The 122,905-nt window shown below is 42.2% G+C and overlaps 2 protein-coding genes and 1 long non-coding RNA gene across 4 annotated transcripts in view; 2 read left to right on the forward strand and 1 right to left on the reverse strand.

The window, feature by feature from the left end:
- Positions 1–3,449, reverse strand: part of LOC135185256 (uncharacterized) — a 6,906-nt gene extending 3,457 nt beyond the window's left edge. Inside the window, exon 1 of the long non-coding RNA XR_010306428.1 lies at positions 3,363–3,449. This is a non-coding gene — a long non-coding RNA (uncharacterized LOC135185256). The remainder of the gene's footprint in view (positions 1–3,362) is intronic.
- Positions 3,450–50,952: 47,503 nt separating this feature from the next.
- Positions 50,953–52,806, forward strand: LOC135185482 (WAS/WASL-interacting protein family member 1-like). The gene is made up of 3 exons (XM_064162250.1): positions 50,953–51,157; positions 51,214–51,649; positions 51,854–52,806. Exons 1-3 carry the CDS (start codon positions 50,953–50,955, stop codon positions 52,173–52,175), a joined length of 963 nt encoding a protein of 320 aa, XP_064018320.1. The 3' UTR covers positions 52,176–52,806.
- A 102-nt stretch (positions 52,807–52,908) lies between these two features.
- Positions 52,909–96,351, forward strand: CPEB4 (cytoplasmic polyadenylation element binding protein 4). 2 transcript variants are annotated; one of them, XM_064161842.1, is made up of 9 exons: positions 52,909–54,205; positions 64,127–64,208; positions 81,936–81,959; positions 83,911–84,084; positions 85,847–85,936; positions 86,553–86,671; positions 87,996–88,110; positions 88,322–88,503; positions 91,814–96,351. In XM_064161842.1, the coding sequence occupies exons 1-9, from the start codon at positions 53,084–53,086 to the stop codon at positions 92,039–92,041; spliced, it is 2,136 nt and encodes a 711-aa protein (XP_064017912.1). In that variant the 5' UTR covers positions 52,909–53,083; the 3' UTR covers positions 92,042–96,351. The 2 variants fall into 2 exon arrangements, with proteins under 2 accessions (XP_064017912.1, XP_064017913.1); XM_064161843.1 differs by lacking the exon at positions 81,936–81,959.
- The last annotated feature ends 26,554 nt before the right edge of the window (positions 96,352–122,905 follow it).

Here is a 122,905-nt window from a genome sequence, read left to right on the forward strand (position 1 = left end):
GCTCCAGATGCTGGATGGCAATAGCATGGAAACTTGTTATTTTTATGTTATTTATATTTTTTGTTTCACAAAAACAGGGTTTGCAGCTTTGTCTGGAAGAAAGGCTGACACAGCCTAAAGCTTGACACCTAGTAGGCATGCACTGCACACCGGTGGGGTGGGTATCAGTATCTCAGCATCCTATATCCCTTCTACCTCGCAGCACACATCAGGTATTTCCCAAGAAGAATCTGACTGATTTATCTGTCTGACAGTGAGGAAGGCAAGTGAAGATGGTTGATGATGTTTTTCCATCTTCTTGACCCCATCACTGCTGTCCTCCTCATACCATGTGAATCATGGTGTTTGCTCGGAGAAGGTTATGCACTCTCCAAACACAAAGTCCATTTGGACTCAAGTCTGCAACTGTGCTTCACATGTGGTGTGAACATCAGTATTGCCAACTCACTACTCCTGTCCTCAAAATAACCCCAGTTTCTTCCCAAATGAACTAACTCTCCTAATTGAAGCTGTTAAGTGTCAAACCAGCACAGTTTTCCTCTGCTATTTCTCCTCCCACCCTCAAAATGTTTTGTATACAACATTTTTCCTCAGCCCTGCCTTCATTGTGTCTTGATACAGCCACACCAACTGTGTTTACAAGCCTGATTCTTCACGGGTTCTAAGTCCAGAGATACTCTCTTAGAGTCAAAAGGAACACGTGCTTTCTTTGCAAACTCCTTAAAAGTTAACTAGGGCTCACTCAGGTTTTGATAGTTTAACTGTAGTGAAATGGATTTTATCAGATTTTCCTGAATGATTCACCTCTGGGCTAAAAATAAAACAAGAGTCACTTTGGGTGATATATGAAAGAAGTGTGCATGAAAGCAGGGGTTTGGAATCAATACATCTTCGCTTGCACAGTCAGAGCACTGCACGAAGGCCCTAATAATTCTGTGTAAACAGGCTGATGTGGGAGATGAGAAAAAAACACCAAGAGGCAAAATCTGGCAAATTGATATAATGATTGAATGGATTAGGTTGGAAGAGACCTCAAAGATCATCTAGTTCCAACCCTCCACCCCAGCCAGGGACACCTCCCACTAGAACAGGTCAGTGTTACTTGATATTTTTACTATAGGAGATGATAAGAATTCAACCACCTGAGTTTTAAAAAAATCAATGATGATCTTAAGAAGCCCTCACCAATATAAGGAAGGACAAGGGGAAAACAAAATAGAGCAACCAAAGACCTAAAGACAAGATAAGTCATTAGAGAGGCAAGGAAATGCTGCTGTTGTCTTCAGGCTAAATCTATCGGAACAGAGCACCATAAATTGAAGATTCATTGCTCCCTTTGCTCATTAGCTGTGTGGAACTGTGGCTAAGCTTGAAAGTTAGCTGGTGTAGTGCTGTATTATTGTTCTTATTTCCTTGCTCTGAATCAGGCGTGGCGGCAGGCAGCCATGATTCACACACATGCTGCCTGCCTTGCTAGGTGCCAGATTTCCACTCTTTTTTTCCATGAGAGGGAAGATTCAGCAGCCTTGCATGTCTTCTGCCTTCATTAATTTATGCCTGGACAAAGGCAAAATTATTCAAGTGGACCTCTTATTTATTAAAGGAATTGAATTTGTTCACTAGACTAGACTCAGAATGTAACAGGCAGCAATGTAAAGCATGAAGGATGCAAGCCCAGTGGACACTTTTATTTTAACAATGAAAATATGCAATCTGTCTCAGCAAAATACAGCTGCTGAGCAAATTAACTTGTGCTGAATGCTTATTGGGGGCCCACAGCTCGTTCTTTTGTTCTTCCTGTTCAGCAAATGTGTTTTTCTGAGTAAGAAATAATAGATTGTGGCTCTATAGAGCCTTTCATCAGACGATCTCCAAGTACTTGGCAAACATTAGTGGTTTGCTTGGGAAGGACTAAACCTTATAGTATATCCAGTGGAAGGTGTCTGGAGAGCAGGGTGAAAAGTACAAGACAGTGCTGCAAAATATTAGGCTAATATGACTAACAAATACCAGGTGATGTTTTCAGAGTGAGTGTCTGGTGTTAAAGATGAGATGTCTCTTCTTCTCCCCTCCCATTTATGATAACATTAAGAGAATATAATAATGAGGGTTTGGGGTTTTTTGTTTGTTTCAGACTAAGGTTCATGTGCCCACCAGCATATCCAGATAACTTTACTGTAGAGTCTATGATTCCTGGACCCCATCCAAGTCTTTGTTCCCATTTCCCTATACTTCTCCTATGGAAAGTAGCCCTTCCCACCTGCCAGCTGGGAATTTCCCTGACACATGGGCATTCTATGGGTAATATGAGATTGGCAAATGGTGGTGTGCTGAAACCCCCCTCCCCATTACCCAAGTAATGAAATATGTTAGGAGTGCCTGAATACTCAGTATCAAAAGACTTTGGGCTGTAGCCTCTCCATGCGGTCTCATCTGGGCTGCAGTCTGCAGGAGCTATAGGAAGTTAATTAGGGAAGCCCTAGAGTTGTAACTTGGGGTAGGGACTGGAACAGTCTCCAGTCAAGTCTAGAATGAGAGCAAAGATAATTTTCTCATATTTGCTTTGTTGCTCCTACCTCTCTGCTTTGCCTTGAAGACTGTAGGAGGCAGAGCTGAGATTGCTATTGCTTGTGAGTTTTAGACTCTCATTGCTGGTGTGCTAATCTTTTCATCCACCATTCAAAGTCAAGTCTGCAGAGTCTGCTCCAAGGTACAGGTTTTACACGGGCCTGGACAGACTTCTGGGTTTGGAACTAGATGGGAGCCAGAGCTGCAAACCTGATACTCTACTTCTACCTGCCTGAGATTTGCAGAGGGGAAAAATGCAAAGTTAGAGAGTAAAAAATTTCCCCACAACTCCCTAAGTGATGAAAGTACTCTTCTGATACAGTCCCAGGCAGTAGAACCCTGAGACAGACAGTAGTGAAAATACCACTGAGAAGCAGTTTTGGAAATGCAGCCTTATCAGAACACCTCTGATTAGACCTAAACATATTTCTCTTGCAGACCCAAGCATGAAATCATTTGTAGTGTGATTTTGTAATGAAGATCTGAGGAGACTGCATACCATACTCTCTGGGGTTCTATAAGTAGTTTCACGTGGTGCTAAAACCCAGTGGAGCAGAGAGAGGAGAACAAGGTAGGACTGAGAGCAAGCCCATGAGTGCAGCTCCTGAGGGAAAATAACAACTTCAGCTCAACTGACAGATTTACATCACAGAATGTTAGGGCTGCAGACACCTCCAAAGGTCTAGGCCAACTCCCCTACCAGAGCAGGACCTTCCCCCACCCTCCCCCAGTCCAGTTTTCAATTTTATCAAATTTCCCTCCCCGCCTTTTTCCTCCCTTTCCCCTCCATCTACCTCCTTTTCTTTCCATCTTCTTTCTTCATCACCATCTTCCTCTTTTCATCTTCATTGAAGCAGCAGCCACCCTTTACCACTGTAGCTACTCCTCTCCCACCCTGCCCCTCATTTCCCCTTTTATTCCCAAACCCAGAGCACCTGGGTGCTGCTGGAGTCTCCTCCCACCCCAGGTGTGACCACTTTGCCCTCCCTGCCTGCTCCCCTATTTAATCAGCCCCAGGAGAGGCAGAAGCTCCAAGTTTGCCCAACTGGGCAGAGGGATCTTCCTCCCATCATCGCTGGTGAGTCCCTGTGGCATGCACCGGGTGAATGGTGGAGGTGATCTAAAGGCCGGGGGGCCTGGTGGCCCCCCGGTCAGGTAGGAGTAGGCTCCATGGTTGCTCTGACATCATGTTGCTCTAATGTCACCCACGGGTGCTGGTTGGGCTTCTTTGCTTAGGCTGAGCTCCTCTCTGTTTAGCTGCTGCTTTCTGCTCACAGAGGATGAGCTTAAGTACTTGGCTGAAGCAGAAGCTTATGAGGTGAGTAGAATTGTGTTGTTCTAGAACTGTTCTAGTTGGAAAAGCCCTCTGAGATCATCAAGCCCAACCTTCAACCCACCACCACTGTGGCCATTAAACTATGTCCTGAAGTGCCATGGCTGCCCATTGCTTGAGCACCTCCAGGGATGGTGACCCCACCACCTCCCTGGGGAGGTTGTTCCAATGCCTGACTGCTCTTGCAGCAAAGAAATTGTTCCTCATGTCCAACCTAAACATCTCCTGGCACAATTTCAGGCCATTTTTTTCTCATTCTATCACCTAATACTAGGGAGAATAGACCAACTCTCGCCTCACTGCAACCTCCTTTCAGGAGCAGCAAGGTCTCCCCTCAGCCTCCTCTATTCCACACTAAATAGCTTCATGTCCCTCAGCCACTCCTCACCAGCCCAGTTCTCCAGACCCTTCATCAGCTTCCTTGCCCGGACACACTCCAGCCCCTCAATGTCTTTCTTGGCATGAGGGCCCCAAAACTGGCCCCAGGATGTGAGATGTGTTCTGCCCAGTACAGAGGCACCATCCCTCTGCAGATAGCCTGGGAAGATTGGTAGAAATTCTGCAGTGGCTCTGGCAGCCAGGTGTAGCATAAAGAAAATGAGAGCTAAACAAACATTTCCATCCTCCTGTGAGCTTATTTGATCCCAACCCAGGTTTGTTCCTTTGGCAGGTGCTTTTCCCCCTGCTTCACCTTAAAAACAACCAAACAAAACCACAAAGGAAGGCTGGCTGCCCCCTCTTGTCTGAACACACTCCTTTTGCACTGCAGCAAAACATGCACCCACCTGCAGACACTGAATGACCTCTCCAGGTGCCATGTAATGCATTGGTTTATTGAATTGTCATCACCTTCTGTAAGCTAAGGCAGGCACCAGGATTTTTAAACAACCCTCTTCTGCCTTTCTTCTTGTACCATTTGCTACACATGAACTCAGAGACCTGGAGAAATTACCAAACACCTTTTTAACTCTTCCTTCTCTAAAGGCTCCACAAGCTCCATTAAAATTGCAGCAGAAGTTCAGGATTTGCTCTCCTGAGATGGCCTTTCAGAAAGCAAATCTGAGCTGTGGCTGCTGGTGAAATGCACTTCATGGTCGATGTGTGCAATGAGACCAGGAGGGTGCAGCCAGAGAGGGAATGGTGAAAGCCTGAATGACTGTGATGGTTTGGGTGTTACCTGCCCCCCCACTCTTATGAAATCATCCAGACTCCACTCAGCTGAGCTGGAAATGAAAATGAAGCTTCATATTTACAGCTTAGCACTATTTACAAGCAGGTATTTACAATATCTACAGCTATATATAGGAATATACAAGTTAAAAAGGTAATACAGAAACACAACAGCCCTCCCAGAAACCAGAGTCCCCAGGAGGGGCTCCCAACCACCCTTTCCACCTCTCTACCTTATCCCAGACTTTGCCTTATGTTCAAGGTGAGTTTGGAGAATTGGGGGGGGGGGGGGGGTTAGGAAGCAGACAGATTAGTCACAGAGACATCAGGTTAGGGATAGAAGGGAGGCAGCCAGAGCCAAAGAGAGCAACTGTGTTATCTGTATTTATGTTTTTGTTTTTATACATCTCAGCAAGCCTAAGAGTGCAGTAGGCATCACCATTATTTCATTTTAAAAGTCTATAATCTAATTCTTCTCACCAAAATATTCCAGCTAGCTTCAAATTATCACAATGACATCTCAGGCCATTGCATGAACTCTGAAGGTAAGGGTTGCTTTTCATTTTTCCTGTAATGATTACCAAACTGTCTGGTGAGAGACTGAGTAAGCAGAGCAAGCATTATTTTCCCAATCAGGGTTATGGACACATGTTGTGGATGAGGTATCTTTGTATCTTCTGTGTTGTGCTTTGAAGGAAGCTAATATACTCAGATGAAAAGAGGGAAGATCTGAAATGACACAGCTGATCTCATACCTACAGTTTCCTAGTGGTCACAGATTCATTCTGTTAAGACTTTAGGAAGGTAATTTTAAACTCTGAATGGTAGAGCTTGGCTGCACTGAGATCCAAAGATCTTTTTGCCATTGATTTGTGTCAGCTGAAGTCTTGGTGCCTTGACTCCCTTCACTATACACTGAAAATATGAATGCTCTCTAGAAGTCTGTGGCTGTCTATTTGCTGCTGGTACAACTGTAATCTGTGAATCAATTCCTAAAAGAAATAGAGGAAAGAAAGAAGTGGAATTTGTATTAATTAGTTACCAATCACTGTCAAAACACTGCTAGGTGTTCTGTTCCCTTCACACTGCAGTTGCTCTAAACGATGCTCGCAGTGGACTGTTAGTAGACAGCTGGCATGAATCTCTCCACAGTAAACAATCATCTGCTAGACCACTCTTCATGACACTGCAAATGTTTTTGTTCCTTTAGAGACCACAGACTCATTTAGATTGGAAAAGACCTTCCAATTCATCAACTCAGATCATTAACTAGTCTACTGCTAAGCCATATCCCCAAGCACCACATCTAGATGGCTTTTAAACACATCCAGAGATGGTGACTCATCCTCCTCCCTAGGCAGCCTTTTCCAATGCCTGACAGCTTTTTCCTAATGTCCAGACTAAACCTCCCCTGGTGCAGCTTGAAGCCATTTGCTCTTACTCTATTATTAGTCAGATGGCAGAAGAGGCTGACACCCACCTCATGACAACCTCTCTTCAGGTAGTTGTGGAGACCAATAAGTTTTCTCCTCAGCTTCCTCTTCTTCAGACTAAGAAGCCCCAGTTCCCTTGGGCATTCCTCATAAGAGCTGTGCTTTAGGCTCTTCACAGCTTAGCTGCTCTTCTCTAGGCCATTCATTAGAAATTTGCTGGGTCTTGACATCCAACAGCTTTTCCTTCAGAATTAAATGATAAGCAATTTCTAAATGAAAAGAACAAAATGGAGAAAGGATCCACTTTATTTTATTTGCCTCCCTATACCTGGACAAGTTTAAAGTACCATATCAGTCAGACAAAGAGAAAATACATATCTTCAGAGCTAAAATCATGGAGCATCTGTTCCAACTTCTGTCAGTAGAAACACAGTATTTCACAGGAGGGCTATCTGATTTATCCAGAATAGCCTTTATCAAGGGCACAAGCAGCCTAAATTTGTAGTGTGTAATATTTTGGGACTTAGGAAGGACTCCACAGTCAGTCTGTCTACCTCACTGGCCTTGTGTCACCAGTGCAAGGGCTGGAGGTGATGGAGTGGGTGTGAGCATATTGGGAACATCTGCCCATGCTGGTAAGGATTCACACTGATGGGTGGCAGACTTTGCCTCATGCAATTTCACAAACATTTACGTATCAGAGCCTTGCATCCCAGCTTTTTGGATAGACTGTATTTAGATATGAAGGCAGGCTTGGGCTTGTGCTGAAAAGATTTGTTTCCTCTCCTAGACCTACCTAGTGAGCCTGACCCACTGTGGTGGTAGCCCCTTGGTGTGCCTCAAGAATTGAAGTTTAACTTTTGAAAATGCCTCTGTGCTAGGAATGTTTTAACTTGGCCAAGGAACAAGTTAGTGCCCTGGCTGTGCTGTCTCTGCTTAGAGTCCCTGAAGAGGCAGCCAGGCAGCTTTCTGAAGGCTGGTATTGGTCATTACTGGATCTGAAAGACTTCCAGGTACTGTGCTGTTTCCTTCACGTCACAGGCCTGGTTAGTGAGGGGGTATTGGGTTTCTCTTCAGACTTTCCATGAAATAAATTCCCCCTTGTGAATGTTTTCTTTCTCCAGACTCTAATTTTTGTTTATTGACCTTTCAGTCAAATGGTTCCAGTTGGAGTTGCTTTGCTGAGGAAAGCATGTGAAGATGTCTTAAGATAAGGAGCCAAACCTCCACCTTGCTGGTGACTGCATTTACCCTTTTCTGCAGCCTTAATGGTCTTTGGAGCCATCCATCCCTTTCCTCTTCTGGTTCATAGATCTCAGCTAGATCTTTTCCCAGTGAGTCCTACTGCACTCATGGGACTGGAAAAAATATCCATGAGATACACAACATAATATGTGAGCACTAATCTAATCTAGCAGTTATCTTCACTTGTGAGGGCAGATGAGATTACTCACCATGAGAAAGGTCATAATAACAGATCAGGCATCACGTGGTGTTTACACACACTGATTGTTGGTCTACTGCGAGATACTAAGACACAGGAGGAAGAGTTATCACAAAGCTGATGTGATTATAGGTATTGTAATTGGATTTCTCCTGGTAACAGAAGAATGTTTGCAAAGGAATCCACACTTAATGCTGCACTTTTGCATGCCCCATGTAGTCATACACTTGCCTTGATCTCCAACGAAACTCTGATATTAAGAGTAGCAGTTTGACCTTTGTTAGCTCTCAAATTTAGATTGAGTCAACGATTTCATATAAAATCTTGAGGCAAGAGGATCATAATTCTTGCAGAAAGAAGCTCCTAATTTTTCTAATTACTTAAGCATTGTCATAGTTTTTCTCTCTGGGATTTGAGTGTTCAATATGATTTTAGAGTACTTTGTGTTGTTTTATTTCTCTGTGTGCGGCTTGATCTGCTCCCTCAATGAGGGAGAAGAAGGGAGGGAGACTTACTTTTCTTGGCAGTAATCTTCATAAATTTCATGTGTTTAAATCTACACAAATAACCAAGCAAAGTCTAAGCTACATATTGCATTTAAAAAAGAAAAGGACAGATGTAAAAGATTAGTTTGGGAGCAAATCACTCAATAGATAAATTACCATCCTAGGAGAAAGGTCTTCCTGCCATGCTGAGTGAGCTTCTATAGGTAGTTTGCTACTGGCTGAGAATGAGTAAAAATATAGTATCTTCACAAAGCAACAGTCACTTACTTGTCATAAAGGATGTTCTGCTACCCCTAACCCAGATCTGGCTGTCAAATATGCTCTAAAGCGTTGCTTGGTTTCATTTTCTTCTCTCTAATTCATTGTTGCTTCCTTCAGACAGATTAATCAATACTCTGAAGTCTATTTTTAGATTCAGTGACAAGTTGACTAGACCCTCAAGGCAAAGGGAAAATTCCCAGGTCTCTCTCCGCCCTGGGTTAGTTTTCAGAACGGCTTTGTAGGAGAGGGAGAGTGAGGCTTTTGATAGCACAGTATCTTTAACCTTGGTTTGCTACTAAAAGGCTCAGGTTTTCCAGAAATCTTACTAATGGTGGGTAAATATGACTGAAACTGCCATTACACAGGAGGAAGTGATTAACTTGTTCTCCTGATTTCCAGTGGCTCTTCTGCTGTAGGTGCTTTCCTACTGCTGTACTCTGTGCGGAACATCTCTGAGAGCCTCCAAGTTTGCTCACCCTAACCGTACCCCTACCTTGCGTCCCATCTGAGCCTCAAATACCCACTGAGGTCCAGACCCAATTCAGCCTCCATGCCCAGTCACAGTCTCCAGGCTGTGCAGTGCTCCAGTCTGGCCAACCTTTGGCTCCCCACCTAACCGTGTCCCACACAGCTCCAGCTGGCTGCTCATCCTGACTGCAGCCTCCTCTGGGCTCTCTGACATAACCAGGATGCCTGCTGTGAAGCCAGCTATGATGTGGGCACCACAGGATACCAGTGTGGTTCTCTAAAACTAACCTATCTGCTCTTTTCCCTCTATGGTATCAGATAATAGGATGCAGGTTCAAAGTGTTGTGCCTTAGAAGATGAGGGGTCAGCATGTGGCTGCACTGCCTGTGCTATGTCTCTTCAGCATCTGCAGCCAACTCTGCAAGCTACTTTTGTCCTTAACCTCTACCTGTGTGCTTAGCTGGGATTTGAACAGATCACTGCATCCTTGTGCTAATTACAGTTTAATAATTAGTGCCTATCAAAACACTGCCTTTCAGCTGCCATTCACTTTGCTCTTTGCTTGCCAAATAACTTCACCTTTCCCTCGCTGCAGTCACTGTGTTCAAGGGTGACAGAGTTAGAAGCTCTTAATTTCACATCCAGTTCCTTTCCCATCCCATATTTTACCCCCTCACTGTTTTCAGATTTACCCCCCAAGCTAAAAGACACAAATCACTTTTAGTGGGCTTGTAAAGATCAGAAAACATGCTGTGAATAAACTGAGCCCACATTTTTTCCATACAGCTACACAGCTTCTCCTTCAGAAGAACAAAAGCAGAAAAAGTGGCAGTCAGACTGGTCAGTGCCATGTTAGGCAGCAGAGATTCATTCAGGTTTAATGTGTTTTTGTAGGCATTACAGCGAGTGAAATGCACAAGAGGCTAAAGGGAGCCAGTTCTCTATTCCCAGGATTTCAGATTCACTGAGATGGAAGAAATTGGCTAAGGAATTGTAAAGTCAGAGGAAAATTATTTCCTGACCTTTAGCCCAGTGATCAAACTGGTTGGCAAAACCAAAAGGTATTTGGCACCTAAGATAGTGGCTTGCTGACTCTGGAGCCTGGGTAACTGTCTGTTCCTATCTATTTGAATGTCAACAGCAAGGTTCAGACGTTGCTGTCTCTGCAGCAAAATGCAGTTGCTGCTGAATGACAGTGTGAGTGTATTGAGGAGTCACTGTGCACCACCAGGAGCTGAGAGGAAACTGATTTTGCTTGCAGTGTAAATCATGTCTCAGAAAGAAGCTGAAACTTGATTTCAACACTTTTCAGGGGTTTCTGTGCTAGATCTCATTAGCATTAATTACAAGGTTATGCCAGTGATTGAAGAAGCATTAAAAACGCTGCAGACCAGGATCTACATTATGTGAGCTTTGAACACCTTCTTGCTAGGGGATATATGATTGGTTCCTGTTCATTTTGTCTTTTAATCACACAATCAGCCTGTCACTGACAGTAATTCTGTAAAGTCCCTTTATACTTCCAGCAGAGCATCAATAAATGTTCATCTCTCCCTGCTTTCTACCCATTCACACATTTGTCCTCCAGAACTGGAGATTTGTCTCTGCCATGTCAATGATAAACATTCAGAAGAGCTACAAACAGTTACTGCATTGTCACTTTCTATGCAGTTCTAAGATAACAAACAAATACAGTTTGAAAGGATGCAGTAGTCATTAACATTAAAAAAGTCTTTCAGGGTGTTGCAGCAGTAATGTGCATCTGTTAGACATAAAGTCAAGAACTGAGTGGGTGCCTGATGCAGCATTGACCTCCCCTTCAGATTTCAGAGGGAGTGGGGCTGGACAAACTGGGCATGCTGTGCTGTGCCCTCACTGCTGCCCCATAGGGAAATGGGACTTGATCCTTCAGATCTGTCTCTCACTAGTGTTTGAAGCTACAAAGGTCACCCACCTCAGGACAGCTCACAGCAGATCTTGCCAATGGGGCACACTGGGAATCAAGACTGCCAGGCTTTCTTGCAGCTGTGAAGCAGCCCATGATGCAGATGTGGAAGGGGTCAGTGATTGACTCAAGCTGTGAGACCTTTCCTTCCTATCTGAGGCAAGGAGCTATATAAATTGCTGATAGATCTAGCTCCAGGGGCTTGCTCCAACTTTTCTGCTTTTGTAGTCAAGATTTCCTTCTGAAATAGCAATAGTTCAGGATACAAATGTAATGCCTCCTCAAAAGATTCATACCTCTGAAACACATGTGCTAACCCGATCCCTCCGCTCTTTTCCACCACCATTATGAACATGGTAAACTTAAAAAAAAGACCCCAAACAACAGAAAATGAAGCTGTGTTCAGATGTCAGTTTGAGACAGCACATTAACCAATCCATCACTTGCTCTTAGCAACAGGGGATTGCTCAGCTCCTGCCTGGCCAGAACTGCTGTCCCAACCATGGAGCTGGATGGAGAAAGGGCAAGCCTAACAAAGCACAAATGATACAAATCTAAATATTCACACCACTAAATACTAAAGTGACAGCTTAAGAAGCTCCCTGCTTTCTGGAGCTCCAATACTGCATTAACAGAGTAGGACAGATAGAGCTGTTCAGAGAAGCATGAAGGTTTCCCCAGAGCTGATACCCTTAATCAGCTCACTGTGACCCAGTGCCTCCATGCACCATGCTGGCACCTGACTTGGCTCACTCTCCTTGCCTCCAGCTCTAGTGGTGCTCCCTTCTATTTTAGATGCTAGAGAGCATGGAGGGACAGAGAGGAGAGAGTCCCTGGCAAACCCAGGTTGCTCCCCAGAAGGGAACAGTCTTGGGGGCAACACACATGTACTTTTATAATCCTAATTTTGTCTGCAATGTTTGTTCTCACATTAGCATCAGCAAACAGGCTCTGACCTTGCCTGTTGATGCTTTAAATGCCCTGTTACACAGCAAGCATGGGAATGAGTTAGTCACATGGAAAGTACTTAGTCTCACATGGGCTGTTCATGTGCAGAGAGGAGAAAAAAAACAGTCTCACAAATACAATAATCTCTGCAGGAATCTTTCTCTTCCCCCACTTCTATAATGATGAAATACAGGCTTGAGTTTTGCTTTCAGGCAGAATCATATCACAGTTTCAAGTCATTGTAAAAATGTAGACAAATCAATACTTTATTCTTTTTAACAACCACAGCATTAACTTTGTCACACAGGCCTGTCTTTTAAGAGGCACCTTTTCTAATACACAATGCTCAGGGTACCTCAGCTCAGGGTAGGGCGAGAGCCTAAGAACTGAAAACCCCAAAGCCTCTGAAAGGAGACATGGGCAGAAAACAGCCCAATCCGTTTTCCTTCCCAAATGGCTGTTGCCAGACCAGAGGTGAGCTGCCAATGCATCTGGAATCTGTGGAAATCTGAGGAAGAGGAGGGTTTTCTGGATGAGATGCCTCATGCCTTATTGTTGTCTACAACTACCTGAAGGGTGGTTGTGGCCAGGAGGAGGTTGCTCTCTTCTCTCAGGTGGCCAGCACCAGAACGAGAGGACACAGCCTCAAGCTACGCCAGGGGAAATTTAGGCTCGAGGTGAGGAGAAAGTTCTTCCCTGAGAGAGTCATTGGACACTGGAATGGGCTGCCCAGGGAGGTGGTGGAGTCACCGTCCCTGGGGCTGTTCAAGGCAGGATTGGACGTGGCACTTGAGCTCTGTGGTAAAGGGTTGGACTTGATGATCTATGAGGTCTCTTCCAACCTTGGTGATACTGTGATTCCCAGAAACACATTCTCAGCTCAAACCCAAGCCAAAGCCACTGCAATATGCTCTGCTTTGTTGCATCCTTAGACCCTTTCCTTGCTCATCTTTACCAGTAGACCCATATCTTTCCACTCCTACTTTAACCATATATCTACTTCAACCATAAAAGTCTGCAGGAAGCAGTGAGTTTAGGTGTAGGTTGTACGGACACAGTTGCTGCATTATCTCAGTCTGTAAAGCTCAGCTTGTTTTCAAGGGTTTCATTCATGTGCAACGGCTCTGCCAGGTAGTCAATTCTCTGGTAACACTCTAAAGATTCTTTCCATATTTTGGGGAAACCACAGCAGGTGCACGGACAACATAACCTTTCCCCAGCTGGAAAACCTTCATGAACAACTGCAGAGGTATTTCTCTGGGTTGTGAGAGGACACACTCCTTTGTTCCAGCTCCCAGAATAGCCTCTTGCAGTGGGACTTGGCAGCTGAGGTACATGTGTGGTGTTAGCCCTGCGTGATGCTGTGCTTCATGGTCTGAGCTAAGCCAGCTGTCTGTGAGCCTGGCTTCAGGGCCTCCCTGCTGGTTTGCTCCTTCACCTCCGTGCCTGTGCCTGGCTGAGCAAAGCCAGGAGGCTGAATTAGCCTTGGTCTGATAATGACCCCTGTGCACAGGGTACATCCCTGCGCACCAGTGTGGATGCTTCCAAGTGACAGGAGTCCCGTGTTGCTTATTCATCCTGCTGCATGGCTGCCTCTGCTAGTTGGCTGATCTTCCCTGGCCAGGTCAGAGCCCATAACTCCAGCAGCTTCAGGCACTGGTGATGTTATCTCTCTCGCAGCCAAGCGCCAACATCAATTGTCCCTGTGGGATTTCATGGTAACTTTTCACTTGGCTGCTGTCTCCATGCCTCACTGCTGCTGCTCCCACTTACGAGTTCAGCACACTCACACGTGTGCCTCTTCCCTCTGCCTTTCCCATTGCTGCACCTCTGTGAAAGCAGCATCACTTTCTGCTGCCTGAACACGTATTCACTGCTACCAGAGAGGTGTGGGGAGGGGGAAAGAGGGAAGCAGTAAACCCACAGCTTCTGTCTCCATTTAACTAGAGCTTCTGTTCTAGTTTCCCCATGTATGCCCTTGCAATGTCATTGCGTTTAGACTCTCTGAGTGTCTTGCAAACATGCTGTTTGAAAGCATCTTTGCCTGCAAAGCTTGATGTTGCTTCTTTCTGGAGTAGAAGAGCCACAAAACCACATTAGCAGCACAGTGGCTGACACAATTCACTGCTGCAGTGATCAGAGAACTGGCAGTTGCTCTTGTGTTCCCATCCTGCCTAATGCCAGCTGGCCTGTAGTGCTGATTCGTCCTTCCAGTGTTAGGATATGATTTAATGTGGGTGAAGGGCTTGTTCCTGCTCCTTGGTCCAGATTCTTATCACAGGATTGATGGGATTGGGAGTGTGCATACGCAGGCATGCATGCAGGGTTTGGTTCTGCAGGGGCTAGACTCACATGGAAGGCATTAAAACTGTGATACCATTATCTGCTAGAGAAGTCTGGATGGAGGCATATATATTTTTTATTAATTTTTAAGTGCTGGGTCAAAATTTCAGCCTTGCCATCTCAAGCATTTAGTCAGAGATTGCTTTTTTCCGTGCCAGTCCTTGGACTGATTACACCATGTAACAGAATCGAGGTCTGATCGGTTTTGACAGTCCTCTAAAAGTGATTCTGACTGTAATTTCCCTTAGCAAAGGGTTTTCCCCTCCACAGGCTCCTTCAAAGAAGCGGATGGGTTTGAAAAATGCAAAGGGGAATCTATTCCACTATTAGCAATGATACTCAAAGGTGATGTGCAGCTCCCCTTCTTCAACATGTATTTATATAACATAATAGAACAAATGCTGAAAATACACCTGGCAGCCCACAAAGAAAGCATGACAATGGTTGCTCATGGTGTTACTCTCTTCTCACTGCATTTGCCATTCAAGCAGAGAGAATCCAAAGGGTACATCCTACCATTAAAACAAAATAAAAAAATCAATCTGTCCTTTTGGTACAATGGCTGTAAAATCAGACAATGTGTTTTGTATACTGAACTTGCAGGGTACCACGAAATGAGTTGCTGAACGAGCTCGTATAAATGCGGTGCCTTTCAGACATGCTGTCCATGGACTCAGAGAGGGCAATGTAAATGTTAATAGAAAAAAGTTTTTCTACTGAATGGGAAGAAGCAGAAAGCTCTTTTTATTCTGAGGACATGCAGTGCTAACATGCACTGCAGTGAAAGAAAATCTTGACTTTTTTCCTTGGCTACATGAGAGGAGGCACCAGTTTTTCTGATTGCATGTTGGATCTGAACCCAATCTCTGACCCTCTGCCAGCTATATGTAATCTGCAGACAGCACTGTGTCATTCCTGGTTATTTATTGTTCGCTGTGTTGCTTTCTGTGTAATTACTGATGAACATAATGTGAAGCTGTACGTGGCTTTCCCTGCTCACAGGCTGCAGAGGTAGCACAGCTCTGTTCACATGTGCAGTGCTGCAATGGCTCGTTTGCTCTTAGCCAGTCTTGACATTTTGCGTCGCCTTGGTGATTTTCTGGGTTCTGCAAAGTTAGCCTGAGCCTATAAAACATTGTCTTGGAGGTGGAAAAATTAATTTAGTGGGGAAAAAAAAAGGCTACTTGCTAAATCAACCTTTATTCTTTCTTGTTGCTGTCTGTTGATCCAAGTCCACTTTCCAGATTGAGCTCATGGGCAGGAGAGTTCACTGAACAGCAGCAAATACATTTCAGCATATGAATTGTTTGCAAATTGGGTTCTTTGATGATCTGCGGTGGGTGATGGGCTGTGCCAGAATCTCAGTGCTGCTGCCAGGCTTTAAATTGGGGAATGCTAGTGACAGGTGACTCGGTGCAGAGGATAGGTCTGCCCCAAATACATGAAGGGTATGGGGTTTTGATACTTTTGGAGTTACATTTTGTGCTATACTAGGTCCCAGCAAATCCAGAGGCTGGACTTTGTATAGGCACTATATGAAGAAGTAGCCAAAGGTAGTATCTGTGTTTGAGAAGTGGTGTGGAGTGGAGGATATGGTAAAAGTAAGGAGAACTAAGAGGTCTAGGTAGTAGCCAAAATTTCAGCAATAAATTGGCAGTTAAATGTTCAGCAGTAAATGATAAAAGCTGATGTTTTAGGGGAGCAAAGCTCTCTGCTGTCTGACCAAGCTCTGTGGAAGCTGGACAAACTCCTCTGCAACCAGCAGGTCCTTGACCAGCAGCTGCCTCTTACAGGGACCACCAGAAGGTAAAAGAGCTTCTTTTGGACCTTCTCTCTTTCTCTTCAGCTCCTCCAACCTGTAATGTCTCATTCTCAAGACACCTTATTATGTAAAACCACCCACCACCACACCCCACACTTCCCCAGTTCGGGCTGTTCTGAGCCGCATTAGCAGCCCCAAAAGGGCCACAGCTAGCCCCTCTGCAATGAGTTACTGTGCCAGGTCTTAGGGAAGCCACCGTGGTCACACCTTAGCTCTGTGGAGCAAATTCTGGCGTCACATGAAAAAATATGCACTGCATCTTTGTCTTTTAAATACTAGATGTTAATTAAAAAGCTTTTGGTAATGAAATCACCATTCCCATTTTCTTCCTTTAGTCTAGTTCTCTGTGCCTTGCTCCCCCACTAGGCAGAACTCCCTAACCTGGAGTGTGCTTAATTTCCCAGGAAACCTTTTGTGTGTGTCCTAGTCACATGCGTTAGTGGAAGAATAAAAACTGCTGTTAGTCTGTTTCAGGGACTGTTGGCATCCAGAGCAAACACCTCAGCATGCTGCCGAATAAACAGCAGGGCTCTCAGTAACACTGATGTGATCCTCTGGCTGATCAGTGGGATTTCACCTCAACAGGACCATTCACATGGTATCTCTTGACCATGTTTACATTAAGTGACTGTCCCTCTAGGCCCTTCATCCCTCCTCAGAGAATCTTATTCACTCGTTAGGCTTTTCACTTGGAACTATTCAACCTTGCTGCTTTGATTTTGTAACAGGACAAACTCCAAGTCCTAGCAGGATAAACAAGATTGCATGGCTAATGATTTGTCAGCTTAGCCTGAATGCAATTTACTGCAGAAATTCCAGCCTATGAGACTTTGTGACCTGCTAATAAAGCATTTTTGTCAGAGGCTGTACAAATACAAAGGATGTCATAGACTTTGATTCTGGCTTCATATCACTATTCCAACTTGCAGAAATGCTGATTTAATGTACAGCTTCAAAATCTAGTGACAACTGTTGGAATGAGGCAGGTTTCATCCCAGTTTGATTTCCCTTATGGTGTGTAAGGGATGCTTATGTCTTTATTTTACAGATTTTCTGCTTGTAGCCAGAGTCCAAAGATGCTTTGTGAGTGAAACAAGATCCTGTCCTTATCAAGCACTAAGTAATAATAAGTATCATTACATGGAAATTCTGCTCTAAGCAGTGTTAGGAATCATAACTCAGCTTCATCTCTCCTTGGTTCCCTGGGCAGGGGAACACAGAGCAATGGTGCAATGTGGCATGTGAAGGTAATCTGCTGGGGAAATCCACTGGATGAGGGTCTGGGTTTGTAACTGTGGCTCTCTCCCTTCAGAATTGACCTTGGGCATGTCAGTGTGCTTGGAAAGAGAAGGTAATAATTCTTTGGAAAGAGAAGAGCCTTGAGAGTCTGACAGTCATTATTGTAAGCTGTTTCTAAGATCTGAACCATGGTCAGGGTCTAGGCATTCTGATGCTGAGGTACCTCAGTGGACATCCCTATCCTGACCTCCTCGTCTGGTGAAGTTCCCACAGATGCCAGGAGAAGAAAGAGGACCTGCAACCAAACTGAAATCCAGCATCCTGTCTGCTCTGCTTCTGTATACCACCAAAAATCTGAGGGCTGACCTGGGATCGTGGCTGTGTTTATTCGCTGAGTTTCAGAGGCCAGCTTCAGTTTATTGATTGCGGAGAGTCTCTCCTCTCATTCATGGATGCCATCCACGCCCAGATTTTCAGATGGGACGATGAGGAAATGTCTGGTTATCCATTTCTTTGTCAGAGTCAGAAACCTCTTCCAAACACAGCATTAGCTGACACAGGCAGACTGCTAGTTAGACAAACACTGGCCTGCGTGTCGCGTTCGAGTAAATACCTGCATTTGATTCCAAAGGGCTCCATTGATTAAAAGCGTCTCCCCCCGCAGACCCGCCGAACAATCACCACAATGGGACACTGAGCCATTAAACATTACTGCACAAAAATACTGCTGGGCCCTTTCATGTTTGTTGCTGTTCTTATTATTGTTGAGATCTGCAAAATGACCCATCAATCACTCCTTAAGCTGCTCGTGGAAGTTTTGCTGAATGCGGGGTCTGGGTTTGCTGCTGAATTAGTTAATACTCGCTCCTGAAAAAAGAAATAAAGCCACAGGAAGCCTAATGCAGTTCCAATAGACTGTCTCAATAGCTGTTATTTCCAGCCTGTTTCAAATGCACTGATAGTGGCATGTGAGATAAGACAGACAATTTCAGATTCTATATTATAACATTTCTTACAGGTCTCACTTTGGGTAGATTTGCATGATGTCCATATTGGTTCATTATAAAAAGCCTTTTCTTACTGGGCCATACAGCAAATACCTTTATAAAAGCCTAAGAACAGAGTGCATTTGGTGATCAGACCAGGTGTTCACCTAGCCCAGTACCTTCTCTTCAGCAGTGGTTAAGAGAAGTTGTAAGGTATGGAGGGATGTATATGAACAAGCTGAAGAGCCGGTGATGCCTCCCTGCCATGTTCTTTTAGCCTCAAGCAATCTGTGGCCTAAGAATAAATCTGCTGCAGTTGAGATGGTTTTGGTCTATAAAATTCAAAACCAGAATAAAGTAGAAAGACATCTATCCTTGGAGTAATAGGGTTATTAAAGCTTTTATTTAGCCTGTAGCATGCACAGCATGCAACACCTCTGGACCTTAGCAGGCAAGTAGTCAGGGATTCTATATTGGCAAACAAAAATCCCTTGGGATCATGTGGCTAGCTTAGGAGTCAGATCTAAGGCGCCGAAGTGCTGATCCTTTTAGGATTCAGTCTTGCAGGGGCTGGCATGTAGGATAATTATGTGGAATGACAGGTAATACTAACAGAGACTCCACCTGCTAATTGCAGAGTAATAAACTGGGAGTGCAGTGCCTGCCAGTGTACAAACCTCGGGGAAGCTATCTCAGAGAGCCAGGAAAAGAAGGGTTGGCTACATGAGGACAGTCACGCTTGGGAGATGATACGGGCAAGCGTTCACAAAGATGCATAAAACTGCCTTGAAGAAACTAAAAACAATTGAAAGGAATAGGGAGACAGTGGCAGGAGAGCTGGCACTCATTTTCCCAGGCAGTTTTGCATACATGACTCTTCCACCTCCAGCATTCCCAGTAAGCTGAATAGTGCTGAAGTGGCTGAAATGTTAAATCCTGGGATGGAAAAAGCCTCGCAGTTGTTGAAGTTTGGATCAAAGGGAGACATTTGCTTTAGTGTTTCGAGACTTGATTTTCTCAGCTCCGAGTTGAATCATGAAGCAAAAGATGCTTATGGCTTTGTTTAGATGTGGCCCAAACCCCATAACAACAGCCACTCCTGCAAGAGGTTGACCTACAGCATTGTGGGACTTACAAGAGCAGTGACTCTTGTGAGTCTTCCATCATTTTGTGGAAGGATCTCTTAGATCACCTTATTTTGACAACGACAGTGTTGAATCTGAATTTAGGCTACATTAGGCTCCAGGTCTTTCAAGTCATTCTAAAGTGAACTTCCCATCTCAGCCCATACGTACATACAGGCAGGAAAGTGAAGGCATCAAAAAAGCTGTCATAAACTGTGTGTTGACGAAGGGAATGAAGCACCTGTGATCTCACACGTATTATTTCCATCTCCAAAGATGAACACAAAGTCCACTGGGTGGAATTTCAACCCCCGTCGCTGAGCTAACTGCAGGAACACAGCGTTACTATGGAAAATTCCTGATGAAACTCTGCAAAGACCTTCCTATGCAGAGGCTGTTTATTAATAGGTACCTCAGCCTCACATCCGACACTGACAACTCTGCCCTTTAAACGCATCATTTTGCAAGCAGTGTGATAAAATGCTGCGTTACCTAATTTCTTTTGTAGGGAGAGAGCCTGTCCTAGCCCTCCCCTTCAGGCTTCCACCAGCTGTAACCGCTACAGTTTGCTTTGCTAAGCACAGGCACAAAAACTGCAACCATGAAATTGTTTTAACAAGACCATAAAAAAAGAAAAAAAGACAACAACAACAATTTGCCCAAGTGATGCTTGGAATAAAAAGAATTCCTCTCTCTAAACTAATTAAACTGTACTATGTGTCCTTGTGCAGTTCCTGGTGTTTTTCTGGTTCACTCAGTTTCAATAGATGCACAAGGACTGGAGCCAGAACTCCTGAGTGACTAGTTCAGAACAAAAGCAGGTCTCCTGAGTATTCTTGAGCAGCCAGTAAATTGAGGGAAAGTTATTTTGGGTTAATCAATGTACTTCAGTTGCAATCACATTTAGCTTCTAACAGAGGAGCCTGCAAACAAGGAATTACTGTTCTGAGCTCAGCTATGGATGGGATTGGAAAGTGTTACTGGCTAGACTGTGCTCTTCTCAATGGCCTCTCTCTCCCCCCCCTTCTTTTTTTCTTTGGCGTCCTGAATTTGGTTTGGCAGTTTTACATGTCCTCTCCATTTGCATTTCCACCCCCCTGATTATTTATTTATTTATAATTGGCACTGGGAGCATGGGAAATTATTGACAGTTGCATAAAAGTCTCCAGAGGGGAGAATTCTTACCACGTTCTAGCCAGGCCTACTGCAACTGGGAGCAGTGCTCAGCTTCCCGGCAGTAAACCCTTGATTTATGCAGGTTTACGTTTATGAGGGCTGGCAGGAGATGTCACTGAGGTGTGGTGAAGCAGGGGGATGGGTACCTCCAGCATCCTGGAGGACAGACAGGATGCAGTAAAAGTTCTTTGGGTCAAGCTCCTAGGTGATTCTAAAAGCTCATACATACTTAGGTATGTAAATATAAAATTATTCCTTTCAACAACTGCTTTTCCTCTCCAGGATCCTGAATGTCAGACCTCTCCCTCCGTGTCCTTTTGAAAATGTGCCCGCTGGGTATGAGGTATGAAGTGTCCACAAAGGCCACCTGGATGAGGGCCCCAGTGCAAGGCGTGCTGCAGGGCACTGCAGTCTTGCCTGCCCACCGCACCACTTCTGGGGCATCAGTGCTACCACCCTGCCTAGACCAGCCCTGCTGAGGCTTTGCTTCCCGGCCCTTGTGACCAGAAGCTTTCATAGGTATTTACAGCCCTGAAAGCCATCCTCTGCTAAATGGACTCCTAAATTATTGCTCCCGCTGCAGTGTTTTATCCATTCAGCCCCTCCTTACCATTCATGTGTGTGCTGTTACGCTACAGAAATGCCAGGAGCCCTGGTGCTCAGGCTGCGCTGGAAGAACCAGTTCAATAGATCTGTATCAGTTCAACAAGAGCCACTGCCTGAGTGCAATCTCCAAATCCAACTCCCCTCTCCTTTCAGATTGCAGACTCTCCCACCTCCAGTGAGGACCCTTCCTGTTCACATGACGATAATCCCCCAATACTGACATTTCATTCACCCTTTCAGAACTTGATAAAAAAGCTGAGATGCCCAAACCCCACTGAATTCACACACAGCTTGGGGTTCCTGGAGCATAGGCTCAAGGTCTGTGTGTTACCAAATCTCTTGTAATTGGGGGTTTACCCAAACAGGCAAAAATCCAGTCAGCTTCCTAGACAAGTGAGGATGTTTTGCATCCCATCTGTCCTTCTGGTAAGACACATACCAGTAAATATCACCTTAAAGCTTCTGCTTCATGTCAACGGAATGCTGTTACTGGGAAGCCTTCTTGAATTAGAACACGTTTTCTTTCCGGTTTGCACAAGCCTGAGCCCTAAGGCAGTGCTGTTGTGCAACAGAGTGTTCAGACACCTGGCCTGGTTGGATGAGTGGGGCTGCCTAGCAATGGCCTGGCTCTCTCAGACACCAATGAATTCTGAATTTAAATCCCAGCTTTGCAGTGCCCAGTTTTTTGTACCAGGATGACACAAGTACAGTGTGCAGAGTCTCACTGCCCACCAGCCTGATCAGGACAGGGCCCCCCATTAGGTGAGGGCAAGTGATGTGACTGACTGCAGTCAGGTTCGAGTGATGTGCAGTCACAACCACATCTCTCTGAGCCTGGCAGCACCTGGCCCAAAGAGAGTTTCACCTCCAGATTTGCACATGGAGTCTCACAGTGTCTTGGAGGTAAATGAACATGAGCACACCTAGATTTATAAACTCTGCTTCTGTTGTCACTCATACTCTAAGGATGGGTAGGAACTTCTGTGGGAGAGACCTTCTGTTTCAGAGCCTTACAGTCCATCTGCTCTGGAATTATATGTGAACATTTTCTAGTTCAGCTCCTTCTGTTAATTTTTGTTTTGAGGATCTGTTTAAAAATGTCTTTATCTGGATTTGCTTGTGCCATGTTTGCAGGATTCTTGGGTGGAAGCCATGTCTTGGAATCCCATAACTTTCTCAGACTTGTTTTTCTGTGCTTACTGTGCTCTGTGAGGGTTATTTCTGCTACCATTATTCTTCTTCTGACTTTGAAATATTTTTTTATCCTTCTCCCATTCTTTTCCCTTGGCATTTCTTCTTCCACCAATTTTTTTCCTTCCTTGGTTAAATATACATTCACACATCCTGCTTTCTGGAGTTGCATCTGAACCAAGATTGTAGGCCTGAGTGCTAAAGGATCAGGCTGAGACAAAACACTGCTTTGTCTTTGGCACTCACATTTTCTGAGACTGTTTTGTTGAGACCACATCAAAATGCAAAACAGAGATCTGGACCTGTAAGTGTGAAAACTTGCTTACTTAATTGCAGGTGGTTTTGAAGGGCTGTTTATAAACACTTGAAAACTGAGCCTTAGAAGACTTGCTCTGATTTCTTGTGCCAAGTAACAGTTAAACTTTGAAAAGTCTCAGCGATTGAGAGAAACTAAGGGGTTTTGGCAGGGAGATCAAGCTTTAGTACCTCTAGGCAATTGTATAAGACCAAATCTGTTTGGCCTGGAGTTCACCCCCTTGGTTTTAGGGTTTTACGCTGCTTACACTGAAGTACTTGATCTGCCAAAGCAATGTCAAGTCAAAACGTTCAAAGCACTTGATGTTAACTGCACCCGGCTATCCCTCTCAGGCAGTGTGCAGAACCACCCCCAGATACTCCAGGCACAGATGTGAAAACAGGAAAACTTGAGAGTCTAAGTTGAACTGGGAGATGAGAGGAGCTGCCTGCAGAGAGCAATCACACGTGCTGAAATACTGCCTCTTAAGCCAGCACATATCATGCTGACTGGAGCAAGGAAGTGCCAGTGTCAGAAGGGACTCTGCTCCTAGCTCTGCCAGTGACTCAGCGGGTGACCGTGGGCTTCACCTCTCTGGGCTGCAGCTTTTCTATCTGTGCTGTGCTAGCGTGAACCTTAAATAATCAATGCCAACAAAGCTTTTCTGGAGCCTCAATGAAAAATGCTTCCCGATTGTGCAGTGCTACTGCTGCTGTGCCAGAGTGGTGCAGTGGCTTTGTGCGCGGCCCAGGAGGCAGGAATAGCGAGTGGAGGTGTCTGTCCTGCCAGTGACCTTGCAGTTCTCACTTTTGGTAATTTAGGTCAGGTCTCTCTTTTCCTCTTCTTCGCATTATCTTTACACAGCTGCCTGTGAGCCTCACTACAATGGGTATTTATTTTATTCCAGTAAGTAGCTCTAATTAAATTAAGCTGCTTCTATGACCAACAGGTCAAATTTCTCAACTACAATTGACATTTACATTCTTATTGTGTCTTCCTTATTGGATTAAGTCTTGATCAAGGAAAATCATTTACTGGGGCAGCATCCGCAAGGGGACAAAACAACATTCTGTAGCCTGTTCGCTGCTTGTGTGGTTTGAGAGGCACCACAAACTGAGTAGAAGGCTGTTTTCTGCAGCTGTTTGCCAAGTTGCTGGCCAGTGCAACAGCATTTTTTTTCCTTGACTGAAAGCTGTTGCCCTCAGGTGTATTTATTTACAGCCTTGTATGTTCTGACTGCTTCGTGGATGTTTGTGATTGCAGCTCCTCCGTCCTCTCCAAAAATGTCCTGTGCCACTGGCAGTTTTCACAGAGGTCAAGGGGAGACCATGTTTTGACAATAAATTCTCTTCACAAACTAGGAGGGACTTGCAAGGTCAGAACTGAAATATATATTCTGTATATTGTATTGTGTTTATTTTTATGTGTGATGCTTACATACATACTGAGTATTGAAAATCAAGGCTTGATTTTACAGCTCTCAGCTTCTCCCTGAAAAAAAACAACCAGCTTCTAGTTAAAAAATGTCTTGAACTCTTGCTTCTCTCTCTTTTTCCTTTCATAGGGATGTTTGGGCTGAGTTTAAAAAAGAAATTATTTAACTTCTGATTTATGAGGCTTAAGGGTCATGTTTTTAAGCTTTTCTTTGCAGTCATGAGACCTAGGAAAAAAATGAAAGCCAAGGCTCTCAGTTAATGAGAAGAGTCCAGGAGTTTGGACTTCATGAGAAATACCAAATTCCACAAGGCTTGCAGGAAAACTGCTAGTGTTGTCAACCCCAGCCGTCCCCTGGGGAGGGTTGTTAGGGAGCACTGCCTGGGCTTCTACTTCTAACAAGTGAGGATCTTTTAGGGGAATAAAGAGAGCTGGCTTCATGACTCCCAGGGCAGCAGAACACCTCAGACCTTCCTGTTCCTCTGTAAATGAGGTCGTGTTACTCATTGCAGTGTTACAATCCCATCCTGGAGACAGTGCAGGTTCTCAACTAGATTATAGGCTGGCACCAATCCAGAGGAAAAACTTTCTGATACCAGGGGAGGAATGTAAAGCCCTTGGCCCCACTGTGCACATTCACAGGCTGACAAGGTATTTATCCGTCGGTCTGTCAGAAGCCTTCTCCATCTCTTGGCTTTGTGGCAGGAAGCAGGTCAGGTGTCTCAGCCGCCACTGCAGCCTGTTCCTGGGATAGCACCGAGACAGACACCGCTTTTGCTCCTCCACCAAAACTTTTCTGACCATTATCAGAGTTCAGTATCAGTTCTCCCAAATGGCAGCAGGAAGTAGAGATGAACACCTGCACACCCAAAGGCAGGCACCACCACCCTCATTACAGCTCAAGGGCTGAAGCAGCACCCCGTGGCAGGGATGCTGATGTGACAAATGATGTCTGCGGAGGCAGCTCTTCATTTCTATGGTAACGCTGTTCCTCCTTCTGTTTATGTTCATCCTCATGTGCACACACAAGTCTGGTTGTTTATCCCCATCCACACCAACAATTACACTATTCTCAGCCCTTCAGCAGTTAGTCCAAAGAATTTAAAGTGTCCTTTCTCCTGCCATGTTGTAGAGTCCTGTAACAAAAATGAAACACGAACACTTGGGCCACGGGATTTCACTGAATTATTAATTGTGGGAACAAAGGAGCAGGAGGTTTCCTTGCCAGGAGTCGGGCAAGCAGAGCACAGCTTCTTCTTGGAACTATGCAGGAGGAAAAGGTGATGGCTCTGCTACTAATGGACTGGTTTAGCCAGCTTTTGATTGTTTTGGATACAGTCAGGGATGCTGCAATGACTCAGACAAAATTGCTGCTTTGTCTGAGACACGTTTACTTCTCAAGGTAATGAGTTGATCTCTGCTCTGATTAGATTTCACTGCAGTACTCGTTACCAGTGGGTGTTGGCAGGAATGGGAGTGGTGGAAGGTTTAACTCAAAGGAGAGAACAGAGAGGAACTCGCTCTGCATAGGGATATTAAAAAAAAAAAAAAGAAGAAACCACATTAATTGCAGCATAAGCTGATCATACAGAATAACAATCTCTTTCCACCCAGTTTCTTCAGCATGAAGCAAACCCAATGTTGGCAGCTCTCAGGATCAGCAGGAAGCAAAGGTGATTTACAGCACTAGCAACATCTCCTCTCTCTTCCCACTCCAGCTGTGCTGGGCGGAAGGATGGGTCCTACTGGGGTGATGGAGTGAGATTCCCAGCACAGAGCATGCAGAGAGGCTCTCCTCGTGGCTCACACCTCACAAAGGCAGTGTGTGGGGTGCCTGCCTGCCTCTGAGCACAAAAAGAAGCTTGAGATGAAGCTAAGTTGAAGCACTTCCAGCTGCAGCTGGGAGAGGAGTCCAGCAGAGCTCACCCTGAGCTCCAGGCATAGAAGGCCCCAGTTAATGTCACTGCATCTCTGTACTCATCCTAAATATTATGATTCATTACAATACATGGGAGAACTTTGTCTCAGGCAAACAAGACATAAGAGTACAGCTGGGTGAATAATACCAGTGACATTTTCTACAGCAATTAATTAAAACTGAAATTCCAGTTTGATCTGGCCCTCTTCAAAGACCTTCTCCAGGCATTCCCACACAGCTAAGTAGTCCTCCCTGGTATGGGTGGAAATACTGAGCTCACATACAAAAGTGCTTGTGGAGGAGCAAACTTTATATGGGCTCACCCTGAGCTTTCATGCTGGGAAACCCCCCCCAGCAGTTTTATTTCTCACATTGCAGAGCAGGAATGAATTCCAGACAGATACCTGCATATCAAATAATGATTTGAGGGTAAAAAATAAATTGCTTGTCAAGTGATTCTGCATAATAGACAAAAGTAATGCTCCTTGCATGGGCTGGTTTGTGTGGAGGGAGAAAAGAGCTTTGTTTGCCAACGTCTCTCACAGACTCATGTGTGACAAGCCAGCACTTCTGCAGTTTGCCATCTCAGGAAGAAAACACAACAGCCCAACCAGACTGTGACATCAGGGCCCAAATTATGGCTCACTGTCAACTTCCACATGACTCCTAAATTAACTTCTCCCCTTTGCCTACATGTGTTGTGATTTTCTCCTCTCCCCTGACCCTTTCACTCCGTAGCTAGGTTGTTTACCTTTACCTGCTCATGTGCTGGGCTGCTATTTCCCATGATGTGCAAAGAGGAGTGGAAAAGTAAGGTTCTGAGCTCCATGCTCTGCTCTGGTGATGCCAAAGGGTCACTCTGGTCCTGCCTTGGGGCTCCTGTTTGGAGCTGTGTTCTACTGTAGCAGCAGTGTAACTGCACAGGCTCACAGTCCTCCTGCCATCTGTCCCAAACTTGCCTGATGAATAATTGAGTGCAAATGCTTTGCAAAGCAGCCTTGTGCCTCTAGTAGCTCCTTATACATCTCTTGAAAAGGGTCCCTTTCCCACCCCTCCCAGAAAACAACACTCAGTCCTTTCTAAGGCTTCAGGAAAGTTCTGGTCAAAGAGATCGGTGCTTCCTTGCTTCACTCACCACCAGTGGCCAGGTCAGCTCTCCACTTCTAGGTCAGTGTAATACTTTCCACATCAACCTCTCCAGCCTTCAAGAGGTCAGGTCTGAGCATGAGTCACACAGAGCTGGCTAGTGCCATCACTTTGGCTTGGAAATTATATTTAGTCTCCTGAGCTTTCTGACATGCACATATTTTAGTTTTTAACGCTGCAAGATATGGGGAGCTCTTTCCTGGCTCAGTACTTGGGCTAGACCATACCTCACCCTGAGCTCCCCCTTCTCTGACTTATCCCAGGGAAATTACTGCCTTTGTACATGATCCCAGTCTTGTCTGTCACATCTGCTAGGCTGTATATTGCTTAGATCCATTTCGTGCTTTACCTTTCTTTCTATGTTTCTGCCCTATGAGCCTCGTCTTCTTTTCCTAGGCCCCCTTGAGCTTCAAGGCTGCCTGCTCCCTTCCACATTCTGTCTCAAACTCCTCCTCAGACTAGAAGAGCACCAGAAACCTGAGCAGTGGTTTGGCAGCTGACGTGACAGAAACGTCCAGAGCATTTCACCTGACATCTCAAACAAGGCTTTAGCTGTTTTTAATCCTTGTTTTGATTCAGGTCAGCTCCATTCAAAAATGTGCTGGAGTTGGGTTATTCTGAAGTCCAGCAGGAAGCACCAATGTCCAGTGCTAAGCTGCCTCTTTTCTAACATCCCAGACAAACAAAGTTATGTTTACAGAACTGTCAGCAAGCTGAAAAGCCTTTTGCTGTCATGCTCCCTTGCCGGACCTGTCTGTGCCCACTTGTTCCTCTCATTCTTGCCTCACCACATCTTGTTGGAAAGTGCTGGTGCACCGCTTAGCTCCATGGAGCTTCTTCCCCCCATTGGACACTGCTGTGTTCACTAATAATATTAACTGGTTTGATCCCCTTCCCTCTGAAGCGAGTAGATGTCCAGCATAGTGTTTCTTTCCCTTTCATGTCACATGCTGAAAGACCTCAGAAATCCTCTTTGCTGTGTCTTTTCTCCTCCTGTGCTGCCCAGCGTCTCAGCACAGAGCTCATTAGCTGCTACCAGAGAGATGAATGCGGGCTAGGAAAGGGGCCCAGTGCCAACTTGTCAGATGGAAATGGTTTCCAATAATTGTCCTGAGGGTATTTTGTGGGAGCATGCAGTTGTTTGCATGGTGCTACACTCAATTCAGCCTGTATCTGGAATAGTGCATTACCATACTGAATCTTGCTACTGGCTCCTCTGCGCCAGTGGGAATTTCTCCTTTAGCATTTATTTAAGAGTGCATCTAGCAAGCTCTAGCTTTGAAGCTGAGTGCAAAAGAAAACAAGAAGTTTTGCTAGGATCATGGCAGCAGAACTGACCCTTTTCAGTCACAAAGTGTATGTGAATTGGAGTGTTCCCCCAGGCTCCCTACCACTGTGAGTGTGTAAGCTCTATGAGCCTAAGACGGGAGAACCACACCGTACCTTCATCTGAGGACATGTTTTGTGTGTAGGGAAAGCACTTTCACCCCTCCTCCTCTCTCTGTGTGTTCTCCCTCAGCAGTGACAACCCCAACCACCAGCCTGTCCCAAGCAAGATTTGTGTATAAACATGGGGTTTATTTATTTGCCTGCAGAGTAATAAATCTGAGACTTAATCAGGCTTCTATTTTTTTCATTGCCCAGGGAAACCTGAAAACCTTAAATAGCTTTCCTGGTCTTGTGCCTGACATTCTAGAAGGGATTTTGACAAATCACTGAGAATTTTGCTTCGGCTGGGCAGGTCAGTTCATGCTGCAGTATTGCTGGTATGGCAAAGGATCAGTAGCATTTCCCAGTGTGAATGTGCCTCTCCTCTTTCTTCCCTGTCTCCCTGTTGCCAGACTTTCTGGACTTTGCCTGCAAGGGAAGTGCTTCCCTTCATTTTGAGAAGCAGCATCTTCTCCCACACACACAATGAGTTAAGGCTTGGGATTTTCAGTGCTGCTTAAGATACGTAGGTGCACAAACCCCCAAATTAGATTAATCTGAATCCCAAAGCAGCTCTGAAAAATCTGTGTTGAGGTCCCTTTTATCCTTAAGGAACTCAACAAAAAAAGAGAAAAAAGATGATGACTTCAGATGCCTGCTTTCATGTCTAGAATATTTTAGGTCCTTATGTATTTTAGTGTAGTGGTTGGATGCCTCAATAGGAACTGGGTTAACCACTTAGTTTTCCAAGACTGCTGACCACAGGGTTTAGAGCCAGGCTGATGTTTGGACAAGAGTATGACAATTTGGTGGCACTGAAGTTGATGTTAAGGCCTGAGTCTGGAAAAAGCAGAGCAGGGGGAGAGCTGGCAAAGTGTACCACCTGGTATTCTTTCAGATTACCATGTACACAAATGGACAGGAGATGTGTCAGAACCTGTCACTGCCCCTTTTCTGCTCAGCACAAACACGATTGGGTCAGACCTCTGCCAGGCTGGGTCAGAGCAGGGAGCTCTTGTGAGCTGGCTGAGTCAGATGCAGAAGTGCCAAGCAGCAGGAGATGGTCTAGGCAAGAACTAAGGGATAAAAGCTTATTACGTGGGTATGGCCAGAGGCAGGTGAGACAAAGTATTACTTTCCCTGGCAGAAGTGTTTTGACAGCTGTGGGAGCTGGGAACTGGAAGAGCAGGTAGAGCTGTGTAGGAGCTGAGGGCTGGAGCGGTAGTACCTTGGCAGGGCTGAGCCAGCTCCTACTTTCAGCAGTTCCTTATTTCACTGCCCAAAACTTCCAACCCAACCCCCTGTCCTCACCCTGCATATTCCACCTTTTCTATAAGCACTGCCTGTGAAGGGCATGGACATGAAGGTGTAATTGGTGGGAGGCTGTGGAGCAACAGACAGGGCAGTCTGGATGGCTTTGAAGCAGTAATATTGCTAACGTTGTGGCAGGAAGAAGTTTGCTACAGGCAAGTCACAAGGCCATTTGTGTTTGGATTAGTTTTCTCAGGGTGGGAATACAGGAGAGGCTAAAACTGAACATAAGGCAGAAGAAATGGTAAGCCTTGGACACAGTGTTGAGTCAAAGACTGAGTCAAGAGGGAAATCCAGGCTCAGATTGGTAAAGAAGGGACATTGGTAGTTTCTGCAAAAGCAAATGTGGAGAGATTTGGGGGATAAATCAAGCACATGCTTGGTTGCACATCATATGAGGACAGTTGTCCTGTGCTGTGATTGTGTTACCTGGTGAAGTGAGCCCTGGTCTGCCTCAGGTTAAGAGGTACATGGTGTTGGATGGATAAAGGCTACCACTGTCCTAACATGGAGGCAAACCCCAGAATCTCCCCACTAAGCATCTCCAAACAGTCACAAAGGGCTTTCTGAGTAGGTGAGGAAGTTATTCCCAGAGGCAACACACTTGCTCACTTGCTGAATTCACTTTCACATAGTATGGGGTGAGGAATGCACAAAGTTTTTGTTTTTCTGAAGATAACTAAGGAAAAGTGAGTTGTTTCAGTGGGAATTTGCAGTTTTTCAACAAACCAACAAGACCAACAATAGGATCTGAATCAGGACCGTTCTGTTTTGAAAGCTGAGCCCTAGGAACAGGAGCAGGTACATAACCAAACTGGAAATCATTACAGCTTGCATGTGTATGATTTGAAGAAGGCATTCAGGTCAGTCTCCACCCAGGAGGGATCCAAGCACACTTTGTACTGGGAAGGGAAAAGTCTGAGCCAACTATGTAATCGTTCTCCACCTTATCATTGCCCCAACATGACTAATGAGCTAGGGACAGTCTTGAGGGAATGAGGAACATGGTAGCAGCAGCAAAAACAAAGTAGGTGTTTGCAACACCTCTTGCTCTGAAAATATGCAGCAATCTACCCTGCAAAGCAGAGGAAATGGCTCTAGATTAGATGATTTTTAAAACTTTCTCTCCCAAATCAGCAGGCTTTGAAGGTCTTTTGGGGGGGTCTTTTGTTTGTGATTTTTTTGGGGCCTTGGATTGGTTTGGTTGATTGGTTGGGTGTTTTTTGTATGTGTGTGTTTTTTTGGTTTTGGTTTTCTTTTTACGTTTAGGGGCATGGAGGTGAGAGTAGAGGAGTTGTTATGTTACGTTTCAACTTGAGTCTACGATTCTTGTCTCAAGACTTGCTTTCAATTTTTTGTAGCAGACCTAGAAGTCAAAATGAGATTAGTTTTGTAACCAAAGTTGCAGGTTGTGTACATCATGTGCCTACTATATACACATGGCCCCATCATTTAGTGCTTTGAAGACCAGGTCTGAACTAGGTAGATTTGTGTGTGCAATCTGCAGGGCAGGGACATGGTATATCTGCCAGGCATCAGTGCTCCTCATCTTTCTTTTCACGCGGTAGACAGATACCACAGGTCAGAGGTGAAGAACCTTCTATCCAGTTATTTATAAAGTGCCTTTTGACAGAGCTGTGAGTGAGAACTTGGCTGTGTTGGCAGTGACCAGAGCAAAAAAGCTCTTGCTTTCAGGAACACTAAATTAACTGCAAAATAAATAAATAAAATGAAGAGCTCTCTCTCGTTATTGTGCTGCAGGCATCAATTATTATATGCTGCTGTACTGCAGAGTCCTTATCTCTCCCTCCAGATTGTGTAAATCAGAACTCCTGTTGCTGACACCCCGAGAGTGTTCTCATCTGTCAGAGATTTAGCTGCTCTTTTCTTGTATGTTTTCCTAGAGAGTGATTTTTTATTTTTACTTTAACCCTCAGCACACTCATCATTCATGGCTTACACACTCAGGAAATAAAGGGCCAAGGAGGGATGCTCCAAGGTCTTTTGTTGCTGTTGATGAACGTTTCTTTCTGTCCTTAGTGAGAGGATCTCTGTCAAAGGCAGATGCTTTAGCCATGCTAAATACATGATGCTTTATGCAGTGTAAGAGTCAGGGCTCACAGACGGTTTTCTCCCTCTCTTCCTGATCCAGCTGCAGTCATCAGTCTTCACACACACCCCCTCTTGCACTGTGGCATTTAATATTACTCCTTTAATGGGCTTAATGATTTTTCCACTTCTGAAACATGAATCAAACATACAAATTGCTCTCAAAGGTACGTGGAAAAAGCTGTGATTTTATTTAACTTCAGTGACTCACAGAGAATCAGTGCTACCTCAGCCAGAGGCAGCAGAAGCAGATCCCAGGAGTGGTGGTGATCCATCTCAGCAGACAGTGGATTTGGAGATTCCTCAGTGCTTTGCCTCGTTTAAATACACTTTTTCCATCCATGTTGATGACTTACTGTGGTGATGGGGCCAAAAAATCTCCCCCTTAGCAAGGGGCATTGTGCAAAGAAGTCTCTTGTGGAGGATGGACTTTAATCTGGTAACTCACACTCTGCTTGTGTGAGTACATACTTTTATGATGTTTATTATTATTCTTCCCTTGTGTCTCTCTTGACCTAGTTAAACTTTATGTCATTCTCTAAAGTCATTCCAGTGCATTTCCCTCCCTTAGCCATCATGCTTATGTCATTAGTAACCTATCTGTGGAAACTGTCAACAAGGAAGCAGTCAAGTTTTGAGGAAAAAATTATAGTGCCTTGTCTTCAGTTAGACTATGGTAACTATTTGAGTAAAAACCTCCAGATTTTGTTTGCAGCAAAGCTGTAGCTTTGGTTTGGTTCTTCCTTTTGGCAAAGGTCCTGAGTAAACCAAATCGCTGTATGTATTTGCACCCATTTTTAATGCCTGTGAAACAGAGATGTCCTCAATCAACGGAACAGAAAGAAACTTTATGAAGAGCTCAAACAAAATAAATGCAACATGTTAGAGGCTGCAGAGGCATCATCATCCCTGATGCATTGTGGATGGGCTTGCTTTTGGTGTGTCCCCAGCTCTTTAGGGAACCAGAAGCAGAGATGAGAAGAGAGGCGTCCCTGCCTAGGGCAGGGAGATTGAAGTAGATGGTGTCTAAGGTCCCTTCCAACCTAACCCATTCTGTGTCCACAAACAATCTGAATTATGGTATAGACATTTAAAAGTGTAAATGGCTTTTGAGCTGGTGGTGAAGGACTACCAAAAATTAAAAGGTGCCTAGCTCTATTACAAGTGTTATGACAGCTAAATGACACACATGAAAGCTCAGTGGAGGTTTGTTTGCATACACTGTATATACCTGTGTATGTACACATCACTCTAAATACGAGGAGAAGTGTTTACTGTATCTGTGTGCCATAAAGATCCTGGATTGAAATATTCTGCTCCAATCAGTGCAAACTAACAGTGTGGGGGAAAAAAAGACCTAACCCTTTTTGTCATTCTTGAATCTTTTAGAGACAGATTCAAATCACTGTTTTGTGCCCAGAAAATATTAGTCTCAGAAAATGGAGGGTCACCAAATCCAATTCCCTTTTATGGTGATTTTGATTCAGCAGTATTTAGCTTTCAAACTTCCTTAAAAATCCAAACAAAGCACCCATCATTTTAGCACAACTTCAGAGAGCAGTTCTGAAGCTTCCTAGCAACAACTGCTTAATTATCTCTGCAGGCTGCTGTTCTTGCTTTAAGCATCAGCTGTAAGCATCTGTCACCAACTCAAATACTCAGTGCCGTAATTCCTGGGCCAGTTTCTGCGGCTCAGCAGGAGCAACACATTTTGCATAGAGAGTGGAGTTTGTCTTGAAGATCTGCAGAACCTCAGACAAATTTGAGACCACTGTCTACAGTAGCAGTTGTTTCTGGGATGCACCACATACACCTCAGGAAAGCTGCTAGAATTAAGTGAAGGCTGTACAAGAAGAAATAAGCCAAAGGATTTTTGCTGTCCTTACAGATCGTATGTACCACTTTTGTTATCCTGCAGAACCATTTATTAAAATGTCCAAGTGCAACAGAAGAAAGATAGCTTATTATTTCAGGTGATAGCAGGCGACCAGGGGACACTTGAATTGCTTTGCCACAGATTTATTGGATGAACTATGTCCAAGTCAATCGGGTCGAGGTACTAAGAGATGTTTAGGTGCTTGAATACTGTTGATACCAAGACAAATTAGATTCCCTGCTCTTGTTCAGGTGCCCACCTAGTCTGCCTCTACTTGTCAGATGTGTCCTGTTCCATTTCCTTGCTCGTTTTTCATAGGATGATTGGGAGAAAAGATTGTGAGGCAGCTGCTTCGGTGGTAAACAGCCATTTAGAAGCTATGTGTGCTTTCCCTGATAGATTTATATTGATGTAGCAGGAGATTGCAACGCCACAGGTAAAACTGGGCTGAATTATAGTAGATGAGGATGTAGCTACTTTTCCTTACTGATTTAATCTTTTGCTTTAGAATCTATTTTGTTGGGGGGTTGTGTTGGTTGGTAGTTGGATTTTTTTTTTGGAGGGGGAGTTGTATTTTTTTCCCCATGGTGTTGGTTGGTTGGTTTTTGGTGTTTGGTGTTTTGTTTTGCTTGGGTTGGGCTGGTTTAGTTTGGGTTGTGTGGGTATTTTTTTCCCTCTTTTTAAAATTATACCTCTAGTGCTATGCTTAGAAGATTATTTTCAGAATGCAGATGGTGAGAACTCAGAGACATTTCTATTATGGAACAGAGAGTATATACTCAAGAAGTGCCATGACACCAACCTTAGAGATGGTGCAAGTGCACTGCAAGAGAGGACCTGCCTTTCCTATATAAAAGTGTGTTGACATTGAAGCTCAGCAAAGGTATTTGTAGACCTGTCAGCATGGTCTGGCTCATACAATTAAATACTTGTCAATGTGTCCTGCTGTCACCTCATCAAACTTCAGCATTTCCTGATAACTGCTAATTTCCATATAGCATTGAATTAGCTGGATTCTGCAGCTGAAAACATGGATAAAAGTGGAGGAATGATTTAGATGCAAGAAGTCAGCAGAGTCAGCTGTCTGTAATATAACCTGGAAACACAATACAGCTTAGAAATAGGCTTGCGTGGCCTGAAGGATATAGATAGTATCTTTTATCTCTGTCAGATATAGGCCAGAGCAGCAAAGTTCAGGTCTAGTTTTGGATCACTGAACTAGTTCAATAATATTCAGCAGGAATATGACCCCACCAGGTACCCCATCTGTTTTGGAGGTTTTGGAGATCTGCTTCTCTTGCACACTCCTTTCCCCATCAGACAAATTTACACCAGAGTGAATTGCAGAACTGGGTCTAGGTCTACCATCCACACAACTGGAGGATGCAAACTGGAAAACCATAGAGAACATTTCCTGCCTTTCCAGTTTAGGCTGCAGCAATGGAAGACTCAGTTCTGTTATGGGATGATTTCATGATTGTATTTATTTTTATTATGGGCTTTTATTAGTGGCTTTTAAGGCACCAGTACAGTGTGGGGTAGTGTACAAACACACAGGAAGAAATAGCTTGAAGAAGGCAGAGGGGAAAGAAGGGTTAGAAAGAGATGAAAGATACTCCAAGACAGAGAGGATGCCAAGGTTTGAGGGTTAGGTGATTTGTGTATGGAGCAGTGCATGAGACTGTGGTGGAGGACACTTGGAGTTCCCACCTCTAGCACTAGAGATACTGGACATTTCATGCTTCTGATGTTTTGATTTTTGCCTATCTCCCTTTACATGCCACACCTTCCATTTGTTTTTCAAAATTTCAATTACGAACTTCAATTTCTTCTCATCTTGCCTTTACCTTATTTACATCCAGGATAGTCTGTGCTTCTCTGAGGGCTGACATGCCCTGGCTTAAACTGGAGCTGCCCTGGGGATGATTTTATATTTAGTAGCTCCTTATGAGCTGCTCTCATTTAAAGCAGCCCAGACTGCCTGAAACAATATTTACTGCAGAAATCTCTCTTGCCTCTCCTGATTGCAGCATAATGATAAAGCTGAGCTTTGGAAGCAGCCAGGGCCTTACCCAAAGTGTGCCTGGGTAGCAGAGCCTAGCAGAGCACCGTTTCTAGCCCTTTAATACCATCGGAGTAATCCACAAGACCTGTGGTGAGGGATGAAATTCTGTCCCACAGTATCTGTTGGCAGGAGAGCACAGCTATCAGCTTGTAGCGTATGTGTCTACAAAAGGCCCAATCAAGTGCAACCTCTGATATCCTCCCTTCGTACTTTGGGGTTCTTTTCTGCATTTATTACAAGTTGGCCCCTTCTTAGTGGCATATTGATTTGGAGGGCCTGAGAGAAAGGCATCTTCTGCCAGACTGGTACAAGCACAAAACCACCTGGCATCTCCCACTCTTTGGGTGTCAGCTTTGTAACAGGGAGCTCTCAGAAATGCACTTCTTCGATTTTATACAAAGCACCTGGCTTTAGTATCCAGATCACAGTATCACAGTATCATCAGGGTTGGAAGAGACCTCACAGATCATCAAGTCCAACCCTTTACTACAGAGCTCAAGGGTAGACCATGGCACCAAGTTGCTTTGATGGGATCATTTCTCCCCGCGTCAGGTCCTTGTGATAACGACAGAGTGAATCTCTGACCTGCAGTTTTCTTCTTTCCAATGGAAAAGGCAGCAGCGAAGGTTCATGGGACCAAAAAAGCCCTACAGCTTTCCCCCCAAATGCCCCACGGGGCTGTGGTCTGAAGCAGACAGCCCAGTCCCTTTAAAATGGTCCCTGCTTAGAGCCTGTGATGCTTTAAGTATGACAGCGTGTGGGCGGATAGCAGTGTATCAGATGGAGCAGTGTCTCAGCTCTAAGCATCTTGAGCCTGCAGCATAAAGAAACGGCGCAGTAGTGCCTGATGGAGAGCAGCCTTCCTGGAACATTCGGCTGGAGCAGCAACATGGTAGCACAGACTCGGGTCTCTCTAGATTGTGTTCCTGGAAAAGCTGTTCAATGATTGATAAAGGTCGCACTGACATCACCAAAAGACAACAAGGCTCTTGCTTGCCTTTAATAATTTCTTACTCAGCAGATCTTTCACTTACAGCTCAGCAGAATCAGCATTGCAGACACATCAGCTGAAACACACTCTGCATGCTGCAAATACAGAGAGGTGACTGCCCAGCTTTTTCATTTGCAAGCCAGAAAGAAATATGGAGCCAGCAACCCAGGTCGAATCTGCAAAATGGTAACTGTCACGATGGAGTTGGCACCACCCAGTTTTCTTCCCTACTGATAACATTTGGGCCTTGTTCATTGTTCAGAGCTGCTCTTGAGTTCCTCCTCCCCCACTTATCACATATGCTGGAAAGGAGGATTTCCCAATAAAGCCAAAGAGAAGGGGCTGATACTAATGCTCCAGATCTAATTCAATTCAACAAGCACTACTCTAGCTAGTAAAGCTGCTGCCGTTTTATTCAAAGTATAGTGCTGACAGCTTATGCAGGGAGGAGCATTAACCCTTTTTGTTCCAGGTATGAGGTTTAATATTCCAAGATAACTGTTTTAATTAGAGAGAAAGCTTTAAAGCCTAAATGTCCCTCTGAGTTCTAGGACTGTGCCCTGTAGAATCAGCAGCAAGTGGGAAACAGGGTCAAGCTTTGGAGGAACTCTCATGTGATCCTGCCACTCTTAAACCTATGCCCATAGCAAGTTTGGACCAGAAGCTGAACCGACATCTAAAATAAATCTATGAGAAGAGTCTGTTTTAAAACCTGTTTTATTGTTCAGAGACATTTCTGATGGTAGTGGCTGCGATTCCCCTAACAGGATCACCGCCTGTGAAGCAAGGAGGCTCATGACTGAGGCTCATTAGAAAATGGCCGAGAGAGACTCTTGTATCAGCAGATCAGACAAGGCTTCCCAACAGTTTGAAAATGTGAGACCCCAACTTCCCAGAAATTCCAGGCGGTGCTGCAAACTCAAAACTGTGCACGCTTGGGTCAGCCTGGTTATGGAGTGTCCCAGGTCTCTGCAGCCTCAGAAGCCGTCAAACCAACTGCTTTCCACTTGCACACCGCTTGACAACATGCATGTTTAAGGAACCTGTTTACCCTGCAAAGGCAAACAGCCGGGCTCCATTTCCACAATTACTCCTGTGTTGGAGGTAGGTGCAAACACCAGGTTGCCAGCACTGCTGCATCACAGATGCAAATAATTTTCATCAGTGCGAGGGCCCGGATCATACCACCATGGCAACCAATCTAAAATAGAAACAACAGCCCAGCTCCCTTGCTGAAATAAAGGCACAGCACCCAAGGATCTGGTTCCATCTTCCTCCAACAGACAATACCAGCTTTGAGCATTTGTGTTGTCTGTGATTTTATCGTCTCTTGCCTTAGAACATCTCAACATGCTGTTTGCAGTTTATGTGCAATAAATACTAACAGAATGAAGCCATCCCTGCGGCGCTAGCAGCAGTCAGAAAGCAGCATGGTGGATAAAGCAAGTTCCTGCCAACTTCTGTATCTCTCTAGTGATGGAATCTCTGAGTCCCATGCGAAGAAGTCAGCCCAGTTTTTCCCTTGAAAATCTATAAAAAGAATAAACAACAAACCATTAAGGTTGGAAAGATGAAGTGCTGAATCATGCCTCCCACGCTTTAGAACTCGTGTTCCACTGAGCATAATTATTTCACACTTGCTACAGAAATCTTGGAGCAGTCTTTTCCAAAAATATTCATGGGGAGAGTTGAAAAAAAGAAAGTTTTGATGAGCAATCCAACGTGGGGACAATAGTTCTGGTCAAGTACCTTCCAATCTTATATGGACTTATCTCATAGGAATGGGATTTTATTTGGCTCCAAGCATCTTCAAGCAAACCTTGAAACTGCAGTAAGAGCAGTACAGTATGACTGAGCATAAAGAAACCACAGGAAAATGTTAGGCATTGTTAAGCATTTAAACTATTGTCTTATGTGTAGCTGTAACAAGGTAAAAATAGATTAAAACACCACTAGATCTCTTTCTCCCTTGTGGCAGCTAGCATGCCCTTCTCAGTCAGTGGGTGTAGAAATGGGAAACTACTTTTTGCTTTTGCTTGTGTACTGGGGATGGGGCACTACTATTAACAACAATAACAGTAACAATTAAAAAATGCTAACACAGCAAACCCAGGAAGGGCAGGTACTAAGTACTCTGCAGCTCTTAAGTCTGAGAAGGAACTTCAGTGTTCTGGCATTATTTTCCCCTGTGCCATTCTTATCTGGCAGGTAGTATCAGTTGCCAGAAACTGTGGGTTTATTCTGTACTTTGTATTCTAATATAAATGAAGCTGAATACTTGTCATAGTCCTTTGGGCAGGGCTCCTTACTGCTGCAGAGTTTAATATTGAGATTGGCAACACTGAGTTAGCTGATGTAATCCCTTCCATTACAGATATTTACAGCACGCCATATTACAATACAAAGGCAGAGATTTAGAGACGAGAAAGATGTGACAAGCCCAAAAAGCCAACACATTGAAAACTGAGGCTGGCACTGCAGGGGGCTGTTCTCATTGTACATTCAAAAAAGAAAAAAGAAGATGTCTTTTAACACTATTAAGAGCATATGTGATGCAAAATTCAGATCAGGCATAAAGCAAACAGCATCTCTGATGGCAAACTAAGTCCCTATTGTATGCACTGCATCTGACTGTGGCTCTGTCTTTAACACTAGCCAGTGACTCGCAATCACCAGCGCGTATTGTCCAAAATTACTCCTAGGTTTCCCTATTCTTTGGCCAAACATCATAAACCTTGGCTTATTGTAACACAGGGGTAAGGTGCAGGATAGAGGAGTGTTTGTTCCTCTTTCTAGCAGCCTCTTTATACTCCCATAGTAGCTCAGGAGCTGACGCAGTGATCTGTGAGTTATTATTACAAGGCAGAAAACTGTGCAGCTTATTTATGCTTTTGAAGTCCTGGATATTTCCTTCTTGAATTTCCTGCTTACCTCTAAGTCTCATCAGGCCTCATCAAGCAGCTCTTTTAGATTTGAGGGTAGAAGCTGAGTGACTCCCTACCTGTTTAAGAGCCCATTTCTTTCCTGCAGCTCTCCTGGAGGATCTGCAGCCTCCATTGTGCAGCATCAGCATTTTCATTGGTCTTAATGGAGCCTCGTTTCATGGAAGACACCGGAAAGGCTTTGTGTGTAACTGAGGGAATTCTATTACAAATCATTGAGGAGATGTACACCCCACACTGCTTGGTGCTTGTGAGCTGAAGTGAAAAATACATTGATTATGTGGCACCAATTCAGTGCTGTGCTTCTGCTAGAGATGGGCCCAACCCAAGAGCTAGTTACCCTGAATTTCTTAAAGCTTAAGGGAGGTTGGAGCTAAAGTGTTTAACTGAACAGTTCAATTTTGTGTTTAATTTTATTCACCATGGAAGTGGCAAAATTTGCTTTTTGAAACAAATGTTGTTTGCTATACCACTAAATCAGGTTCTTGCCTTCTGTACAGGCCTAGAGGTACTGTTGGTAAAAATAACGATGCTTTGCCAGTATGTCACCTAATGTGATTTCTTCCCCATTCCTGACCTCTGCAATGCTTGCATTTTAGACAGTTTTATACACTTATTGATTACCTGATGTACTGTTGTAATTTCTAGGAAGTAAGAACATAGCCCTTAAATCACCCAGGCTCTGAAATGTTTTAATTTCCTCAAGTAAATACAGCATGTTTTGCCAGGAATTTTAAACATATGATAAATGGATCTGATTGTACTTTTGCATAAGTCTTGTCTAACTCCTTTCCCTTCAGTGAAATCACTCCTAATTAGCATTGAGAATCAGGTCCAGAATATGGGCAGGGGAGTGGGTTAATGCCATTTTTTTCTGACACTGAGTGCTTTAAAAGCACTCTGAGACTGTAACCCATTACCATTTCTCAGCAAGTGCCCTCTGAGAGGAACGGGAAGGATTCAAGTATTTTTAACCACTAAGTTACATCAAGTCTTTCACAAAACAGTAGAAACGTGGACATTTCTAGCTACTGGCTGTTTGGTGATCGTGTAAACTGATGGTCTGAGGCACTGGTGAACAAGTGTCCATGCTACAACTACTGCTGTTTGTCGAGTTAGCTCCCTTGCCGGCAATCTGAAAAGAGGACAAAAGGAGCATGGGTCTGGTTCTCTCCCCAGGCTTTGCAAGTTTTCCTGCCAATCAGGAAGAAAAGGGTTTCATAAAAAGTCTTGACAGAAGTGTATTATATGCCACATCCACAATTGTCATACTCCGGCAGCTAAATAGGAAGGCTGATGTTCTCTAACAACCCAGTCAAACTCCCACACTGGAGATGACTGCCACAAGTTCGAAGCACTCCCAAAATAGGGCTGTATTTTCACAGTGGTAATTGAGAGCCATAACTTGCCACCAGCAAGGCTCTGTAGGTGGAAGCAACAGCAGAGACAGTACTATCAACAGAGCTGAGGCCTCTTACCAGGCTGCTATCTAATTTTATTATAGTATATGTACTGTAATCCTATCAGTGTATAGCCTTTCTTTAGTGGATGTCTCCTGTACACAGTTATGGGACCATCCTTTGCCAGAGTGAAAAGAACCCTAGGGAGCTAAGAAAAAGACTTTGTCCTTATGACTGTCCTAAGCCCTGGTTCAGGAAGATGTTCATATTCAGAACAATGCTTAAGCTTTATGGACACTGCTGAATCATACTGGCTTCACTGAGCTGCTGACAAGAAAAAAAGCTTCAGGCAGGTGGTTTCTTCCCTTTGAAAGAACTAAAAAGATTGCTTAGTGCTACCACTATTAAGGAAAGCCTTAAACCAACATTGAGCACTCATTAGCTCAGAATAGTTAAATGGAAGTTAAATAAGGAGAAGCTAAACAGAGCAATATCCTCAGTCAGTGTGAGCAGTAAGTGGTGTTCTTTTAGAGCTATGGGGCCAGAAAGACTGAATCAAAGAACACTTGTGGGTCACATTCTTATCTGGTGCACTGCCACCTCAATCAAATAACGACAGAGTGGCACTGTGGCAATTGCTGTTGAGGATCAGAATCTGCATTTAGCTATTCTGTCTCTCAAGTTCTAAAGGCAGCATGTTTCAAGTCTAAGAGGAAAGAGAGAGCAAATAGCACAATTTATTGCTGCAGATTATTTTTATGCCTGTGTGTGCCATTTAAGAGAATAATCTGTAAATGACTTATTATCAAGAAAAGTTATTTGTTTGCACTAATCAAGCCTTAAACTTGCAGGCATAATATGGAACTAATTATTTTTAACTAACTAATCAACATGTTTCATTCATAAGTTGGGATTTATCAATACAGCACATGAAAGGAGAGAACATATTATTATTTCAATTTAGATAATATGCAAAAAGCACTGTGTTTGTAATGACCTGCTTTCACTGAATATAATCAAGCTCCAAAGCTCTATTACAGGCTGGAAATAGCAGCAGCTTACTTTAATGAGATTTCTGGCTCTGGGCCCCAGCTGTTCTACGCAAGGCTCTCCCTTTGCTCTATGACCTACCAATATGTGCTGTCACCAGTAATGAGACAGGACCTATTTCCTAACATGGGGAAAAATTGGAAAGCATGAGTTCATTCTACCCTGTCAGTGGAAACACACCCTCTTTCCCCTGCAAGGCAGAAGGAGGGGAACACTGAATATGCAACATCCCTCCACTCCCATGCTAGTGGAAATATGACATGAAATCTGTAAGGTAGAGAACTCAAAGGTAAGGCCAAAACTCTCTCCTTAACTTGCCCCCTTAGCACATACAAAACCAAAATTCATTAGGCACATACAGAGTATGTCTCTCCCCTGTGAAGTACCCCAGCAGAGGACTTTACATTATCTCTAAGGCAAGGAGAAGGAGGAAGAAAACAGTCTTAGGCTCTGAATTTTATGGATTTTGTGGAATTATGCTCATCACAGAGCTGTGTTGGGAATGTGCCAGGAGCCAAAGAGCTGCACTTAATTTGCCTAAAATGGAGCAGATTACCACTGCTCTCCTTTTTAATAACGGAGATGCAGCCTGGAGACTATAAACTCCAGCAAGCAATGCTCTAAAATGGGCCAAACAGCAGAGGTGCTGCACTGGAGACAGAGCATCACACTCTGCGATCTCTGAGGGCTTGGTCCTGAGATGCTGCAGTCAGCAGTACTGTGACTACTGGGTGGAAAAAAAGACCAACCTGATCTTGGTCCCTCTGAAATGGACTCTTAATATTGTTCTCTTTGCCTTTTTTTATTATTATATCTCACACTTTTCAGAAATTCCATTCTTGAAAAGGTTTGACTAGCTAACATTTGAGGGGTTTAGTGCAATTTTTATCCTTACATTACCACTTGGATTCATTAACATTTTGCAAATGAATCTGGGTTTGGTTGGTTATCTTTTCTTTCTTTCTTTCTTTCTTTCTTTCTTTTTCTTTCTTTCTTTGGACAAGAAGCCAGTGTTTTTTTTCCCTGAATAGCAATGTTAAGTATTTCAGGAATCTAAAATCCACAAACTATTTCTGTGCCCTGAATACAAACCTCTTTGGAAAAAGCCAATGAACATTTTAGTCAGAAAATTGGAAGGTGTGTGCTTAATGCACTTTGAAATTAAATGATTTGGTGCTTTTCAATTTGTCTTTTTGCCCTTCCCAAATACCCAAAGGCACTAGCCCACTTTGTAAATGAATAGGCTATGAAATCTTATTTTGAGAAATGAAGGTGTCACTGAGTTACAGTAAAAATTATACTTAGCACCAGTGCACTTGGTAAGCCCTGACTAATTGGCCCTTGCAACAGCCCTGATGCATTCCTCCTTTGTTAGTAGGAATTAAATAGCCAGTTATTTTATTTTAGAGGTGTGTGTGGGGTAAAACAACCTCCACATCCCAAGAGACTGAGTAGCTAAGTCTCCATAGCACAAAGACCTTCTTTCCCATTAACTGCACTGAATGACTACTGCCTTCCAGATGTCCCTTGGAGAATGGGTGGGTGCCCATGGAGAGGCTGTCTTGGCAGTCCTGGGGCTAGATCACCCACTATGCTCAGGCTCAGCCTCCCAAATAGGCACCCTGGCTGTGTTGACAGTCTTACTGCATTCATAGAATCATAGAATGGTCCAGGCTGGAAGCAACCTCCAAAAGTCATCTGGTCCAACCTCCCATGCCATCAGCAGGGACATCTTCAATTAAATCAGGTTTCCCAGAGTCCCATTGAGCCTCACCTTGAGTACCTCCAGGGAAAAGGCCTCAACCACCTCCCTGGACAACCTGTTTCAGTGTTCCACCAGTGTTCATGGCAGACCAGCCTGTCTTCAAAGGGTTTGGGGGCATCCCTTAGAATACAAACAAGAGGGGTACCTCCCTCTTGCTTCCCTCATTGATACAATGCTGTGATGCAGTCGTGATCAGATTTAGGAATGTGAAGCTTCAGACATGCCATCTTAGCACAGAGGTACACGAGGCTCTCTGCTAGAGCTTGCAGTGGGCAGACATGCCCCTTGTGTGCTCTTTTTCCTGCTGCAATTTAAAAGATAACATTATAAAGTTAGCTTTCAAATTTGTATTTTACAGTTTTGTTTCTTTGTGCCATTTTTTGTCCACTCTGAGGAATCACTAAGACGCATCATCAGATTTTGAAGCCCAGTGGTATGAAGACCACTGCCTGCCCAACACTACCTATTTTCTCTTGTAAATCCTTTATGTATTTATTGTATTTCACATGAGCCATGGAAACTAGAGGCATTTTTGCAGTGTCAGGTGATTCTAAAGTACATTCCATACAAAGAATTAGGCTGGAGGACACAGTTGTATGTAATATTGTTCATTAATATTACATAATTATGGCACACAAAATAGTTCTTTGGGCAGTGATAAGGACTTTTTTTTCATAAAGATTAAAGACTCCAAAGCAATGGGTTCCATTAAAGAGTTGCTTAACATATCAGTGTATATCAATATATTGTACCTTCATCTAGCTGCAGAAAAATGACAAAGCCATCTCAGCCAAATGAAGCCATTAGCATGTATAACCTGTTTTCAGTGTTATAAACTCGTACTTTGATATCGCAATGACCGAGCTGAGATAAGATCTAACAAACAGCAGTTGCAGCTGCATCAGCACAAAAAAAGAACTGTTGGATTTTCTCTGCAGCCCAAAGAACATTTTCTGCAGTCTTTGAAAACTGCTCTGAAATAATAAAAACCAATCTCTATGTGTAGGCTAATATTACCTACTGACAGCTTGCCTAAAGTTTTTAGCTCAGCCTTCTTGGAGCAATTGTTCAGGACAAAATGCCGATGCAGCTTTTCAAGTCTGTTAGTTGCCTTTATTACCATTGAGCATGAGCAAGTGTTGTGTCTAATGTGATACACTGGACATAAAGTAATGTAGAGGAACACCTGAACGACTAATAATCCCCTAAACAATCCTTTTGAATTCTAGTATAGCCTAATACACCTTTCCTGAAGTCCCTGTGCTGCAAGTAGAGTGTTAACTTTTACTTTTGATTTGATGTACTAAAGTGTGTTAATATGCTGCAGACTGCTCATAGAATCATAGAATCAACCAGGTTGGAAGACACCTCCAAGATCATCCAGTCCAACCTAGCACCCAGCCCTAGCCAATCAACTAGACCATGGCACTAAGTGCCTCATCCAGGCTTTGCTTGATTGCCTCCAGGGACAGCGACTCCACCATCTCCCTGGGCAGCCCATTCCAATGCCAATCTCTCTCTCTGTGAAGAACTTCTTCCTAACATCCAGCCTATACCTCCCCTGACACAACTTGAGACTCTGTCTCTTTGTTCTGTTGCTGGTTGCCTGGGAGAAGAGACCAATCCCCACCTGGCTAAAGCCTCCCTTCAGGTAGTTGTATGGTCAAGACACAACAGCCATGATTAATATAAAACTGGGGATCTGGAAAGCCCAATAGGGCTTTGGACATTGAAGAGAAACCAGGTCTTGTTGCAGTTTTTGATACATAGGATAGAGTTGATTATACTTTTCCTACCAAAAAAACCCCAAAAGTTTCTTATCCTCTTTATGTTCCTTTTTTTTTTTTTTTTTAAGGCAGAAGACTTCACATGCACAGCAGTGAGTGTACAGCACTGAGACTTGGATTCTCAGTTTCCCCACCAGCAGTGTGAGTTAGGAGCATCAGTCTGATCTTTCTGTAATCAGCAGCATGTGCAGTGTTACTGTTTGAAGGTTGTGTGTTGAGTCACTGAGGGTTCACCTTTCTCTGCAGATGACACCGTGACAGCTGCGCTCAGCAGATGCATGAGAGCTGACAGGCCTTTGATTTTAAAAAAAGAGGATTGCTGGCAAGGCATTTTCCATAAGGAGTTCCTTCTAAGATCTCTAAGTCATTTCACTTCTTAGCTCAATAGGACCTTGATTTGATAACACTCAGGGTATATCACAAACCACACATCTGCTCTGCCAGAGTCTCACAGGATGTGGAGTGTGACTGAGCTGGAAAGGCTGCTTCTTGGAGATTCCATTTTCTTTTCAGCATTAGTTTATCTGTGAGCTAATCCACTACATTATCATTAATGATTCCACATCTTGCGGGTCATATGACCTTACTCAGACTATGCAGTCTACCCATCTGACAATGTAGTTTTGGTTTGCCCTGAAGATTTTCCACTTTGCTGTGTTGCACTGGGTAAGGCTGAATGGGTGCTACAAGCCCAAGCAAACCACGGATCTCAGGACACTTTCTGACTGAGTAAAAGTGAGCAAGCTGATTTTTCTACAACAGTTCACCCATCCCCAATTTGTCCTGTGATCTGAGTCATGGTCAAGCACTTATTGGGGGATGTGTTATGGTGAGACTGCCAGAATAAATGCAGGCTAAGAAATCTAATCCTCAGAGGAGAGCAGTATGTTCCCACTTGTGATTTAGTCTTGCGGTGAAGAGGTTGTCAAGGGGTTTGTGATCCAGGAGATTGATTCTGGAAGGAGCCTGCTTAGTGCACAGTGCCATTGACAGTCATCAGCTAAAGCTGCCTAATGATGTCAGCTAGAGTGGCCAGGGGAATCCTCTCATCTAAGGTAGCCAGAAGAGTTAAATTGCTTCCAGAAATGAATCCCTTAGATGCTGATAGTGATTAGTGGAAGGTACCATAATGACTAAAAGTACTTCAAGTGTCATTCAGTCTGAAACCCCTTTCAGTTGAAACATGTTAGATACATCAAGACTGAGCTGCAGCTACCAATTCAGTGGATGTGGAAGCAAATCTGGCCACTGAATGTCACATCACTGTATGTGAGCAAACACCACTGACAAAACTCTCCCCTTCTCACTGAAAATATTCTTGGGTATTTATTGGTGAGGTAAAAGGGAAAGTAGAACTCAAGTCCTAAATTAGTTAGATTCACATTACTTTGTTACCCAAGGGTTTGATTCTTTTTTTTCCTAATTGTTTGGATTTTGGTTTCAAGTTTCATCCAAAATTTACGTGATGGCATAAGCTACAGGAAGAATCATTGTGTCACTTGCTACATGACAACGGGTTAATTAGACTGTACAGAGACTTTAGCTTATGACTTTAGTGACTTAAAAAAAGTCTTCCTTGCACCATCAGTGATCTGTTGAATCAGTACAATAAGAAAGGTTTCAGGAATGTTTGCCACTGCTTTAGTGTGTCATAATGAAAAGCAACAACATCCTAATCACTCCATGGAAACTAGCTTGGTTTTGCAGTGTTAAACAGCTGCAAAAGGAAGATTCTCTTTTGGAGAAGAAAGTGGCAAATGACATTTTGTTGCTGTTAAAAGCAATTGCATTTAAAATGGACAAATTGCACAACTAATCATGTAGTTGATTTGATGATTAGTTTCAGAAGAAGAAAAAATGTGTGGCTAATAATAATAATAATAATTGGCTTTCATGCATTCCAAATACAGCTCAGACACATTATTTGATGATTCCTTTATGTTACCCAGCCATAAAAATGGCAATTTCCTCATAGGTTGTTAAATGCACTTATTTATAGACACTACTGACTTTATTCAGTGATTTATTTTTCTTTGGACCTGATGCAATGACTACAATCCCTGTCTATTATTCAGGCTTTTTTTCCCTCAAAGAGATTGGATAAAATGACACAAATCCTGCTGGGCAGCTGATAACATCAGAATGTCAGCCATTAAGAAACTTCCCATGATTTCAGCAAGCAAACCAAGTTTGTCAAGCAAAGTGATTAAAGTCAGAATTTGGAGGTTCTGATCATATCACTCTGGTTGATCTGCATCTACCCTAATGCATTGCAAGGGTGCGCCTGAAATTAAATTAAGGCCATCTACTCAGTCTTTCACAAACTATTCATGCAACAGCAATCTAATGCTGGAGCCAGCTCCATAGCTTCTTGAGAGAAGTTCTTGATAGCCCTGAATCTGATGATGACAATAATAACAGTATGGCTAGAAAAATACAGATGAAAACAATAGTCTCAGATGGGCTCACACAGGTTGCAACCAGTAAACAAAAGGGGACATTGTAACCCAGTAATTACATGTTCACAAGTGATGTTTCCACCGATGTTAACAAGTCCATTTTCACACATGGAAATGAGGTATACAGAATTATGAAGGGAAAAAATAAGATTATTTAGTACAACTACTGAAAAATAGGAGGTTTGGCAAAAGGATCTGTATCACCCACATGCGGAGTCAGGTGACTGATAGGCTGGAAAGAGTCTTGGAGGAAGTTGTGGACACTGCACTACTAAAGGAAAATTATTCAGGGAATGTTTCCTTTTCCTCTTGATTTTTCTGCTGGTGTATCTGCAAATAACTATTTTATTGTCATTATTTTTCTGTACTTAATTTTGAGCTGTATTTGCATATTGGAATGTGTAGACGTACAAAAAGAGCACTCATTCCAGAAATGAAGTATTTTACAAAATGGAACTGTAGAAGACCACGTTCTGATGCTTGGCCTTGAATAATCGACCTGCTTGGCAAGAAAAAACTTTAAACCATGTATCAGTTTTGGCCCTATGGCTATGCCCTTGGATCACATAAATGTATATACAAAACCAAACCCCAATCAGATGTGCAATGTGTGGTGCTATCCACCTGCTAAGTGCCACTGAGGTAAAACTGCAATTTCACTTTGTGCACCTGGCAGCAGCCCTCTGCTTTGCTTTGCTATGTGTGATGAAGTAATACTAACCAAATAAAAGCTATATAGAATACATGCTGGATTAATGTCATGCACTGCTTAGCTTCCTGTACTATGCATTCACTTTCAAGCCAAAATCCCCTAAAATATCTTAGAAACTAGGGCCCTTATATTAGTTACTGGGACGGAATTTCTCCCTGGAGCAACCCTGTCCTGAGGTACCACACACACTAAGCCAGTTTTACACCAGACTGAGGTGAAGGCGTGGTGCTGCAGGAGGCACTACTTAAGGCACAAGAAAGTTCAAGATATCAGAGTAATTTTACAAAGAGCCTCTCTTCCCTCACCATTCCAGCTCTGAGAGATGTACTTCAGTGACAACGTATCTCTGCAATCCCCCTCCCCATAAACACCTCTATTTATAGTGCTTAATATGCTGTAATAGCTTCATCCATCATCCTGAAATATGAGACTTGCTGGTTGTCTCAGCTCAAACTTGCTGTCCTTTCACTGACAAATAGGGCTGAAAGTCAGGGAAAAAACCCTCTTCAGCCCACATGATAGGTAGCAGTTCCCCTTGTACTGGATGGGGAAGACTTGGCTGGCACAGTGCAGGCCCTGCAGCAGAAACCATCCCTGAACAGCTCTGATTTACTACCCATTTAAAATCATAGAATCATGTGGGTTGGAAAAGACCTTCAAGATCATCAAGTCCAACCATTCTTTAACTATCAAGTCTGCTGCTGAACCGCATCCCTCAGTACCACCTCTCTTCATCTTTTAAACACTTCCAAGGCTGGGGACTCAACCACCTCCCTGAGGAGCCTATTCCAGTGTTTGATAACCCTTCCAGTGAATAAGTTTTTCCTCATATGCACCCTAAAGCTTCCTGACGCAAGATGAGGCCATTTCCTTTTGTCCTATCACTTGTTCCTAGGGTCACTGACCCCCACCTTACTCCAATCTCCTTTCAGGTAGTTGCAGAGAGCCTCCTTTTCTCCAGACTGCACAGCCCCGGTTCCCTCAGCTGTGCTTCCTGAGACTTGTTCTCCAGACCCTTCACCAGCTTTGCTGCCCTTCTCTGGACCTGCTCCAGCCCCTCAATGTCTTTCTTGTCGTGGGTGACCCCTAAACCAAATGCAGTACTCAAGCTGTGGCCTCAACAGCGCTGAGTATTTATTTGCCCCTTTCTGTTTGTATCTTTCACTAATTAGTTTTTGCCTTTTTTCCCGCCTAAACCACGAAGCTGTTTAGGACAAAGTCTTTGAAACACCCAACTGAACTGGAGTTTACAGAGACTTCCAGAATGGCAATCTGGGAGAACTCCCTGAGTTACTCATTTCTAACGTGAACCTCTGTCACTGCATTCCCGTCCCATGTTTCAAGCACTGAAATCGAACAGCTCTGCTTTGGTGGTATTTTCTCTGCGTGAGCTGCCCTCAGAACCTTTTGGGACATTCCTGTGATCATTTTCAGCTCCAGAAGTAAGGTGAATGTGGCAGCCCAGGCCTGAGGCACTTAAGGCAGCCCTAGTGGCCTCAGCTCTCGAGTGCAGAGAAGTGTTGCAAACAGGCAGCGTTTCGGGTAGGCTTTATTTTCAGACACCAGCCATGAAACTATAGCAGAGAACGACTGCCAAAGGTCACCGGCTTCAAGTACTGCCGGAGAGCCCTGCGCAGCGGAGGGTGACCTGCCCTCCTCAAAGATGGCCGCAGCAAAAGCAACCGCGCTCCTCGGTCCAAGATGGCCGCCCCGCCACCATCCTCTGCCCTCTGCCCGTATCTAAGATGCCCACCAAACCGCGGGCGACGTGCCCAAAACAAAGGTGGCCGCTCCGCCGGGGTTCCCTGCCCCTACCAAACATGGCGGCGAAAGGCGGCCGCCGGCGGGCGGGGCGGGGAGCCGGGCCCGGGGGCGGGGAGGGGGCGCGCCCGCCGCCGAACCGGAAGTGCCGCGCTGCCTCCTCCAGCTGGTTGTCATTTCGTGCGGCAGCTCGGTCTTGAGGAGACGGGGCTCGGCAGCGGCCGGGTGGGGAGGAGGGAGGCACCGGCTGCGGCACCGAGGCAGGAAGCGGCGGCCGCTGGGGGGGTGGGGGGAGGGGAAGGAGGCAGGAAAAAAGAGAAAAAGAGGCAAAACAAGGCGGCGGCAGCAGCGGAGGCTTCGCGCTGAGGACCCGTCGCGGCCAGGCTCGCCGGCTACCGAAGCGCCTCCCGACTCCCCGGAGCCGGTGTCGCGGCAGCCCTCCCCCATCTCCTCTCGCTTTCGCCTGCGTAGCCTCCTCCCTCCTTCCACCTCCCGGTAGCAGCGTCCCCCGCGGCGACCCTCCCGGTGCCCGGCCGGTTTACATGAGGGGGAAGGAAGCCTGCCTGGAGCCTAGAAGACGCGTAGCAGGGGAAGGACTGCTCCGAGGAGCCGCCGCCGAGACCGGACCCCGCGCTCGGTTAGTCCGCCGGGCCCCCCCCTGCCCTGCGCCCAGCGGCCGAGACCCTGTCCCGTAATCTCTGGGCGATTTGGGAGAACCGGTTAAACACCTTCCATGGGGGAGAGAGGAGCCCGGCCCCCCGCCGCCTGCACCTTCCCCTCCCTGCCGGAGGCTGCTCCTCTCCTGAGGTAAAAAAAATCCTCCTGTCTTCCCCGACACCAGGACTCTTGCGAGGGAGGGGGGACACCGTGGGGGGCACCCCTCAGAGCCGGGGCCTGGCGAGCAGAGCCTGCCCGCGCCGCCCGCCCCTGCCCCGCTGGATGCCGAGTCCCTGAGGAGGAAAAACACAGACACGCATATCCACCCGGCCTTCAGCCAGGGGCTCGCTCGTCTGCAGGGAACCCACGGATCTCGGTGGAAGGAGGCGAGCCCCGCACCAGAAATCTCCCACCCAGCAGCAGTGAGAGCAAGAAAACCTCCTTCCCCTTCCTCCTGCACAACTCGCAATCCCCTCCCTTCCTATTTCCCCAACGCTGAATGCTGATTTCTGAGATGAAAATCTTCCTCTTTGGACAGCCAGGACTCATATGAAGGACACGCAAATATCGGATCATAAATAAGAAGCGAGTCTGGCGAGCTCAGAAACCCAGCCCAAAAGGAGCAGCATCAAGAATCCACCCTTCTGCACAACTCACTCCCCACCCAACACACAGAGAATACTAATTTCCTGAGATAAGATCTTACCCCTTTAAACAACCGCACACGCGCATACACACAGAGTGTACTTAGTACTAAATATAATAGGTTAAACCCAGCAGCACGGGAAAAAGCCTCTTCTGCAACTCACTGCCCCTTTTCACCCTTCTGAATGCTGAGATCCTGAGGTAAATTTTCCCCTTACCCACAGCAAAGACTCTTTTTGAACAGGACACAAATATATATTAGATTATAGAGATGTATTAAATTATTCCAGATTTAAATCTATTTTTTGCTGCCAAGGGGTCGGGGGGACCAGACGTCATTGTAATTTATTTTTTTTTCCTCCCCTCTTAACTCATTTATGGGCGAGTCGAGGCTGCTGAGGAAGAAAAAAACAGGATAGTTAGAATCTCTTTATTCCCCAGAAGCTTTTTCTCTCATTGCTGTGCATTTCCTTTAGAAAAAAAAAAAGGAAACCTCTTATTTTGTGAACCAAAGATTTATTTTCCCTTCCTCCTGGCCAAAGGAAGGAAATGGACACAAACTGACACATTCAAACAAGTTGAAGAGATCTATCTTTTGCAGAAAAACACCCCAGTCTTTATCCAAATCCGAAAGAAACAGTGTGGAGGGGGAAACTGGAATATCTAGCTAAAAGCAGGATACTTTGTAATCTCACCTCAGAAGAGGACAAGGTAAACACTAAACATCAACTTGTTCTTACAGGGAGGATTCAAACCCTAAATATAATAAATGGGGGATTACGGGTTTGGAGTGTTAGTGCAAAACAACACTGGAAATAAGTCAGCTTTTCCAGTCAGGTTTCATCCCCATCTGCAGCCTCCGCACCATCATCAGAATGCAACCCCCAGCCCTGCTGCTTTTATAAATAATAACACAGCTGCCAATGGCAGTAGTGCTGGGTCAGCTTGGCTCTTTCCTGCTCCAGCTGCCCATAATATTCAGGATGAGATTCTGGGGTCAGAAAAATCTAAAACTCAGCAACAGGAAAAGCAGGAGTCTCTAGAAAAACAGCAGCTTTCCCCTGGTCAAAGTCAGGAAGCAGGCATGCTCTCTGAACCTGAGAAAACTAAACCTGAAGAAAACCAGGGTGACAACTCTTCAGAGAACGGCAATGGCAAGGAGAAAATGAGAATAGAATCGCCGGTGTTAACAGGATTTGATTATCAAGAAGCTTCGGGGCTAGGTACTTCGACGCAGCCCTTGACATCCACTGCATCTTCTCTGACTGGTTTTAGTAACTGGTCTGCAGCTATAGCCCCTTCTTCTTCTACAATAATTAATGAAGATGCAAGTTTTTTTCACCAGGGAGGGGTCCCTACTGCCTCAGCTAATAATGGTGCTCTGCTGTTTCAGAATTTTCCACATCATGTCAGCCCTGGCTTTGGTGGTAGCTTTTCTCCCCAGATTGGACCCCTCTCTCAACACCACCCTCATCACCCTCATTTTCAGCATCATCACAATCAGCATCAGCAACAGAGGAGGTCTCCTGCAAGCCCTCATCCACCTCCATTCACACATAGAAATGCTGCTTTTAATCAGTTGCCTCATTTGGCTAATAATCTTAACAAGCCACCTTCTCCATGGAGCAGCTACCAAAGTCCATCGCCTACACCATCTTCATGGAGCCCTGGTGGCGGTGGATACGGTGGGTGGGGTGGGTCCCAAGGTCGAGACCACCGCAGAGGACTGAATGGAGGGATCACACCCTTGAATTCCATCTCGCCCTTAAAGAAGAATTTTGCAAGTAATCATATCCAGTTGCAGAAATATGCTCGACCCAGCTCAGCCTTTGCTCCAAAATCGTGGATGGAAGACAGTTTGAATAGAACTGACAACATTTTTCCTTTTCAGGTGAGCACTCCCTGTTCTATCCATAACTAAAATAACACCTAAGAGCATTCAAATGCTCTAGGAAGGGTTGGGTCTTTGGGCTGTACAGTCTGATTGTATGGCTTCTGTGCACTCAACTCATTAAAATACGTGGCTAATTTGAAATGCCATAGTGTGAATTCTGCTCTGAGCTGTGAAACGTGGGTATTTTTCCTAATGGTGGCTGTGCAGATAGAGGCTGCCCACCAGACAGCTGTATTGGTCAGTTTCCTTCAGCTCAATACTTAGATCCAGAAAGAGCTGATGAGCAAATTTAATCACAAGTGGCAAGTCTATCTACAAAAAGGAGTTAAGGAAGTATGGAAGATCTGAGGCCTTCTAAAGTATTTGAGCATGTACCACATCTAAGAAAGATCATATTTCGGTTTAGAGCATCATATGGGCATGTAGTGCCGCATGGTTTTTGTTGCATGTTTTGGAAGCTTTGATTAATTGATTTTTTTTTTTATATGGTGATAATCAGGGCAGTTTGCTTTCTTCAGTAATGGCAACACGTTTTGGTTACAGGCCATTAAATCATCACCAAAAATAGATGTGGATGAGTGTCAGGTGGTGGTCTCTTGTGTTTTAATATGGCTTTATCCTGGCAGAGGCAGGTTGTCTGGCAGTTCAGTCTCTCCTTCTAGGCTGTCTTCTTACAAATCTGAAAAGAACTGTAGAGTGTTGAACCCAGTGTAAATTAAGCCAGAAAGTACTCTTCATCTAACCACTAGTTAAATCTAACTTGTATGTGTGTGTGCCTTTTGTAAACTCCTTTAGGGTGAATTCAAGCACTCGAGCTCTTCTGCATTTAGAGGATTGTTGTTCAAGGTCTTCAAAGGAGGGCAAAAGTAAAAATTTCAAAACGATTGCACTGTTAGCCATGCTGTAAGAACTGGGGTGACCTACTTTGAAATAATTTGAAAGCTCTGTAGATAAAACACGCACATTATGTTTCATAAACCATCCTAAAGAAACAGAAATACTGTTCATAATGCCACTATATAGTTAATAATGGCATTGCAGATTCAGACACAGAACAGTACAGTTCTCCTTTGTGAACTGTTCGGTTTGCAGGGCCTGCCTATGCAGCCTTCTGACAGCACAGCAGCTGCTGGCAACAGCTTTCCATTAGAGACCTTTTTTTTCTGCTGCAGAGCTGCTAGCTGGTTCAATATCAGGTAGAGCTTTTGTGAATTTAGAATGTATGGTAATAATTGATTTTCATGTCATGATTTGTAATTAATATAATGAACCTGTGTCCAGTACACTGAACGTCTATACTTGGAAACCATTAGAAAAAGGGACACAGCTGGGGTCGGTCTTTTTTCAGCCTCACTGCAAAGAGACTTGGCTCACAGTTTAATTCGTTCTGTACCCTGACACATAGCTGATGTTCAGAGTGACAGAATGAGATCAAGTGTGTCCTTGATGCTGTGTATAAGCCCCAAATACATATGTAGTGATAGAAACGTGCTTGGTTAGACATCAAGGAAATTTCAGGAAATGGGCAAAGTCATCCTTGACTTCTGGGTTGTGTTCCAAAAGTAAACTATCAGACACATGCATTTTGATCATGGTAGAGAAATAATTTTTGTGTAGCATGTTGGGTCTGTTTACATAAACACTAGGATGAAGCTGTACATGTCAAGACCAAGTCTGACACTGCTTCATGCCAAGAAAAGTGAAGTGTTGGAGTGCTTTCCAGTTTGCCACTATCACTTCTGTGAAGAAAAGGGCAGGGCAGCAAAACAGGACTTAAGCACTGCAGACCTGGATGGATGCTGATTAATTTTGAAGCCATCTTGGCAGCAGCTTTTTCTAACTCTTCTTGTATAAAATCTTTATCCTGTTTGATTACTTAGGTATTTGTGTGTTGAAAGCAGACTGAATTTTTGAACTGCTGGAAAGAAATGCTGTAGAATTTGACCTTTGTCTTTTTATTTTGATTATGCTGATTGCATGCCTGATGCAAAGCAGAAAGAGAGAGTTTTGTTTATTCTGTATTTGTGTTTGTGCACATATAGGAAGTGTCCTTGATGATGCAATTGTCCTGGACAAGGCTATTTTGTTACTGGAATCTTCTTAGATTGCTATTAAGGAAATAATTGAAAGCTGTCTTTGCTGCAGCAGCATAATGGAGTAATTTGATATAGCTATCCCTTTCATGTAATATTTATGTTTTGCTGCTTAAATCATTAACAAGTGTTTCTGCAATCTAGTGAAAATTAGTTTCTTTAGAAGGCAAGATGTAAACCAACAATTGGAAATATTTGGGGATCACTTTGTTTTTTTCTCAAAGGTTGTCTCAATTACAAAGCTTGGTGCAACAGAGATGGAAACGTTAGGGTAACCGAGTGCAAGTGCTTGTTTCCTCTTTGGAGAGGGCAACATTGCATAATGTCCCTGTAAGCCACTAATGTGAACTGCTGCTCAGTTCAAATATTTCTAGGCCCATGGTCCTTAGATGCTTGTGAGGAAGTGGGCATTCCAAATAGCACAGATGAAAGGAAAATACTGTGGTGATCTGTTTGATAATCTTGCAATTGGATGATGACATGCTTGGTATTGAGAGCAGCACACACAACGTTGTGCTTTTTGTTCTGTCTGAAATTCTGACTCGCAACATTGCAGAAGTAGCATGTCTGTAGGAACGTCTTGTTGCAGAGATGGAACTGGAAGCAAGGTCAGAGAAGACTGTTGCCAGATCTGTTAATGAAATTAAGTTCTGATATTGTGCTTTAGCCACTGGGCAGGCTTCCTCCTTCGAAGTTCTTTAGAGAAGAGAAAAGCCATTGTTCTTTGTGCGTTCATTTGAAAAGGAAATGGTCTCCAAATGAAAAAATGGTTCCTGAATTGAAAAGGAATTAAAATAAACCCAAGTCTTTTTCGTATAACAGCCTTCCCTGACAATTAATAAATGAAAATGCTTTGACCGTGACTATTGCATCTTAAAAAGTTGCTGATTTTTATAAAGAATTCCTTCTGCTTCTCTCCCAGCAGCACTGACAAACTGAGTGCTCAGTAATTGCATTTTACTGCAGCATTGCCCTCAAGATTGTTTTGGCTTTCCTTTTGCTATGTACTTGCACTTCCTCATGAGAGTGGAACATCCTGCCTGTTATGCAATACATAAATCTTGCTTTGATAGGCATTTCCAGGTTTCCAGATCTCATCTCCAAACGCATGATGATGTTTTTAAAACGGGTCTATGAAGGCACAAGCAAGTTAACCAGTAGTGTTACAGCTTTCTGTGAAAATGCATCAAAATAGTTTGTGTTTCTTCCTGGAACCAGGCTTGATAATAACTGCCCATTGCAAAGAATTTTGTACATGAGAGCAGTTCATTATATCCACTTGTTCAAAATGTTTTTTCCTTTCTTCTACAGTGGCTAGTTTCCAGGTATATAACCCCTTCCAAATCTGCTGAGAATTTGTGCCAGGGAGACTTTCTCTTCCCCAGGCAGATATGGAATGTTTGAGAAAACACGTTCATGATTACAGAAAGTGTTTTAATTCCCAGCTATACGTCATGATTTGTTTGCCCAGATAAATGGCTTGATTTAATAAGTGCATGAAACACATTCACAGGGAACTGGAATTAAAAAATAACCTTTTGAAAGCATTTGCCAATCTTGCCTCCTGAAGGAATTTTGCAAATAAATTTCTTTGCCCTGCCTCTTTATTTTAATGTTCTCTGGTTTTGAAGAACCTTTTCATAACTCACGATGGCCGGTTGCATACAATGAGGCTAATTGTTCTGCAGGAAGTTTGGGAGGATTTTATTTTCATTCTAGCAATAGCAATTATTCCAAGGAATGTCAGGCTAGCATTTTAAAACAGAATAAATACTTGAAATTGGATTTTTAGATGTTTGGTCACCTCTGTTTCTATAGCTGCATCAGCTGCGTGGTAATTAGTGTTTTGTATGCCGTACCCCACAGCTACTGATCTGTGGAATTAGAAGTACTCTAATGTGGTGTGACATGCACAAGTTAAGTACTGTGGAAGTTAACACTGTTCTTGTTTTATAAACTTAATACTGACGTTAATACTTCGGCTTTGGCCCTCCTGTGTGTTTTTGACCTCGGGGTTTCTTTTTAAAGAGAGCTTTTGTTAGAAGCTATTTGAATTATGTTTGTATTTTCCTAAGATTAAAAGGAGTACTCTTCTTAAGCGTTTTGCTTTGAAAATTGCATACTTTGCAGCTCAGCATAAAGATGGGGAACACAAGATGTTGTGGAAAGTGATTTCTAGAAGATACATAACAAACTTAATACGTGGCTAAAATAAAATCAGGCATCTTACTGGAAATTTTTATAAAGGCCTGTAGTGCCAAACACTTAAACCTGAACTTTTTTCCTGTTGTTTTTTGGTTGGCTTTGGGCTTTTTTTTTGGGTTGGTTTTTTTTTGTTTGTTTGTTTGTTTTTGTTCTTTTTTTAACTAATCCAGAAATGCTTCCTCCCAAAAAAAGAATTCTGATGTTATACATCACTTAACATTTTCAACTTTTCCCTTATTGTTCCCTGGTGAAGCTATAAAAGATGATCAGGACAGCATACAGCAACATCCTTTCAGGAGAACAACTGTTTATTCAAAGCTTTTAATTCACTGGATACTGGACTAGGAGCTGGAATACAGCTTTTGCAGAGTAATGGGAAGGAGAAGAAACTCACCCAGACACATAATCAAGTCCAAATTTGCTTCACAATTAAAAGATATATGTGGAACTTGTATTGACTACCTGCAGTATTACCTCTGCCTTCACACTTCACTTTGCTTGAGGCACAAGTCTTTTGAACTGTGGGAAATATGTACAAAGTTCCAGAAAGTTTCAGTCTTCCCATGCTACATAAACAGAGTAGCAAATGGTAATTGTGAGATTACTGATTTTCACAAGTAATCTTGTTTGACAAAGATTTAAATACCTACAATAAACCTCGGGTTTACAACCACATCTGCTCCCTGAATAGTGCTTAATCACTGTCAATAAATGGCTTAATGCAATGGCATATTTGTGTTATTATTGAAGCCTCAGAGAAATCATATTTTGTGAAATCAGGCAAGGCCTGAGATACCAAGAGCTCACAACCTGCCAGGCTTTACTTTTTTGTACAGTTTGTGTTTTTAGCTTTGGGAGGCCTATCATGGTAAGCACTTAGAAGAAACTCTCACATTGCAGAATCTTAATTGCTCAGGTGATGATAATGCTGTGGGTGCAAATTAAATAGATTGAATAGTTAGGTGTACATTTTTGTGCCGTGCAGGAGAATGTGGGTATGAGATTATGAAGTGCAAAGTATGATCTTCCTGTGCATGAAAAATTCATGCTTGATTTCTTTCGTGTAGGAGGATGTCCCAGTATGTGTCATCCATGCTTTCTGTCAAGTGACTTTCTTTTTGGAATGAAATATCTTTGGACGTTGAAAAATAAAAATTTCAGTAGGAATTAGAATTTAGCCATTTCCTATTTAGAAGTGATGCAGTTTTTTTGCAAGCCTTCTAAATAGAAAACTGTCTGGGTGCTAGTAGAGAAGCCACTGTGGTTGCAGAGGTGAAGTGGTTTGCTTACGCTGTATGAATCCACTGACAAACTTGTGACACAAAGTCCTGAGTTCTACCATCTCTGCTTTAACAATGTGATAGCATTATATGAGCACTGTACATACTTACAAATAACTTCCAGATGGTAAAGGAATCAGAATAATATTTTTTTCTGTATCTATAGTTCCAAACTGTTGTAGAATATTTATGCTGTTGTAGAATACTTGGTCTCAATGGCTCTCACCCAGATCTGCTAGTTGTTACCTCATATATGTTATTGTGAAAACAATACTGCCTACCCAAAATCATAGTTAATTAATGTTTCTTGAAATGTTGGCTGGCATTTTAAATATAGTAATATATTAAGACTGCAGGTTGATCTCTCTTTTTTTTTTTTGATGTTTTGTTAGGTTATTTTTGGTGGCTTTATGTTCAACCTGATGTCTTTCTGCTTTGCCAAGGATAAATGTGTGTGCTCTTTGAGCCTTCTGATAAAATGAGACTTCGGATGTCCTAAGCAGACTCGTATAAAGCCAATTTTTGTGCTCAACCTGGGTAAATAATACCAGGCTGTAGTTAGCTTCTTTCATTACTGAAGTGTACATACTCTGCTTTATTTTACAGTAGTCATTACCCCTATATATGTTCTTCATAAAGTACACAGTAGGCAATCTGACTCCACGGAAAGCACTGTAACTGTGAATTGGTTCATTAACAACACCACCATATTGTTATTAATTCTCTCAGCATGAAGTCTTTTGAAGACAACATGATTTTTTTTCCTAAGTGTGGTATGGTTTATGTTCTTTATAACTCATAACTAACGTGTATCTGAGAACAGCTTGTCTTTAGTGACCAGTTAATGATCAGTATCTCAACTGTTACAGCCTTTTTGATGTCATGGAATGAAATGTATAGTTACACATCTCTTCAGCAATGTGGGCACTACCACCAACCTGTCACCAGTCTTTATGTTAGGTGTGTAATACATATATATATATATTTCAGGTACATGCTTCTTATAAAACATGCTGCCATCTATGAAATTAAGATAATAGAATTTGTGCTACTGTCTTAAAGGCAATCTCAACGTAAAAGGCCTTTAAATTGTGTTAAAATTCTAAAGAACTGTCAATGGTGACTGTTTCTACTAGTGAGATCTTTTCAGGATCAGGGCAAGTACCTAACTTAATGGAGCTTTTTTATAGAAAGCACTGGGCAAACCTCTGAACCAGCTGAACATGGCACTTTGACTAGTCTTTATTTACGACATACATGACTGACACCTTCTCACTGCCTGGATGTATACCAAGATCTTGGATTTTTCTGCATATTCAGAGAGGTGGACTGCTGCATTAATTTTAGGAATATCCAAATTCAATGTAACAGTAATAGTGTTGTGTTTAACATGGTTTGCTGTCTTCTAGCTGCTAAACAGAGCCATGGAAGAGCAAACTGTTTCAAATAACCCAGGAATAAGATTGATCATCTTAAGAGCGTTAAGGCAGGGGCAATTCAAAACCCTGACTTGACAATGATCATTTGAGATATGCAAGAGATAATAAGATATCAGCATTTTGAGGGCTTTCTAGTTTGTGGCAACCTTCTCTGTTGTTATGACAAGTTACTGGAATCACTGGAGACTATGAGTAGGAATGTGGGTCATGTTTTAGGTAGTCTTCCTTTACTCTGCTCGGGTGTCTTCCTTTGTGTCTTTCAGATAGCTGAAATGTTAAGTGCCACAAATTCAACAAAGACTTGGAACTACTGCAGTTCTGCACTTTGTGAAATAAGACTTTTATAGCTGATCATGGGTTGCCTTTGAGGTTCATTCCACACAGAGAAACACAATACACGGTGGAAGGCAAAATGGAAGAAGGAGTAGCTATTGAGGGATGTCAGGGTTTCAGAAACTATGTGTTTTAGGCTATAGTGTCATATTATGAGGACTGCTGAAAATGTAGAAATTGTATTCTAGCATCCATTCCCAAATTACACAGCTGCTGGATCCTGATGGGTCCAGGATTGCAGATCCAAGGAATTTTGCTCAATACTGCTGAGGTATTTTAGTGCAACTAGAGTTTGAAATGGTTATGACCTAGTAATGGCCAAACCAAAACAATAGACTAAATCCTAGTAGAAAAGGCAGAAATCAGTAGGAAAGTTGTTCAAGTAAGCACACAATTTAAGATATTAAGTGTCTGTGACAGTTTCTTTAAGGTGTCTCAATTACCTTGGAATATAAATGACCAAGGAAATAAATACTGGAGAGACAGCAGTGGTGTGCTTTTTTATAGCAAATTTGATAGTGAGCTAGACTAATAGAGCAAATGGTTACAAACTCTGCTCTTTCTTAATGAGATTTGAAATGCTGCATAATCAGGCAGAAATCACCTGTTCTGTGCCAGTGATAAAGGACAAAAATCAGAAAATTTCATTGAAAAGTGCTTCTTTGTGGGAGTCAGAATGTAACTGATGGATTTGGAAATGGATCAGGACTCTAGGAGCTAGTGGATTCCTGCTCTTAAAATAGCATTAGGTGTTTAAAGTCCGGGATGATGGATCACTGATATAAAGAATGCTTCTTGCAACGCTGCAATCAATACTACTTTAGCAGTTCAGTGCTGGAAGCACAGGGCATTAGGACTTGATACACAACAGTCTCTGGGCAGTACTGTTTTTCACTTCACCACTGGTTTTACAAATGATCAAAGCTGCATCTGTGTGCTTTGGAGAAATTTCAGCTTCACAGCTAGAGTTAAGGACAAAAAATATATATTCACTGCTGTAACAACAATAGTTGTAGGGAGCAGTTAAGAGCAAATGTGTGTCTTGAATTGCTCACGTTTTGCTTGCTTATTTGAACAGGTGCTTTCCGTACTTGATCTCAGCTCTGAGGTGGATCTTTTAGATCAATGAAATAAAGTCTTTAGAACTGATAGTAACTGATGTTAGAGTTTTTCTTGGACATGGGAAAATTGAATTCAAGCTGGATTAACATAATTGTATACAATTCTATCCATTTCTAGATAGTGTTGCTAGAAATGTCCAAATGTGTAAATATGTGGATAAGATGGATGGGTGAATAACTCTGGGAAGTTTATATATAATTTCAATTATTCTGGATTTGCTGATTAAAATAATGTAATGCCAGGATATTTTACATTTTTTTATGCTACTATAGCATCAGATTTGTACAATGTGAGATTGTTTTAGTTGGTAGTCTCTGAATGACATGTGTTAAATGATGGCTTTGGTTAATATGAAGGAGAAATATTTGGTAAGTAATGCTTCAAATGGCTTGAGATAATGAAAATGAGGTACCTGAGACATCTTGCCTCCCCTTTGTTGAGTCCTTCTTCAATTCTAATAACTTGGAATACCAAGCATGTGAAGCCAAGGAACTAAATTGTCATCTAGTAAATCAGACTGCTTGCAACACTACTGCATGTACGGAATACTTCATAATTATGCAGAGTTTGAACTGACTGTGCAGAATTAGATTAAGCTATTGGAGTAGTAGTTTAGTTGAAGGAAAATATCTGTGGTTTTGAAATTCAGATTGTCTTAAATTAGGACTTATTTTATGAGTTTACCTTGCAGTTCTGTCTCCTTGGATATGATCTGTACTTCATAACCATGAAATTACATTTAACAAAGTTTAACTGTATAGCAAGGAATGAAACCAAAATCGTAGACTCACAGAATGGCTTAGGTTGGAAGGGATCCTTAGAGGTCATCTACTCAAACCTCCCTGCCATAGGCAGGGACAACTCACAACTAGATTTGGCTGCACAAGGCCTCATCTACCTCACCTGGTATAGCCCCAGGGAGGAGGCATCCCCAGCCTCCCTAGGCAACCTATTCCAGAGTCTCACCACCCTTCTACTGAATGACATCTTTCTAAGTTCCAGTCTAACCCTTCTCTCCCTGAACTTCAAACCATTCCCCCTTGTCCTGTCACTAGACACTCTTGTGAAAAGTCTCTCCAGCCTTCCTGTAGGATCCCTTCAGGTACTAGATGGAAGGCAGCTCTAAGGTCCCCAGCGTCTTCTCTAGGCTGAACAACTCCCTCAGCCTATCCTCATAGTAGAGCTGCTCCAGCCCTTTATGTCCCTGCTCTGAACTCACTCCAACATCTCTGTGTCCTTCTTACAAAATGTTGAAATGGGTTCTTAAGTGATTGGTTATGATAAATATAGATCATATTAATATTTAACAATATTCTGACTTGTAATGCTCCTATATCAGAGTGACTTTGTACATGTTTTTGCTTAATTCTGCTCTAGTAAAGTAGAACAAAAGTGAAGTGTTATGTTTCTGTGTGTTGCTTAAACTGGCTTTGTATTTGTTTGCAGGATCGCACAAGGACTTTTGACATGCATTCACTGGAGAACTCCCTAATTGACATAATGAGAGCTGAAAATGATTCACTGAAAGGTAAATTTAGAAAGAGAGTACTTCCTTCAGTATATGGTTGGGAAGATGTCCTTACCTCGAATAAGAAACTTGCATTTTGGCTAGGAAAAGTAAAGTCCAGTTGTGCACCTAATGCGTGTTGGTCAGCTTGGGCAGGCCTCCTTTCCTTCAGCTGTCTCTAGATGAAGCTGTTGTAACATATGAGCAATTGAATGTTTTGTCTTTATACAAAACAATGTGAAACACAAACATAAGCTGATCTTTTGTGTAAGTTGCCAGTGGTGTTTCAAATAGATACTATGTGTTCAGCCTGTAAAAATGATCAACTTCAAGAATCTCCAGCAGCTCAGTGAGACCCAACTTTACTCCATAGTGTTTTCCAGCTGGAGTCATAGTTCTTTATGTCTTGGGGGAGAATGAGGTTTAACTGTGTCATCTTGAGAAGAACACTGAGTATTTCATCACAGTATGCTTTTAGTTCTTTACCTCTCTTTTTGTTCCTGCCTTGAATTGCAGAATTCCTGGGAAAAGCAAAATTGACTTAAACTTACTTACAATTAGGATTGTTTTTTTGAGAATGGTAATTTTTCTTTGAAAAAAAACCCCAATTTACAAAGTATTTAAAGCATTGTCTGTGTTTGTCTTGGATTTGTTTCTCTCTTTTTTTTCTAAACCTGAATAGAAACTGTTTATGGTATACAATTCAAAACTCTGGTTTCTCATTATTGTTCTGTATGAGCAAACCATTTCAGTTTGATGGTTGTATAAGCAGTCAAACTCTTGCGCTTATTATCTAAGCATTCAGTTTTATTACCAGTCACAAGACCGCTAAAAAACACAAACCTGCATTTGTGGTTTCTGAAAGTAAATTTCTTTTGTTATCAAGACTTGTGGTGTTAATGAAATCTGACTTGTTTTAATAGTGATTCATGCTCAAAGGACCATCCTTTGATAAACTGGCAACAACTTGCATTTATTGCATTCAATGTGGTCTGAAACATTGCTTGTGTTGCATATCCACAGTACTGTGAAGCAATTCAGGGCAATGAGTAACACCAAGAAATACACTTTCCTATTCAAAAGACAAGGAGAACTTGCTGTACATAAAAGTAATGCCAAATTAATTAAACAAACCAAAATGCATTCCACCCTTGTATAGTGGGAGCCAGGAATTTATTAATAACAAGTAGTAATAGCTTTCATTAGTTTTATATGCTGTCTGGCAACATCCTATCCCCCCAGGAATCAAAACCAAGAATCATGTGCCCTTCCTTGAGTGCAGCACCTGAGATTTGCCCTGACACCTTCTATTCAACTATCAGGCAGAAACAACCAACATTTTAAGTGCTGAAATTTGGCAAGGTATCAAGCCAGGGTGACATGGCTGTCCATCAAATAAAATTTCCCTTTACATTTGAGTTCAGCAGAGTGAGGTTCTTATGTATGTACACTAAGCAACTAAATGAGGGTAGTTCTCTACAGTAGTATGACTTTTTAATGCTTTGAAAAGATATTTTGCAATTGAAATATATTTTTGCAATGCTTACTATGTAACGTTGTCAGCAAAGACTACATATAGTCCTGCTTGGGCTTGACTGTTAATCCCTTCTGCAGAGTCATCTATGGTTTGCATAAAGATTATGTGCATGTATTATATTGTTTGAAGCACAGTAGTATCAGTCAGGCATTGTTCTGGGAATTATTTATCAAGTTCTTTGTAAATTGTTCTCTTTCATGGTTAATAGGTAGAAAAAGATAAAGAAAAAAGCCTCAAAACAGAAATGAAAAATTTAAGTGATCTGATGTGAAATTCTGTGTTGTGAAATCTCATTTTTCTTCAGCAAAAACATTAAGTTTTCTTATAGCAAAATAGGCAATACACTGAATTTGGCTGCTGTTTATTTGGCACAGCACACAGTAACTTGGTTCCTGGGTTAGACTTTGGAATGGGTTTTTATTCAAGCCAGCATCTACTGCGTTGTGGTGATGCTGCAGTGTTCATCTGTAAGTAGGGTGGGGTTTGTAAGGAGAGGAAATACCTGTGTTGTGGTGATGCTGCAGTGATCATCTGTAAGTAGGGTGGGATTTGTAAGGAGAGGAAATACCTTTAGTTAAACCAACGGATACAGCTGGGAAAAAAATTGTAACTTGTTGGTACAAAACAAATTTCAAATCAAGTCTGAAGAAGGCCTTGTGATCACAAGTCTTTTGTAGTTTTAGCCATCTGCATCAGTGTATGATCGTGTCCTACACAGATTGCCTCTCTTCTGTTTTCATTTTTGTTGTCTTTCCATCTTTATTTAAACTGATAGAAAGGCGTCTTTAAAAATCTTACATCTAGAAATCTTAAAGTCTGACAGATTATGGTTGTCACTTCACATCTTGCTTGCCATTTCAGACATCTGCAGTTAAATAAGCAGATCCATAAGAAGTTTTTTTGTTTTACATTTTAAATGGGTTCATCAGTGCATAATCAGTTTTTACACTAAAGTTGCATACTCTCAAAAAGGAAAAGCTTCTGGCTTTGAGACTTTTAAAATAGCCTGGGCAAGACACTAAGCAAGCATACTGCAGAGAGCAATCTCAGAATGGCATGGAAATAATTTAGAGGATCTAATAGCTCTCACCACTATCTTGTGAGACCTTGAAGGGTTTTAATATTGACTCAACATGAGTTTAGTATGGAACACTAACACCACTTCAAGAGAAAGAGGTACTGTGTTAAGATACACCTTCAAAACAAAGAGTATGGAAATGATAACAGACACCAGTCACCATTTGGAACCCACTGTCTCTTGCAAATAATTTCTGTCTTTAAATGATATGTTCAGAGTAGCAGGTTTTGAGTCCTCTAATAAAATTGTAAGTAGGAATTTTTCAAAATTTAAGAAAATCCATTTACAGTGTATACTTCTCAAGTGAGGTGATTAGACTGTTCTAGCCTTGGATTTATTTAGGACAATAATAATTATGTTCTTGAGTTGTCTTGCTATATGAAATAGTGTTTCCTGCTCAAGGTTCAAAGTATCATTGATTTGGTACATTCAGTACTACCTTTTAACACTTTTGTTGTGCATTTTACTAGTCCTTCCCCTCCTTCTAAGGTATATTTTTATCCCTGCTCAAATCCTCTTCCTTTTCTGAGCAGCTGCCATTTCAATATGTTATTTTCATCCACACGAGTGAGTGTGCTGCTTGCTGCACAGCCAATGACAGCCTGCAGAAGCCTTTCCCCAGAGACTAATTGCATCTTCTTTGCAGTGTATCGGCCTTCGTGAGCTGAGCCTGGGATCCAGAGACTGATTTCTGAATCTGGGTCTTCCAGATGGCAATTTGAGCATTACTGTAATAGTAGATTGACTAAATATTTCCTTGTTAAGTGACACTGAAATGTCTTTAAATACTTTATAACCGCAGACTGTTTTATTACTGGAATATCCTGTGGTTCAGTTCAGAATATAAGGTTATTCCTTGGAAACTATGCAAGGTGAAATGGATTAAAGCAGCAGGCCAGTTATGTCTGCTTCTACAACTGCAAAACACTCCTGTAAAGTTTGGGTCTGAATATCTCAGTATCTACATGAGTGCTATAAGGATGAAACAGTCTCTAAAAGCCAAAGATGCACACAAGGAGGAAGGTTTTAGAAGTAGCGTAAGGTCAGATTGTGCATACAGACACCAAGAGACAGACAGATGCTCCAGATTTTAGAGTTGGAAAGACAGAGTGATGAGACCTGGCCCCATTCAGGATTTCTTTGAGCAAGCACATAGACCTAACTATTTTTAAAACAATCATCAGACTTTTATTATTGATCTGAAAAACTATTTCAGATGCAAAGAAAGCAAACCTTTTAAAGTATTCTTTGATGAAAGGGATCAAAGTAGCTTCAATGGCATTTTCTGAATATCAAGTAAGAAACTGAACTAGGTTTTTATTTTCTAGCTGCATGGATTATGCAACATGTCAATATGTATTGAGTAGAATGAGCCCTTTGGTTTCCTATATGACCCAGAGAATTAATGAGAATGGAGTGAGAATCAGTCACTATTTCAGCCAAGGTCTAAATAACAAAGGCTATGATTCTTTTTAGGGAAGTAGTCCTTTCTATATACACAGGACAAAATGTGAGCTATTCTAAAACAGAAAGAATAAATTCAGATTTTTTTTCCTTAAATTTTAAAACTGTTTTCATAGCAATGAGGAATGTTTGAGGTCAGTGGCTAAGACTGGCCTTTTTCCCCTACTGTTGATCTATGCAAGGAATTATTACTTAGCAAGTTCTGAAAATCAAAGGCTGCTGGCAAATGTGTACAGCTGTACTGATCTGTACTGATGCCACAGCTTCATGCCTCTACAGCTTCTTGTATGTGAATGAGCTTTCCCAGGGGAGCTGAGGTGGTCATACCACTTTATGTGCATTGTCTCCGAACAATCTTATCTAAGGATTGCTCATTTGCAACTTTTCAGTGTATCCAACTTAGAGTAAAATGCACGAGAACTGCTGCACCAGGCTGCAGACAAAACTGCTGCACCAGGCTGTAGATGTTTTTTTTGCAGACAAAAAGGGTTTCTCCTAATTTCTTTGGGAACTGTTGCTGAATTGCTGTGTTCAATGTTACCTCCTCAGAATCTTGAATTTTACCTGCTATGCACTAACCAGGAAAGGCTAATGGCATTTTCAGACTTGAGTGTGTATTAATTGTTTTATGATCTCAAAATATTGCTGAACTGGGCCCAGTAGCAATAAACTACAACTCATGCTGAAGGAGCTGTGATAGGAAAAACACACTTTAGTGTGGAATTTATTGGAAATCTGCAGCTCTCATTCTCTTTGTCAATTCACTACTTTCACTTGGGTTGCAGTAGGACCGTTGTAACTGCTACTACCAAGTAAAGGCATAGGCTTGTTTTCCAAATGCAGCTAATACTAAAAACGTTGGGGCAAGATTCAGTATTTTGAGTTCTTTGGTCTTTTGGTCAGCTGTTCTTTGGAGTTCCTGTCTTGACAATTGGAGTGTTTGTTTATTTTTCTCAGCCTTTCTAATATTTGGGGTCTACCAGAGCCTTTGTTTAGAAACAGCAAACAACCTACTAAGAAAAGGAAATCACCTGGGCAGCAGGAAGGAACAAAAATCTCCTGTTAATAAACACTGAGAGCAGACCACAGACTGAATTCTGACCTTACACAGAAGTAATCCCAGCCACGCACACATGTATGATTTTACATTTTCTGGCTGTTACAGAAATCACTATGGTTGGAAAAGGCCCTTAGGATAGCCAAGGCCAACCATTATGATCTAATAACTTTCCATCTCTCTTATTTAAATCGACATTTGGTTTTGTGGCTTGACCCAAATGCCTCTTTGTAAGAGATGCTCAACTCGGTGAGGCTTAGAAAGGCAAAACTTGGATTTGGAAGAAAAAAAATCACGCCTCAAACTTGCAAAAACTTTGAGGCTGTAAACACTGCTCCTGTGCAGTGCGAAACCAACATCAACCTCAGCGTACCCCTTCCCTAGTGAGGAGCTCCGGCCTGCGGGGCTCCCAGCCGCACCGCCCGGGCCGGGCCAGCAGCCTCCCCTGGCACTACCAAGTGCTGTGGGATGGAGGGGAGCGCCTATGACAGCGCATGGTGGGGGGGCTGGCGAGAAAGCCTTCTGAAATGGCAGCCCACCGAAACACAGCTGAAAACATGCCAGTTTCAAAACCAGCCCCATCTGTCCAGCCACTGCCTGGCTTCGAGCAGGCGCTCAGAAGAAGGTCTATAGAAATCCCCCTGCAATTCTTCCCTGCGTGGACCATACCGAGCGCTGCCGCCGTCCCTGCCGCGGCCGCTCAGCGCCTGCCGCTGCCCGCAGCGCCGGACCCGCGCAGCCAGCTCGGGATGTGAATGAGGATCTGCAGCCCAGGTACCTCCGCTCTCACTGGGACTGCGCTCTTCGGGCAGTGCTCAGCCGTAGGCGACCACACGCATTGCTGTGGGACTCGTAGCTGTGTTTTCGGGATGGAAGTTGACAAGACTTTTGTACTAGAGTTGGGAGGGCGGTGAGGAGAGCAGTGCAGAGGATCTCCTTCGGTAGCAGGTCGCAGTGACTCGAGAGCTTGCTTTGAGCTCTGATTGAGCGGCCACCGTTGGTGGTGTTTCCTGAAGGCATGCTGGAGCCTGCGTGCGCCTCTCGGGTTGTGTAATAGCGGCGTTAAACAACAATGGAGACTTTTAACATGGCTGTAGTCTTAAAGTCACAGGCAGGCCCTCTCTCAGCCCCTGCACAGCTCAGCCTTCTGCTTCCTTACCTCCAAACCCCACGGGCCCATCAGCAGTGCGAGTGCCCAGGATGGGGGCTGTTTGTGTAGCATGAGAAGGAACATGGCTGGATACGGAATACTCTCGGCAGTCCAAGTTTGCTATGTTATCAAACCATTGATTACCTTGTTTTGTGGCACTACCTGCTATAAGAAAGCAGGCCTAATTTAAACAAATATATAAGCTTTTTGTTTTAGCAGGCTAGCATTGGCAGCATTTAGGCAGGTGCAAATGAAAGAAGAATTTGCGTTTTGTTTGGAAAACGTGGACTGGAACACAGGCTGCCCTGAGGCATAGGGACGCTGTTATTCAGGTTAAGACTTCTGACACTTTTCCTGATTACTCCTAGATTCTGGCACCTTAATTTTCCGTTATCACCTGCAAAAAGCCAAGACCCATTTATGCTATCTCATGAAACGTCGCACATCACCTGATAAATAATTCAAGCCATTTGTATCCGTGTACACTGATGCATATGATTTGAAAAATAAAGCAGCAGTGAAGTTACTGCTGCTTGTTTTGCTGTTGCAAATTCTCTTATTGCAGTCAAAATCAAAAATATCTCAAGGTGGAAGCAACATTTTGGCAGTCATCTGGAGTATTATGGGGAATTAGAGCACAATCCAAATTACGTGCTGAAACGTAGCAGTTTAGTATTTGTTTTCAGTGATGAAAAGCATCACTTGGAAGAGGTGAATTACTGTTTACGTTTAACTCCCTTGAATTTGCTGATATTATTAATTTATGGGAAGCTGTTTGTAGGTTATGGCACTGCTTAGAGTTTGGGAGAGTTTTCAGAGTGTTGACGTTTGTGTACTTTTGGGACTGCATTCCGAACTTGAGTCTGACTTATGTTAAATATAGTAGTGGAAGGACATGAGGAAATATGCTTTTGGTTACCTGTGCTGGTACTACTTTGACATAAGAATTACGAGGAGTTGAAACTTTCTGATAGTGTTTTTATAGAAGTCCAGGTGTGATGGTTTGGGTGTTACCTGCCTCCCTCCCCCTACTTTGGAAATGACCCAGACTAGACTCAATTGGGTCTGGAAATTGAATGAAGCTTATTATTTACAGCTTAGCAGAGTATACAAGCAGATATTTACAGTATATACAGTTATATACAGAAACATACAAGGTAAAAGGTAATACAGAAACACAACAGCCCTCCCAGAAAACTGAGTCCCCAGGAGGGGCTCCCAACCGCCCCTTTGCCTTCCCCCTACCCCTCTCAACCTTACCCCAGTCCCAAGAAAAGAATGGAGGTTTGGCCAGGGGGTTAGGAAGCAAAGTGGATTAGCCAAAGAGGCTAGAGAGAGATGCAGCTCAGCCAGTTCTCCAGCAGAAGTAGAAACGAGTGCCTTATCTATGTTTGATTCTTATTTTACATCTCAGCAAGCCAGTGAGGGTGGTAGATATCACCCTTGTTTTCCTTCCACAGCCTATAATCTAGTCCTTCTCACCAGAACATTCTAGCTAGGCTCAAACTAGCACACCAGGTTTTGATAATGCAGATGGGAAACAACTAGATGTTTATACTAAAGTACTGCAGGATTTTGACGTATTCAGCTGAGGAAGAGCAATACCTTGATTTATGCTATCTGTCTAGAATGGAGCCGTTGAGTAATAAGCTAGAGGGTATTAATGTAACCAGCATTGGAGGCCAGGAAATTCCTTCCTCTGCCACCACAGAGCAGTACAAATATTCCAGCGTTTTCTGATCCTGGTCCAGCTTTGAAATCAGTGTTAGGATTCCTGTTAACTTCATTGGAGTATGAGACCTGGAGTGTTTTTTGTGTCCCATCTTGAAATATTTCTCACAGGGCCCTTGCCATGCTGTCCCATCTCCTGAGTCTGCATGGAAAATTAAATGTCTTTAATACTCCTTAGGTAAGATATTCTGTAGGAATCTTTGTGCTACAAATTATGTGGCAGAGGTTTTTAAAACACAAGAAAACATTGAAATATTGCTAATAATTTTCATGCCTAAATCAATGATCTTCAGAAGTATTGCAGACAGCAGAATTGTGCTGAATTCCATGACAGCAGCCTTGCTAATCAGATTAAAACCTTTCTAGGGTTTTCTTGCCTTTTATTTCTATTTTCATCTTTGTTAAATTAATTCCATCCCTTGTTTTAGAAGTGCGTTTAATCTTTTGCCTTGTTTAATATCGTTGTCCACTAAGTGAGTTTTGTTTTGTTTTTCTTTTCTGAATTCTTGCTTTGATAATCTCTGACCGTTCTGGATCATCTTCAAAGCAGCCTTTAATTTGGAGCTGCATTCAGTGAGTAGGATCTGTTCCGTGTTTTGGGAGACCGACAGATAGCTGCCTCCCATCCTAAACTGCTGAAACTACCTGTTTTTTTGTCGCTTTGTTCAAGTTTTTCCTTGATGTCGAACTGTTAGCTCTTTGACTCTTTTGTTAGCCATGTTTTGCATATTCTCTACCATTGTGTTTATCAGGCTAGAAATGGGATGAAAGGAGTAGAAAGAAAAAGCCTAAAGTGCTTTTTCTTTCTGGAGATAAAGAAGAAATGGAAGGTATAAATGGGAACTGTGATGAGTTTTGAGGACAGATAAGGATGAGATGTAGGTGGTAAGGGGAACTAGCTCCTAGGAGAGTCGTACAGAAACACTTTTAAGTAGTGGATAGTCTTTGCATATACCCAAGAGTGACTGTGCAGGAGCCTGAATTTGATTTTTGGATCAATGCCTTAAGATACTTTGAGAAAGAAATGTGAATCTGTATATTCTGTGTCTACTATTTTAATTCAGTGATAGGTAAAATGATGAGAACTATTGATGAGGCAAATGTGAAAATACATCTTACAGGTACATTTATCCATACTTGGCTTAATGTTTGTTGCAGTGCAGATTGGTTAGTTTTTTGATGATGGGTGGTTGTTGACAGTTGGACTTGCAGGTGAGTGAAACAGTCACATGTGTGTCAAGCATGCTTAGAGGTGTGGGCAGTGATATTTACATATAAATCCTATTAACAGGAATCCCAGATCATCAGTCTGATTGGATAGCTATGGCAACAGGACAGGTTCTGTGTTTGGAATGTGAGGATACTTGTGATAGATGGAATTAAATATATAAACCGATTTATGATATATTAATAAGTACCTTGTCATTCACAGTGATGTTACATACAAATCTTCATCATGCTGTTAGTGTTAGTGAATAAATGATGAGGGGGATGGGGATAGCTTTCTGAAGGCATCCTACAGAATGCCTTAATTGCTCTTTTGTCATTTAAAATTATTCTAATTAATAGTATTAGTATCTGGTCCTACATACGATTTTGAGTCTAGATAGAGGAAATGCGGTGCTGATTCTTGCACAGTTTTCTCTTTCTCTTCCCATTTGGTTTGGATATGCAGAAGTGCATAGTACATTTTTTTCACATGTATTACTGGAAAAAAGCAGTGTCTTATGCTGTTTACTGTAAAAAAGAAGAACAGGGCAAAGTTACGCTGCAAAGACTTAAGAGTGTTTGATACTTACTTGCTTGTGTTACTATTTCCTTATTGTTTGGGAGTGAAGTAAGAGGATGCTTTAAAATGGAACAAAGCCCTCATGTTGCATTCCAGGCTGTCTTGTGATCATTCTTTCCACAGACAAAAATAAGTTCCTTTGAACCTATTATTGTACTTAAGGAACTCCGGTTTTAAATCTTGCAGCATGGAAACATCTGTCGGTGCAAATCCAGCTCTTGCAAATCACATGCAGGAGTTGCATTTCAGGTTATCCATTAAAGCATGGGCAGAATACATGGTGTAGGTATGGTAGTATAGGCAGACACCAGCATCTCTTGAGGTGAAATGCTACCAGTAAAGGGTCCAGAAGCACAGTACATATGAAGCATGAAGGCAAATGGGAGATGTGTGAAATTTCATCATCTTTTCCATGTTTTTATAAGTTGTTCTATACGTTCAGTAATAGGTTCAATAAATTACTCTTACCAACACTTGCAAAATAAAGTCTTGTCTAGTGAATTTTAGCACATGACATCCCATTCTCTCCTCCTGTCAGAAAGCACATCATTGGTATGTAATTTGGAATTTACTGAAGTGACCACGTTCAAAGTATTTCTGTGGCTGAGAACCTGATTTGCTCTTTGCTTGCATAATGCTTTTCCTTCTTCCAGCTGCAAACCCTGCATTTATTTAATATTTTTTTACTTTTAAATCTAATATAATAATAATTTAAGTGTTCAAAAGATAAATAATGCCAATTATGCCATATCATAAACTGGAAGATGTACTGAGTGAAAAGACTGGGTTTTTTTAGAACTCTTGTTTGTTGTCCAGAGCTCATATGTTAATATAAAATAAAGCTCAGTGCCACCAGCAGTGGGGTGCCTGCTTTTCTGAAATACATGTGTCATTTCAGTTAACATCCAAACTCCAGCAGAGAGATGTGCTCCATGGTTTGCTCTTGTTTTTTGCTTTTGGTTTCTTATCTGTGACTCTGAGACTCTAAAGAGTTATAGCCAAATACATATGATATTTAAGGGGTCCACTTAAATTGATTTGCAGTAACATCATAGGACCTACAGAAAAATGGACACCTTGGAGACAGAACTGTTTAGGATTTATAGCAAGTTTGTTCAGGAGAAAATGTCTCTGTGTTCTTTTTGCTACTGAAGAAAACTTCAAAGGTAGCTTTGAAGCTTCTGTATCTTTGAAAGGAGGGAGGCTGGACTTGATTTGTCACCTTTCCATAAGTTGTTAAGTAGTTGTTGAAAGGTATGAAAGATCATCTCGAGGTTGAGTCCATGTGGCACTATGTTAGTCTGGCAGATCAGCAGCAGTAAAGGAATAGTAATGTAATGTTGGTGGCTTTTAAAGCTTTCATACGGACCCAGCCATTTTCATAGTTGACAACCCCCCCTCCTCCTTTCAGTTTCCCCCCACCCTGCTGATGCTTGATTAGCATGCTGGAAGCGTGTCAGGACTTCTTGCCTCAGTTGCCCGGTCTGTGAGTTAGCTTGAGCTCCTTCACAAAGGCGGATTTGAACCACTGCTGGCCTGGCCTGGCTGAGTTGGTGGAAGCCCATGAGCTATTCTGCCTTGTGTCTGGATACAGCTACTGCTGGGTTTGTGCAGTGCATGGGAATGAGAGCCATTAGCAGTTGGGCTGGTTTTTCCCCAACATTATTCTTTTCTAAATATAACTGCACAGTCTCTTCAGTGAGGCAGTTTTGCTTTAGAGAGATTAAAGCCCTGAAACCTGCAGCTCATTGTACAAGCCTTGAAAGCAAAGGCTTTCATTTTCACTGTTTTTCAGTATCTCTTCCCCTTTGCTCCCCTCCTGGTCATTCGATGTATGAAGTTGTCAACAGTCAAACTATTAGAATTTATTATTCTGCTATTAGAAGTTGTTATTCTGATAATCAACTTTGTGCTGTACAGTCAAGTTCTACCTTTTTGCTAGGTGAAGCCAATTAATTGAAGATAATTGCAGGTAAAAGAGTGTTTCCATCAAAAGAACCAGCACTAAAAGGCTTTTATAAGGAGATTCTTCTCTTCAGGCTCCTAGAAGAAACCTGTTTGCTTGTTGTGTGTAAGTTGTATTTTGTGACAGTGACCTGGAATTTAAAATGAAAGATGGTATTGTCAGATCTGTACTCAAATGCTATGCAATACCAAAAACTTCATTTTGTTTGTGTTCTTGACAGAAGGAATGGGTAAACACTTGTCTTCAGGCATCTGGCTTACTTGAAATAAGCCTAATACTTACACCTACAATAGTGCTTTTGCTTTTCAACATTTTGTTTGGACACCTTGGACATAAACAAAAGCTGTAGTTCTCATTACAGTTTGTTGTAGTTCTTTAGAAATAAATTAGAAGGAAACAAATGCAGGTTTTGGCAACTTTACCACTTGATTTTGCAGAATCAATATTTCCAAAGGTGTTAATCCTTGATTTTACTGTGCAGCCAAATGTGAAATCCTTGATTTTACTGTGCAGCCAAATGTGGTCTGCTTTTCTAGTTTCATGCTGACCTTGACATAGCTAGAAATGTGACAAATACACACTGTCCAGATGTGTGTATATAGAGGTGTTTAATTTTTATAAGGACATTGTGAAATAAGGCAACGTTGTTTGGCTGGTTTTAATTCTTTGAAGCTCGATATGTTTGAAGTGCACAAAACAGGGAATCTCTCATACTTCTTTTTAGTAGCACATTTTTGAGAAGAGTTTTTTTTAAAACAGGGATCCCATTTGACAGTATCATGAAGAGGTCTCTGAGAGTAAGATGCAAAGTTCTGTCATGGAGTAAATTCACTGTCAGTGTAGGTTTGATAAAATTTCTGATCTGTTTATTCTGTACTGACAAAATTTATCCTGGATTAGGTGTCACATGTCTCTACCACTCTGCCATGCACTAGCTGTTGTGCCACAGATCATATGCTCAGGATAATTTGACAGAAATGAGATTATGTGCTTGAACTGGGCATATGCACATGTCTTAGGTTAGCAATCATGGATATGTAATCTAATTATTTTGTCCTTACTTTTTTAGAACTAAAAATCAAGGAATGCATAAAAGCTAGTACTTCTTTCCTGCCATGGAGCACTTCATAACACTATCTACTTTCCTACTGAAAACATCGTCCAAGACTTAAGTTGTAAGAGTCTTTTAGATAGAAAGAAATGATTTTTATATCCCTAATTTTAAATAGAAAGAAATTATTTTTATGTCCCTAATTTGAGAAAATCTATATACCTCTCTGAAAATAGCCACTTTGCTCTGGGAATTTCTCCTTCATACACAGAGATAATTTAGCCAAAAGTAAGTTAAATGTAGATGGTTTTCAGAATTTTATTTTTTTTCCTGCTTTTGACTTAGTTAAGGATAAGATTAAATGCTTCATTGGTGAAAGAGAGCTTGAGATGACCTTATAGAATGTGCTCCGTGCATTACATATGAAATGCACTGTGAAACATGAAGTGATGATAACATCAAACTCCTGAGTTATAATCAACCCTATCTGCCCTCAGGGAGTAGTAGGTGGAAAGGGAATAAAATAGTGTTTAGTGGGCTTGTGCACAGCCTTGCTACTCTTGTTCCAATTGCAAAATACAGTTCAGTGTAGAATTATCTAGAAATAAAGCTTTGCTGTTAGAATGGCAAAACCAGGTTGTACTTCATTTTTTAAAAAAAAATAATTTAAATATAAAACTCATGACAGCATAACTGTTTTCTAGACTAGATTCAAGAACATCTACCTCTCATTTAGGACTAATGCTGTGAAATTTCAGTACTTCTCTTCCTCTAAAAGTTAAGTCCCAAAAGAAATGGAAAATAGAACGGCACCAATTTACCTCCCTGTCTTCTATTGAGGGGAAGAAAATGACTACCAGAGTAAACTGTTTTAGTGAAAGCTTCAAACTCTGGGTTGGTGGAGGGATCATATTTGCCTTCCAACATAAGAAACTGGCCACCTGTGACCATTTACAGTTAAAAGATTTTTAATAACATGAGAAGACTTCAATATAGTCTTAGAGAAAACCTCATTATTTCCCTTTAAAAAGAAAATCTGGACACTTACACTTATTTCTATGTATTTAGTGGTTAATAAATAGTTGAGGATGGTTATAGGAGCTTCGTTCTCCCCTCTGCTCTTCATTGCTATCATCTGCAAGAGTTCTAGCCTGTTTCCCCAGTACTGGCTCCCTTGTTTGTACTGCAGCTTCATGTTTGTCACTTTCTGCCCCTACAAATTGGCAGTTAAAATCACTATTTCATTCACAAAATTTATGGAATTAGGATCAGTTCAGCAAAACCTTGTTCAGCTTGAACGTTTTTCCCTGAACTTGTGGCTGGTGTAGAATGTGGAAGAGTATATGCAATTTAGTAGAAGTTTCCATGCTTTCCTGGAGTTGGATGGCAGGAAGCCCTCTCAGTGGCAGAGCTAATGCCTGATGGAAAGGCATGATTGGGTCGTACTCATTCTCATAATCGAATTAAGTGAGAAGTCGACATGAATATTTATCCTTTTTAAATCTCAAAAATGCTTCTCTTGTAACTTCAGTGGATAATGTGCATAGAAACTTGACTTGGAATTGACTGATGAAGCTAGTCTGGTTTGATCTTTAAGAGGGAAGAAATGAGGGCAGTGTAGCAGTGACTAATGTAAAGGATTGTGGTGTGTTAGTGTGCCAAGGTAAAAAACAGAGTCCCTGCCTCGAGGAGATCTTGGACTAGAGATAAGAATTGGGTACAGAACTGGACAGGTATTATATCAACCTAGCCTTAAAACAACTACAGCAAGGTAGTGAGAATTACAGCCGTACAGCAAGGTACGGCTGTAATTCAGCTTCAAGCATTCAGCTTCCCTGCTCATTGGAGGATTTTACAATATTGCCTACAGATGCTTGTGTAATTCTCCTAGTTGTACCATGGCCTTTAAAGCTGGCCTGACATTTACAGCTGATATGGATCTTGTTTGCTGGTCCTTTTGCTTTAAACAGTCTGCCCTTGAACTCACATTTTAATGTAAATTTTCCGCATTTAATGGCCCAAAGTGCACCTGAAATTGCTGCCATCCTTCAGACTGAGAAGCAGCGAGAGCCATTAAAGAGTTTTAGGTCCTCAGCCTGGGCACACTTTTTGCAGGACAAGCTTATAGTAAGTTTGGGTGATGTAGAGATGCTGCATACATTTTTCATGCGCCTTCAGCAGAATACCTTTGTGTCTGGGAGCTGTGTGCTTGAAACAGATTTACATGTGTGATTATATACAGCACACTGACATTCTTTATTATACTTCCTATAGAGAGAAGAAGGCTCAAACCATTTCGTTGCAGGTACTTTAGAGAACAAGGATATGATTAAAAAAATAATCAAAAGGAAAACAGAAAAGAAAGGTGGGCAGGAGCCTGTTAAGTGTCTCAAATGAAGAGAAGACACAAACGTTGGGGTTTGTTTCATACTTCTTAAGTTCCTTGCAGCAGATTTTTGCAAAAGATTTTTGGCTTTCTGCATGGCTTCATTGCCTGCATAAAACAAAGAGTGTTGCAGGGAGTTGAAGCAGCTCCTAAGAGCATTTTAAATTTCAGACTGTTTTTATTGGGAAAATCTCTCTGCATAGATTATTAAGTTGCATAAATGCTTTATATTTTTTAAGTTTTGTAACATAACTCTTGCTTAAATATCTCGTGAGGTTAGCAAATCTGTCCTAGGCCCTTTGGGCAATTATCTGAAATCCTGAAGAAATGGGAAGAGGGGAATCCAACCCAACACTGTAGTGGTCTCATTTCTCAGCAGGAAATAGGCAAATGTCTTGAGAGTTAGAATTAAATCTTTTTCTCTGGCTGGTAACAGTTACTTTAAAGCTTCATTTGTGTTGCAGCTTAACTAGGGTACTCATGAAGCAAAGATTTCTCTTAAGATGAAATTATGAAAGCCAGGGACAGAATTGGTAAATCACAGTTAGCTGTCCTGGCCTGCCAAAAGAACATTCTTTAGTTTCAATGTTGTGAGTTACATTGTGTGAAATTAATGGCGTGTGATGAGCTCTGAATTCAGTGAGCAGGGAAAGTTTGTATCTGTGTGCACTGGGGTGGTTTATAAAATGTGGCTCCTGAGAAATGGTTTGGAATGTCAATGTTGGTGTGTTGTGGTTTAGGTGAAGGAAATGTAGAAAATAAGAAGCAAATCAAGAAGTAAAAAGGAAGAATCTTAGTATTTGGTTCTCAAAATCTCTTCAGTAGTACTTGGCACTGGAAATAACTTACTAGCTGGTGGCTAAGCTTTTTTTGACTTGTTTTTGTCCTCTGTACTGGTAATGGAGAAAAAGCCAATTGCTTTGTGTGACACAGGTGGTGAAGCAGTGAGGAGTCTGCTGACCTAAATTGTGGTCACAGATCCGTGGTGGGAATCATGTCTGTGCTGTGTGCTTTGGTGCCAAGAATGGGTGTACCAAGCGAAGGAGTTTGTGTGGTTTTGTTAGCAATTTAGAAACCACAAGCAAGGTTTCTATGGCTTTATAGGCAGAGCTGGCTTCCAAAGTGCTCAGTGATTTCTAAAATAGGCAAAGGCTTCTGAGCTTTGTCACAAATGCAGTAAGATTGCTGATTGCTTTCCATGAAGGACAAATTCCTTAAAACCTTTTGCTCTGAGGACTATATGAGCATCTTGGGTTTCTAAATACAGAATGACAGTGGAAAAATGATACTTGTGAAGACCCTCAGCCTTTAAGATTTACCCATAAAGACAGTACCTGTGTGAACACTAGAGGTTGAGCTCCAAGCCAAAGGAGTCTGGGGCTTTGTTATTTTGTATTCCTGTTGTTAATTGTGAGTACCTCTATCAACAACAGATCAGAGAAGTAAAGTGATGGTACAGATGTTAAATAATCATGAAGTAAATTGGATTGATATGATTTTTATTTTGGAAGAGGAAATTGCTCCTGTTTTGTTGTGGTTTGCAAATATTGGAATAGCTTAAATGAATTGTCAGCCTCGACTTTGAACGAGGAAGCAAAATAGAATGCATGATGTGCTCAGAGTTTCTCACAGGACTTGCCAGGAGAAACCAGGTTTTGAAAACAGTTGGCCTGCTTTCAGATGCAGGTTTTAAAGAGATTAGAAGAGAAAGAATGTGCAAGTTGGATTGGAAAGTTTGGCCATATACTGACAACGGGTCATAAAAGCCAGCACAGAAAAATGCTGTCATTTTTTTTAAGTGGTAGAATTGATTTGCTTTGGAAATGAAAAGTAGGAAGCAGTGGGTAACTGTCAAATAATTACAGTGAAATGTATCAAGTTAGTGTGAGAGAATCTGTATCCTGCAGTACACAGACTGTAGGAGGTCTGAAAGGCAATTTCAGTGGCCCTGACATTTTCTCCTTGACAAGAAGCTTTTTCCAGGTGGTTATTTACCAGGAACAGTTTAAGGATTTTGCAAAGCTTTTATAGCAACCTAATTCCAAAACTGTAATCAATACAATAGTCCTCCACTTTCTTTGTGTTAGGGCTTTTCCTGCATTTGAGATGAAGCCTGGTGCTTGGACTGGGCAAGGTGGAGAGCATGGTGTGTTGAATGTGTCAGGAGACCTGGTGGTTAAGGAGAGATCCATTTACTTGTAGATCACAGGATACACACACCCAGCAAAGGATTATGAAATGAATTTGAAAATGAATGTGCAAATTAAGAACTAAAATTGTTTTCCAAAAGTCTCTTTTAGTATCCATACTTTGTCAGCCTCCTATCAATGCTTCATCAATAAATGACAGAGGTGGTGCAAGGAAGGTGTGGTATTGTGGGCGGTGGGGGAGGTCAGCTTGTGAACAACATTTTAAATGACCTGAAGTACAAAAAGAAGGGTTTGAGAGTCACTGAGTTAGCATAAAGGCGATAAAACAAGGTCTTTTGGTCCTTATAACAATGATTGAAAGGCTGTTTTCTTTCTCATTTAACATGCAGCAAGGACATATGGGAGAAGGCGAGGTAACAATATTCCTATTTAATTTTCTAATGTTGACAATGTCTCATGGGAGAAATAGCATTAAGTTGTTACTAGAGGGGAAACTCCGACAATTAAGATTATAAAGGGTCAGTTTCACATAAGTTTACATAGTCTGCATGCCATAAATAAACATTTTAACTGAATTAGGTAGTACTCCACAGTAGTCCTGCTGAGTCTGAAGTGATCACAGTCCTTCTCAGTGGCCATCATCTGTGTGATTTGTTACACTGGAGGGCTATATCTATTGCTGTGTTTGTGTGTATGTTATGAATGCCAATGCTGGAGAAGGGTTTGCTTTTTGATGTCCTTTTTGGGATGCTGATGGTTTTCTTGATAAAGGATAGATTTACAGTGAGTGTATGTCCTGGGCTGCAAGATTAAAGAACCACATCCTGCAAGCATGCATCTTACAGCAGTGAAAATGCTGAGTAACCTGAAAAAGGTTTTTAGGTGTAGAGAATTGTTCCATCCAACAAATCCTGCAGGATTTGGGTCTTAAGTGGTGAAACAAATTGCATCAGTTCATTAGGGGAAAACAAAACAACATTTAGGTCTATGCTACAATATCTTTATCATAGTAGGAAGCAGTTTTGCCTAGCTATGAAAATAGGTCTGATGATTGCTCATTTGTATTTTAATGAGAGTTATACAAAGATTCTTGAACTTTCAGATAAAGCAAACTGACCAAGCCTTCCAGTTTTAGTCATATAAATTCTATGGAGTGTGGATTTTATTGTATTTTTTTTCCTTAAGCTTCTTAGCTGCTTGATTTTTGCATGGAAAATACCTAGATATTTCAGCTGGTCAGGTTTTCTGTTTTCAAGATGTTTTCTTGTTTAAAAATCAGTTTATTTCAAAGGAAGGAAACATGAGCAGGATAAATGAACTTTATCAATACATTACTGTGGTGGATTGTAATGAATTCTGAAAATGCAGACATAGTATATTCCATCTTAGGCAAAAGGAAATGCATCTACAACTTGTAGCATACTTCCTTTATTTGCTTATTTTTCCTATGTCTACTTATTTGTCCCTAAAATGGTCTTTAAATGAGTAGAAGTCTATGCAGTTCGTTGTCAAGATATCAAATGCTATAACTAAAGGGTTGCTTAATGGAAGAGATCAGTTTGTGTGTTCTGTTTCTCAAATTACACAGTTGCATTTATAAATCAAAATCATATTTAAAAGTAATAAATATTATTAAGGAAATAGCTGGTAAAGATTATCATAAAAGAATATTGGGCTGTGAGGAGAAGCATGCTTACAACATTTTCTCTCTCTGTTGTAACATCTGAGCAAACTAGAAGTGACAGAGGATTGCCTAGTTTTCAAACTGCATTTGCAGTAAGTTACAGTGAGTCTTCCTGGTTTTACCAGGGTATTTTTTGTGGGTGGTTTCTGGTATATTTGGATATCAGTTAATTTCCATGTGTAATATGTTTAGCTGGTAGAATTTTTGTTTTCCCATCTTCACCGTGCAATTGTAGCTACTCACTGTAAAAAGCTGTTCACTGGAAAGTGAAATACATATGTGGCTTAGGTCTTAGTGATATCTGGCATTGGGAAAGTCCTGGGGGGGGTGGGGAAGTTTATATTCTGTTCTGGTTTTGTGCCTTTTCAGGAGAAATCTAATTGGAAACACAAAGTAGTATGGAAAGTGGTCAACCTGAACCAACCTGAACGTCCATTAGAAGCTTCAAATTTTCATTAGTTGTAGTACAGTTACAAAGAAGCTGGCATAATACTCTCTGCATTTGAGTTACTGAGTGATATTGAAATCTATGTGTCACTTGAAATTGAGAATAAAACTGCTCATTAAAAGGAAGATTGGAAACTGTTCTGCTGCCAGTGCAGCAACGATGCTGCAGTATTTAATCCATGTATGCTTTGTTCTGTTAGTATGGCTTTTTCCCTTTTTTAACCCCTCCTCAGGTCAGTCTTCACTGTTTCCAATGGAGGACGGGTTCTTGGATGATGGACGTGGGGATCAGACTCTTCACAGTGGTTTAGGATCACCTCACTGCTTCTCCCATCAGAATGGAGAACGAGTGGAGCGGTATTCCCGTAAGGTCTTTGTTGGCGGACTGCCACCAGATATTGATGAAGGTACACCCAGAAAATCTCCTTCTGTCATACTGTGATGTGAAGCTCTTTGTCTGTTAGCTAATAATTGACTGGGTTTTTTCTTCCACCAGGGAAAGGTGTCCATATGTAAATGGCCCTTTGTGTATTACCACTCTCAGTCCATGGCAAGTGTGATAATTCAAGCTAGTTTAGGCTGTAGCATTTTCAGCCATTGAAGAACAAAATCATGTATGTCTCCATGTTTTACTGACTACTGCAGTATAAAAATTATAAAAGAAGGGTAGTGGTGCAAAAATGAACAGGAAAATATCACATGTTGAGACTCCTAAATACTTGCAATAGTTTCATAGGCACCATAAGGCAGTAATAGGAAAAGTATTGCTGGTAGTTTTATGAAGTGTGTATAATACAGTAAATCAGCTGCCTATATGTAGTTCTCAGAGTTTGTCTTTGGCCCTGATTATGTCCTTTGGTAGCTTCTGACATGTGCATGGTGAGAACTCAGACAGGAGTGAATCTGTGCTAGTTGCATACAATGAGGAGCTGGGAATTTGTGGTGGGTCCATCATGAGGAATGCTGCAGTTACCTCGAAGTGGGGAAGTCATCCACAATTGTGAAACTTCACTCCTCCAGAGTTTTGTATTCTGTATGTGAGTGTGCTGGGGCAGTGGTTAGCATAACTACAGCAACAGTAAGTCTGGAGAGTACTTTTTTCTTAATCACAGAATCGTTTTAATAACCACTTTTTTTCTGTCAAGGAGAGTGATTCTGATGCACTGCAGTGTGTGCTACTGTGAAGTGACAAACTGATGTCCATGTCAAACATAAGAACTACTGTATTATTAAAAGGTCAAGCATACCACGGTGTTTACAAGAGGAAAAATGATCTTCAACTTCTGTTTCATTGTTGGAGCTTTGTTTATTTTTTAACTTTGTTGACATTGTGGTTTTAGAATAACATAACCAGAATGCAGCTGAGCAGTGTGTGTGCTCCAGTGATGTGAAGTTTGGGGGGTTTTGTTTCAGTGTTTTAGTGAAAAGTTCATATCCAGAGAACTTTAGAAGTGGTTCAAATGTGTTTGTTGAGAAGAAAAAGGAGTAATCAGTTGCAAGAACAGAATTGCAGCTAGAAGACTTCTATGGGACTGGCATATACCAGTAATTTGAGGTTGAAAGCAGAACTGAGGTGGATGCAAGAATTGCTTCTTGATGTAACAGTATGTTCTTGCCATCTCTCCTATGAAATTGTGTAACTGTGCCCTGCAAGTTTGCTCTGTTATTTTGAGGTTAAGCTCAGAGAGTGTTTGCACACATGGCACTGTTGTGTGGTATGAACAGGCATGGCTGGGTCTTGTAATAATCCCTTCCATTTCTTTCCCAGTCTTACTGAAGTTACAGGGCATATTGGCAAGGTTGATTGCTTAGTAGCAAGTTGGCAAATTGTCCCTAAACTCTTTGTGGGAGGATAGCTGAAGCTGGATAATGATGGCTGTATAGATGTAGTGACTCCATTTCTGTGAATTACTGAGTTATGCGTTTCTATTGCTAATCACTAGTGGAAAGAAGAGCTTGATCTTTGATCTTTCTTGTTTTGTAATGTGTGTTCTGACTTGTAATGAAGATTCCGCATCAGCTAGTAAGCTTTGCTATAAGCTGCTGAACCTTTAGAGTCACAGAATGGTTATTTACAGGATAAAGCTGCCTGAAATCAGTGTTCTTCAATTCAATTTCATTCAATTTGTTGAGGTTTCAGTTTGTGCCTTTCCCCTTCTTGCTTTACAGATGAGATCACTGCTAGTTTTCGTCGCTTTGGACCTTTGATTGTAGACTGGCCTCACAAGGCAGAGAGCAAATCTTACTTTCCTCCTAAAGGTAAATACCTGTGTCCTAATAACACAGGAGCAGTTTAGATGAATTTTTTTCTAGATAAGACTCCCCCATTTTAGACAAGATTTCTGTGACAGTGACCTAGTGTTCAGGGGTTAAAAAGCTGAATCCTTGGGATTGTTATAAACCGGTGGAAGGTAGACTGTGACTTTGTGATTGTTCTGCACTAAAAAAAAAAATCTTCCTTCCTGTTTTTAGTTTATATATTTTTTTCTCCCTCTGCTGTTCCTAATTTTTGTCATAATAGTCAAGACTAGTCCTCTTTGAAGGGAATAAATGCCCTCCACAGAAGCTGGGAATGATTTATGCCTTATATTAACAGCCCTCCTGGCAGGTTTGTCACTACAGCTGTGGCTTTTATTCAGTTCATACTGCTTGCTTAGCCTTTCAGAGGAAAGGGAGAGAGAGTGTGCTGATCAGCAAGCTCCCTGCTTTCCTTTGTGCCTTTGCAGTGAACTTGCTGGGTTGGAAACGTGTGAGAGCATCTCAAAGTTTATCCGTTACTGTGTGTTAGCACATGGAGCCAAGAATACTTCTGGGTTAAAGAATTATTCTATAGGCAAATAGACCAAAGAAGTTGTGTTTATTTTCTCTTTTGTAGGATATGCATTTTTGCTGTTTCAAGATGAAAGCTCTGTGCAGGCACTGATTGATGCATGTATTGAAGAAGATGGAAAGCTCTATCTGTGTGTTTCCAGCCCCACTATCAAAGACAAACCGGTAGGTGGAATTGTCAGGGCCTGCACAATTCCTGAATGATAACCTGGACTTGTTCTCTTCAGATGCCTTTTCCCCTTTTTTTCTGAATGCTAATAATTAAATTTCTTAAAGACGTCAAAACAAGCTCTCAAGCACCAACTTACTTATTTTTAGACTAGACATGGTGAATTTTTTTTAGTCTAGTTACAGTTAGTATCTTTGTTAGAAAAAGGGTTGCTAAATTTCACCATTGCTGATACAATAAATACACTTCCAGACTACTATTGCATGCTTTCTATTGATTGAAGAGTAGAGTTCATATTGTCTGACTGATGCTTGTAACATGTTTTGACAAAGACAAATTAAATCTGAAACAGAATAATAGAATGGCTTAGGTTGGAAGTGACCTTAGAGATCATCTACTCCAACCTCCCAACCATGGGCAGGGCTGTCTCTCGACTAGACTCAGCTGCATAGGGCCTCATCCAGCCTTCAACACCCTCAGGAAGGAGACATCCACAACTTCCCTGGACAGTCTATTCCAGAGTCTCACCATCCTCATCCTAAAGAACATCTTGCTAAGATCCAGTCTGACTCTACTCTCTGTCACCTTAAAACCATTCCCCCTTGTCCTGTCTCTAGATACCCTTATGAAATGTCTCTCTCCAGCCTTCCTGTAAGATCCCTTCAAGTACTGGAAGGCAGCTCTAAGATCCCCCTCAAGTCTTCTCTTCTCTAGGCTGAACAACCCCAGGGTCCTCAGTCTATCCTCACAGCAGAGATGTATGTGACATTGAATACTGAATTGTTGATACAGATGGGTTTGGGGCTGATGCAAGTCTCTTAGTAGTTGGAGAGACTTCTGCTCTATTCCTGTACTTCTCTCTCATTTGGCCAGCTGTGGGCAAATAGAAGGCAGGCAGTTTTGCATGGTAAATAAACGCAATTTGGTGCACTGGAGTCTGTCACACTGAGATAACGCTAGTCTGGTGCTCACACTTGGCTAGAACAACACAAATAGTGTAGATATGTATGCACCAGAGTGGGTCAGACAGCACAGCTCAGGCATGATTAAGTAAATGTCTAAGTAGAGGGTGAGTTTTTACCCTGAAATTTGGGTAACAAGGAAGTGATGAAATTTAGCATGGTCAAGTGGTCTGTCTGAACAGAGCTCATTATTTCGTTTCGAGAAATAGTTGCTGAACAACTAGAAAATTAGTTTAGGAAGTACAGCTGTTGAAGAGGTTTTCTTCTTTATATTCTCTATAGGATACTGTTTAAATTTCTATTACTGAGATCCTTTGAATTGTGAATTGTTAAAAAACACAGGGTTTTTTGTCCATAGGTTCAGATCCGGCCTTGGAACCTTAGTGATAGTGATTTTGTTATGGATGGTTCACAGCCTCTTGACCCACGAAAAACCATTTTTGTTGGTGGTGTTCCTCGGCCTTTACGAGCAGGTACACTGTGTGTTCTGCAGCACTGGGCATGGTGAATGTGCTGTCTGGTTTGGGGAGCCAGGGGGGAAACAAGTTACTTCAGCAAGGAAAGTATAAAGTGTTCTTAACACTCGTAGTTGGGGGGGGTGAATACAAATGGGCCGTTAGAGTTGATGCTCGCAGAGAAAATTACCAAGTGTACATGGCTGTTTAATTTTCCTTCCTGCTGCAGTGGAACTTGCAATGATAATGGATCGGCTGTACGGAGGGGTGTGCTATGCTGGAATTGACACAGACCCCGAGCTGAAGTACCCAAAAGGAGCTGGGCGGGTTGCATTTTCTAATCAACAGAGTTACATAGCTGCTATCAGTGCTCGCTTTGTTCAGCTGCAGCATGGAGAGATAGATAAACGGGTAAGGTCTTCAAGCGTGTTCTATTTTTGTTCAGTGCTTTCTCTAGAAATGCTGTTCCATGTAAATGTGTGTCATTGTGAAGACTGTAAATGTTATATCAGATTAGTTGCATATTTAGGGCTAGATTGTGCCACTTAGATACAACACAGAATAAAAATGAAGGAGTGGTACAGAACTGTTGCTTCTGGAACGTGGGAGGCAACTGTGAAGCAGATTTTCTCAAATTGCTTTGCATAATGGGAAGCATGTCAGCTGCCTTGCCCTTTTATAAGGATATTGCACTCTCACTGCAAGTATTTGCACTTGTAGTGTTTGTACAATCTCAGGGAGTAAGGTGTGTGCCAAGGATGCAGCCATTCTTACTCCTGCCTCTTTTGAGAGAGCGGGCAGAATTTGGCCCTAGTGTTACACATTGTGTGCTGGGTGTTCCCAAAGAGCATGGCAGTAATGCATTGTGAGCTTGTTAGCATGTATTAACAGCCTCACAGTCAGCCTCCACAGCTTATGGAAAGGCTGTGTCCACTTTTTATTCCTTTATTATTATCAGTAAAAGGAATATGCCAGATGGATCTGCAGTTCACTTGCTTTCTGCCCTCTTCTACGTAAAATGTGACTTTCCCATTACAGTGATCTTCAGGCCACAGTCTTGAGAAACTCAGATCCTTACATCTACTCTTCCAATTCATGCTTCGTCTCTGAATTTTTCTTACATGACAGTCATTACTGCTCTGAATTCCATGGTTACAACAGAGGAAAGTCCCCAAACTTAGCCAATTATCATTTCACTTCTGCTTTGGCTGTAGAACTCGGGTAGAAGAATTGTAAAAACAGTTTGACTATGGGCCTGCAAATCTGAATGTCTTTGTTCTAATTTTGGCTCTCAAATATATAGAGCTTTGTCCAAATAATTTGGGCTGCCCTTGTGCAACTTCTGCTTGCATAAGCAGACACTTGGGTGATTAGGTCCATTGAAGCTGGTGGGACTACAAATTTGAGTAAGTACTTCTGAGCTCTAGCAAAGATTTTGCAATCTATTTCCCTTCCCTTCTCCCACTCCTTATTTCCCCATTTTGTGTATAGTTCAGAAGATAAGAAGGGAGTTAAGTGCTCAGGGGGTTCATTATTAGAGGGCTTGAGGCATGTGAGAGAGATAAAAGCACAACAGTGGCAAGACTACTCTTTATTGAAAAGGTACTATTTATTAATACTTATAATAAAGCATTTCTGTAAAAATAAAACCAAAAATAGTAACAGCAATGGATTTCCTGTAGAATTTGGCAAGGAGGTGCTGCTAAAGGGTGTGTCCCTCAAAGAGAGAATGCAAATTAACTGCTCTGTGGCCTGCAGCACTCATGACTGCAGAGCTTCAGATGAGTGCTGCCACCCTAAGCGTGTCAGTTGAAGTTGCTGTAATTTAAGCTTTGTAGCTGGGAAACCTCACTCTGGCCAGCACAGCTAACAAGTGCAGGCTGTGTTTGGCATAGACACTTCAGCACACACTAAATAAACGTGACGAGGACTCTGAGTAATATCTGTGGGCTGCAAACGTGCACAAAACCCAGTGCTGCAGTAGCAGGCTACAGCAGGCAGAGGTATAATTAATTACCTGTGCTGCAGCTTGGCCTCTGAATATGGCTGAGTAGGCATAATGGTGCAAGAGAATGGCCATGTTAAGAAGGCTCACGTAGCAGATTTGTAGCTTTTCTTCTTGGCACTTGTAGAAAACAGTGCTCAATGAATACTCAGCCTCAAACTACCTAGCAAACTAGGTGGTGTAGGGAGTATTTTTCTGCTCTTTTACAATTCATCCTTTAAATAGCATGGAGGGGTATTGGAGAAACACAACTATGAAAGTGGAAGAGGAGGAAAAACTGAGGTTAAAAAAAAAAGCTGCTGTACTGTGTCCAAGTGATTTATATGCAGTGTTAGTACAAATGGCATCAAACTAGTGCAGCGTCCTGTCTCAACTGTGATAAAGCTGTGTTAAGTTTGAAACATAGGAACTTGTGAATGGCCTTATTTGAATGAGCTAGCGTGCCACTGAGCCTTGTGAGGCACTGACAGGAGCATCCCTAAGCCAGATGCAGAGATAACAGGTTAAGAGATAACTGGTTAAGAGCAGAGACACCAGGTGCACTCTGAGTATTTGGAAATGTTTGTGTAAACATCTAATGAAATGAGCTTCAGCAAAAGCTCACTAAAACGTTAGAACGTGACCTGTACCTGTTCTTTTTTAATGTGAAGTTTTGTGTTGCACTTCTGATGTCACGCAGACCTTTGACCGTTCAGTAGAGCAAAGGAATGAAGGGGATTGCTAGTTTTGAGGTGAATCTGAACCTTTAGGGGATAGCAGTGCTGCAGTTGTGATTTAAACTTGTAGGCATGTCTGAACGAGCTGTGCTGTAGCCAGCTTCCATACTGAGAACACAAAGCTTTGCTTCACTGTCACAGAGAAAATGCGCTGGAGTGCTGTGAGCAGGGTTTTGTAGCCCACGGTACAGCAGGCTGGGTCTTGGTATGCAAGTGCCTAGATGAAAAGCTAGCAGCCTGTGATATTGCATTGTGGATGTATCTTTGGAGCACCAGCTGGTAAGTTCCTGTGAGTCATTATCAGTTAGGAACTGGAAGACTTTTTTCTTCTCCTTTTTGTTTGCAGTACTCAATTACTGCTCATCATCTGGCCCTTAATGCCAACAGCGTAGGTGGCCATCAGTCCTGACTTAAGCTGCTCTTTTGATCTCAACAAGATTAGATAGATTTTCTTTCACTGAGAGGAAAAAGCCACTGAAAAAGAAAACAGAAATGTGCCGGGTTTATGAAGATACAGATGAAATCTTTTAAGGTTGGAAATTCAGACACTGAAATTTGCAGATCACGTGCATATTTAATCTGCAGTTACAGTGTTGTGTAAACAAGTTTACATTCTTACCTGAAAGGCTAAGTGCTTAATTGTGCATCACCATACATAAAAATACCTCCCCAGAATTGCTCAGGGTCTGGATGTGAATCTGTATGTGTGTTCTGTAACAACAGGTTGATTGGTCGTTTCTGTCAATCAGTGGCAGCATGTGTGATAGGGATGGTCAGCATTGGTTTCTGGGGGTTTATAAGGACATTGGGAGCAGGATTTTTTAGGTGCCTGCAGTTGTGAGTGTTTAATGGTGACGATCCTGTGTAATGAGGGGCAAAATTCTTGTGTGTGTTGTTCCGTTCTAGTCCTGCTAGAACAGAGGTAGTAAATAGCCTACAACTGTTGTTGCCTACCTTGTTGCTACGAATTGTAAACTTTCTCCTTGTTTTCTGAACGCAGGTGGAAGTTAAGCCATATGTCTTGGATGATCAGCTTTGTGATGAATGTCAGGGGGCCCGTTGCGGTGGAAAATTTGCTCCATTTTTCTGTGCTAATGTTACCTGTCTGCAGTATTACTGTGAATATTGCTGGGCTGCTATCCATTCACGCGCTGGCAGGGAGTTCCACAAGCCCCTGGTGAAGGAGGGAGGAGATCGCCCGAGACATATTTCATTCCGCTGGAACTAAATGATCACTGCAGTGCTCATATGCAGGCCTCAAATTAAGTGCACTCTTCTGTTATCCTGATCGTCCCTCCCCTTCCCTCCCCTTTCTCTTACTCGAGATAGCATGTCCTTTTGTAGTAGTCTGTAATTTAACAATAGAATACTGAAAGAACGACCTATAATATGGATATTTTGTAGACTCTTGTCATTGAAAACTGTATTGGGAACTCCTTTTCGTATCGATAACATGTTGCAGGTGAATTGCATTCTCTTGTCTTTGCTACCGAGAGAACACTTAATTTCACGCAACATTTTCTTAGAGGAGAGAAAAATATTAAGAGAATTGAAACGATAGAGTATTTTGGTTTTTTAATTAAATTATTGTTAATAAAGAAGGTAAGAATACTTTTATTAAAATAACCATGTAACAATAACACTATCAGTCTATTCTGACACTTCCCCCCCCTCCCCCCCCCCGCCCCGGGAAGCCTGTTTTTTGCCTCTCTTTTTCTTTCAACTTTGGATTTTTCCAGCAACAGATGAAGTTAGCATTTAGCTACCAACAGGAAAGAGCATGTTTAAAGCAACAAAAATGCATGAGCAAAGTTGAAGCAGCATTATAATAACGATCTTTAAAAAGAAGAAGGAAACAAAAAAATCTGTTAAGGGTTTTGAGGCTGAAATTTTAGCTCGCTTCGTATCTGACCATGCCTCTGACTTACCACCCACATCCAAATTACTAACGAGATAGGCAGAGCTTACTATATTTTCATCAAAACGATTACATTTTAAGAATTCCTGAATGTAAACGTTGAGTCAAGTTACTACTGAGGGAGGAGTGCACTTTTCCTTTTTCTTTTCTTTGTTCTTTTTGAAAGAGAACTCAATTGTCTGGTTACAGCCCTAGAAATCCTACCAAAGCCTAGAGTTAATAACAACTAGTTAACTGGCATTTCCTCTCCTGAAGGATAAATATATAGATTTTTATTTTTGATGGCTATATATAACTCTATGTCCTAATATACTAACGTTCATCAGGGGCCAGCCTTTGCTCTCCATTTTGACATGAAAAAGTAGAAAACCTAAAGATACCTCAAGGCTATCACTGATTTTTACTCAAGTTTTGATATTCCATTGTGTCACATGAACTAAAAATTGGCTGCTTATTCGTTTTCCATCTTGGATGTCAAGTTAGTTTTAAATACCCTCTAACTTAGTTGCACCAGAAGGCATGAACCTTCAGTAGTTTCCAAGTCTTGTTTTGCACTATTTTCTGAGTCTGTGCATGAAATGGTGCAAGTTGTGCATATGCCTTTCTTACTCTTCCTGTAGAAAAAGTCCCAGCTGAGATCCCACCTCTTTCAGAACTTAATATGGAGAAGTAAAGAAACACAGGGATTTGAAGTGCCAACATTGCTAAGTTAATGCCTGCTTTATTACCCAGAAGTTCTACCTTGAGAAGCATTAACGCAGTGCATGTTAATTGAATGATAAAGAATGGGTGCAGGGGTTTAGTTTGAAATAGTTGAATGAAGGAATAGTTCTGAAAAATATTTTTATTACTTTGAACTAATGCCCTGGCCAACTTCTCAACAGAGTATTCAGCAGTGTGCAAACAAACAGATAGAGCGGCAGTCTTCTGAACTGCCCGAGTGGCATCTGGTTCCATCCTAGATTCTCTCAAACCAAAGACTTGCCTCAGCACTGCTTGGAAAACACCTGCTCCATTAAAAGCTTTCTTTGGCCCCCCTCATCCCCTTCCCTGAGCCCAGACTATCTTTATGAGAAACAGTTTTTATTTTCAATACAGGCTTTAATGAACCTTACCAAGTTCCAAAGGTCAAAATGGAGACATTTGCTGTCTACTAGTCAAGTATAGAAAGGGAGCTGCTTTTAATGAAATCCCTGAAAATATTGACAACAGTAATGCAAATGCAGAGTGCTCTTGTGTAGATTGTCAGGGACTTTTTTTTCTCTGAAGTACATAATTATAGTTGGAATGTTCCTTTAATTTTTTTAATGCTTGTAGGTGGCTTGGGGTGTGCTATTGTGCCGATCCTACCCAGTAAACACAGGTGAGATGGGTTACCATTACAAGAAATAACACTGTTTGAGAACTAGCTTTGAATAATAATTTTCCCTTTGTACATGACCTGCTGAATTTCGGTACAGTGTTTTGTAGCTAACTTATTTTGTCATGCACATAATGTATATTTGTTATGCACTACTTTTGTATATCTTGTTTTTCCAACAGTGAGCATTTTTAGGCACACTTTTCACTGACGGGATATCTCTTTATGCAATACCTCAATTTTTCATATTGCAAAGAGTAGCTTTTTGTACTTTTATTACTGAGAGATCTTCATATACTTCATTTTTTAATATAAATAATTTTAATAAATTTTATTTTCTTATATTCTGCTTTTTATACATTTCAGTGCTCTGCATACATTTTGAATTATGGATGTCGTGCACTGGCAATGCTATTTTAGAATCTGCAGAGAAAAGAAAGCATGTTGCTTAAACATCTTAGCCCAGCACCAGCTATTTGGTGTACATATAATTTAAGAAAATAGTCTATGTAAAGTTGAGAATTAAAGAAGAAAAAAAAAGCATGAGAGTGACAGATGAACGCTGTCCTTAGACCCATGAAATTGAAACGCATAAATAGAGTGTAGAAATTTCCAAGTCAAGAACCATCAGAATTGTCTACCGCTTCTTACTGAGTTTTTCCAAACGATGACACAGACGCAGACGTTTTTTGGTGAATGTTTAGCCATTTTTAATCTTAATGAAACAATTGATGTTAGGTGTTTGATGCAGAAACGTGTCTGCTCTTTTAAATTCTATTTAAAGAGTAAAAGAGAGCCTGCTGGGTGGCAGGCATGTAATGTTAGTATGCATGACTAATGTAAGAAATCGTTATTCTACTAATATTCACTTGTGATTGTGTGACAAGCGTGTTTACAGATTATTTGGTTACACTTCGATTTACAGGGCATAAACAATTATAGACATTACTCTGTACTTAAATAGTGATTACATGTCCTTCTGGTTACATGGCATTTGTAGTTGGGGTTACCGTGTAGCTCCGAGTATGATTAACATGTAATTGGGTTACCGGTCTTAGGGGTTCTCACTTGGATTTGCAAAGGGGTTACTAAGCATGTAGTTTTATCACACTAGCATGGCACTGGCCATGTATTTACAATGTAGTTACAGAGTAATTACATGGTTATTTTTGCAATGTAAAATAAAGTGTTTCTGATTATTTTATATGTAAAGGAACCCCACTGCCCCGTGCTTTTTGGTATAGTATCTTACTTCTCCATACACAGACCTCTGCAGAATGCAAATTTAAAACTTGCAGTGAATGAATTTAGCGTTTTTTAAGGATGCTGTTGGAAAGACTTGATAATTCACCCCTTTTGTTTGTTGAAGAGTTAAAAACCTTCTGTTAAAAGGTGATTTAAAACTTGAATGTGATGAATTGTGGCAAGTTAACTTCAAGTTATGTGCAATACCTATTTCAGACTTCTGGAAGATCTTTGCAGTGTAATTCTTTGTTTTTAATTGCAGACATTTAAAAATGTCATTTTCTACTGTTCTAGTAAATCCTCTTTCTTGCTGGTGTTTCTAAAGAAAAGAATCAGAAATCAAACTTTCTACTAATGTAAATTTGAGATTATTTTTTAAAAAAAAAAGGAATAAAAGGTTTTGGTCATTTGCTTTATTTTATTATCTTATTTTAAAGCTACTGTGATAGCGTTGTAAGAATTGGGACGATATTGTATTCAACTGTTTTATTTTTTATATTTTTAAATTTTAAAGTATAATTAGTTTTTATAATTTTCATCAGATTTTTTTGTTATATTTTTTGGAAGTGAAACTTTTAGCAAGTGGGTGTCTAGTTTTTACTAATCCCTAATATGTTTGGTTTGTTTGGTTTTTTTTTTCTTCCCCCCCCCCCCGATGTATTGCTCATATTATCAGAAGGAAAAGTTATTTAAGTATGTCAGTTAATTGTACTACTTGGCTGAATTTCCATATAGTTTTTACTGTGTATGGGGAGGTTGTAGTATTTATTATAGCATTTTAAATAAGGGTAATTCATTTTTTATTAAAGTCATTTTCACATTTAAGTTCATATTTTTGTATGTTCTACTCTTAAGTTATATAACACAAGTTACTTTTTTTAAAGAGTTCATTTGTTGAAGTGCTAGTGAAAATTAATGTTATTAAATAGTTTGCAAATGACTATTTATACCAGTATGCATATAATTTTTAAATATTTGTAATGTGAGATGTTGAATGAATAAAACTTTTAACTCAGTCTTTCTTCTTATTTTTAAGCTTGCCGTAGAAACACGGTTCACAGAATCACAGAACGTTAGGGGTTGGAAGGGACCTCCAGAGATCGAGTCCAATCCCCCTTGCCAAAGTAGGGTCATCTAGGGCAGGCCACATAGGAATGCATCCAGGCAGGTTTTGAAAGTCTCCAGAGACGGGGACTCCACAGCCTGTTCCAGTGCTCTGTCACCCTCACCATGAAGAAATAACTCCTCGTGTTGAGGTGGAACCTCGCATGTGCTAGCTTGTACTCGTTCTTCCTTGTCCTATCGCTGGGCACCACTAAATAGAGACCATCACCTTCATCTTAACACCCACCCCTCAGATATTTATAGATGTTAAGATTCCCTCTCAGCCTTCTCTTCTCAAGACTAAACAGCCCCAATTCTCTCAGTCTTTCTTCACAGGAAAGATGTTCACATCCCACAATCATCCTCACAGCTCTCCACTGGACTCTCTTCAGCAGATCCCTGTTTGTTTTGAATTGGGGAGTCCAAATCCGGACACAGTATTCCAAGGGGGTTTTTTTGTGGCTAAAGACTGTGGGGCTCAGGGAAGTGATTTTGACAAAATGTACAGCACACGTTTGGCTATATGATGTGTAAAGACTAAGTTCAGCTGTCCTGGTCAAACCGTGGTTTTGTAAGGGGTGTGTGAGAGCAGGTATAGCCACCTGAGAGATGCCAAGTACCACAAGTATTGCATTCGATAAAATAATCAGTGTGCAGTGTTGCAGGAATGGAAGGAGTGATGTCTAGCAGACTGTAGAACTGCAGTCTCTTGAATCAAGCTGTGAGAGGAACCCTTTTTACTGCTTGTGTCCAAATGTAGTCATTAGGGATTATTGAATGCTAACTGCTTGATTTTGTGAATTTGGTGCTTGCTTGAGTACTCATCGGAAGCTGTGGAAAAGCCTTCCAGCAGCCTCAGCACTGCTGCTGCTGCTTTTTCCACAGCCTTAAGCGTATCAGCCTAGACAAAGAACTGTAGCTGCATCACTTGTTTCTACTTAGTGTTCTCTGCAGCTAATTCATAGGGACAAAGATGGAAACCAATCCACAGCTGTGAAATCAAGCTAAGTGGGCAGGTGTCATGTTCAATGAAAAAAATACCACTGAGGCACATGTAATGCATCGTAGAAGTCGGAAACCACTGTGCAGCTGGGACAGAAAGATAACCAGAATAGGGCCAGAGTGGAGCCAAGGATGGTGTGGACAGGCAAGGATTCTTTTTTAATTGTCTCCTGGTTATGATCTGATACTAACAGAATGAAAAATTCTAGCATTTTAAAGGGCTTGCAAGTGTTGTCCTTTGACTTAAAATATCTAAACTCAAAATGTCTAGAAAGTCAGGTGAAGTGTTAACAGCCTGATATATTCACTCTTCAAGGGCAGCAGGAACTGCACATATAAGATTCAGGAGTTTTGCATTCATAGTAGGAGAGGCATTCCCCAGACTTTGTTGGATTTCTTACTTTGATGCGAAGGGCTTAGCATCAGTCAAATCTGGAAGTAGCTCTGCTGTGCAGAGCATTGAGTTGGAACACACACGTGTACCATGTGAGGAAATGCTGCTGCCCCAAATACAGCACTGCAGTAGAACCAGACTGCTCACTGCACTGACAGTCAGTGTCTGAGTCACTAATCCCTTGTGGCATCATCTAAAGAATGGTGTTGCAAATGTTAAATAGATGTTGAGTATCTTCCTTTTCTGTGGGTGCTGCAGGAAATGCAGATCTTGCAGAACTGAGCTATAATGGGATTAGTTCTGCAAGATGCTAATCACTTCAATTCCCACTGCTTTCAGATGAGGCAAACTTAGAAGCTAATGCCTTTAGAAACTAGTTTTTAACAAGAATTGAAAGTTTCACTGGTGACCCTGTGCAGGTACTGCCAATCCCTTAAAATGACTTAAAAAAAATACTCTGGTATGCTGTGATGGTTGGGATCAAAAATACAGAGGCTAGAGGTGGGTTGCCTGCCCAGTGAGCAATGAATTCCTCAGCACCGCGTTTCTTGCCAGCCAAACAGCACCAGACAGTATTGACCAGCTTTTAGCATGTGACTTGACTGGTGAAGGAAGCTTTATCTCTCTTCTCTGCCTTGGGGTTGTTAGGAAGTAGTCATAGTTCAACTTCTCCCAATGTGGTAACAAGTTCTTGATGCTGTTTTCAAGTGCAAATGGTCTTCTAGAAAGCATGTGCTTATTAGTGGTTTATCTGATAATGGTTTTGAACAAGTAGGATAGACTTGAAATTTGGTCCTGGAATACAGGTGTGTGTGGGGTTAACTCTTTCGATGCCATGGTGGTGGAATTGGTGATGTCCTTCAGAAACAAGGCACTCCCTGACTGATTTCAACTCAAAATGCTATAAACTTAGAGGTGTCTGTCAGCATATGTTCTGTGATTTACAGTTGGGGATGTGTATATTCATTCTAAAATCTCCTGTATGAAGATTGAAAAGGACTTTGTGGAGGAATGTTTAATAAACTTTATTACATGAGAAGAGACTAAAAAAAGCAACTCAGTAAGGTGAAATGCCAAAAGTCTGGAGCATTGTAAACTTGAAAATTAATCATTCTTGGTAGTGATGGCCTTGGCTGATTCTGAATTGCTGAGAAGTGATTTTCTAGGAAAGATGACATAACAATTCCCTTTTGGGTTTCAGTTTGTCCTGAAACTATAAATAAAGAAATGCTCCAGGCAGGCTCCAGAAGATGGAGGTGTGCCTGCTGGGTGGAATTTCAGAGTTACCACAGCACATGAATCTCAACTATTTTCTTTCTGTACAGACTGTCCATCAAGCACAGTCAGCCACCAGCTTTCTCTTGGGTGCTACTTTTGCTAAATGAACTGCTACATTCCACATCAGTGAAGAAACTCCATTTTGGTGGAGATGGATATAACCCATCTAGGACAGATTTAAAGGCTAAGGTCTATTTTAAAGAGAATCTCTTAGCTGTCAAGTCATCGCTGGACAGTTTCTACTGTCTGTCCCAATTCTCCAGCTGCTGTTTATTCAGTGCTGTGAAAGCCTGCTCAGCCACAGTCCAAAATGCACATTGCTTGCCTACAGGAAATCTAAGACAAATAATAGCCTCAGAAAGGATAGATGGGGAAAAAACACTGACATCTCTTCCTCTGTGTAAAATAAGCTGATTCAGTCTGTCAGTATGAAAAACAGCCTCTGGGATAAGAATATACTTGCAGCTGTCTTTGCAGTCATAGAAATCGAAGGGGGCAGGGGGGCGGTGGTGAATCAGTGCTCTAAATACATTACTGAGCTCCCCATTTTAGATGGGAAGAAAGACTTTCTGGAGCTTGATGCTCTGATTAATGCTCTCAGCTATCATCTGTTTTCGTGACACACGAACTACAATTTGAGGACTTTTTGTAGGGCTTGTCAGAAAGACAATTTGATACTAAGTCCTAAGACAGTGGAACGTATCTATCGCCAGGGGAAGCTCCATCAATCGCCTTGTTTGTGGAGCCTGCGGTACTGTTCTGTTGAAGTTTCTTCAGAAAATTTGCCAGTCAAAAGTTCTCAGTTCTCCTTGTATATATATAAATACTGAAATAAGTAAGATTTGTCTTTGGCTGTATTTTTCTTTCTGATTTTCTTTTTTTGGAGTCATGAAAGCTGAGATGAAATCCTCTGAACACCGCGCAGGTAAAGGGCAACTGTGAGAACAGAGTTTTGGTTTTGCATTAACCTTAAAGTTTAAAATGGACTTAGTTTTATCACTGTCAGCTGCGTGGAAGTTTTTCTGTTCTGAAACTCTGTAACAAGGTGAGCTGCTGTGCTCTTCCTGTGAGGGAAGAAGGTCGATTTCACTGTAATGGCAGGCTGATAGCATAGATGGAACTGACACACGCTGCGTGCCTTGGTAACTCCTAAGACAGTTGTGTAACCTGTGGCAATTCACAGAGCGAGCAATGCGTTCAAACAAAAACCAAAACCTCTCTGCCAACCTTCTTCAGCCCAACGTCTGAGGAAATGTTTGCGCAATTTAAATCTCCAGCTCACACTACTGCTGACTCGTCAGCCGGGATCAGATTGCCCAGTGACTCTTTATGCCTTGCTATGCATCTGAAAGCATTAAGCTGTCAATTTAGCAGTGTGTCATTTTTTCAAGACAGTGCTCGTCACTTTAAAGCAGATGCCTAGTACTGGTTTGTGAATGGAGCATGGCCATGCCAAGTGTTTCTGAATTTTCTTTCAGTGAATTAAATGCAATTTCTTAGGTTTTGGGGGAACATTCTCATTGTAAGCAGCAGGCAGTAGCCCCCAGCTTTGCTTCAGCTGTTCGCAGGCAGATGTTGCTCTGTACACACTGGCAGAATCAACTCAGCTCTTCAGTCAGTGGCAAGAAAATTTGCTCAAGCATTGCTTTTACAGGGGTATGTCTTTGGAGGAATGTGATGGCAGAACAAAGCACTGACTGCTTCCATTTCCTCTGCAGAGCTGGCAGTCCTTGGAGACTGAAGCCCTGCTCTGTTCCTTTTCTGGCAGCATCCTTCTGTCTCTGGGGGTAGCAAGGGAGTGAATGCTCAGTATCTGGAGCAGTTCTGCGAAGACCATAGTACCACTACAAAGTGTACTTACTGCTGAGGAAGGAGTGTGTTCAGTGGTATTTATATTGTAGTTAAATAGGACTGTCTCATACATGCAGACAGATGTACTGGTGATTACGTTTGCCTGCAGGCACACTTCAGACTGAGACCATGATAGATTTCAGAAGAAAGGCTAAGAAAATGTGAGCCTGGACACATGGGCTTGAAAGACCAACATTACCATGGAATTGGGGATGATTTAGTGATCTTTGATTTTTATCCTGTCCTGAACCAGTGTTGTTCCAGGATGTGAGAGAACAGTGTCTGGAAGTTTACCACAGGTAGGGCTAGAGTCCTCATCTGTGTGCTCACACAGATATGTCTAACTGCACATCCACCAGAACAGCAGTATCAACATTTAATATCACAGTCCCTGCAGCCTAAAATATTGTAAAGGTTTTACTATCTCAGATTTGAAAACAAAGGATATCATCATTAAATACCAATAACTTCCATGCTTGTGTGGAAACTGAAGTCCTTGCTTGCCTTTTGCTGATCCGCTTAACTACAGGCTTTTTTGTGCTAATAAATGGTTTTATTCTGGTGTTATCATCAGTGCTTATTTTGCCTCTTTGAGCTCCCCCATAGTTTTCTTTCAGACTGGATATCCAATTTAATTGTTGTAAACACAAAGTTCTTCTAGGCCAAGGGTTTCAGTCTCACCAACGTGGTGTTCGGTTGTAAAGTCTATGGATGTTGGTGATTTGACAGTCTCTTAAGAGGAGAGACTTAGTTTGTAGCCTGCTAAATATTTTTATGTGCAGCATGGAGGAAATATGCCTTTCCTTATGATTGGTGTGGATGAAGTGATTCCCCCATGTATGGTTGGTAAAGTAATCTGAGATATGCAGGTTCATTACTCTGAAATGCAGGTGTGTTAAAATGGCAGCTGGCCATTTTATCTCCTTGCTGCACTGTGCTATTGCTTGCATAATTGACTGTGAGATCCAGTGTAAATTATGAAAGCTTACAAGTAAGCAAAAGCTGAAGGTCTGATGTGTTGCTTCGATTTACCAGGAGTGGTGAGGTTTGTTTTATAATGATTCCTACTTATACTAATAAATGGTCCCCAGTGTACTCTGTAAAGTAACCACATGCTAAGAAAATGCCTCCCTCCAGTGACTCTTACTAAATATTCTGTGACAACAAAGGAGATACAGTAATTGTTTGTGCTACTGCTGAGGGTATAATTAATAAGGTTTGGCTGTAGCATTTAGAATTAGCATACTTTTCCATGTGGAAATCCCTGTTAATGGTGTTCAGATGCATATTCCAGATGTAGTCACAATTTGCAGTTGATCAAGATAATGTAATACTTAATAAGCAATCTGCCTTGCCCAGATTATGTAGAATCCTGTGAGTACTCGAACTCCATTGCAAAGAATCCTCATAGAGAGTAAGAGTCTCCAGCAGTAGAAGTTTCCTTTTTGCAGAGAATGCTAGAGAATAAGGGTATCACTAAGTTAGCATGCAGCAGTGTTCTGTTGGCTCCTTCCTTCCTTCTCCTTGGCACAGGCAGTAGGCATGCCACCACCAAAACCTACCTTGTTTTAAAATGATAGCCAACAGATGATGATGCATACTTGGCCTAGCTAAAGCCAAAACAAAGGAATTTAGGAAATAATGGAAGTTCTGAGCTGGAGAAGCAAACATTTGAACACAAACCACATGGCACGACGGCTGAAAGCTAGAATCTGGTGTATATTTAACCAGACAGCTGAAGCTGTGATGAAAAGCTGAGATGATTCTCCAAAGCGATAAAGACAGAGAGAGTGGCTAGCTGGTAGTCAGTTCATGTGTGGAAAGGAGGCTGAAGAGCAGCATGCCACTAAAATAGCTGCATTTTCCAGTTCTGCAGGTCGCTCATAGATTTTAGGTGACACTGATTTTTTGTCAGCAGAAGTAGACCCTGAAAGGCATCTGAAATTAATTTACATGTGAAATCGAAGTCCTGGCAGTGCACTGGTGGAAGAAGTGGGCAAAATGTGCCACGCAAGGCATTTGTATTAGTAGGATGGAAGCATATTTCATAGATACAGAGGCTGAGAAAACCCTGATTTGGCAGCTGTAATGCCCTGACAGGGCTATAGGAAGGAAGAAGTCTGCCAGTTGGCAAAAGCAACTCCTGTTCTGGAAGATCCAGCAGCAAGCGTTCATGCATAGGGCAAGGACAGCCATGGAAACAAAACGGTGCTGTTCAGGTTTATGGGAGTGCTTTCTGTGGGGTTTTGGCTTTGTTTTGTGTGGGTTTTGGTAGGGGTTTTTTTTGTTCGGGTTTTGGTTTTTGCTTGTTTTAGTGTGTGGTGTGGACTGAGACTCCTGTAGCTCAACAAAGGAAGTGCTTGCTTTACCAGGGCTCATGGTTCATGGACATGATGAAGTTTGCACTCCAGGATCAGTTTCTAATGCTGCTGTTCAGTTGTCGCTCTCTGGGTTTAACATTCCCAAACTGAACTAGGCCAGTTATTAGCTCAGGTGGAGAGAAGGGAGCCTCTGGTCTTTCTGGTTTGTTGGTTTGTTGGGGCTTTTTTTGGGAAGGGGCGAGGATCACAGCTGATTTCAAGACTACTGACTGGGTGGTTGTACCATGCCTTTGACCTCCTTTTTACCCCGTACACTTCGGAGCCCGCAGTAGATGCTCTCTTACCATTGGGAAGTAACAAATTTTACTTTGGCAAACTGTTAGACTGTGCCTCTGGAAGTCGTTTTCCTCTTTTTGGACTGCACACACAGCAAGTGCCTTTCCCTGGCAGCGTACGGAATAGCTGGAATTTCTGGGATAGCCGGCAGAAGCGTGCGGTGCTTTCGCCCCGTGCCGCGCTCCCTCCCTGCCTGTCGGGCACGGGCAGGACACAGGCTCGTTCGGAAGGTAAGGCTGCCACCTCGTGGGCTGTCTGTGCACTGCACCTGGTCCCGCCGCCGCCAGCCCTGGAGACCTCCAGAACTTTTGAGCCTTCTCAAACGCCGGGGAAAGACTCTCGCCTGCTTTGCGGTCTTTTCAAATCCATTTGCAAGGACGACACATCACCGGTGCCATGCATATGGCAGGTGCTGTTACAGCAATTAGAAAAAGGGCTTTTCTTGGCGTTTAGACTTTCACAGAATCGCAGAAGCATCCAGGTTGGAAAAGACCCTCAGGATTATCAAGTACAACCTACAACCCTACTCAACAAGATTCACCTTAAACCATATCCCTAAGCACCACATCCAAACCACCCTTAAACACATCCAGTGTCAGTGACTCCACCACCACCTCCCTGGGCAGCTCATTCCAGTGCCTGAACACTCTCTCAGTGAAAAACTTTTTCCTAATGTTCCATCTAAACCTACCCAGTCTCAGTTTGAGGCCATTTCCCCTTGTTCTGCCTCCAATTGCCTGTGAGAAGAGACCACCAGCAGCCTCTCCACAATGTCCCTTCAGGTAGTTGTAGACAGTGATGATGTCTCCCCTCAGCCTTCTCTTTCTCAAACTCACCATCCCCAGCTCCCTCAGTCACTCCTCAGAAGATTTACTCTCCAGGCCCTCCCCCAGCTTTGTTGCTCTCCTCTATAGTGCTTTCTCTCCTCTGAGCAGCTAAGTGTGCTGAAACTCTGGAAGTAATATGGACCAGTGCCAAAGAACAAAAAAAATCACAGTATCACAGTATTATCAGGGTTGGAAGAGACCTCACAGATCATCAAGTCCAACCCTTTACCACACAGCTCAAGGCTAGACCATGGCACCAAGTGCCACGTCCAATCCTGCCTTGAACAGCCCCAGGGACGGCGACTCCACCACCTCCCCGGGCAGCCCATTCCAGTGTCCAATGACTCTCTCAGGGAAGAACTTTCTCCTCACCTCGAGCCTAAATTTCCCCTGGCGTAGCTTGAGGCTGTGTCCTCTCGTTCTGGTGCTGGCCAGTGGGACTTGTGCTCTTAAATGGCTTGTGGGAGTCAGGCTCCTCTCCCAGGTAACCAGCAACAGGACAAGAGGGCATGGTCTGAAGCTGCACCAGGGGAGGTTCAGGTTGGATATTAGGAAGCACTTTCTCACGGAAGGAGTGATTAGGCACTGGAATGGGCTGCCCAGGGAGGTGGTGGGTGCCTGGAGGTCTTTAAGAAAAGATTGGATGTGGCCCTTGGTTTAGCTGATGTTGTGGTGTTGGGTCACAGACTGGACTTGATGATCTCAGGGGTCTTTCCCAGCCTCAGTGATTGGTGATTCTGAGCACTCCCACCTGTCACTGGCCGTAGCTCGTAACTGCGCTGCTGCAGTGGGGCGTGTCTGCAGAGCACCTGCGTGGGAACGACTCCTGGCTGTGAGGGGATCCCTTCACTGTCAGACCACACACATGTGCGCCTGGTGCTGCTTGAAGGACAAAATGGCAACAGGCATTTATTCAGTGTTTCATAACTGCTGCTGTGCCGGCTGCTGGAGCAGACAGGCTGCTTGCAGTGCACTGGGGTGAAAATTCATTGCATCAGCGCAGCAACTGCAGAGAAACTGCTTGTGCCTCTTCTGCAGATTACAGCAGAGACAGACAATACATTCCTGCCCTCCGCCTGCAGTCCCCTGCTCCACTTTATCAATAACTTGAGTGGAATACATCACGCCATGACCTCAGGCAGCATGCTTCCTGCTAGGCCCTAACTAAGGCTGGCCCAAAGCAACCTGGCAGAGCAGGTTACTAGAGGCGGAGAGAGGGACAGAGGCAGAGAGAGCGACGCAGAGCACACAAGGCTGAGGTGGTACCAGGCTTGCTCCCTCTCCTCACTGAGCCTATTGTTCCTTCCTGCTCCCTTAGCCGTTGTCTAGCTGGGACACTAAAATGGGACGACAGCGGCCCGGCAGCATGAGGCGGGAGGGGTGCTCGGCACGTCCCCCCTCACCAGGCCTGCCCACAGGCCTGCCCACAGGACGTGGCCGCTGGCGGTATGCAACCACTGGTGCAGCGGCCAGGCCGCCCACCCCCAGAGCCCCTGACTCCCCTCAGTGCCCTGCCTCAGCCAGGCCTCTCTGCCATGCTGCCGCACCACAGACGGCAGAGGAGGGCAGGCCGCCCATGCAGCTTGTTTATGTCAACTGCTTTGGCTCCCACCGCTGCGGCTCCGTTATCCGCTACAGCAGGGGCTTCCGGCAGGCCGAGGTGAGCCAGGCTAAGCCCACGCTTTCCTGGCAGAGCACCACATGGAAAGCTGGGAGGCAGGAGGAGGCCACCCCGGTGTCAGGAGATGTGGAGATCCCTGCCACCTCAGGAAGGGCGCAGGAGGTGAGGAGCTGCGACCTGGTGAGGCCTGTCAGCCGCCGTCAGGGTAAGTGTAGCTGAGCCTGGGGACCTCTGTGGCCTGGTCACTGGCGAGCACAGGGCTGAGTCCTGCCATGTCTCCCACTTCTGCTGGGCAACCATTTCCTGGCAGTGTGCTGGTGATCCTGTCCCACTGGGGTCTTCCCTCTCAACCAGGTTGCCCACACGGAGGGGGTGAAGGTAGCACGACTGGGATTTTTAACGTGCCTCTGTACAGTCAGCCTGGGGATTTAGGCAGGAGGTGGTGTTAAACTTAGGAATGAAAAAAGTCATCTTTTTGCCTTGATATGTTACACTGCTGAGCTACAGCATCCCCATCCTGTAAGGTGAGGTGGCTGGCTGCAGCTCCTGTCCTTTCCTGTGATAGCAACAAGGCCCAAAATAACCTGCATCCAACAGGGCTGCTCTGTTACATGCTGAACTCATGGCCCCTTCCTGCCTCTTCTCTGGAGATTGCTGCCTAACCAGAGACCCACCGTGCTGCTGGCTCCCCTGTTGCTGTGACAACTCAAAGATGCGTCTTAATTTTCTTTCTTTGTGTCTGAGACCAAAGAAAGTTGGGATGGGCATGAGTGTGGGTGCCTTCTTTTATAAAGGCAAACAAAAAAGATTAGGCAGTTTTCAGCTGGTTGTGATCTGTTATAAAACATAGCTCTGCTGCAGAGGATGAAATGGAATGAAAATGGAGAACATGCTCTGGCTTCTGGAGAAGAAGCCTGGGTGTGAGCTGGAAATGATGGCTGAAACCAATAGGGTGGTCCTGAATTCTACTGACTTGTTGCTCTTGAGATATTTAAACTTTCTTGTATTTTTTCTTCCCTAAAAAAGGCATTTTTCCAAAGACAACAAAGCTAAATGTTGCAAGAGTCTGCAACAAAGCGCATTAGTTCTGCTGAGATATTATCTAAACCATGTTAGCCTGTGGCTTGGGGCAGCCTGTGACTATCAGTAGCTAAAAGCCTTGCTCCTGCAATGTGGCTGCCTTAGAAATCTGGTGATGGGGCTGTGGTTGCCTGGAGTATGCTGGTTTGCCTGGAGTATGCTGGTTTGCCTGAAGCTTTGCTGCAGCAAGAGTTAAGGGTGCAGCTGTGACCATCTTCAACAGCCCCACCAGGGTCACTCTTTTGCTCATGTCTTGCCTGTCCAACAGCTCCTAGGAAGGCTCCTGCCAACCCACTGGGAATTCACCTAGATCTTTTCTCCTTGTGATTGTCTTGAGCCCACGAGATCAATCGGCCCTTCTTGCTTTTGTTTTGTTTCTAGCAGAGGTGATTTGTCTGGTTTATCACATCAGTCTACCCACCTCCTCCTTAAGCTCAGGCAGAATTTTAGCAGCTTCCATAGCAAGGGGAAAAACTGGCAATCAAGAGCTAGTTTGTAATACCCAGAAGCCTATTGTCTTAATTTTTGGCTGCCATACAGTTTTGAAATCCATTTTGTGGAGTTTGAGAGGCATCTACTTGTCCCATGGTTATAACAGAGGACGTAAGCAAAGCAGGAGTCAGTATAGTGATATCCTGTGACCTGTTGGGATCAAAAATAAGTATCCCTCTGGAAGACCTGCAGCTTCCCCAGGTACATATTGTAGACACTTGGAATATGCTTTCTATACTCTCTTCCTAGGTGACCTTCGAGAGACTAAAGCTGACACCTTTGACTTTCCCTTCCCTTCGAGAAATGTTGATAAAGTAATTAAACGAAAGAAGCAAAAGGTATAAAAAGTGGGAGCTGAATTAGCTGCCTTTGCATTTGAGAAAATTGCTACCTGCTTGTTCTGTGTCTGTCTGTGTGAGAGTGTGAGGGAGATTGAAGTGGTAGTCTGTTACTGAAAACCTTACTTACAGAGAAGAAAAATGATATTATTTTCCCTCTCTGGAGGCTTTAAAATTCTGGCTCTCATTCAATAAAGCACTTAAGTGTGTGCTTACCTTGAAAAATGAGGATATGCTGTTGACTTAAAGTCTGTACTGAAATGGTTTGCGGGATTGTGGCCAGGGTGCTGCACACCTTGCTGGGTGAAACCCAGCAGGGAAAAGCTCTGCAGCTCCTCTTGCTCTTCCCCTATTTTAAGCAAGAATTCCCACAGGTTACAAATAAGCAATGACACCAATCAGAGGTATTACCAGCATACTACTGGCAGTCCCAAATGACTTACTGTTTCACAAATGTATTTCTGTTCCTGTTGAGTAGTTCAACAAATGCATGAAATTTTAAAAGGCACATTTATTAAAACAGTAACTCATTATGAGATTTAGTAATGTGTGAAGTACAAGTAATCAGCTAGTCTGTAATATGGTAATGTCATAGATACTTGATTTAAACCCAGCAAAATACTACTGACTTCAGAGGATCAGCTAATAACATACTACAATATTGCTCTTCCAGTATATTGAATAGTCTTCCAAAAGAATGAGGAATATGTATTATGTTTTAGCAATAAATGTCCATGAGAAAGGAATTGTCTTTAGATTTAAACTAGTTTCATGGATGGGGTCTAGCAAAAGTCATAATGTTAGCATGTTAACAGCCTCTTACAGTTGCTAGACTGCCTCTTTGTCTGAATGCCTTTGTCAAAGGTTCCAATTCAGTATTTTCAGGTTTGAAATGTTGCCACTATAGGTGGAACCTTATTCCTCTACAATAAAAATCATCACCACCTATAAACCAGATGAATACGGATTTTGATAGGAAATAGACAAGGCTGTTGCTATTTTGGCATTTGAGCATGGAGTCTGAGTTGTGTGGCTGTTGAAAGAGTTTGAAAGATTACACAAGAAAGATATGGCTCCTAGAAAAAGAAATAATATTTGGTTTCCTTCCATTTGGAATGACTGAAGAGAGTTTAATGTCTTTACACATCTTTTCATAGGCTTTTCTTACCTACAAGGGCACTTCACAAGTCCTGGCTAAACTAGTTCCAGGCAAGGGAGGAGGATATCTCATGTGGGAAAACATGGGATAAGTTCTGTTTTTTTTTACTTTTAAATAGAGGAAATTCTTTCTATTTTATATCCCACACATACATGCATCTATCTATCTATCTATCTATCTATCTATCTATCTATCTATCTATCTATCTATCTATCTATCTATCATCTATCTATCTATCTCTAGCCATCTCTCCTCTACAACTACTCCTTCCCAATCCTTGCGAAAACCAGTTGGACTTCATAGTCATGCTGCAGCATTCAAAGTTCTGCACTCTAGATATTTTAATGCAATCTTTTTACATGCTTCAGTGAAAAAGTTTGATTTAATCTTGCAGTCCAAAGTCTGGTTTAAGGTCTGGAAAGTAATTTCAAGAATGGCTGAAGAAAACGAGCAGTACAGAAACCGCCTCTTGGCTTACAGTCAGCTTAATGGAGAAGGTAGGCAATGAACTGATGATGTTTGGTTTTACTAGAGAAAACAAATTATTAATGCAAATTCTTCGCTTCTAAGATCCCCAAGTTTAAGGTTCATTCAGTAGTAAGTTTTTAAGCTGACAAATGATGGAATTTATTACATACTTTAGATCCTTGTAGCTGTATTTGAAAATGCCTCATGTTTCACCGAGGGATTTCTATATGTGTAATACGGAGGAAGGGTGGCAAAAGTGTTTGCTGCAGTCTAATGTTAACAACATGAGCACTACTGTGTCCAGTTCTGGGCTTCTCAATTCAAGAGAGACATTGAGATATTGGAACTTGTCCAGAGAAGGGTACCGAAGCTGGTGAGAGGCTTGGAACACAGCCCTGTGAGGAGAGGCTGAGGAAGCTGGGTTTGTTTAGCCTGAAGAGGAGGCTCAGGGGTGACCTCATTGCTGTCCACAACTACCTAAAGGGAGGCTGTAGCCAGGTGGGGGTTGGTCTCTTCTGCCAGGCAACCAGCAACAAACAAGGGAACACAGTCTCAAGTCGTGCCAGGGGAGGTCTAGGCTGGATGTTAGGAGGAAGTTGTTGGCAGAGAGAGTGATTGGCATTGGAATGGGCTGCCCAGGGAGGTGGTGGAGTTGCTATCCCTGGAGGTGTTAAAAAAAGACTGGATGAGGAATTTAGTGCCATGGTCTAGTTGACTGGATAGGGCTGGGTGCTAGGTTGGACTGGATGATCTTGGAGATCTCTTCCAACCTGGTTGATTCTATGATTCTATGATAATACCTGCAAGTTTTTCTGGACACATAAAATATGTGTCTTGCAGAGCAATCTAAGACAGTTACTTGTATGAATAATAAATATATATTTAATGGAGAAAAATAGTGGTTGGTCTCATACAGACAATAACTAAATTAGATGTTCCCCAAAGGTAACTGTAACACAATTTAACATAATCATCAAACATGTTCTCACACTGTGCCCTGAATACAGCTATTTCATTACTGGAAAATGACTCAGGAATTAAAACTGGTGCTCTGCATCGAGCCAACTTCAATTAGAGACATGGTAGTTGCTGCACCATTTAAGATAATGCACTGTTTTACAAATGTAATTGGAATTTCCAACCTCACAGCCTGATGATTTTTTTAGGCAATGGAGGTTGCTAATCCTTGAAGAGTTACCAGACAAGGCAAAACCCAGCATCTTCCCATATAGCACTTCTACTTAAGTTACATTTGTGTGGATGGAAGTTTTCCACCTGCAAGCATCTTAGTATAGATACCAGAATGTATGCCCGTTGTTGCCTGCATCCTATTTTTGTATGATGTTGTGTTGCACTGATTATTTTCTCGTCATGTATGTGCAGATTTATTCCCTCAAAATTTTTCTTCATGAGAAAAAAAAAAAAAGTGCAATTCTGGTGTAATACAGAAACCTGCCCAATGAATGTCTTCTATGACCTACAGTGGTTGTTACTGAGGCAGTAGGATAAACTCCACAATGTGCTGCAACAACATATGCATTATGTGGGAAAGCACTCCTTCTCTTCACCTTAAAACCAGCTCCTGATTAATTCTGGTATTATGAGATGCTGAATATTAACTATGTGCTATTCATAGTCTTGATACCAATTAAGATTCCACTGGTCACTGTGATATTTCAATGCTGAGGAGTTCCAGTCTACTAAATCTCACCTGTTTCCTGGCTCTGATAGTCCTTATTCTCTTATCTTTGCCACCAATTAAAACACTGTCTGCTTCTCTATACAGCTCAATGTTCAACCAGATTATTGCTCATTTTGTTTTGCTGTGGTGAGAAAGCAGCTGTAAAACTGTATCTCTATACTTATGCCTGTGTGGGCATGGGCACTGCTCTCCTGAACTCAACTCTTCCTGCTAGTCAAGAGGGGTTTTGTGAAGAGGGATTGATGTCTTTTGAGTCAGTAGTGACTTTTTCTGCTCTAACAACCCCTGCAGAAGCCACTGCAGAAGCCATTGCAACACTGTGCTTCTCTACCTAATCTACCAGCTTCTCCATACTTGCTACTAAGCTGAGATCATTGCAGAAGGTGAGGTCTCTTCCAACCCTGATGATACTATGATAGAAGTTTCCATGCACAGTTAAGGTGTGTGTATTTTGTATTATGGATACAACTTAGTGGATTTAGAAGAGTAGATTTAGATTGGAGGTTAGGAACGAGTTCTTTACCATGAAGATAGTGGAATGCTGCAACAGGTTTCCCAAGGAGGTAGTTGAGACCACATCCCTGGAAATATTCGAGGTGAGGCTCAAGAAGGCTCTGAGCAACCTGATCTATTTGAGGATGCACCTGCCTATTGTAGAGGAGGTTAGACTAGATGACCTTGGGAGGTCTCTTCCAACCCAAGCCATTCTATGATTCTATGGATGTGGATATATATATGGATATGTAGGGCACTGAAGAACAAAAAAAGTCTTCCAGGATTTGAGTTTTCTTGCTTGCAAGAAAAATGAGACCAAGGGAAATGAGACAAGGAAAAACAGGAGTAGAAAATAATAGGTCATTGCTTCCAAAATTTCAAGTCATTGTGAAAACCCTGACATTCTGCTGATACATGATCTCCTAGGTGGATTCACAGTCCTGAACATTATGATTGCTAGTTTGCTTTTCTGTTTGTTATGGATATGCAATGTGCTGCTTTATCAGATTTGTATGTACAGACAGGGCCCATTCTCTTTTCAGATACTAATTTCTTTTTGTCATCTGGAGGGAGCACCTTATTTTTTATTTCCACTAACTTAAACCAAACCAAACCAATTAACTAACCTCCCTCACAATGCTTTCTGTATCCCTAATTGTAATTGTATCTAACTTATCAAAAAGCTTTAGTTGAGAATGTACTAAGCTCTATTTAGGTGAAAAACCATAAATTCCAATACCTTCTTTCTAATTAGCAGATTTTATACAATATCAAATCAAGGTAGTAAGCCTCCTATCCATCTGAGTTTTTCATTCAACAAGAAGCAAATGGAATAATCTTAGCAACTGTTTAGAAGTGGATCAACAAATCTGAATAATCTGGGTTCATTTTTTTAAAAACTAGATTAATAAGTCTAGAATATTAGTGCTGCATTCTATTGCCTCTGTAAACAATTTTCTTGAGAGAACAAAAATATACTGTAATTCCAGTGTTACCTATTTACTCCTTGGGATGTTGCAATTAAGATTAGATTCATTGTGACTGAAAATGACAACATTCCTCCATATAATATTCTCCCATAGGTAAAGATAGGAACCAAAGCTCACAGAATGAAGTGTCCTACCTGGACAGGGTATGTATGGAGTCTATTAAAGGCTAAAATGGGCAAAATAAGCACATTAAAAGAACACATTGATATTGTTTAATGTTATGATTAAGTACTGTTTTTATTCTTCAGTGTTACTGACATTGGGCTCAAACATTTTTCAAGATTTCAATCATGTTTGGGAAGCAGAACAGCTTTGTCCTCAGCAAGAAGGGTAGTGTGTATTGCCAAGGCTGGGAAGTGGTTTTTGCATTTCTGCTGATGTAAATCTTTCTGTGATGGACTAAAGTAAAATATGAAGAATTTGAATAGACCCTTTATTTCTCACACCTTACATTTGATTGTTTTTGTATTAAAATGAATGCAACACTTTCCCCCTTTTTTATTTTCCCTCCAGGAGTTATCTACATTTGGCTGAGTAGCAAGAAAATAAAGGAGAATTCAGTCCAAAGGGAAATACAGAAACAGTGGAAGTTTTCATTTTGATGTACTCTTTACTGAAGTTGATGTCAAAGGTTGCAAATGATCTCAGTCAACACAGGTTCTCTGTTGTTTGTTTGGCATATGTGCTTCTGCTATTTAAAATGATTGTTTTTACAGTGGCTTAAACAGCTATGTTGTGAGAGAGTTATTTCAAGCCATTAAGTCTAGTGGTTCACTTAGCTATTAGTTTTCAGAAGTGTTTAAGGGAGCATAATATTGTGACAGTTTGCTTGAGAAAGAATAGATACACATTTAGTGTTGACTCTCTATTTATATCTATGTTTTTTGTAGCTTGTCAGAGTCATAAACAAACACAAGTTCAGTAAGGCAGAACTCCCTACAAGATAGAAAGAAACATTTTCTTTTTTTTTTCTGACTGATTTGAATAAATTTGACTTTATTATATTAAAATAATACAAAATTACCCTTCTGTTCATTCATCCATTTATACATGAATCTCAGCAAGTATATTGAATATGAAACCAGGTGAATGTTTTCTGGCTTGCTGTTCATTGTGAAGCACATAATAATATCATCATGATCAGAAGGTATTGTTTACCTAGCTGACTTCAGTAACACAATACAATTTTCTTTTGCTATAGAGTTTCATACTTGAACTCTTGATTGACTGTAAACCCCTTTAAACTTGCAAAATGTGTAAATGGAACATGAAGACTGCATAAAAATAGTACGTATGTGGGTTTCATCTCTGTAGGTAAAACATTCAGCTGTCACAATTAGACGTGTCAATAAAAGGGTTTTTCTCTCACAGCTTAAGGTCGTATTGTTTGCAGATATCATGACTGGAATATCAGAGTGTTGAGGTTTAATAACATGCCAGTGATTGTCATGGAGCAGCAGAGCATTTGGAAGGGTTTAAATTGTTTTCTTAGAATCATAGAATCATAGAATCAACCAGGCTGGAAGAGACCTCCAAGATCATCCAGTCCAACCTAGCACCCAGCCCTAGCCAATCAACTAGACCATGGCATTAAGTGCCTCATGCAGGCTTCTCTTGAACATCTAGAATCATAGAATCAGTCAGGTTTGGAAGGGACCACAAGGATCATCTAGTTCCAACTCCCCTGCCACGGGCGGGGACACCCTACCCTAGATCAGGCTGGCCAGAGCCCCATCCAGCCTGGCCTTAATAGTAAAACTGCAAGTACATGACTGGAATTTGCTCATAGATTGATAGAATGGTTTAGGTTGGAAAGGACCTTAAAGATCACCTGGTCCCAAGCTCCAGCAGGCCAGGTGGCTCAAAGGCCTCATCTAACCTGGCCTTGAATGCCTCCAGGGAGGGAACATTCACAGCCTTCCTGGACAACCTGTTCCAGTGTCTCACCACCCTCACTGTCATGCAGGACAGTGTCAAAGGCTTTACACAAGTCCAGGTAGATTGCCCTATCCATCGATGCTGTAACTCCATCATAGAAAGCCACCAACTTTGTCAGGCACGATTTGCCCTTGGTGAAGCTCTGGTATCATGATTCTTGGCTGACTTGTAGTTGAATAATATTCTGATTTTACTTAAAATAGTTGACATTTCAGCTTGGGAAAGGAAGTGAGAAAGCAAAGTATTCAATCAAGATGTGATTTATTATTTTTTTTCCTGGCAGAGCAAAAATGTCATAGTTCTTTGATATTTTCAGAATATATGTTTGGAGCCACCTTCCCCTCTGCTTTTCCCTTTCCCTCTCCTTTTTCCTTTTTCCTTTTTCCTTTTTTCTTTTTTTCCTTTTCCCCTTTTCCTTCCCTTTTTCCTTTTCCCTTTCCCTTTTCTCCTTTTTTTTGGTTTTGTTTTGGTTTTGTTAATTTTTTTCTTCTGTTCAAAGAAAGATGATCTCCCTGTTCCCACAGCTCTATCAATAAAATGTTTACATGGACAGTATTTAGTTTATCATTCTGGGTTGTAAATTGAAGAGTAGTTTTGCTAACATTTCTGGAGTTGGTACCTTCGCTGACACAGATTTAAGGGGCCCTAGAAACCAAGCTTTTCCTCCAGGTGCATAATTGCTGCTTTTAGAGGACAGATGAGATGCATTAACCTAAATCTCTGAATGAAATTCAGCCAGCTCATGAATGTCCTTCAGATAAATATAGACCTTTGTCTGTGGGACTGACTTAAAAGGAATAAATTATATATATAAATAAAGTATGGGCCTAGATCATCCCTATCCATACACCTCTTACAATCAGCAAAGTCTGTGCAGTTGGGTTGTCAGCAGCTGCCAAGGCTAGCTGGTAGTGTGTCCCCTGTTTGCTCAGCCACTTTTCATGTGTGGAAATGACCAGAAAGTCCAAGGGATGACTCAGGCCCTATGAAATGGATGTAAACAGATCTATTATTTGTACACATGTGGGCATGGAGGAATGCCAGCTGCTTCTCTGTGTGTTCAGGGATCAGTGAGATGCAACAGTCTACTCCCAGCACTGCCCAGTTTCACTGGCTTTGCTAGGTTTTGTGAAGGTTCAGAGTAGCCTGGATTTAGGTGCTGTGCTGCTCTGATTCCAGAAGCAGCAGCCAGAATAGGAAGCCTCTCATGTTACAATCTGAGCTTCAAACGCCATGATACTTTTTGCTCCAGCCAGCACTTGCATTTTGAAGCTGGCTTGACAGCAGCATGGTACTGAATATCAGTACTGAATATCACCAGGAGATTCAACTCAACCCATGACACCATGCTGCCAGGGTAGGAGGAGAGCACCAGAGATACAGTGCTGCTTTGTGCAGAGCCATATCTGAATGCTGCATAGACCCATCTGTACTGGCTCTCCCACCAATAGGCTGTTTCCTCTGGGGAAGGGGACAGTGGAGTCATCCTCCACAATTTCCCTTACCACTGGAGATGTCTCAGACCTGGTGATGGCTTTGTGCACTTTGGGTCTCGGTGGATTGTATCTGGGACTCAGCTCCTCTTTGCTCCTCTTCGGTGCCATTTCTTGGTGAGTGGATCATACACTTTAGATTCCATCACTGTGGAACCAAGAGCATGTGTGATGCCATCCTGCTGTGGTTCCTGGGAAGCAGTGCTGGTCTTTCACATTCTTCAAAATGCATATCTGTTACCTGAAGTTTTTAATAACAAATCTCACTTGGAGTGTGAACTGAAGCAGATGTGCAAATACAGAGGTCATGCTTCGTCTTTGCTTTGCCTTGCTCTCAGTACATAATTTACCTTTCTGCAGAGAGCAGAAACTCTAGCCATTCTAAAAGTTCAACATTTTTTCATCTCCATCCTGTGAACAGTTGCCAAGAGATCTGAGGAGGTACCTTGTGGTAGAGATGTAGGAGGGAGCAGCCAGGATACACAGAGTACTGAAGGCATTGCTGCTGAATTCTTGTTATCTGTAAATAATGGTGTCAGCAGCTAATGTCAAGATCTTAAAGCTGGTCTGAATAAGTGTTCTTTTGTACTGTGTTACATAAATACAAATGACTGTGTGAAGGTGAGAAATGAAAAGTAAGGCCTTCAGAGTTTATATTCTGGTCCATGCTAGTTAGAGGTCTCTTGGCGAAACAGAGTTTAGTGGAAATAGCACTTTCGGATGAGCCTGAGATGTTCAGATGGAAGTTTTCCCATTTGATATGAGTTCTTGTCAAATTGAGCTCCCTTGATTTCTGGACCACCTCTAGGCAGGTCAGCCAAAGCAATGCAGCCTTCTCTCTTGCTGTAGTCTGTGCAGTGGCATCAAGTACTGTACAGAGTTTAGGGGCCTGAAACTTCAGCCAGGGGTTTTGGACTACAACTTCCAACCTGCTGTACAGCCAAAAGTAAGGAACTCTTGGGAGCTTGAACTCCACTTTGATTTCTATGCCTGAAAGCACTAGGAAGCTTGGCAGAAGCAGGACTGCCAGAGCTCCTGCACTCGCTGATGTGGAGCCATGACTTTGGGCAGGCTTCCAGGGGTAGTCCTCAGCATCAAGGCTTCACTGGAGCCAGGGGTCTTAGGAACTCCCACAGCTACTATGTGGAGCTGGAGGTCACATATGCTGCCAGAGACTATGTCACTGATCAGCAAAAGGCTTGGGAACTTGGGAATTGTGTTTTGATGTTTCTGAAGTGACCTTTCTGGGAATTTCTATGTTATGGGCATTTTCAAAAGAGATTGTTTCCTGCTTGATTTGGCCCAAAACCAGACAAAACCTCATTTCCTGCAAACTGGAGGCTTGGCTTGCCAGGCAGCTCTTCTGCTCATGCCCCATCTCCTCTTGCATTGTGATGAATCACATTCCTCTGCCCTAATATCAGAGTTTCTCCAGTCCCATGGCCCGCGAGGTTATCATAACATCCATTACAATGTAATCTGTCACCAAGACTAATCAGATTTCATCACTGATTCCTTCCACAAAAAGACTTCAGCTCTTAAGCAAAACTTGAGGACTGGATACAGAGTTCCTAACATGGGCAGATTTTTGGAAAGTATGAGGTGACCTTTTTCCTTACTGAGCATTTACATCCAGCAAATGCCTTTGTCTCTAGACTCCTCTCGGGTAGGCAACATTCAAGTTTTAACTTCAAAGCATCTAACACAATTTTGCATGGACTCTGACTAAAGGATAGCCTTCAGCAGGCAGTTCAGTTCTGTGGGGGGTTTTTGGGCAGTGACTGAAAGAAAATTTTGGGCATCTGTGACATTTTGTATGCAATAGGCCCTTAAATAATTATATATATATATATAAACCAAAACAGGATGCAACTTTGATTTATAGCTCTTGTAAATAATTCTCAGTGACCTGAGCAGGTTTGTGTATTATGTATATTTTCATTGCATAAGCACTTACATAACTGTGATGACAGCAATTTGCATAAAGAACAAAGCAGCCATACTTTGATGAGTTTAACATTAGAGGCTTTCCAGCAAATTGAAGTAGCAGGGGGACCTACTGCTTAAGTGGAAGCTTATTTTATGAGGAAAAGAGCAAAACTTATTAAAGTATATTAAGGCCACAGTGAATTTGAAACAAATATTCACAGGAAGTTGCTTACTTGTCAGTGGCAACATCACAGCCATTTGATCTGACTGCTGAAAAAATAACTTTTGAAAGTTCCTCCCTGCCTGTAGCTAGTGAAAATCAATGTCTGTATCTGCAGTTTTGGTTTACTAGAAGCAAAAGATATGGAGGCTCCTAAGGCAAAGGGATTGTGCCCAAACGCAGAGAGAGGTTGAATACCTCCTGGAAGAATCTTACTACTTTTCCCTCCTATTGACTATGACACTTCCAGAATGGGCTCTATTGCATCTTCTGTGCCACATATATGGAGCAGATGAATGAGAAGACCTCTTCTTCTTTCTTTAATTTGTGAACTCACATGTGTGCCTCATCTGAGTGCTTCAGCTGCGCTGTGGATGTTGCTGGGCTGCTTGTGGACATGTCTGATTTGTGTAGTCTCCCAGAGATCACGACAAGAATACAATCATGCTGTGAACGTGTGAAATTTATTGCCTGCCTGGCATTCCTGCGCAGACAGGAATGGAGGCAGATTAAAAGAGCTGTGCAGGAAGGTTCACTAAGGCACTGACAAATGCTCCTTTGCTTGCAGCATCTTTGTAATCTCTTGTATTCTGAAATGAATAATAAATTACAATTTTCTTCCCTGTTCTGCTGTATGCTTATTCTCTTGTTCCTAATGTGTGTGACAGAAAGTCAATGGCACCAATGTAGGGTGTAATGGATGAGTATCTCCACAGTAATAACTGCAAGTAGTTAACCCCCAACTTGAAATGTACATGACCAGTTTTTACACTCCTTGCTATTTTAAATTAGTGCAACTACAGAGAGGGTAAAAAAAATTGACTGTGGTGCTCTTCATCTTGGGAATGATCTCTCAAAGGAAAGAACACAGATACCCTCTTTGCCTGACTCTCTTGTCTTACATTGAGCAAAACAACAAGGGGTGAACAATGAGGAGCAGTTTGGAGCATGGGCAGGGATCCTCTACAGGTCTGCAGTTCCCTCAAGCAATCATTTCAGTGGCATTAGTTCCATATTGTGGGTTTAGGCTGAACCCTTCCCATGCTGATGTGTTCTGTCTACATGTTACTTTCCATGCACATTATGATGTTTTCTCTAGGAAAACACAGATCTGAGTTCTGTCTGTATGTACTAAGTCACACATGAAGGACTTGGATTGGGGCTGAGTTTGGTTTAAACTGAAATGAATTAACAGGAATGTCTGAGAAACAAACATGATCACAGAATCATAGAATCAGTCAGGGTTGGAAGGGTTCACAAGGATCATCTAGTTCCGACATGCCTGCCATGGGCAGGGACACCCTACCCTAGATCAGGCTGGCCAGAGCCTCAGCCATCCTGGCCTTAAACACCTCCAGGAATGGGGCCTCACACCTCTCTGGACAACCCATTCTGGGATCTCACCACTCTCATGGTGAAGAACTTCCTCCTCACATCCAGTCTGAGATGATCTTCTGAGAGAAGAGTTTGAGGTGGATGATGTCACTCCTAGGACTGCCCTGCCTTGACCACCATGACTAGCCTGGCTTCCCAAGACTTTGTCCTCACTTTGTGCCTTCAAGTTTTGTAGCTTCTCTTTGTAGTAATTCCTACTGCACATTCACATATTTTCAAATACTTTCATTGAAAGCTTGATCCCAGTTACTCACTATATGAAAACAGAGAAAAATAACATTACTTATATTAATGAGCAAAAACACTATAGAGAAAAAGGCATGGTGTGCAGGAAATTTATGAAGAGAGACAATGAGCATAAGAATTCATAGCTGAAGGAGCAAGTAAGTTAAATAACATTCATTAGCATTGAAAAGAAGCTGATTTACATGCTCAGACGTGAAGTGGGTAGATGCTGAACCACCCTGTGACTGACATTTTGTTTACAACTTGCAGAATTTACAATACAGTGAAATAGGAGCCCCATTACAAATATTATGCCTGTTAACGACAGACAGTAATCTTCAGTGTAAACTGATAATGAAAACAGTAATTCTGCTCTGATTTGTTTAACTGGAAATTGAAAATAATATATTGTGAGAGACTTATTAAAAGAATAAAAAGAGGCATATATTTTTGTTGACAGAAGAAATATATTGTTTATTCCTCTGGAGTCTCATGCTGCTCATATTGCTGCTTTGTCTTATTGCCTGTTGCTGAGCTGCTCTGTGTGGGTGGAAATGTCAGACTGTACTGGCTCTATAAGAAAATCTGTACATTACTGCCTGATTTCTCACTCATTCAGTTGGGTTTGCTTTCATGTTGCCCATAGAGAATGTTGACTTTTAGGATTTTGCCAGCAGCTTTAGGCACCATTCCCCCACCCCCAGTAAAGCATCCTGCAATGTAAATTTGGTAGTTTGTCTGTTCATGACACAGGCATTTTGCAAGAAAGGTATTTTTAGACTGAAATGGGCCACAGGAGTTAGAGAGCTGGTTTGTCTCATGGATGAAATGGAAGTTTCTGGATGTAATGGAAGTTACTGGATGTAATGCCAAGGAGGGCTTTGAGAAATTCAGCAATCTCTCTGAACATCTCCTTCGACCACTGCCAAAATTCTCAGATGGTGCCACTAAAAGATGTTGCTTGATATGTGCTTCTACCCTGATAAGTTGTAAGGTAAAAGCAGCATCTGCTCACTTCTGACAGGTTCTTGCTGCTAGTGCTCACAGCTAGGAATCTTCTAGTGAAAAGGTGACTGTAACTGCGGTGCTTGAGTGCTGGCAAGATTGAGCTGCACTCTCTGGGTTACAGGGAATATCTGCAGCAGAGTTTAGTTCTCTAATCAGTAGATTTGCAGCTGCATGAAAGGTATTTTGCAGTGGTAGCAATGCACAAGATGGAATGGGAATCACCTCATTGCCCTTCAGCTATGTTACTCTGAAGAGTATTCAAGTATAACCAACAAAACTTAATATACCAAACTCTGTGAGCCTATCAGTGTGTTCCAGTGAGCAGACATGCTAAGCAAGCAGATAACCTTCTTTGCAACTGTGTTTTTCGTTGTGTAACCATGCTTTCCATGGGTTTGCATAAGTGATTCTGGAGATTTAACATCAATGTGCTTGTGAAGCATTGCTTAAGACTCCTCTTAAGTCAGAGGATCAGCCTAGGTGTCTCTAAGGCAGTATTTTGGCTAGCAGGATATTCGTTACTAATGATGATGTGCATAAAGATTGTGTGGTTTTCAGGTCACAGAATGATTTGCAAGCTGTGAAAGACATCACTTTGCTTTTCAACAAAGGACTCTCATGTCCCTTGGGAATTACCAGATAAAGATGGAAAGCCACAATTCCATTTCTATGGAGTTACAATGCAGTATTTCCTTTGCATTTTTGAATATTTCCTAGTCCCTCAGTTGAAAGTAGCTCAGAGGAGCTAGAGTAGTTCAAACAGATGCATTCAGTGGAGGGTAATTACAGAGTCTGTGAATCTCTTTGGATGGTGAATGTCTTCAGAAGATAAAATCTGCAGTGTTGAAAGTTGGGGAAAGAGTTGCTGCAATTGCACATTCTTACTTGGAGTGTATGTCACACAGGGAGAGGCTGACAAAGCTGGGATTACCCAAGCCTGGAGAAAGCTTGGGAGGCTCAGAGCCAGCCTCTTCTCACTTGTGCCCAGTGACAGGACAAGGGATAATGGATCCAAACTGAAACATAGGAAATGTCATCTAAACATAAGAAAAACTATCTTCCTGTGAGGGTGACAACACTGACACCAGTTTCCCAGAGCACCTGTGGTGTTTCCATCCTTGGAGGTATTTAAAACCTAACTGGACATGTGCTTAGCAACTTGCTCTTGCTGTCCATGTTTTAAAGATGAGGTTTGCACTGGATGATCTCCAGAGGTTCCTGCCAGTTTTGGAGGTCCTGTACATGACACAGAATGCTCTGTTAGGAGCCTGCTGCAAGTGCCACTTGAGGACCAGAGGGCTTTGGCTCAGGATATGGAGAGCGACAATGTTTAGGATGAGTCTGGGCCTCTGTTTTTTCTTACAGTCCCCACATTTTGAAGTTCCTAATTATTATCCTGAGCCAAACTAGCACATCATCTCTGTGCAGATCATGTGAAAAGGACTTTGCAAGGTTTATAACCTGATATATTTATATATGTATCTCCTAGCCCAGATGAGCACTGATGGTTGAGTTCCGGTAGTACTACAATATGAAATCATTATACTGTAGTAGTTTAATCAATAATCTTTAGTGGGAGTTTTTATGTGTCTCTTCAGACCTATAGGCTGTAAATCCTACACTTTCCCTTATCTATGGCATGTGACCTGACAGCTTTCTTTGTAGGTATTTATTTCTGGTCTAGGCTGCAGAAACCTGGAGTTGTAGTTACCACAGGTTGCTGAGTCTTGGGTTGAACATGCCCCTGTGGGTGGGATCTGAGTGGATCTCTTCTACTGAGCTTAACAAATCTTTCATGAATTTCCTGAATATGAACTCCCAAAACCTAAGGATGTGATCAGATTTTTGCAGTTGATTCTTAAAGCATCCAAACACAACCTGCCAATCATTTTTAACACTTTGAG

The sequence above is a fragment of the Pogoniulus pusillus genome, chromosome 22 (assembly GCF_015220805.1).
Source record: "Pogoniulus pusillus isolate bPogPus1 chromosome 22, bPogPus1.pri, whole genome shotgun sequence".
Lineage (NCBI taxonomy): Eukaryota > Metazoa > Chordata > Aves > Piciformes > Lybiidae > Pogoniulus > Pogoniulus pusillus.

Coding starts and splice junctions, on each gene's coding strand:
- LOC135185482 (XM_064162250.1), top strand. CDS start 50,953: ATGGCCGCCCCGCCACCATCCTCTGCCCTCTGCCCGTATCTAAGATGC. Junction 51,158..51,213: donor CGCCCGCCGCCGAACCGGAA/GTGCCGCGCTGC, acceptor CTCGGTCTTGAG/GAGACGGGGCTCGGCAGCGG. Junction 51,650..51,853: donor GAGACCGGACCCCGCGCTCG/GTTAGTCCGCCG, acceptor CCCCGACACCAG/GACTCTTGCGAGGGAGGGGG.
- CPEB4 (XM_064161842.1), top strand. CDS start 53,084: ATGGGGGATTACGGGTTTGGAGTGTTAGTGCAAAACAACACTGGAAAT. Junction 86,672..87,995: donor CCACTATCAAAGACAAACCG/GTAGGTGGAATT, acceptor TTTTGTCCATAG/GTTCAGATCCGGCCTTGGAA. Junction 88,111..88,321: donor TCCTCGGCCTTTACGAGCAG/GTACACTGTGTG, acceptor TTCCTGCTGCAG/TGGAACTTGCAATGATAATG.